The sequence below is a fragment of the Haemaphysalis longicornis genome, unplaced genomic scaffold (genome assembly GCF_048455015.1).
Source record: "Haemaphysalis longicornis isolate Haplotype H1 unplaced genomic scaffold, Haemaphysalis longicornis Haplotype H1 scaffold_13, whole genome shotgun sequence".
NCBI lineage: Eukaryota > Metazoa > Arthropoda > Arachnida > Ixodida > Ixodidae > Haemaphysalis > Haemaphysalis longicornis.
In genome coordinates, this window is record NW_027526233.1 from 59,900,298 (window position 1) to 60,044,476 (window position 144,179).

At 47.8% G+C, this 144,179-nt stretch overlaps 1 protein-coding gene across 1 annotated transcript; it reads right to left on the minus strand.

Moving 5' to 3' along the window:
- Positions 1-13,615: 13,615 nt before the first annotated feature.
- On the minus strand, positions 13,616-88,957 carry LOC144163855 (neprilysin-1-like). The gene is made up of 11 exons (XM_077694536.1): positions 88,807-88,957; positions 87,476-87,700; positions 80,498-80,663; positions 69,881-70,038; positions 67,608-67,885; positions 55,370-55,477; positions 47,873-48,063; positions 40,248-40,578; positions 37,316-37,500; positions 33,930-34,292; positions 13,616-13,847 (listed from the first exon to the last, which is right to left on the minus strand). Exons 1-11 carry the CDS (start codon positions 88,955-88,957, stop codon positions 13,616-13,618), a joined length of 2,388 nt encoding a protein of 795 aa, XP_077550662.1.
- Positions 88,958-144,179: the final 55,222 nt, after the last annotated feature.

Sequence of the window (144,179 nt, forward strand, 5' to 3'; positions counted from 1 at the left end):
GGGGTGGTACGCCGTCGTTCTTCGGTGATCCGTGTTGCTGTAGCGTAATATTCCTTGCATCAGCTCCGCAGTAAAGGCCGTTACGCGGTCCTTGATTAGGATTTACGGGGCTCCATGTCGCAGCACAACTTGGCTTATGAAGAACTTTGCGACTTCTTGTGCAGTCCCCCTCGGAAGTGCGGCGGTCTCTGCGTAGCGCGTCCTGTAGTCTGTCGCTGCAAGAATCCACTTGTTCTCAGATCGGGATGCAGGGAACGGGCCCAGAAGGCCCATTCCAATCTGTTGCAAGGGCCTAGATGGGATGCCGACAATAGTACTTCGCCTTGATTTTCCCAATTGTGCCAGTTGTGCCGAGATGTCCGGAGGACGTGTCGTCGTGGCACGCTTCCAAAATGTCGTCACGAAGATCTGCCGGGATCACAAGAAGATAATTTGCTCTCGTTCTGGGGCTGAAATTCTTCTTCACGAGGACTAAGGTTTTCAGGCTGAATGCAGGTAAGTTGCGTTTGAAGTCCCTGGGCACGGCGACGTTGCATCCTTGGAGGTAGTCGATTATGACGCGTAGATCGGGGTCGGCACGCTGCTGGGCGGCCAGGTCACTCTCAGTCACGACTCCGAAGAACGCGCTGTCTTCATCGGAGTCTTGTGGTGGTGGGCGACGAGGCACGGGACAGGGAGTCGGCGTCGGAGTATTTCCTCCAGGATTTATAGACTACTGTAACGTCGAATTCTTGCAGGTGCCAGCTACACCTACCAAGACGGCCAGAGGGGTCCTTCAAATTGGCGAGCTTACACAGCGCATGGTGGTGTGTCACAACCTTGAATGGTCTTCCATACACGTATGGGCGAAATTTTGAAATGGCCCATATAATCGCGAGGCACTCTTTCTCAGAGGCTGAGTAGTTCTTTTCTTCCTTGGACCGACCACGGCTGGCATAGGCGATTACTTTCTCGCACCCACTTTGCTTTTGTACGAGGACGGCACCAAAGCCTATATCACTGGCGTCGGTGTGCATTTCCGTTTCGGCATTTTCGTCGAAATGCGCGAGCACAGGCGGGCCTTGCAGGCATTGTTGCAGCTGGCAGAAGGCTGTTTCTTGGGCATTTTCCCAGCTGAAAGGGGTGCTATCTTTCGTCAAGTGGGTGAGTGGCTCTGCAATGCCGGCGAAGTTTTCGACGAAGCTCCTGTAGTATGCGCATAATCCGAGAAATCTCCGCACGCCCTTCTTATCTTTCGGTCTGGGTAAGTTCGCTATGGCGGAAGTTTTCGCCGGATCAGGCCGGACTCCCGCGGCGTCGTCGACATGGCCCAAAAACGTGAGTTCCTCGTACGCGAAGTGGCATTTTTCAGGCTTCAGCGTTAGCCCCGACGTACGAATGGCCTCGAGTACATAGTGCAACCTTGCAAGGTGTTCGTCGAACGTCCGGGAGAATACCACAACTTTGTCGAGTTATACGAGGCAGGTGTGCCACTTCAGGCCAGCTAGCACCGTGTCCATGACTCGTTGAAACATTGCTGGCGCCATGCACATACCGAACGGCATCACCTTGAACTCGTATAGGCCGTCCGGGGTTGTAATTGCAGTCTTCTCTCGGTCTCTATCATCCACTTCAATTTGCCAGTAGCTGGTCTTTAGATACACCGATGAGAAGTACTTCACGTGGCAGAGGTGGTCGAGGGCGTCGTCGATTCGGGGGAGGGGGTACACGTCCTTTTTGGTGATTTTGTTCAGTCGGTGGTAGTCAACGCAAAACCTTAATGTGCCGTCTTTTTTCTTCACGAGTACGACCGGGGCAGCCCAGGGGCTTTTCGACGGCTGTATAATGTCGTCGCTGAGCACGTTGTCGACTTGAGTCCGGATGGCTTTCCTCTCGTGTGAGGAGACGGGGTACGGTGACTGTCGGCTAGGTCGGGCTCCATCTTCGGTTATTATTCGTTGCTTCGCCAGAGGTGTCTGACGTAGTTTTGAGTTCGACGAAAAACACTCCCTGTAGCGATGCAGCAAATCCAATAATTTCTTTCGTTCTTCTTGCGCTAACGCCGGATTCACGTCGAAGGGATTGGGAAGCTTGAAGGTCTCTTCGGGTGCGCCTTCAAAGTCGCCAACCGCGATCACGTCACTTGCTTCTTGCGTTTCTTCGAGGTACACAATTGCAGCGCCCCTGTTTAAATGCTCGTATTCCTCGCTGAAATTAGTGACCAAAACTTGGGATTGGCGTTGCGTAAAGCACGCAATGCCTCTTGCAACGGAGACACCGCGGTCGAGGAGCAACCTTTGGTCACTCTCTACGATACAGTCGACGTCAGGAACAGCATTTTCACAGTAGATGGTGATCATCAAGCTTGCGCGGGGTGGCAGTGTGACATGATCATCGGTGATCCTTAAAGCAACACGGTGTTCGGGGTTCGGTTCTGGCGTCATGGAGTGATCGGAGGAAAAAGTTATGGACTTGGTCTGTAGATCAATTATTGCACCGTTGTCCGTCAAAAAGTCCATTCCAAGAATTACGTAGCGGGAGCAGTTAGGCAAAATGATGAACGTCGCAGGGCACGTTGTGCCGTTTATGGTGACGCGCGATGTGCCCGTTCCAGTTGGCTTCACAAGGTGGCCTCCTGCTGTGCGAATGTGCGGACCGTCCCATCTGGCCATAACTTTCTTCAACTTAGACGCAAAAGGTCGTTGTATTCTCATCGACAGGTTCGGTCATGTCGGGTACACGTCGCGCCGTTTTGCTGTCGTCGTGGTCGGGAGTCACGTCAGGGTTAGATTGGGTCGTCGTTATTGGGGCATGTCTTGAATCATGGTCTTCAGCGAGTCGCTCCGTCGTGGGAGGGTTTTCAATTTTCCGCTGTTGTGCAACTTTACCTCTCGAATTTGCCACTTTTAGTTTCCCCCGCGTGGGCTGGGGGACCTTCCACGTGAGAAGTCAGCAGTGCTGCGGCGGTAGGGTGACTGATACGGGTAGGGCGACGGTGAACGGTTGAAGCGGGCTGGTCGTCGGTTGGTGTTGGAGAGGTATTCTTCAATCTCAGCAGGGCGCTGGCCGTATCGGGTGCGTGGGGCGTCGACAGAGAACCCTCGCAATCCCAGCCTCTTGTAGGGACAGCGACGGTAGATGTGGTCGGCCTCTCCGCAGTGGTAGCATAGCGGGCGATTATCGGGCGTTCGCCACACGTCGGTCTTCCTTGGCGTCTGGTATTGGTCTACAGGGCGTCGGGCGGGCGGCATTGGACGGCGGTATGGCTGAGCCACTTGGCGACTAGTTGGAGCAGGGCGGGGTTGACGAACAGCCGAGGAGTAGGTCATGGCTTGTGGTTCGCGGGGTGCTTCCTACGGCGTAAACGTTCCCAGTGCGTTTTGGACTTCTTCTAGGATTATGTCGGTGAGGGAAGCCACTTGAGGTTGCGGCGTCGTTGGAAAAAGCTTCCGAAGTTCCTCCCTCACCACTGCTCGGATGGTCTCTCGCAATGTATCGGAGCTTCCATTTGTGGCAGCGATGGTCTCCGAGAACAGCGCGTTGACAGGGCGGTCGTACTGCCTCGTTCGAATTTCTAGCGTCTTCTCCATCGCCGCCGCCTCAGACGCGAATTCCGCCACTGTCTTCGGAGGGTTACGGACTAGACAAGCAAAAAGCTCTTGCTTCACTCCTCCCATTAAAAACCTGATCTTCTTTTCCTCGGTCATTTCATCGTCCGCACGGCGAAAAAGTCGCTTCATCTCCTCAACAAAAATCACGACTACTTCGTTGGGGTGCTGCGTTGGAGTTTCAAGCAAAAGTGCAGCTCGCTCTTTTCTCACCACGGTAGTGAAGGTGTTAAGGAACTCCCTTTTGAATGAGTCCATTCGGTCAAAGAGCTCTCATGGTTCTCGAACCAAGTTCGAGCAGCATCTTCTAAGTAAAAGAAGACATGTCAGAAAGTTCCTTCATAGTCCCACCTGTTGAAGGTGAGGACGCGCTCCAGCTTCTCCAACCATTCTTCGGGGTATTCAGCGGGGGCTCCCCGGAACAATGGTCGTTCTCGGGGCTGCTGCAGGATGATTGGCGACGTTGTTTCTTGCACCATGGTGTTGGTTGCAACGTTCCTTCTCTTGGGCCCTTCTGGCGGAAGACCGAACTCGGGTAGCAATCCTTGTAGTCGGCGGGTTTCTTTGGTTGGACTGCCTTGGCGGCTTCCAGATGTCGTAGAGAGCATAAAGGCTTAGTACCCCGCACGTCCACCAGATGTCACGAAGCCAAGGACGACGCAGTTATCTTGAAGGAGAAACAAGTTTATTGTACCGAACTTGTGCTCCCCTAACCACTCAAAAGAATACAGAGGCGGCGAACCACCGGTCAACAAAGTGACTAGCACAGGCGAGTGTCGTCCAATGAATGCCGCGGCGTCTGCTCGGCAGGCTTTTATCTTTCGGCGCAAGTGTTTCTGGAAACGTCGATTCGCATCCAGAACATTGTAGATCACAGAAGATTATTCTGGGCTAGTGACGTTAGGGTGAAACAGTCTGCTTATCTGAATGTGATAGCCCGTTGGGCATAAAAGTAAAGAATGTAAGATGCGCTTCGTTTGGAACGCAGATAATACAGCCGGGAGTTGCCCAGCCGTAAAAACAAACAATAAATAAACAAACCCATACATGGTTGGCGGCAATATATATATATATATAAATATATTTATATATAAAGAGAGAGAGAGAGAGAGAGAGAGAGAAATGAGGGTAGGCAGTCAACAGTCAAGAAAGCCAATGGGTTATCCGTTGGGTATATAGGTACAGAGCAGTAGTAATGTCAGTACTGGATGTGTTGGGTGACTACGTTTTTCAAGCATTTAGGATTTCACCCGCCGCGGTGGCTCAGTGGCTAAGGCGTTGCGCTGCTGAGCACAAAGTCGCGGGTTCGATTCCCGGCCGCGGCGCCCGCTTTTCTGATGGAGGCGAGAAGCAAAAACGCCCGTGTTTACGAGATATCGGCGCACGATAAAGATCCCCAGGTGGTCAAAATTAATCCGGAGCCCCCCACAACGGTGCGCCTCATCGCCTGCGTTGCGTCGGCGCGTTAAACCCCACAATCAATCAATCAATCAATCAATCAATCAATCAATCAATCAATCGAGCATTAAGAATTTCAAAAAAAGTTGAAATAAGTGTTGCAGAGTCCCTTAAAAATGTCAGTTGTCCACCTATTCAGTACACCTGTAAAATGTTCTGAGAACTGGAATACATTTGCTTGTTTTAGCTCTCCCAGCAGTTGTTCTTGCTTTAATTTGCTCCATTTTCACGCTACAGGCTGCGCAAGAACAGTTCCAAACCATCTCGTTGTTCGAACATTTCCGGAATTTGAGCCGCCGATTCCACCTGGGCAAGTGCCTGTGGTATTTAGGCTTTCGGTGCTTAGAGCGCCGAAGCTAACCTGAGCGCGGCGTAGTGGAGGGCTGCGGATTACTTTAGACCACCTCGGTGTCGTTAAATCTCGACCCACGGGCGTTTTCGCTTTTTCGCCTCTGCCAGAAAAGCAGCTACAGCGGCCGCGATCGAACACGCGTCATTGGACTTAGCAGCACAACGCCTTAGCCACTGCGGCCGCTTTTCTGATGGACGCGAAAAGCAAAAACATCCGTGTGTATGAGATTTCGGCGCACGTTAAAGTTCCCCGGGTGGTCAAAATTTCTCCGGAGCCCTCCACTACGGCGCGCCTCAACGCCTGCGTTGCGTCGGCGCGTTAAACCCTACAACCAATCAATCAAGCCTTAGCCACTGAGCCACCGCGGCGGGTACGTGGTCTTCAGGCTTCAACAAAAACATTAAACCTGACGCCTTCCTTTACCCATTTGCAAGCACACCACGACTATACTAGCAGGCGATGCCGCGGCAGGTTGTGCATTGATTGATTGATTGATTGATTGATTGATTGATTGATTGATTGATTGATTGATTGATTGATTGATTGATTGATTGATTGATTGATTGATTGATTGATTGATTGATTGATTGATTGATTGATTGATTGTCGGTGTCCGCAGTAGGGAACGCATACATACATCTGCCACCCTTGCGTCGGCATTGAAATTCGTAGGGTGACTTCAGGCAGCCTTGCTCATGCCGAAGCACATCTACAAAGCACGTTTGCGACAGACACCTTCTCCCGCTCTTGTTTTGACTCACCACCCGCACTTTTTTGCCCAGATATCCGGGTGTCGCCTCCACAACATGATACCGGTCCATGAGTCAGCCCTGTCTGTGTGTAAGCAGGCCCCGACTCCGCACTCAGCTCTTGGGCGCCCAAACCTACCACCGATATTCATTCTCCTATCACCGGAGCGTGGCAACAAAAGCCTTGTCTGTCATTCAGATTGTCCTGTGGCGCCTGTGCAGCGTAGGGATTAGAGTCTCTGACTGGCGTTACCTGCGGTGGGCCTTCTCACGACAGCGGGGCAGCCTATACGAGCAGCATTGAAATCACCAACGAAATGGGCGTGTTTTCCTGCATTGCAGTAATAAGGTTTAAATTAATTCAATGCGGGAAAACACCTTATAACATTAGTTTTCTGGGAGTACAAAAACGAGTATTATTTTGGGCTAATTGCGCTTAGGGGGCTACCGAGAGATGGAACCGGAAGGGGAGGAGACGAAGTCGATGGAGGGAATAAAGGGACCCTGCAACACTTTCGTTGAGTGCTTTCACTCTTTCCGTCACGTCTGGAATCACTGCGAAAGCTATAGTTATCACCAGCACAGAGCGGCCCTGCATGATTTACTGGTCGTACCAGATACGGCTTCCATGTCTGCTTTGCTTTTGTGGCTTTTTTTTAAGTTGCTGTCGAAAAGCGTTGATTGCTGCAACAAAAGAAAAACCGGCCCACAGCCGCGACATTGCCTTAGTGACGTAATTCGGGCCCTCGAAGAAACTCAAGACCGTGAAAGAGAGAAAAATCTTTTGAGCGACTTTGCAAGTTATCTCATTGGCATAGAGCAGTGATTTTTGGCTGAGGTACTTTTGCGACACCATAATCTAAGTACTGGGCGTGTTGGGTGACTACGTCCTCCAAGCATTTAGGATTTCAAAAAAGTTGAAGAAAGTGTTTCGGGATCCCTTTAAAGTCAGGAAACTCGGAGGCGAAAAATGGGCTAGGGCATGGCAAGACTGGAATAGCTGGAGGAGAGGTACTTGGGATAGGCCTTCGTTCTGAAGTGGACAAAAACAACATGATGATGATGGTGATGGTGATGGTCATGGTGGCGGTGGTGGTTATCATTAGAAAAATGATGGTGACGATAAGACGCGCTCCATTTGCGAAATTGCCCGAGTATTTCAGCTGCTGTCCGTGAAAGAAATATTTGAACTGCTTGGCGCTGGGCGGTTTGCTCCGTGTGGGCAGAGTGCTGTGACTAATACAGACGCAGTTTTTAATATTTTACTTGTTTACGTGCCGGCTCAGAAGAAGCCGACGTACAGTCGTGAACAGATGAAACGCGAACACAAAAAATATGAATCGGAACAATCAAATAGCGCCATTTCTTCTCATGTAACTGAAACTGTCGCGTGGCTTCATTACAATAACAAAGATTAAGAATGTTTCTTTCTAAAGATACCACTATTCAGGCATGATTTTGTCGGCCCCATCCATACTTTTAGATTTTGCATGTTCCGGTTCGTATTTTCGTGTTCTCATTTCATTTGTCCACGGCTACATAAAAAAAAGGGTCCGATCGTTGCCGTCAATTTCCCGATATAAAGCCGCGCTTCAAACTTCCGTTTTAAAATGCGCTCAACTGAACTTCTCAGGCATTCTCAGATAATGAATGGCAGCCTACCGTTGTCCCTGTAGAAGAAAGAGTATGACCGCTGCATCTTACCGGTACTCACCTACGGGGCAGAAACTTGGGACGCTCACTAAGAGGATTCAACTTAAATGGAGGACGACTTATCGAGCAATAGAACGGAAGAAAATAGGTGTATCATTAAGGGGCAAGAAGAGAGCGGAGGAAGTCAGGGAACAAACGCGTGTTAAGGACGTATTAGTAGAAATTAAGAAGAAGAAATGGGCGTGGGCAGGGTATGTAATGCGAAGGCAAGATAGACGTGGGTCATTAAGGGCAACAGAGTGGATCCCTAGTGAAGGCAAGCGTGGCAGGGGGCGGCAGAAAGTTAGATCGGCAGATGAGATCAAGAAGTTTGCGGCGATAAACTGGTCGCAGTTAGCGCAGGACCGGGGCAAGTGTAGAGAAATGGGGGAGGCCTTTGCCCTGCAGTGGGTGTACATAGGCTGGTGATGATGATGCTGAAACGTTTGTTCATTATCATCCCAATCATCATCATCTTTGATGGGTTGCTTTTTTGCAAGTCTTCTGCGTGCGGCAGCGCCGCCATCTTTCACCTCCCGTTCCGGTTTCGTTTCACGTTTTTTCTCTAAAAATCTAGCTTCGAGAAGTGCACATTGATTTCCTGGAAAAGTTTAAAAACAAAGGAGTGGATTAGGAGTGCATGACGGCTCCGGTGTGCCTTTAAAACCGAACGTCCTCAACTTGATTTAGCGCTGTTTTCATCGTATATGTGGAGGCCTGTCCAAAAATACGTAGGATATTCAACCCACTCGAGATTTGCAAGCGATATTATCTTGCTCAATGAATCAGAATAAAAGCTGAAAATGCCTAAAGGTACGTACGCAGAAATCTCTCTAATATGATTAAATATGGATATGAAGAAAGGGAAAGTAATGTTAAACGGACTTGCAGAGAGCCTCACTTTTAGAATACAGGTACCGCGAAACGGCTGGAGAGTGGAATTATTGTAATTATCTTGGGCAAGTTGCCAGGGCTGATTCAAAACCACAAGAAATAAATATTGTTTAAACAAAGTATGGGGTTGGCGGTATTCGGCAAGAGCGCTGAAATAATGAACAGACAAGCTACATGGGACGTTGGCGCGAGCGGTATAAACCACTCCACACTGCGGGATGTAAGTTACATGGGACAGCAACAACTGACGCTTTACTATACTGGGGTGCAAGTTAAACAGTTAAAAAAAACTATCTCATGTTGTGTATCACTCCGCCGAAGCGACAGGCCCAGATATCAATGCTCGCGAGTTTTGAAAGGAGATCGCGCTTTATTCGTGGCAACGTCCATCTTTCTCACGCAGTTTGTTTGACGTCGCTGCAGTAGCTGATATGTAGGTTAGGTCCGCGAAATCACAAAAACGACTCGTGTAACATTCAAAATACTCGCAGTAACGCACTCTGTCCGCTGCGCGGAGGAACAGCCGACTGCGGTGATGAGACGCTGGGGCAACGTCCGAGAACCACAGAGTAAAATTTGTTTTGAGACGAGTTTGAGAGCAATGAATCAACGAAGGTGGGCAGCTAAGGCTTTTAGGTAGCTATACTTGCAAAGCGTGGACACGCAGTGGTTAAGGCAGACTAAAAGGCTAATGATGAAATACGGAAGGAACAGTGGAGAATCCAAAACAGCAAGGTAACCAAAAGAAGGCAAAGGAGATTGAAACGGATAACTGGAAAAAAAATGGAAGCTAAAACGTCGTTAGACATGTACAGGGCTGAGAAATCGAACATCAGAGATGAAAATTTCTGCGATAATTCCCATGGCAGTGGTTTGATTTTTTAGGCAAGAACAGGTTGCTTGCGAACTAGGAGGTTTGTGGGGAAGTACTTACGAAATGACGGGGTATGCGTTGTCTGCGGAAAAGAAGCAGAAACTATGTGGCGCATAGTGTTAGAATGCGAGGGTATCCATACAAATCTACACGAGGGAAATATTCGTTTTCCAGAAGCCCTAGGATCTAAGGGTAGCACAGAGGAAGTAAACTTCAATGCTGTCGAGGTGATGAAACTAAGATTAGAATGCTGGTGGACGAAGAGCAGAGAGGGGAATATTGCCTAAGACAGCTACAACCTGTAATAAAAAAAAGTATTTTGTGCCTAATAAATTTTTTTGCCTGCCCTAAGCAGCCTCAGTATTAAAATAGGAGTATAAAACATAGGTTTATTAGTCCTTTTTGGTAAGATGACACGTCATCACCCCGCTACAAAGGGAAAACCGATAGCAATCATCATTATCATCATCATCATTATTATTGTATACCTGGGTCAATGAAGCCTTAAGTCAGCTCAACGAGTGAAAAGATGGGTGTCTGGAGTCACGCTTGCATGGGACCAGGAAACGAGCATCGTGAATCAGAAAACAAACTCGGCTGGCAGGCATCATAGCTAAAATAAAAGCAATAAGCAAAATCAAAAGCAACATCGTCTGACGTCACATGGACCTGTCGAAAAAGGGTCTGGTGTGCTACCGCTGCTTCGTCTGTTCTCCTATTACTTTTTTAGAGTTAGCGGTAAAATTAGAATCGTTGTTCTTGTTAAAAAAAATCGCGCCAATCCACACCGTAAATGTGGTTGGAAAGCAAAGCTGTTAACGGCACCCATAACGATTACTCATGCGACGTCACTTAAAATCACTCAAATCGCTCTACAAATAGTGAAACCAGAGAGAAGTGAAATGCACTTAACCCCACCATTTATTACTTCAAAGAGATATTCTTGGAAAGGTTAAATCAATGCATGATGCATGAACGGTGTTTGGTTGAGTTTTATTGGTGTAGCAAGAGTGTAAACTTTTTTTTATAAAATCAAAGTAAGCTCCTACCTGGTGTTAGACGATCTGACTTCTCCGTGTCTGCGCCGCGGACGGAGGCGACGAGACTTGCGGCTGAGAAGGAGGAGGAAGAAATACTTCTGTTCAGATTTCTGAACGGCCCAGAGTGCAGCCTTGGGGAGTGGTTCCTTCTTCTGTGGGGCCCATATGCAGTCCGCGCGGCCTGTGTTCTGTCCACCCGCTGAAGCTGGGTAGGTAGAGAGGGCCTGGACAGCAGCATCTCCCATTGCTCTTGTTGGGTAGTGGACGGAAAGAGAGGAGGGTGCTCAGGGCTAAAGTCGATCACCCCGTTTACGGGGCGGAGTATTCCTACTTCTGAGAAAAATTTACATTCAGCGTCGTAGCGATTAGGATGCATTACGTGAAGACGCGTAGGATGTGGGAAGGAGCCCGGATTGTATGAGCCGTAGGGTAGTTTGTTGTTCTCTGGAAAGGTCCGGGTAAGGCGAAGGTACGGTTTGTCACAGAAGGCGATAATGCTGGATTATCTCTCTGGACGTGACAAGCGGGTGACTGTCCTCGGGCAGCTCTATAGCGCGGGAGGTAAAAGCGCAGGCTTGTTGGGTGGGCGTATTGGTTGCCCTCCATTGAAGCGTGAGGCGGTGTCCAGATGAGCTGAATGGAACCGTTTGGGGAGTGTTTTTTCAGCACGCACAGTCCAGGTCAGGACACCCAACCCGACGGGTAATTCGAGTAGGCTTGCTGGGAATCGGTGACTACCCTCCGAACCCCTGGTTGAGTGAGAGGCAAGGTGATGGCTGCCTCTTCTGCTGCCGTCATTTGTTGGGTCCTAAGCGAAGTACACGCAAGGAGGTTGGTGCTGGAGGTAGCCACGATGATGGCGTGTTGCTGCCCTCGGTGTTAGGAGAAGTCTGTGTAGATAACTGCATGAGCCCCACCGAGGGTGGTGTTTAGCGCTTGAGCCCGTGCTTTTCCTTGACCCTCGTCATGTGAGGGGTTGATATTTCTAAGCAATTGGAGCATCTTTAGTTTAAGTCGCCAAGAGCCTGGGTGTACGTCAAGCAGAGTGACATTCTGGGCTGCCCAGCCAATCTGGTGAAGCATGCGGTTACCCACCGCAGTTCTGCCTCGGACCTTCTGGTTAGAAAGATGGCCTTCTATCAGCTCTTACACCGTGTTGTGGAGCCCGTGCTAAGCAGCCTCAGTGTGGACGCACTCATGAGAAGACCAATGGCCTGCTCAACCGCCTTTCTAATGATTATATAAAGCATCTCTATGTCTTCCTCCTCGAGAAGAAGATGGGGGTTTGTCGTAAGTAACTCTCGAGAGGACAAAAGCTTCAATTAATCGAAAGGTACCGGATTTTTTTTAGGCCTCGCTTCTTGGTGGCAACTCGCCTGATCATGTGAATGATAAGACTAATGCTGTTTTTGAGGCGCTGCAAGGAGACATCACTCTTGGTGTTGGCCTGGAAATGTAGGCCCAATATCTTGATGCTGGGGTTTGGAGGGATGGCCTGGTCATCAAGGAGTATTTTAATGTATTTTTTGATTTGGCGTGAGGGCGGACGACAAGGAGTTGTGATTTTTTGCGTGAACATTGGAGGCCACAGGCTTTAGCACATTGGCGTACTAAAAGTGAGACGCCATGGATTGGTGTGAGCTTCCTTTAATTTTTGTAACTCTTAGCACATGAGCAAGGTGCGCACAGGGCCGCTAGACGGGCGTGAGTGGTCGTGTGACGCTTTCACGTGGCATTCAGCGAGAAGGCAGGGGGTAAACCCATAGATGCGCTTGGTGAGTACACCACCTGTCTTCCCGTGGACGCGTGGGCTCGTAGCTGAATCGGTAAGACAACGGGCTCTCGCTTTGTTAGTCTGTTGGTTCCAGGTTCAATTCCCGGCGGTGCCAGTAAATTCTTTTATTTGTTCGCTGGAGTTTTCTGGTGACACCAACGGTCGCGAAAGAACCCTTGGGGGGTAGAGGTAGAAAGCTTTGCTTTAAAACGAAGATTTGTTCTGCGCACGGAGTGCGCTCCTTATGTTCAATGACGTCACGGACGGCGCGGCGTGGAGCGGATATCTGGTGTGATCAAAGCGAGTATTTTGAACGTGACACGAGTCGTTTCTGTGATTTCTCGGACCTAACCTGCTTATAAGCTACTACTGTGACGTCAAACAAACTGCGTGAGAAAGATGGACGTTGCCACGCGTTAGGCGCGATCTCCTTTCGATACTCGCGAGCATTGATATCTGGGCCTGTCGCTTCGGCGGAGTGATACACAACATGAGCTAGTTTCTTTAACTGTTTAACTTGCACCCCGGTTTAGTAAGGCGTCAGTTGTTTCTGTCCCATGTAACTTACCTCCATCAGTGTGGAGTGGTTTATACCGCTGGCACCAACTTGCCATGTAGCTTGTCTGTTCATTATTTCAGCGTCCTTGCCGAATACCGCCAACCCCATACTTTGTTTAAACAATATTTATTTCTTGCGGTTTTGAATCAGCCCTGGCAACTTGCCCAAGATAATTACGATAATTCCCCTCTCCAGGCGTTTCGCGTTTGCCCTAAGGCGTACAGCACGCTTTTGGCAGAAAAGAGGCTTCCGAAATTCTCGCAAACTGATGGGGTCGGGCCAGAGGAGCTGAAAAAGCGAAGACAAATAAAACAGCCAAACAAATCATTACAGCACTAAACATCGGACACCTTTCGTTTGCACGGGGATGGAGTGGCAGTTGGCAAAGCTAAAGAACCCTATTGCGACAGTAACTTACGCATGTATCGCTAGTCTTCGTCAACAATCGACATTGGATCAGGGCCACACGTCAAGGCTATCTGTTCTTGCATTGTTCGGGCAATAACGCAAATGTATATCCAACAAACATTGAGTAATTTAAGGAAAAAAAATGAAGTTGTCCGCAAGTGAACACATCTCGCGGTACACCCCGACCAACCCAGTTGAGAGCAGCTACGGCGCCTTGACCACACTACACTAGATGAAGGGACACTTGTCCATGTTCAGCTTGGTTGGCCCGCGGCATTGAAAGGCGGGTAAGAACTGGTGGATGTTTGCGACGGCCAGGTGGCAGCGCAGCCGAGGCAGCAGCTGCTTCGCTTCTTCGTGGGTGCTACACGTGAGCAGGCAGAACCGTATAAAGAAGGCCTGGTCATGCTGGCGTCTTTCTCGCGATCGCAGAGTTCGAGCGTGGTACTTCATCCGGTACCTGCGCAAGGGTGGAGTCAGAGGGAGCTGGTTACGCAGTTACTAGTTTGATGATCGTCTAGTTTGGCGGTGAACTAGCCTGATGATCGATGATGAGGTCAGTGCCCTCATGACTACGAGTTAAATGGGGCCTGAAAGCAGTTATGAGCACACTAAATAAACTAGCAGAAACGTTAGACCGGGTCGTCAACGTCATCTGTGCTAAGTATTCCTCTTTTGCGCGCAGCAGAAAGCTTGCACTTTTTGTTGCAAAGTTTGTAGCTCTTTTCTCACCCTTCCCCGCATGTTTTTGGACGCCGCCATCTTCACATGTCTACGTCACCGATTCCCAGATGTTCGTCATGAGGTAGACATCCTGCTATTGAGCGCCTTTTTCACGCACTTCCGAGAAAGAGATGTGTCGTTTGCTCAGCGTCGGCTCGCCGGCTGATCTGCCAGTGGAGTGCCGGAGTGCTTGGACATTTTACGACTATCCAAAAAAGTGTAAACAAACGCTTAACCGTTTGTATTGAATGAAACACAGCCATAACACGAAATGGATATTCTCTTCCCTAAATACGTTCCATAAAGAATGCGTTAAAACCCCGAGGCACTTCTTTCGTGCAATCGAAGAGAACGCCCTGAGCCGAATGCCCGGGTTTGACGCATACATTTTATTCAAATTCAACAAAACTATCCAGCGATGCGTTTTGAACGAACACAACATCACAACATGCGTTTCAAGTTTGAACCGCGATTGACAGATGATCGGTTGCCTTCTCCTGCCCGTCGTAAATTCGGCACTCAGCTCGCGCGCGGTTTGTGGGGACGAACAACAAGTCACCTAACTCTGGCGCGCAAGCCGAGAAGGCTTTTAACCACGCAAACTGCACATATACCACATGCGAGGTTGAGTCGTATGTCGCTCGAGAAGGATAATCCAAACCATGGGAAACACTATCCCCCCGCAGACGTCGCATTTCATCGCGAAACAAACGCGTCGACAACACACACACCATCGCCTCCTGTATTCTTACAATGCAAACGCATCGCGCACTTCCCAGTGGGAGTGAGTGGTGCGCCTGCTGTGCCCACATGTCGCGAGGTGGGGCCCCCAGCTGAACCGGGATCACGCAACCGTAAATGACCTTGAAGGCGGTTTGTGGCTTGTTGCCAAGGCAACTGAACCTCTATGTTTGAGATAGTCAAAGAGGCACTCGCGCCAGCGCTAGAAAGCTGAGCCCCGGCGAAGCATGTTTTGCCAGTGTTGCCGCTCTCCACCACGCGTCGCCCCAAGCTGAACTGGTCACATGATTTAGGCGCTGGGAAGGTGCATCAAATGGAACGAGCGCACGATCCTCCCCGTGGGGCTGCTGCGAGTTCGCCGACGATAAAAAGTCACGTGCCGCCGATGTCAACTGCAGCAACATACATGGCGAAAGGGTAAGGCCAGGCCGCACACATGCCGCCAGGTCTTTCGTTCACTTTTCCAGCCTTGAGCGGAGTGCGGGATGCACGGTGTCAACAAAGATCAAAAAGCCAAAAGAGGTTGCCCGTAGCAGACGGTAGTCTGAGGAAGCAATATCACCACTGAGGAGTGCAGCATCATGGGAGGGAAGGTTCGCGCGCCGTCAACTGTTGAAAGGAGGAGGAAATGCGGCGCTACGATAATGCGCGGTTTTTGATTTACGATTTCTCAGCTAATACTCATCGCTGTGACAAAATGCTTGCGGGAGGAGATTGCTACTACATTGCTTTATTTGGATACATTTATATCTATGCATAGGCGGAAGGTATTTCAGTACCCCTTTATCTATACAATGCGTGTGCAAGTACCCCTGAGTGCGCACCCGCAGAGTGCATTATGTATAGTATCGCGAGTGAGCACTCGGACCCACCGCGGTGGCTCAGTTGCTAAGGCGTTGCGCTGCTGAGCCCAAGGTCGCGGGTTCGATTCCCGGCCGCGGCGGCCGCTTTTCTCATGGAGGCGAAAAGCAAAAACGCCCGTGTGTACGAGATTTCGGCGCACGGTAAAGATCCCCATGTGGTCAAAATTAATCCGGAGCCTTCCACTACGGCGCGCCTCATCGCCTGCGTTGCGTCGGCGCGTTAAACCCCCAATCAATCAATCGAGTGAACACTCGTGAGTCTGTCGGAGTGCATCTCATTGTACTGTCGTGAATACTCGTGCAGAGCATCATACTAGTATCGTAACTACTTGTGAAGTGCGCCATACTGGTAGCGTGAGTACACACACCTGATTGCTCGTAGAGTTTTCATCGTATTAGTATCGCGAGTACGCACACGTGGGTACTTGCATCGTACTATAGTATCGCAATTGCGCACTTGTGACTACTCGTGGACATATTAGTATCGCAAGCACGCGCACTCGTGATTACTCGCAGAGTACATTGTACTAGTATCGTGATAATCGCCACTTGTGGGTATTCTTGGTGTACGTCCTTATACGCACTTTGACTATACGTGAACGTACTTGTAGGAACGTGAACACTCGAAGGTTACATCGTACTTGTTTCGGGAGCACGCACTCACGCTACCAGTATGATGCACTCCACGTGTCTAGAACTTTGTGGAACAGCGTTATTTCATGAATAGTTTCAGCTCAAAAGTTTCTGGATGTTTTTGCTCTGACAGTGAGACCTTGATTCGCGCCTGTGTGAAACCGTCACGTCTAAGTTAGGCGAATCACGCAAAACTGCATGCATGACTAACACTACGGGCAGCTTCGCGTTCTTGAGTGCTGTTAGAGGCGCGACAACGTATTGCTACGTGGACACTTTACAAGCGAACAACCTAGCGGGTGGTTCAACAGGGCGTCTCATTCATGTTTATTGTGCCTCGATACGCCGTGTGTAGTACCATGGCAGTGATTTAAGGGTAGACCTTCCTAACATAGAAGAAAGAAAGATTCGACCCGGTGCGTTGAAAGAGGGGTGGCCTTTCACGTTCTCATGTCAAGGCAGCGGCGGCGTAGCAAGGGCGATGAACGGCTGGCCCACTGAGGCCCAATGTCACGCGAGAATTCTGCTATAAAACAATGGCCGTGTATCTGCTCCGTTCGTTGCAAATGGCGACTACAGACGACAGTCAACTGGCGCCTCTGGCAAGTAAACCGCTTCCTTCTCTTTCTGCTCACCTCTGATGCTGTACTCCTCCCGTCTCGTTTTTCCCAAGGTAACACGCTAGAGGTTCGTTCAAGTCAATTTAAATTTACCGCGTTCCACTGCTCCTAGTCGGGTGCCTCGATGCCAGCGCTCCCGTACGGCGGAGACGTGCGTGAATCGAGGAACCCTACTACATTAAGAAGAAGAAGAAGAAGAAGAAGAAGAAGACTTTATTTTTCAGCAGACGTTGTTACAATCCCTGCTGAAGGGGCAGGAGCTAAAGGCATTGAGTGCCTGACGAGGGCTCCTGACCCTCTGGAGTCCACAACAGAAGAGTTCACAGTAGAGGACATGTTCAAATCAAATATGCGTGCTTAGCAATAAGATCCAGCAATACAGAGAAAAAAAATAAGTAAATCGTGAAAAATACAAAAAATCGTACATTTACTATAATGAGAATCACAAGTTCTACAATATACATTGAACTTTTTTCTTCAATACCTGTTGCCAGCAGATACAATACAACACGAAATGTTTCCTTACTGAGTGTTCCTCATGTCTATGAAAAAATCACGTCTTCACACAGTACAGTTTAAATTCTTTAGAGTGAGACACGCCTAGTGATTGTCATATCTCACTTTCTTCTCTATAAACATCACCTTGGTTTCAGTCTTAAATACGGTTGCACTGGTGCTAAAATTTAAATTATCCGCTAGGATGTTCAAGACATGTGGTACTTGATAAGTGGCCGATTGTTTGCCGTAATTAGTCCTAGTTTTAGGTGTACGTCCTATTGGACGCCGTACACAGTAATGACGGTTTTCTGCGTCACCATCTACATATAACTTGTTTTTGTGTACCATCTGCAGGAGTCTAAAGTAATACAGCTGGTCAGCTCTAAGTATTGAGTGTTTTGAAAACAAAGGTGAAGTTGGCAGGTCTTGGAGTTTCCCTTGAAAATTTTCGAAACACCGTAATATCTTTTTTTGCAGGACAACAAGCTTATTGTAATTATTTCGTGAGGTTGTTCCCCACACCAAGATTCCGTACGTTAGTTTTGAATAGAATAGAGAATAATACATGTTTCTTTTTAGCCATAGCGGTACTAAGTCTGATATTTTATAAAGGCATCCAACTGTTCGTGCCAGAGCAGCAACTAAATTATTTACGTGTACTGACCAGTTTAACTGTTCTTGGAACCAAACACCAAGGAACTTTTGCTCATGTACCCGTGCAATAAGATGACCTTCGTATTTGAGATTGATATCTTCGTTTAAGGGCTTATTGATTGGGCGGAAAATTATATAGGTTGTCTTTGTGGCATTTAATCGCAGCTTGTTTTGTTGTAACCAGTTTGAAAGATGCACCAGATATTCGTTTACAATAGATTCCAGGAATGTTAAACTGTTTGATGAGAAAAAAATATTCGTGTCATCTGCATACATAATAATATCAGAAGAACCTGGTATTTTAACAATATCATTTATGTACACAAGAAATAATAACGGGCCAAGTAAGGATCCTTGTGGGACACCTTGTTTCAATTTCATTTCGGCAGATAATATGTCATTGATGCCGACTATTTGATATCGATCATGCAAGTAGTTTTCCAGAATTTGTAATGCGATCCCACGAATTCCACAGCTAGATAATTTTTTTAACAGCAAATCAAAATGTATTGAATCAAATGCCTTTTGAATATCTAAGAAAAGACCGAGTGTGTATTTTCTGTTTTCCATATTTACGATTATCTTTTCCTTGATATAAGCCAGAGCTTGCTCAGTTGACCTATGCTTTTGGAAGCCGTATTGGTTGGTTGCTATTATTTGGTGCTTGTCAAAAAAAGAAGTGAGTCGCTCATGGATTACGCCTTCGAATATTTTAGATAGAGTTGGAAGCACCGATATAGGACGATAGTTCGACAGGTTGTTACGGTCACCACCTTTGAATATAGCAGTGACTTTGGCCAGTTTTAAATGTCTGGGAAAAATGCCTGTGGTCAAGGTGAGGTTAATAATGAAGGATAAAACTTCGCATATTAATGGTGATATCAGTTTTAACTCTGCGGGCCCTATTTCATCTATGCCAGATGCTACATTGGTTTTAAGCTTGCAGATTAAATTTGCAACCTCAACTGCGTCTGTTGGTCGCACAAAGATGGACTCAGGCACACGGGGGCCCTCTGTTAACGCGTTGTCTGCGCTAATGCTAGTTCTTTCGTACGTGCCCGCATTTATAAAGTGGGCGTTGAAAGCATAGGCTAATCTCTTTCCTGCAAGAGCTTCATCGTTTACTGTTAATTCTTGGATACATTCACTACTTGTACTTTTGCCAGTCAGAGCATTCACTACCTTCCAGATTTTGCGTTGGTTATCGTAGATCCTTTCAAATGTCTTTTGGTAATAATCTTTCTTGGCCTTTTTCAGGTCCGACGTGAGCGTATTTCTGTATTTTTTGTACTTCAGAAATGCTGCAGGTTCTCGTGAACGTACAAAGTCATGAAATAACTTGTTTTTAGATTTAATTCTCTCGTGAAGACTAGTGGTTATCCATGGCTTTCGGCAATCGTTTATAGAACCACGTTGTCCTACCTCACGAGCGTTCGAAGCGGAAAGTGGAGCCTATCTAGTGGAACCTTTCGTTGCTGTCGCCATTTGATTTCCTAAATGCTGACAGGAGCTATAGTAGCGGGGGCAACACCACGCGACAGATTTCTGCAGTTGATGTAGTATTCATTTCCTATCGCAGAAACCAAGCAGCTATGATTTTTTTTAAAAACGAACACTTCAAACATCACTCATGTATAGATTTTCTGCCTTCTATTTGCGTAATGTGTTGTTCTTGTTCAGCAATGTTGACAAATATGAACATAGATACCGGACTTAGACGTTTAGATTTGGATGCGGGTATATAAGACTATAGCGCTGCTTTTGCCTCACTTTGGCTGGGTGGCTGAATCGAGTCACAGACAGGCAGATAGACAGACATTCAGACAGACATCCCAAAATTTTTGCGTTTAGGTAGCCCAACAAAGACTATCATCTTTAAAACTGCCAGTCTGCCGATATTAAAAAAGTGCGTTGGTCTTTGGCATGGTCACTGGTCAGCTGCACCAAGGGTTTACGAAAAAGTGGCTTGGTCAAGGAAGGCCACACATTATCTTGGCATCCCGTTTGAGCATTACCGAGAAAACAGTAAGTATTGGAACGAGAGAGCACGCGATATGCGTACGCAAACGAAAATATGGGACGAGTGGAGCATGTCGACTTCTGCTCGAGCAATCATATGCAATGTGTTTGCTGCGCCGGTACTATTATGAGCAATATGAAAGGGAACACACGAACGCGTAGAAAATACCCTCAGACCCAGCTATGAGTGATACGCAGCGGACGCCGTCGGAAACAAAGTGGAAAAGGCAACGCTTCACTAACAACTGTTCCCATTCGACCATGCGTCTTATCGGCTGTCCGACAATGCCATATTATCGGCTAAATGACGTAGGCTGCTGCTTTGTAGAAATGCCAGTGCGGTGGGAGTGCCTACTGTTAGTGGAAGAGCGCCCTCCTTTCCCCCTATGCCTACTTAAACGTTCCGTATATACGGAATTATGGGAATACGGAGTTCATACGGATTATGCCGCCCCCAAGCACACCGAAAGCAGATGTTAGTATAAAAAACTGGGAATCACATTAGTGTGCGCAATAAAAAAGGTTTGGCACAGGTTTCTTGTTTTCATGTTCAATAATAAGCAAAATGACGCTCCGTATACTCCGTATATACCGAATTCATACGGACAGTGATTTGGCTGTTCTAGTAAACGTACAGATGTAAAATCGGTGTGAAATTTTTGGATAGGTGGGCACTATTGTGTTCACGCGTGTTTCTGAAAAATATTCCGTGCTTTGTTGTGGCTTTGTGCTATTCTGGGGAAGTTTTCCGTATTCCCATATTTCCGTATATACGGAAGTTTTCAGGATGTGTTTTTATTTTCAATAATAAGCAAAATGACACTCCGTATGTTTTCCGTATTTTCAACATATACGGAATTCATACGGTCAGTGATTTTGCTGTGCTAGTAAACGTAGACATAAAATCAGTGTCATCTTTTTGGTAAGTATGCCCTATTTTGTTCACGTGTGTTTCTCGAAAATATTCCGTGTTTTGATGCGGCTTTGTGTCATTCTGGGAAAGTTCACTCCGTATTCCCATATTTCCGTATATAAGGAACTTTTCAGGAGGGATATTTTTCGCAGGGGCATCCGCGTATCGCTCCGAGTCGGTTTCGAGTCTGTTTTCCACGTGTTCCTGTGTTCTTTTTTATATTGCTCATAATAGTATGTCATGCAAGCATTGCACTGTTTCAGCTTCAAGAAGGTGACATTTCATCAGATTTTTGCGGTGTTTCTGGAACATTTCCAATTCGGGAGGACTACTCTAAGCAATATTCTTAGGAAGCTCGAAGGGGGTGGTATAGCACTGGCCCATTTGTCCACTCTAGCGCTCGCACAGCGTTTGTTTTTCCTTTTAACAGACCAGCCTTAATTGGTTTACCTAATTCTCTTATTTTTACAGTTCACGGAACACACACGAATGCCACTTGCTTTCAGCGCGAAGTCGGTTTTGCATACCGGCCCCTGAGTGGTTGCTTTTCTCGTGATTTCCTGTTTTCAGTAACCCGCGAGACATTGTGTAAAGATTTAACTGAATATTTGTTTGCTGGGCAGCTGAATAGGACTCGTTTCCTTGCTGGCCAAGGTCAAGGTGTTTTAAAACGCACCGAGGAAATGCCAGTACCAGGAGGAGCAAGACTTCTCTTACAAGCTGCGCACAGAAGCGCTCCGTCAAAACGTGGGTGCAAAGCAAAGATGTTTTCCTGCAATGGGGTGATGATTGTTTCCTGTGCAGGAAACAAGAAAATGTCGAACACATTTTCCTACACTGTTTGGATGACGTCTTTCTTTTGGTTCGTCCTCCACCGCACTCTTAAAAAAAGACCTTCCTCTCAAATCCCACGGATCTCGGTAACTATCTGTCGCGCCCGAAACTGTACCGTACGATTTTTTACTGCGAAGCTGTATACCTCTGACCAGCCAAAAAAAAATTCGTGTCCGTGTCCGCAGAAAACTCCCAGGCTACCACTGGCTACACAAAGAAACATCCAAGGATACTACTGGCTACACAAAGAAACAGCAAGGGCTACTACTGGCTACACAGTATATACAATTCCAATCCAATCCAGTCCAATCCAATGCTCCTCGAGCATGCGCAACACTATGTACACGGACGCCACGCTCCGGACAAAGCGAGGTCCTAAGGCGCTTCGCCCCTAAAAAAGTGTCTGGGTGGTCCAATCGGATATACGTCGGCTTCATAACGCGAGTGACCGAGGTTGGATTCAGACGACCGGAAGCGCTCTTTCTTGAGGCGTTTGGTGTGCCTTTCCTTATCATCACCATCATTGTTTTTTAAAACCTGTTGTGTAAAGGGGACTTTTGTGCAGTGGGTTGTATGCGGACACACCACGCCACCAGTGAAGCAGAGAAAGTTTCGCATTCCTATGGGACTTACCAATTCCTTACCCGCGGACGGAAAACCATCGTGCGCTAAGGCAAGAAATTAAAGGGACCCAGAAAAGCTTCGTGAAGGTGGCAATCAAATGCATTCGGGTCGTAGAACACATAACGGGGTATTTTTGAGCCAAGTGTGAGCTACATAAGTTGTACGGATAATTTGTAAACAATTTTTGAAGATCGCCTTCCTCAACCGACGAGCGTGACGCCGCAGCGAGCCGACCGCGGCTGACGCAATGGCGAAGGCGCCCCCTGATTCGCCCAATTGCCGGCGGGGTCACCCGCCGGCAACGTCACTGCCATTGGCTTCAGGCTGCTCTTCCTCCTTCCTGCGCGATCCCGAGGCAAAGGCGGCAAAGGCGGGTACGCGGCGATTGACGCGTGCCTAGGCGGAGGAATGCAGCTAGCGCAGAACGCAAGTCGAGCGTCGCGATGTCACATGGATATTCCCAGTGTTTCCAGCTGCTTTGAAAGAAGCAGAGAGGGAGGAGGAGTCAATCGGTAAGTGGGGAGAGGTGCATTTAATTGTTTCTGGCGCAGCTAATACTGAATGTAGATGAATAATTCCAATGGCATTGCATCGCTATATTGGTGCTACGCGACAATACAGGCCTTTTGTAACTTTACCAGAAGGTTTTCTGGGTCCCTTCAAGCATAGAACATATTCTGTTTTATCTAATTTTCCCAAGACGGCCCTTGCTGTCTAGCAAGTTAGAGTTTTTTTCTTTATTAGGTACAGAAAAAACATGTCTAAAATAAGCAAACGAGTCCGTCAGGAATATTTCCATGTATTTGTAAAGCTTTTCACATTGGTGCACGATGCGTGTTTTAAGTCCGTGGGGCTGACGTAGGAAGAAGCGTAGGAATGTGAATATGTAAGTCTTCTTTGAAGGGACCCACATCCGATTTGTGCCCAGTATATTTTCTCAATTAAAGGGCATCACTTAAAACGCCATAACACCAACGGATTTCATTGGGAGTGCCCCGAACTTTTGAAATCGGAATTTTTAGGCCAACCAGCCATACGTGTCCTGCCAAAAGGAATACTTGCAACAAGGACAGTGAGCCGTGCTGCAACATACTTCTAACTGCACGTGAGGTTAAGAGAGGTGTTTAAAATCTTGTCCCCGGCTAAAAAAAACATAATTTACAACCTTTCCTATTGCTTCATGCGGGGTTTTGAATCATTCGTTGAATATAGACCCTTTTCAGAAAAGTTGGCAACATAGTACATACGCGAGCTTTCATGATGACAACACTGAGGTCATTCGCAAACCTCGGCCATGATAATGGAAACGCGGCTGCGCGGCGCTCTCTTAGAGCCACTCGTAGTCACCTCGGCGTTCAGACTGGTCGCATAGGTTTCTGAGCTTTTGCTTGCTGTTTTGATTTTGTCACCACATGCGGTTACGAGTTCTGCAGGAGTCATGCCGACTCGCTTTTGCGTCCCCCTTTGCAAACGGCACGGACGCGCTCGTCGCTCAAACTCGGGACACCAGAGAGGTTGGTGTCCCACCTGGTGATAGGAAAGACCAATCCCCGCGACGCAGACGCCATATCGTCCGGTACCCCAGTACTGCGAGTCCGTGGAGTCCGAGCTAAGGCAATGGGTGAGTGCGCTGAGCCGACCAGCCGGCACAATCGCTCTGTTCCCTTCCCTGCTCCCTCTGCTTCCAATGTTTCTCGACTGGCCTTACGCTTGTCCGCTATGCCTGATAGTATTTTGCAAAGGGTCTATTGTTCGGACACGTAAGGTAGTTGCTTGCTGCGGGGTTTTGAATCATTCGTTGAATTGCTCGGACACGCGTGGCCTCCGCGATCGGCTACCGGCGGCGCGCCGCCAACAGCCCATCGCGGAGGCCACGGGACACGTAAGGTTGTGTGACGTTTGGAGACTACATGTCGCCACCTTTCAGACTTCAGAAATTATTGCAAAATTAAAAATTACTTTGCCTGTTTGTTTAGAAGCCCCTCGCTATTACCGCGGTATATAAAACGCTGGATTTCATATGAGCTGCAGGACGTTGAGTCCACGAAAATCGGTTGTCGCTGGCTCTAAAATCTCGCTTCATACCAAGTGTTTCGCGGTCCCTGCACTGCAGAGCACAGAGAGCAAATCATGTCCGCTTTCAACGAAGTGTCGCCTATAACGAAACCACTTTTCCGTAAGGTGGTGTCTATTATCCCGGCAACCGTGAGAATTACCGTCAGAAATTTCTCACAGCTGCAGTCGCTTCTCATTGGCTAAGCATACTACCGGAGATTCTATGGGATAAATATTCCCTAAAAAGCCGTGTTTGTATTCCGGTGCTTCCACACCTTAACTCCAGCCCGAGCAAGCGGTACAATCATCTTAATTAGGAAAAACCCCTTCTTCAAAATTTCTTCAAAACGGGCGTTTTTGTATTGTGGACGTCCTCGTGGACAGAGCCGGTGCGTTTTGCGTGTATTATTTGAGCCCCCAATGATGCAGAAGCTCGCTCGGATCTTTTTACCGCTCTACGGAATTAACTTGTGTGTGTCTGGGGTAGTTTTCTTTGGGGGCGATTTCAACTGTGTGTAGGGGGGCCAATTGGCGATCCGGGAGTGGCTGTGATTCGACGCATCGTCCCGTGTATTGAGTGCAGTTTTACGGGACAGCGACCTGTCCGATGTGGCCTTGGGGTGCAGCTGGCCAACCAAACGCTACACGCGCTGGCAGGGCTCGTCCCATGCGCATCTGGATCGTATTTACGTCTCGCGAGACGGCTTCTGAATACACCGCCACTCCCATTTCATGTTAGGGGCGAAGCACCTTAGGACCTCGCTTTGTCCGGGGGTTGGCGTCGGTGTACACAGTGTTGCGCTTGCGCGAGGAGCAGTCGATTGGATTGGATTGGTTTGGATTGAAATTGATTGGATTGGATTATATGGGATTGGATTGGAATTGTATGTACTGTACACATGGGTTGTACTCATTTATATGCGCGAGTGGGCAATGCAACGTGTGATTTACGGTAAGAACGATCCCTAGTGCTTCGCCCACTCGTCGTGGTTCACTTCGTGGAGATGAGTGAATTTTTTTTGTTCTGACTACGGCCTTGTACCATGCACAGTGCCCGACGAGACATACAGTGCAGCATAGCAAACGATCGAGTAACGCGCAAAAAGTACACAAGGGACGGAAGAAGGACAACAGGGCCACGAGCTGTTGTCCTCCTTTCGTCCCTCGTGTATTTGCGTGTTACTCGTCAGCTATGGAATACCAACTTGCCCAGAAGTCCGCATTAATCAGGTACAGTGCAAAGCAGAACTCTGGTACGCAATGGCTAATGAATTCCACTGTGCTTAAAGATGGACATTCATCGAAAAGGTTCAAAGGGAAATCAAAGCACTGTGGTCGTGAACTATTGGTGTGGAAAAGTGGGACACTTTCAAAGCACTGATAAAAAGTTTCGCAATCACTACAGGGTGTGAGGAGGCTGCCCGCAAAAAAAAACAGCGCCGTCTTAACGACACCACCTGAGTGCTCACTGAGACACACGAAAAGATGCCAGGGGAGTTTAGAGACGACATCCGGTTAATTAAAGAAGAGTTCCGGGGAGAGCTGGAAAAATGTTTCTGGGGTGCTCTGGTATATACGGAGCAGGGAACAAAGGGTAGAGTTTCGAGCAAGGCCGTCGAAGCTTTCTGCAGCCTTCTAAATGGAGCACACGGCGCGCAAAACCATCACGGAGCTCAAGAATCTTGCGGGCATAGCAACAGGCAGAGAGGAAGTGGCTAAAGCCTTCGCGGACTATTACACCGACCTATTCTCCCTGAGAACGGTCCCAACACGATCCCAGCAGATATGCTAAATGAAATGCCAAAATACCCGAAGAAACTAAAGAGCGTACATAGAACTGACAAGAAACCCATTCCTAGCGCCGATTGCACCTCTGTTTTCAACAGGTTCTTCTCGTCTGTTTTCACACAGAAGGATTATTCCAATGCGCCTACTTTTCCAGAACTTGACGCCGCCTATATGGAACTCATTGCTATCACAGTTGGAGGCATTGAATCACTCATTAGTAAGCTAAAATTATTCACATCAGCCGGTATCGATAACAATTATTCCAAGATATTCAAGAACACCCTCCCCATATCAACCAAATATGATGCCAAATTTTTGAACAATCCCTAACATCTGGCATGCTACCTGATGACTGGTTAATAAAAAAGATAACACCAATTCACAAAACTGGAGATATTCACTCGCCTGACAACTAGCGACCCATATCTTTAACTTGCATATGCTGCAAAATGCTTGAGCACATAATCAGTTCACACGTGTACAATCACCTCGCGACGAATAATTTATTTTTTCCTAGTTAGCATGGTTTCAGAACGGAATTTTTGTGTGACACACAATTGTTTGAATTAACCACCGATTTACACTTTAACATGAACAGCAACCTTCAAACGGACTGTATCTTTCTTGATTTTTCTAAGGCCTTTGATCGCGTGCCCCACTGCTGACTAATCTCTAAGTTATCTGCTCTACGACTTGACTCTAACATTATCGTGGATTCGTAACTTCATTTCTTTCCAACAACAGTTCACTGTTGATAACAATTTTGCGTCTCCTCTTTCTTCCGTTAGTTCGGGCGTACCGCAAGGCAGCGTCTTTGGGCTCTTACTATTTTTCATCTATATTATTGACTTACCCTCCGAGATTACTTCTTGCATGTGTCTTTTCGCCGATGATTGTATAAAATAGCAATCTATAAACTCCAGAACTGACCACTTAACCATTCAAGCAGATCGTAAAGGTGTACTGACACCAAATTTTGACGCCTAAAAAATGATATGGCTTCAGTAGTTTGTATAGATGCCTCACAGACATTTGTGCAGCGATCTGAGGCCGGAATCACATCTAAAATCGATTTTGATTGCCCGGGCCGTGAGCTTTCACAAATCGGCAGCACTAGCGAAATCGCTTTCGGCATGACGAAACATCGGTCTGTGTGTCTGGCTGGTTCAGGGTGACGTCATATAGTCGTTTTCTGAACCGGAAACGATATCCTGCGCTGCTGTTGTCGGTAGTATTTGTTTGGGCAGGAGACGTGGGGGTAGCTGTGTGAGCAATGCTTGTAAACGTTGCGTGTTCGACGTCTTTGCTCTTCTGTTCGTGGCCGGCGTATGGTATTCCCTTGCACTGGTGCCGAAAACTGCGCGATGTCGACGGGCACGGCGGAGACGCGGCGGTGCGCGTCGCCCAGCTCGCCCTGGTTGTGGTATGGCAAGCTCGCGGTATGCGAAGTGCTGCTCGTGGAAGCCTATCCGAGCAAATGGACCACGACCCCAAGATGCATTACTTTCCACGCGACGACATGCAGCGCTAAACGTGGACTGAGTTCGTGCGCCGCGGCGGACGCTAGAACAGTCGCCCAAGCCAGCGGGCTCGGGGTTGCACGCGTCACCTCATTTGTTGGGAACTTTAGGCTTGGTATCGTTGGTATCGTGGCGACTATTTGATCGCTGGTATCTGTACAACTGCAAATGACAATCATTTACACAACTTTTCACCACACTATCATCCCCTTTTTCGCATATGGAGCTTTATTTTGCAATAATATCCGTTTCGGCGATCGGTGACCAAGACATCTGCCGCGGCCTGTTTTGATTCTAACGCGTAGGTGGCGCCATCTTTCGGCCGCTCGCCGCACCGCTGTGCCGGCAGTGCTGGGTCGGAGCGCCGAACCTCCGCAGCCGGTCAGCGTAGGCTTACCATCGGGGCAAATATCTGAACGCCACTTGTAAATTCAGCGCTGATAACAACCCCTAGCACAATTTTTCAACACACTAACATCTACTTTCTGGCATGTGGAACTTCTTTTTCGCGATCAGATTGATTTGAAGAGTGGCGACAAGCTGTTGCTATCACGGTCTGCGCCGGTTCGAGCCGCTGTGATATTAAAAAATGGACGACGGCGAAGACATCGCCAGCCTAATGGCCTGGCCAAATAAAGTTGTTCTGTCTGTCGGGTGGCAGCGACTCATTTGAGTCTGACGATTCAGACGACATGTCGACTGCGCGGGCGAGGGCGGACCATGTGCAATCGTAGCAGACGATGCGGCGAACGCATGGAGGAAAGAAAAACGTCCCTGACGTCACGGGTGAGACCGTGACGTAAGGCTGGCCCGTTTGGAGGCTGGCCTTCGAACGGCCATTTTTCCGTGTGGCGACCAAATTTGAAATTAGTTGCAATAAACGTGCTATAATTAATTCTGTGTTGGCGGCTGACGGCTTTCGGTTGGATTTTCGTAATTACTGTGCCAAAAGGTATTCTTTACAGCATAAATACTGAAAGCGAGAAATTTCGTGAAAGTACTCCTTTAACCATATTTCTAACTGGTGTACACAAATGGCTCATGAAATTGAACTTTGCAAAATGCGAGGTAATGTCCTTCAGCCGTAAACACGTAAACTCTGAATTTTCCTATTACTTGAACAACACGATGCTTTCCCACACTTCTTCCTACAAATACCTTGGTGTTCTTCTCACAGAAAATCTTTCATGGGCCTCACACATCGTGTATTCCTGTGCCAAAAATTCACGTTCACTGGGCTACCTTCGCCGCAACATGCGAAATTCCCCTACTAACATTCGAAAACTAGCCTTCCTCACCTTTATTCTGCCAATACTGGAATTAGCCTCAGCAATTTGGTCCCCCCATCAAAAATACTTAATCATAGTGCAGAAAAGATTCAAAATAGAGCTGCCCGCTTAATACCTCGTAACTACGACATCGGGTCAAGCATACCACAAATTAAATTAAACCTTGAACTGCCGCAAGTAGATAACCGCCGCAATATTGCTCTTCTCTGTCATTTCCAGAAATATATTACCTCTAATAAACGAACGCGGCTTCAGCTTCAAACACCTCACTCTTTTTCGCGCAGATTGCATAATCAGTTCAGCTTCATGCGCATATACGGTACAACTAATGCATTTAACTCATCACCACAGCCTCGAGCCGTTCGTCTTTGGAATACCCTACCTGATTGCATAGCCTCCATATCTAATCCCGATACATTTCGCCGTCAGCTACTCACTCTCTTCACCATGTGACCATGTTCCTGAATTCTGAGTGCATTGCCTATTACGGCGATTTATATTTCCCTTGTCCTTTATTTGTTGAAAATGTATCCCTCTTTCGCCATGTTCAAGTGAGCAAGTGGTGTATCTTCAAATTTACCTCACCCTGTACCGGGACATATGTGCTTTCATTTATATTTATTGTTGTTGCACTGACCCGGCCTGTAAACTGTACGTTATCTGTTCTGTACCTTCCCAATTTCCCCCTTACCCAATGCCCTGTCCTGGAGGTCTGTAAGGTTTTTTTTTAATAAAGAATAAAGGTGATCAACACCCCCATAACAAAAGCGAAAAACGAGCGCACCATCAAGAATCTCCCACGAAACAAATTTCCGGGGCCGGATGGCATCATTTCAGAGTTTTCTGTGGCCTTTAGGAAGAAACTGAGTCTCATCCTCGCCAAGGTTTTTGAATAGATAAGAAAACAAGAACGCCTACCGCTCTCCATGTGCACGAGCCACTTAGCCTTAATCCCCGCAAAAAGTATCCACCGATTCCGTACCCGATTTCGCTGATTACCGGCTGATAAGCCTCCTTACTACAGATTATACGATCCTCGCCCGAATTCTAGCCGGACGGCTGTAGAGCGCAGTGGCAGGACCACACTAGCTTATTTAGTGGTTATAGTCCGCACCAAACGTGCGGTTTCAAAGGGCGGTCCATCAACTCAAACCTACATCGCATGAGGGTAGCCTGTGAGGCGGCAGGATCAGGCTTTCTACCTCTGGCCATTGTTCAGCTTGACCTAAGGAATACGTTTGATTTTGGTGGACCACCGATTTTTACTTGATCTGATCCAACACTGGGACATTGGGGAAACAATAATTGAGTAGATCAAAATATGCTACGAGGATATTTCTACCATTAATAAATGGGGCGGTGAGCACGCCCATAGATATCCTTAGGTCTGTACGCCAAGGCTGCCCCATGTAAACCATCTTATTTACACTTTACCTTAAGCCACTTCGCCGTATGACCCTCGCATCTAAGGTCATAAATGGCCTCATGCTGGGAGGTGAGGAGCTCCGTGTTCTCGCCTACACCGACGATGTGGCCTTCGTTTACATACACAGATCACAAGTGGGCGAAGTAATCAGGCTAGCGAATCAGTTTTGACGCTTTTCAGGAGCAGAGCTAAGCCTACTTAAGTCGAGGGAAGCCTGCTTGGGTGAATGGGCCTCCATACCAAGTTGCCTATTTGGAGTGGCCTGGGAAGAGGAGAGGACCAGTTACTTGGGCGTCGACCTCAACCAAAGCGCCGCAGTCACAAAACGATTGAAACCCAAGCTATCAGCGGCGGAAAGAAAGGTCCAATCATAGAGAAACAGACACATCACTCAATTTACGAGGGCCCATGTATGCAACCCAATAGCATACCCCGCGGTGCTGTATATATGGAGCCTGCATAACAAACATTGACGCAGGCTCCCTGACCAAGAAACACCGGTCGTGGGCGGTGTTCCTCTGGTGTTCCACGTACGAACCCATGCGCCGCTAAAACCTCTTGTGGTGCCTGGAAAGGGGTGGGTTGGGTCTCATCAACGTGGAGCTCAAACTGACAGTCCAGTGACTGCTCTACTTTCTGGAGCGAAGGGACTGGTTCCCCGTGGGCGACGCGAACAGCCTGGGTGCCAGACGTTTGGCACTGTGGACCGCCATCACGTACCTCCCTGCTTTGGCACAAGCGCCACCGAATTCTATAAAGACGTTGCGCTAGCGCTGGCCCTGCTCGAGCAACATTTTTCTTGGGAGTACCTACTCAAAGCAAAGCCCAGGAAGCTATACTAGGGCCTCGCGGAGAAGGTCCTGCCGCCCCCTGTCTATCTACAACCCCCAGCTACTGACGACGTATTAAACGGGTAAGAAGACTCCCTGTGCCCACCGGTTCAAAGGACTTTTTCTTACGCCTCCACATGGGAGTGCTGCCGGTGAAGGCACGTTTGGAAGATAAAAGGTTTTTTTCCTCCATAGCGGCGCGGGCTGCTTTCTTTGCAGAAAACGGGAAACGCCGGAGCACGTCCTCATTGTTTACTACACCGCGGCCGGCTTCTGAAACGAGCTGCAGACTGCGTTCACTGAGCGATGGGACCTGTCGTGGTCAGACCTTCGGCGCCTGAGCGCACCAAAAAGGAACAGGGCGCTTCGAGACTTCTCGATTGTCATCGGGCTCCACTCTCTGCAGTGTGGATCAAAGGCCAGAGTAGATGCAATGGAGGGCGCTCGGAGCCCCAAGCCTGCCTGGTTGCACTTTACAGCACAGCCTGTATGGGCGGTGAGGCCGATGGGGGAACCAGATACCGACACAGACGTTTGCGACTCACTGCAAAAGGGATTCCAAGCTCTGGAGAAGTTCAAAGCGAAAGAAAGGCAACGCTGGCAACGGCTGTGACTCGCTCGTGGTCCTACCACTGCGGTCTCTCAACGCTGTGCTCCACTTATCAGGCGTTCTGCACATCAACCAAGAGTATACATCCGCCTGTGCACTCGCTTCTGTTCCAGCGTTCTCTGTTCAGTCCGTTTGATTTTAACGGTGTTCAGCAACGTCATCGCTTCGTGCTTGTAATTAATTTTGCAGTCGCAGTCATGTGTTTGGTATTTTGTGACTCAGCGAAGACTCACTTGAAGATGGCCGAAGGTTATGTCGCGACAGTATGTACAGTGCTCACGGATTGAAACGCATCACTGTTAGCGCGTGGCCGTCGGTACATGCAGCGCCGCCGGTGGACGCCCGTGGAAGCTGGGTGTTTCATTGTGGTACACCGCGAGGATGAGAGCGTGTTGACCGTCGACTTACTGCTTCCCGTTGCCAATGAGCGGGACTGCGGTTCCCCGCAGCGACAGCGGGGCGCTGCGAGCCTGGAGCGCTGGAGCGCGTTTGTGCGCCGGCGGTAGTCGCCCGGCTGTACGCGCATCCGATTTCGCGACATCGCGTGCGCGCGCTCTTGTTACGCGTGCCCTTCCAATGCGGCACAGTAATATCCATTTATTGCACAGTCACGCTCATCTGAATAAAACAAACTTCTGTATGAAGGAACAGCAATCTTTATTCCAGGATCAATCTAAAAAAAAGGAAAGATGCCTTTGCAGGCATGTTCGCGTGTGGTGTAGTGCATTAGTATGTCGTCGGCTCTCCTCTTTTTTAGTTTATATCATGAAATAAAGTTGGCTGTTCCTTTGTGCAGACGCTCGTTTTATTCAGATAAGCGTGACCGTGGCTTACATGCACATTTTCTGCGTCGCATCAGAAGGGCACGTGTAAGAGGAGCGCCCGAGCAGACTATGTCGCTAAATTGGCTGCGATAACTGCCGTGCGGCTACCAGCGGCGCACAAACGCGCTCCAGGCTCGCAGCGCACCACTTTCGCTGCGGGGAACCACAGCCCCGCTTGTTGGCAACCGGAAGCAGCAAGCCTACGGTTAAAACACAATCGCTCTCGTGGTATACCACAATGCAACACCTAGTTTCCACGGCCGTCCACGGGCGGCGCTGCATGTACCTCAGGCCACGCGCTCGCAGTTTCGCGTTTCAATCCGTGAGCAGTTACAGTCGGAATCAGTTTGAAGGTGATCGCTCGGGTGGCGAGTAAACAAGCAGCAGCGCCATGTTACGACCTGTATCAGGGTTGTATCATGCAAGAACCAATGAGGGGAAGAGGGCACTGCTACCATTATAGCCAAAGTCCTGAAAACAGCCACTGTGTAAGTTGAAAGACCCGCTAATCGATGCTGCCATGATCACCTTCAAATTGATCGCGACTACGCGCACACTTGTCATTGCCTTGTTCGTGTCTGTGTATCATGTATATATGTAAATTTGTGTAAATAAATGTTCTGTATTAAAAAAGCCCCTTTAGCGCGTTAGTACAGTACTTGGTTTTAAACGAGAAGTCTCAGGCTTGAGTCCCACATGGCTACTTTTTTTTAGCTTTCAGAATTTTTCGGTCATCGTGATTTTGTTAACATTTTTTTACTCTGGCATTTACTGTATCAAGAGATCCACGCACAGGAATATTGAATTACGTTTAATATATGTTGTGTTCTGCGTCGTTGGGCTGGGTTAGATCAAGTTTGTTGCAGTTGTACTGAATTTGGGTAGGTTATGACGCGTTAGGATAGGTTACGCTAGGATCGGTGAGGTTACGTTGGGGCGTACTATGATTCAGCAAATTTTAGGCCGGCCAGCTTTTATGGAAACTGCCGTGAGAATTTCTCGGAGGTGATTCTCACGGCTGCCGTGAGATTATACGCCGCCTTTGCGTCGGCACATCCCACGGCGAGAGTGCTCTTGCCTGTCGAAGGCGATGCGCACCGAGCGGATCCAGATGAAGGCGTCGTCGCGCAGTTCCTTGGCCATCGGCAGGGTGGTGTTCTCGAGATGGCTGTACTGCTCATCGAAGCAGCGCACCGACTCGGCGTACGCGGCCGCCGTCTGGTCGGTCCACCAGAGCGCCTCGATCTTGTCCGCCCTGCGAGCCGCGCCTGCGGGTCCGATGGCCTCGCTCAGCACTTTGGCCACCAGCGCGTCGAGGGTGCCGTAGTTGAAGGGCTCGCCCACGCCTTTCGGGTAGAAGACCGGCTCGTGCATCATGATCGCCGGCATGAACAGCTCGCCCCGCTCCTCCAGGTACATCACGTCGCCGGCCAGCTGCAGCCTGCACTCATTTCAACAGAGTGATGCTGCTACCAAACTCCATAGAGGTTCACACTAATACCGTATTTACTCGCGTAATGATCACACCATTTTTTCCAAAAATATGATGCAACTTTAGGGGTGGGATCATTACGCGAGGTAAAGTTTTCGCGAAAAGACGTTTGAGCGCAAAAAAACGCAAGTTGCAGGTCAGAATGTTTACGATAAGTCTCATGAACATAATAATAATAAACATAACAAATAGAAACATAATAAAAACTCCACCGACCTCCGAATGACCACCGAGTGGCGCAAAATGCCGTGTTTTCATTACGCAAAGTGCCGGAATTACTGAATTACGGAACGCCCCGGAACGAGTTTGGTGCGAGGTGAGAACGAGTCGACCAATATGTGGCTGCTGCTGTCACAGTGTGGGACATCAACACACGGCTACCGGAGCAGAGCCGAGCGCGTTTTTTATGTCTCGTGAGTACATAATGTGTATTTAGTGAGAGTTTTTTCCGCACCAATTATGAACTCATGCTTGCCGATATCTGCAATATCATCAAGTCCGTGGCAATAACGTAGCCATGTCTGCTTTGCTTGAGGAGGACACTAAGGTATGCACGACCATTGTCATCAAACGTGGCACACATACGACATACGGCTGCGGCAAGTTCAGGGTGCGATCATTGCGCGGCAAATAAAAAAAGTCGTATTTTGACAACGAACTTCAGGGGTGCGTTCATTACGCGAGTGCGATCATTAAGCGAGTAAATATGGTATATAATAAAAGGAAATCTGGCGCTGCAGTCGCGGGCTGTCGAGGGCGTCACCATTGCAGCTAGCGTCACTAAATAAGCCACTTAGTTCACCCGGAAGCGTCTGGGGGCCATTTTGTTTCTGGCTTGCAGTGTTGATATCTCTCCCAAAGAAACCGCCGCCGGTTGTGACGGGCTGAGTGTGACCGGTCGCTCTAGAGTCCACGCAGCAGAGAGAGAGACAGAGAGAGGAGATACACCCAGAAACAAACTGGCTGCACCCATATGTAAACAAATATCACCTGGTGCCGATCGACCAACGTCCCTCCCCTTCTTGGATTGGCTAGCCACATGGCTCCTTTTTTGTCTCGAAGCCAAACTCAACAAAAAAGGCTAACATCGGCTTCCTAATCATCTTGCGTGAAGCTTTTAAATAAGCCCTCACAAATAAATCTTTCTGGAGCTTCCATTTCCAGCGACGGCAATCCCTGGTTATGAAAACAGGCGCGACAAGACAGACAACCGATCTTTGCTGGGTACATTTTTTATGTCTGAAATGAAAGGGCGTCACTTCAAAGACCTTCAAGGCGCAATGCAGACACAATACAAGTTTGTTTTATTCGAAAGATTTTGTGTGTCATAGTGCCCCCCCCCCCCACCGCTTTTCCAGAAGCAAACGATGTTTTATTCACTGAGAAATTCATTAATTAATATTAAAATTCGGATTTTCCCGCTAAATCGTGTGTTTTCGTGCTCTGCAATGACTTCACAGGAACCAACCGCTCTGCAGCCGGTTACGAAGCCTGGTTTACCGTTAGTGAACCTAGATGCGGTCAACATACCGCGGCAAGCCCTTTACTGCGTTTGGTTTGTTTTTGACCGTATTTAAATCTGGCTTGTTTTTGTTCAGGGAGAAAATAATTATTTCGTTAAATATAGTGCTCGCTCGACAAATATGGTGACGTAAGACAGCGTTGCTTGCGTCAATCGGCCAGTGTCGTCTGAGACAACGCCAAAGCCCCGAAGTGCTGTGCAGCTAAACCAGGCATAAAGCGCCCAGGTACCAACAGCAGTACGCATCGGTACTTCTGTTTACCTGTGCTTTCGTAACTTCCACTGTTTGTCCCACCATTCTTACTGCTTTAAAAAGAGTGTGCCCTTAATTTAAGCGCAACTAGCTTGTTCGGCAAGCTTACAAGCTCTGCCTAATTTGCGTTTGTTTATGCCGGCCTCCACCAATCGTAAAGCTGGCTGGAATGACATCATAGTTTCTGTAGCGCGAAATGAGCTAGTGGGTCGCATGGCCATTTTTTTCCTAGTAATATAGCTTATTTGAGCGACGTTTACGTTAAAAGTGGTGTCAGTATGATTCTAACAAGGTAATCTTTTGAATGAACCAAACTAGTGTTTTGTTTGCATTGCCCCTTTAACCCGAAGCGGTTTTGCTGATAGCGCCCTATAACTTCTGAAATCGGAATTTTTAGATCTACCAGCCGTACATGGCCCGTCAAAAGGAATACTGGCAACCATGACAGTGATCCGTGCGGCAACATACTTTTAACTGCACGGGAGGTTAAAAGAGGTGCTTAAAAAAACCTGTTCCCGCCTAAAACAACAATAACGTGCATCGTTTCTTGTTCCTTTATTCGGTTGTTGAATCACGCATTGAAACCGACAGAGTTATTTGGACAGCTACGGTAGTGCCACGTTTAGACACTACGTGGCGCCACCTTTCCGAGTTCAGAAATTTTAGTGCAAAATTAAAATAATTTCCACCTGTGTATTTAGAAACTTCTTGTGGTTACCCAGTATATAGAACACTAGCTTTCATATGAGCTAGAGAGCGTGTACTCCACAAAAACTGGTTGTCGGCCCCTTTAAAGGCCCAAACCTATTGCTTGTATTCACTGGCGATGCGCGCATGGAGGCAACCGTGTAAGTGCGCCGTCACTCGTTACGTCGCGCTCCGCGGGATGGCGGTACTTGTCTGGGCTAAGCACATGACTGTGTTGCACGTTACAAACTGTACCTCACCAAACGCAAAGAATTGCCTCGAGTCCACTGTGAGTGCGATTAATAACATCTCTGTTTACACCACCGTTGAGAATGGGGTTGAAAATGAGAACCCGACGGACGCCGGTGGTTTTTTTTTCTTCGGCGTGCGGGCGCAGTGGCCCAAGCCGCGCCATGTCCGACTCCGTGGCGAATCGGCCATGTCTGTGGCCGTTTCCAGTGTTGCCAAGCGAAGAAACTCACTGCTAAACTTTTCAAGGGCCCCACTCACTTGCCGTATTCGCCCTGGCGGTCTTGACCGACCAAATCCCGGCGAAGCGTTGCGGCGACCTGGGCCGTCTCCATGTAGGTGGCCACGAAGTCGTGCTTAGCGTTCGCCACGTAAGTGTAGTTCACGATGCTTTTCAGGGTCGCCGGGAGGACCGTCTTGGGTTGCACGAGCTGGATGCGTCTTACCTGCGACCGCGTGACTCCTTGTGACACCACCCTGAACAGAAGGACACTCGTCGAAACGATCGCTTTTTCGCGCCTAATCATCAGAATGGTTATCAGGCGAGCATAGTGTACAACCTCCCAAATGTTTAGTAATATAGCGGCAGCGACGACCGATCGCACGTCAGCGCCTTATCACGGTGTTCAGCAGCGCAAAAGGCGAGAGTACGCGCACGCGCATAGTGCTATCTCGTGTATGAGTGTCGTCTGCTACACTGTTTCCTTCAGAGTGATACATCCGCTGCCACTGCATTTGAATGACTGTTTCCCATGCTGCTTAGCTACCTTTGGCGGTACCGAAACGGCCTTGCAAGTGTTGAAGATTATCATCAACGGATCTCCCGAACAAGGCACAACAGAAGGGAGGAAGAAGCCTTGCCTCGTGCAGCGTGCAAACATCATCATCTAGCCTTTCCTGCTGTTCCTTTATCATTAGACTTACGCTGTGGAAACGTCCTGCGGTCTCTCGTTACTAAATATCTTCGTAGCAACTCCTTGCCACTTTATCGCCGAAGACAGCAAGATAAGAAAAACAGGGGGTGTGTTGCCCGTAGAAGAAAAGCGGAGCTGACGACGCTCCCACAACAGATAGTTCTGTGCACGTGCGCGTACCCTCGCGTATTTTGCCCGTGAACACCGTGATAAGGCGCTGACATGCCCATCGGTCGCCGCTCCCGCTGTATTAATAAAAATTTGGGAGGCTGTACCTTTCGCGTTAATTTTTTTCACATAACGGGCACTAACCCCGTTGTAACGCAAGCTCCTTGTTCAAGGTGTTTCGTGGTCGTAAATGCAAAACGCAGAGAGCAAGTTATCCTCTGGTTTAACAAAGCATGGCTTATAACGAAGTCTGTCTTCGGTCTCTAATACTTCTTCGTAATAATAAATCGATCGATCAACCAATCAATCAATCAATCAATCAATCGATCGATCCGTCAATCGATTCATCAATCGATCGATCGATCAATCGATCGATCAATCACTCAATAAATCGTTCAGTAGCGTGTCCACGAACAGCATTTGTGCTGGTGCGCAAGAGAAAGAAAAACAAGCAAAAAGTACGATGTACACGACTCACAAGTAATATAATTAGGCGATAGCGCTCGTAAAGCAGATAAAATATTACACACCTTGTCGTACGCACTAATATACAAGCACTCCCTCCGCAGACACACGTACGCAAGTATAATGCCCAGCTGTGAAGCGTGTTACACCACACCTGGGACCGTCGTACACCGATACTCGTTACAAAAATATACGTAAATCGTAACAATGTAAAGTTGTGCGAAAACAGAATGACCTAAGGTGCCTCCATTCTTAGCAGCCAAGTTACTTCGTAGTCTGGGGGAGCTCATGTTCTAAAGGTTGAAGCCCAAAGGTGGTCCTGCAGGTTCGAACATTCCACCAATCCTCGTTTTCAGTTGTGTATATTAGAGCGAAAGGTCTACAATGCTACAGCCTTTAAGGTCATTCATCGCGTCGCAAGTGCCCTTCAGCGGGCGGCACGCAAAGCGCGCCATTCTGATCGCTTCGCAAGCTCGGAGCCTCGCTGCTGCTGTATCACGTGACTAGGCGAGGGTGAAACCGCTGCTTTGCTTGCGCTTGGTGTTTCCGTCTGGCTATCGATGGCGCCCCGCCTGGGTTGTCTGTGTGTGCCCTCGACACAAGTGAAAGGATGAATCCAACAATCCAGTACAGATAACCAGGCGGGAGGCTGCGAATCACCAAGAAAAGGCAAACTTTCACAAAACACTGTCCGTAGTCTTTGCTTTCGCTTTAGGGTGACGATGGTTTACAGTAACGCAGTGTCTAGAGTGCCGTCCGATGGCACTCCAGCTCATAGCCACAGGAACGGCTAAGTGCCGACGGACCCCAAAATTTTAAGACTGGGTTGATACAAGAACGTCTGCCGTTGTGGTGCAGAGGTTCCATCTCAGATTCGTGTTACTGAGGACGGTGGTTTGAGTCTGGCTCTTACCTCCTTTATACCTCCTTTATTTAGTTTTTTACATTTCTAGGTACAATCATAATTTTCATGGCTTGGGTTAGTTTTCGAAGTTTTAAAAGATTTGTTTTCTGTTCGTTAGGTTAGTTTGTGCTACGTTACGCTAATGAAGGGCGAAGTACTGCCAGACGCGGCATTTTCTCATCGAAACGCCGGTGGACGCCGTTTTAGTAGAGTGCTTATAGTTCCGTCGGACGGCACACTAGACCGGAGTTTCATACTAGCATATACAAGAGGGAAATCTGGCGTCAGTGTCTAGGGGAGCGGTGCTTCAGCGAGCGTTCCGTCATGTACCAGGCAGGCACGTTCCACTTGTCCTTGGCATGGCTCATGAGCAGGCTCAGAAGTTGGCTTTGGCTGAAAAAAAAACCAACAATACTACTGTGAAAAGCTCATCAAATAATTTTGGTAGTATAAAATTCAACCTCCAAAAAGATTAGTTTGTCAGTGATTATGTAGAAGCTTCATGCACAATGAACAAGAAAATGATATGTTCCTGTTTTCTTGATTTTGGCTTCGAAACAAAGAAGCCATATGGCGAGCTAATTGTACGCGAGGAACGCCGCTAGCGGCAATGGCGCCGCCCACGGCGACCCGCGACTGCAGCGACACATTTCCCTCTTGTGTATATTAGTGCGAAACTCTATGCTCCAGACACATCCCTGCAGTAACGGGAAGGCAGAGCGATGGTCAACGGTGCGAGCACCTTCCTGACGGCTTCCAGGCGCGAGGGAAGCTCCATCCACTCTGTTAGATTCATGTGCTCGGCGACGCCGTGGAGAATGTCGTTGTACAGTGTGTCGCTGTTCTCCAAGGCCGTCCAGTTCACGGTCAGGTTGGCCACCAGGTAGGCCCACGAGTAGTAGAGGAAGCGGCGCGTGGTGTTCAGGCACAGCGCCACCACGTCGCGGGTGTGCTGCTGCTCGTAGCGGCGGAAGTAGTCGTACCGGAGGAGGTCGATGGCCACGTGCACCGCCAGGTAGGTCGCCATGTGCATGGCGGTCTCGCTGTTCCTGGTCAGCAGGTCGATCACCTTCCTGCACGGCGCGCGGGAAACACGCGGGCAGCGCTCGAAGACTCACCCAGAAGCGCGTGGAGGCTAAGGGGCGGCCGTGAAGACAAAACACAAGTTTGGTTCATTAGAAATACCGCTGTGTCCCGACTGCAACGATATCAGTATTACAGCTAACTTCGAAGACGAAAAATTGGCGCAGCTTGCACTGGTGGTGCAAGCCTGGAGAAACAGCAGAGCTGGTGTCCCCTCTCCCTTCGTCGGAGACACGGCTGTTACAGCTCGCATGGATTGCCGAACTTGCCGCTGAAAGTTTTCCATCACTGGCAGCTGGCCCGGAACGTTTTGTCCGCAGGCTTTCACATCTCTCCCGAAGTGGACCGCGTTAGCACGCGCTAGAACCGCCTTCGTGAACTCGGCGTCTGTAGCTCGAGGTGAATTCTGTGTTCCCCACCTCAGGCGCAAGCGCACGTGAACTGGCGATGAGAAGAGCACGCCACGAACGCTGCAGGGGCAGAGTGTTCTCGAAGGCCGCGGACGCTCCTCGCGAGGTGCTCACTTACGTGCGCTGGGTAATTTTTGTGGGTATTTTTGTGAGCTCCTGAAGTGGCGCAAACCCACGCACAACCATGCACGACGCCGGGAGCTGCTCACGAGGCGCATGCTCACGTGCTCTCGGTCTTTTTTATTGGTACTTTTTTTTTTTCAGGTAACACGAACTGAAATCTTTAACAGCTCTGCCGTTAAAACGAGACATCGGAGAGGACATATGATGCAGTGGCGACTAACCAACCACTTTCCGACGATTTTTTTTTGTGATGTCACAGCACCTTCTTTGTGTGGTTAGCGACGGTCGACCAAAGCCACCGCCAAGCAACGATGGTAGTGCGATGGTAGTGCTTCCTTTAGTTTCGTGTAATCGTATCACATGAATGCTAGTGTGCGGGTAACAGACTGATGACTGTGTTTTAGTGTTTCAGTCTAATGCGTCCCTACCCACAACGTGAAGCGCTACATTTGAAAGTTTTTCAATTTCTTGCGTTGTTAAAGCGAAGCTTTCTATAGCTCTACCAATCAACGGTTCTTTAGTGGCGTGCAAGAGAACGAACTCTCAACGCTGCAGAGGAGGCGGCGGCGGGGGGAGGGTTTACCTCACGAAGAACACTGTAGATGGCGCGGCGTTCCCGGAGTATCCAGCGTTCCCCGCGCGCCGGAGCCTGCTCAGCCCGGAGGGCGCGACAGCGTAACGCATTCCGTCGGCTTTGTCGTCTGCTTCAGAGGCGGCAATTGTGGGCCTGTTTTGGAGCAGCTTCGCGTCCATTGCGCGCTTCCTTCGCACGGCTGGAATAACGTGTTCGACAGCATGTCTTGCCTAACGCGGACCCGACGGATTTGGGATGATCGTACGGCAAAGATCTGTTAAGGATTTGTTTTCAGGGCGGGAAAACAAAATGTAGGCACCATATACAGACCTTTCACCGCTAGAGAAAGGCTACCATTTGAGCACTGCTTGCCACGAATGGGACTACGTTTTCTAAATCGGTGAATACCGATTCGGTTGTGTTTTAAGATGTATTACAAAAGGCGAAATGAGAACCGGTTCTGCTAAATAGCGATTATTAAAAGTTCCCTCAGCTTTCTCGCGAATCTCAAACTTACTAATCTAACTAGTTTAAATCGGCATAAATGGGAATCACTAAGCTGACATACAGAATAGTTTCGTTGTCTGCGCTTGGGTCGCGCGGTGGTGTAGCCCCAAGCTAGCACGTCAGGGCGGCTAGGTTCCTCTGTCTCACCCTTCGAAAGACGCTCCTCTCCGTTTTCTTTCACTTCCAACTCACCGCGGGGCTACAGCGGCGGCGGCGTCCGCCGCTCTAGCCCGGTCAATGCCGACGCTGCTGCAGCGTTCGGGACGCCGCAGTAGCAGGTAACGGCTGCAGAATCTCTAATTTCGCTCTTTGCAGAGCCACATGTATGAATTCAAGTGAGGTCGCATGGGCAATTGTTGTGAGTGTCGTTTAAAGCTCTACTTTCCAACCACCTTCACAGCGTGGACTGCAGCCAACCTTTTTTTTTTTGGTTAAAAACCATCTTTTGTGGCCAGAATGAAGCTGAGTGAGTTGCCTTCAAATCAGGCAAAGTTGTGTTTTGCCTTCATTAGCCTTTTAAAAGAAACCTAAGAACTTCGTATTTGTGCTGAATGCAAAAACATGAATGTCTAATTGAACGCCCCACAGGAATGGCTTCGGTCTGTCTCCTACGCGTTGCACCGCTGCTCCTTCCTGCCGCAGTGTAGTGGAGAGCTTACGACGATGGTGAATTTATCTGCTTGTCTATTCGCTCGTTCGGCTGCGTTCTTCCCATCCTCCCATTACCGTTGCACTGACGTGGACGACCACATCACGCTACTGCCGAGTTCAAGCTCCCGGTGTCGAGCGCCTCACGCGAAGTGACACTTCTGAAGGACCCACCTGTCGCCACTGCCGAGTTTAAAGGAACCCTGCAATACTTCCGATAAGCCCTTTCACTCGTTCCTTCGCGTTTGAAAGCACTGGGAAAGCTATAGTTATCGCCAGCACGGAGCGGCACTAGGCGATCCGCGCTTTGCTGTAGATGCGCCTTGCGTTTCTGCACTGATTTTGTGACTTTCTTTTTAAACTGGCTATCGAACGCGTTCATTGCTGCAACTAAAAGGAGGCCAGCCAATAGCCGCTACACCACTCTAATGACGTAATTCCAGCGGTCAAAGAAAGCCAAGAACGAGCAAGAGAGAAAAATCTGTTGAGCAAGTTTCTAAGTTATCTGATAGGCATAGAGCACTAGTTTTTAGCTGAGGTAGTTTGCGGTTCTCTACTCTAAGTACTGAATGGGTTTATTGGTTACGGCTTGAAAGCACTTAATATTTGTAAAAAAAAATTTTTTAAAAATGTGGCAGGGTCCCTTTAAGCTCCCGCTACAAAACGGCTCGTGGTGTGGAGCGCCTCGTGAAATTGAGCGCTTCCGAATGCACGGTCTCTGTCGCGGACGTAAAATGGCTTAGCTATCCCCTCAACGGTGAAAAATGACAGTAGTCGTCGTCGGCCTTTCAACAAGAGCGGTACCAAAATGGTCTGAAAAACTGTGTTATTGCGGGCTTGTTCGTACATACTTAGTTTGATAACAGCGCTAGGACAGGACACAGAGAAGGCAACAAGGCAGCGCCCAGTCTCGTGTCGCCTTCTCTGTGTCCTGTCCTAGCGCTGTTATCAAACCAAATGGTCGCCGCTGTAAAAGAGAACAAAATTCACGCATATGATGAGTCGGCGAAGCATGATGAGTGGGCGAAGCACTGGGGATCATTCTTACCGTAAATCACCCGTGACATTGCCCACTAGCGCATGTAAATGAGTGACAACACGTGTGTACAGTATATACTATTCCAATCCAATCAAATCCGATACAATTCAATTTAATCTAATCCAATCTAATGCATAACAGAGTGGATCCCTAGAGAAGGCAAGCGTTGCAGGGGGCGGCAGAAAGTTATATGGGCAGATGAGATCAAGAAGTTTGCGGGGATAAATTGGTCACAGTTGGCACAGGACCGAGGTATTTGGAGAATAATGGGAGAGGCCTTTGCCCTGCAGTGGGCGTAGATAGGCTGGTGATGATGATGATGAATCTAATGCATTGCTCCTCACGCATGCGCAACACTCTATACGGACGCCAAGCACCGGACAAAGCGAGGACGTAAGGTGCTTCGCCCCTAATAAATGGGGTTCGTGTGGGATTTGAGCGCGAGTCGCCAGAGCAGCAGGCAGGTGCTTTAACCACAGCGTCAACCCGGCACCCTGGTAGAATGGAACAAGAATCAGCCTGATGCGTGCGCCATGACAGGTACACGTGGCTGCACATGCACGGCAGTTCGCGTCAAATTTTCGCAAAATATTTCGGGGGTAATTCGCGTCAAACTACGAAGAAACGAAAGCGACGAGAGGGACGCAAACGCGATGCCGCAGTGGAGAATCTCTGAGAGTCGCTAGCCTTCGAAAAAACGGGAGCAAGTGCTCGATGAATTCTCTAATTTCTTGTTTCCTATAACCCAATTTTCACATCTTCGAATACGGGTTCTCCTTTTCCAAAATTACTGTATCTCTTCTACTTTGGTTTCTCAGAGCAATTTTCCAAGGCGGCGAGCATCTCGTTCTAGCAGCTGAGCTCTTCTAAGTCGGGCCTTGTCGCCTGTCCGCTGCTTTAGCATCACGGCCTCCGTGATGGGCTGGCGGCAGCGCACTGCGCCGCCGGCAGCCGATCGGTGGGCGTCGTTTGAAGTTCGAGAAGCGCAGAGTAAAACATGCTTTTAGAGAAGGCTGAGAGCAATGGATAAACATAGGTGGACAGCTAAGGTTTTTAGGTACCTATACTTGAAAAGCGTGGACAGGCACTGGCTAAGGAAGACTAGAAGGCTAGTGATGAAATACAGAAAGAACACTGCAGAAGCCAAAACAGCCAAAGAAACCAAAAGAGAAGCAAGGTTGATAGAAAAGAATAAATGTAGAGAAAAAATGCAAGCTAAAACGCCGACAGAGATGTACAGTGCTGAGAAATTTCACATCAAAAAGGAAACTTTGTATGATAATTCACAGGCCAGTGCTTTGCTTTTTTTAGGCTAGAGCAGGTCGCTTGCGAACAGGGGGTATGCGTGGTCTGCGGAGAAGAAACAAACTATGCGGCACATAGTATTGGAATGCGGGGGTATCCATCCAAATCTACATTAGGTAAATATTCGGCTTTCAGATGCCCTGGGATTTAAGGGTAGTACGGAGGAACTTAAGTTCAAGGCTTTCGAGACGACGAAAATAAATTTCGAATGCTTGTGGACGAAAAGCAGGGAGGGGAATATTGCCTAAGACCGCTACCACCTGTAACAGAAAAAAGAGTATTTTGTGCCTAATAAGTCTTTTGTGCCTGCCCTATGCAGCGCCAGTATTATACAATAAGTATAAAACATAGGTTCAACTTAAGGTTCAACTTAAATTGAGAACTACGCAGTGGGCAATGGAGCGGAAAATGATAGGTGTAACATTAAGGGAAAAGAAGAGAGCGGAGTGGGTCAGAGAGCAAACTGGTGTTAAAGGTATATTAGTAGAAATTAAGAAGAAGAAATGGACGTGGGCAGGGCATGTAATGCGAAGGCAAGATAACCGCTGGTCATTAAGGGTAACGGAGTGGACCCCTAGAGAAGGCAAGCCTTGCAGGGGGCGGCAGAAAGTTAGATGGGCAGATGAGATCAAGAAGTTTGCGGGGATAAATTGGTCACAGTTGGCACAGGACAGAGGTAAATGGAGAATTATGGGAGAGGCCTTTGCCCTGCAGTGGGCGTAGATAGGCTGGTGGTGATGATGATGATGATCATGATGATGATAAAACATAGGTATATTAGTCCATTTAGATGCGAAGCATCTCATGCTCGGGGCTGTGTCCCTCCCTCCCTCGTCGTTGTCCGCCGTCCGAACCCCCACTGCGCGTGCCTGGCCAGGCACCGGTGATGATGATTGTGGCAGGATGCGCCTAGTTATTGGCCAACCAAATAATTCATCACGAGATAGCTTCGCGTTCAACCACCGTCGTCATCTTCCCATATGGGGACCCTGAGGAGTATGCGAGGCATTCCTCTTTTCCTCTCCGACGCTCTTCTTCTCACCGGCATTCATCCTCTCCTCACCGAACCTCCTCTCCTCTCCGGGATCGCGCAACGAATGGCAACACCTGCGGCTGTGTGTGCGATAATGCGAAGCAGCTTAGGGTTAGAGACGTGACGGTAGCTGCTGCATACTCCGCTGTGTGCGCCGCTGTAGCTCCGCGGTATAAATGACGCGCGCGCTCGCTCCACTACCCTCATTCTCCTCCCGCAACGCCACGATCGAACTGAAAACTAATAGGAACTTGAGTCGACCCCATGGCTGCTTCGCATACTAGTCAGGGCTCCCCTGCGGGAAGATGGTGAAATTTTTTATTAAGATGACACATCATCACCTCGCTACAAAGGGAAACTCAATAGCAATCGCCATCATCATCGATGGGAGTGGATAACCAGAAAAAGCTCTGAAGGAGGAGAGGGTAGATTGCCTGCGGGCGACCTTTCACCCAATGCCCTCCGAATGGCGCGAGCGGCAGCGGGAGCGCGCAACAGAACGGCAGAGCTGACGACGCAGAACACCCGAATTTCGAGAGCGGAAATCCGAAGCGAAGCGTCAAAATTGATACGCGTCAATAAAACTCAACCTCGCGGCAAAGCCAGCTTTCTGATAAACGTTTTGTACATCTCAATCTAATGTAGACATCTCGAAAACCACCCACTAGGACGACTCTATCATCACACCGAATTTCCTCTACGTGCTCGCTTCGTGCACTTCTTTGTATGCGCCGAGCTCCGCTGGTCATCTTTCTTCTAAGATTGCAAGGGACCTGAATTTTGTAGCGTAAGCTACACTGGCCGAGGTTGAGTAGTTTCGCGTGGACCTTGAAGGGCCGTGCTGGGCAAGCGCGAGGAGCATTGGATTGGGTTGGATTGGATTTGGATTGGATTAAAATGGATTGTATGTATTGGAAATCCAATCCAAGTGGAGTACGGGTGTGTGGAGAATGGGGTCTTCACATTCGCTGGTCTGCGCATTCCAGAGGAGTGACGTCATTGCCACGGCAGACGCACTGGCGCCGACGCGTGCCTAGCTGTGCGCCTCGGTTGCCCAGTAGACAAGTCTGACGCTGCGCGGGAGCCGCTTGATAGCCGTTTCTCGTGGCTCCTGGAGAGCCGCGCTGCGCATGTGCGAGGAGCAGTGACTGAACTGGACTGGATTGGACTGAACTGGACTGGACCGGATTAGATTGGATTGTAAATCGTTTTAGCAGCAATAAGCATGATAATCAGCTAATCCTAGACCACCAGGAAGCCTAAGAATGACCAGCTGAACCTTAGCTCACGCTAAGTATATCCTGGCATAGCCGAGCTAAGCCACTGCTAATTTTTTCTATCTGGTTTTGCCAGCCGCATTCGTAGTAAAAGAATGGAGAGTTTTTTTTTGCCTGCACAGATTGCAGACTCCCGTACTTATAATCTAATCTAATGTAGATATCATGAAAATTACCCGCTAGTACGACTCTAACATTACAGCGAATTTCCTCTACGTGCTGGCTTCGTGCACTTGTTTGTCTGCTGCGAGCTCTGCTGGTCATCGAGTGCAAGGGAACTGAATTTTTCCATTTGGTTTTTCCAGCCGCATTGGCAGTAATAGAATGGAGAGGGTTTTTTTGGCTGCATAGATTCCAGGCTCCCGTACTTGATCTCTGCGAGGCCGGTAACGAATATCTCCTTGTCGACCGTCTGCTTGTAGCTGTCGGAGACCAGGTTCTTGTTGATGGAGTCCATCCACACGTTCTCGGGGGTCGAGTCGTGCAGGCTACCCAGAATGTAGAACGGCCCCGTCTCCGTGCGGGATTGGCGAGAGAAGATGCCCTCGATCTCCTTGTCCTTTTTGAGTATGTAGTCAAGGGCGTCTTTTCCCGCGGACCGAGATCCAACTTTCAGGACATGCGTCGCAGGTTGCCAGAAAGCAGCCTTCGTGAGCACTTACAGGCAAAATACAGCTAGTGGGAATCGTGGAGAACCGCGGCGCGCGATCCCGAGCCGGCGCGCGGTTCGGAATAGACGCGTTGCGCTGAAACCGGTCCCGCGCTCCACTGGTTCGTCGCCTCCATCCCCCCCCCCCCCCCCGGGAGAGGTGGCACCACCGTTCCGTGCGGGCATAGAGTTAATACTACGTGCACGGCATAGGTATGGTGGCTATAAGGGTAGAAGGGGCGGTGTCAGCATCGGCGCGCCGGAGAGGCACCCACAATTCATCCCGATGCGGCGGCACTGCTGTCGGCTCCGAGATGCCCGCGCGAGCCCCCGCCCGTAGCAGACACCTTTCGCCGCAGCTGTTTCACGGTAATGCGGTTGTGTCGGGTCTTATAATAAAGGCTAGTTGGCATACTTTCCTGACTGCTTGCTGCAAAACGTGTATTGGCGCTGAAAACTAACGTCGTGAACTTCTTCCTTGTATGTTAGCTGCCTGCGACGCTCGCATCGCGAAGTGCTGGAGGATAGCGAATCAAGTTACTTGCCGTGAGCTTGTCACCAAAACAACATCCGTGCCGTTTTCGCTTTGGTGCCAAAGTGTTCAAGAAATGTCTTAGCTCAGAATAACACGCAGCACAAACCGTACAAAAACAAGTTTGTTTGAAGGAATTGTAGGTCAAAAAATTGCGATCACCTCCCCTCGCGGGAACGTGCGTTTCCGTTGGGTTGATCCTGCCATCGCGTGAAACGTGCCGTGAACGCGTATGATGCATTTCCGTCTACTGCGGGGTACCCGCGAGGGGAGGTTGGCGTAATTTGTTGTCGTTAGACTCCATTCAAAGCAGCGTTGATCTTCGGAGCACCGGCGCTGGAACGACGGAGCGGAGCGGCGCAGGTAGCGCGTTTTATACCGCCACATAACGGTGAGGGGAATGAGAGAGAGCAGCGCATGCGCATGCGTTAACCGAGCGCTAGCGTGCGCCGACGCACAGCTGGCATTGCGAGGAGCGAGCGCAAACCCGCCGCTGGCATTGCGAAGAGCGAGCGCTAACCCGCAGATGGCGCTGCGGTGAGAGCGGCGGAGAGCGCAGCTGGCGCGGCGAGGAGAATGGGGGAGGGCACGGACAACGACGCCGGATGGACGCATGCATGCATGGACAAGGCGGGTGAATGAGATGCGTCGCATCTAAAAAGGAAGTTCTCTTTCGTGCAAGCTTTTATGTATATTTGACACAGACTCCGAAGTCTGAATTGGCTAAAAACACCCTCAGGAGGAAAGGTAGGTAGAAAATGGGCATCAACATTGCAAACTAGGCTATAGCAAGTGAAGACACAGTCAGTATTTGATTAGCAAACACAGATAAAGTCATAACATTTAGTGTCTCGAAACTATACCAATTTCGAACATCACCAGATTGGGATATCAAATACGCGATTGAAACTGTTATAATATATTGTTAAGGAGGGATCAGGACATAAGCCACAGAGCAGGAAACGTGTAGTCGGTAAAACGTTTTGTCTAATTTGATATTTCAACTGAAACTAGGTACATCTAAGAACTTCCGAGATACTCTCTTAACAAACAGATTGAAGACAAGAGGGGTGGGCTTAGACGCGAGAGAACACCGCAGTAGTTCCCGCTCAAATCCCAGTAGTAGTTGAAATCCCGCTCGGGCGAGGCAGGATAAGGCTGAAAGTACGAAAGCAGTGTTATAGGCAAGCGCTTTACCGACTGTATAAGGACACAAGAAATTGCGAGTAAATATTTTCCTCCGTGAAGGTGGATGCGTGACTAGAAAGCTGTATGCAATGCACATCTCAAACATGGTTGGAAAATGTGTACATATCAACAGGGGCTCCGGGGGGGGGGGGGGGGGGGGGCGGGAGTGCCGCGGAGGCTCAAGCTCCCCGCACACGCTTTTTGAAATGGAGGGGCTTAGTTTCCCCCTCCTGATTCTCGCACGATTAGAAAAATGGTGAAAAACAAGACAAAACAAAAAACTGGCTGAAGTGGTACAATGTGCAAGGATCTGTTGAGTCCGGGTGCCATTCCAGTAATTTAGCCAGGATCCGACTCACCTGCAAGGCTAATCGTTACTTAATTCCCGATTCGCCTTATTTGAGTTCTTCTTGGAACTTGTTACTGACGCATTCCTATCAGAGTATTGTAGTTAGTTTAGTAACGAATAGAAAATTGTTTCCTTACAGTAATTTAATTAATATCCCCTATGTCAATGTCGACGGTATCACGCGTGATGGCATACAGTGCAGTTCATGTTACACGCAAAGGGTACGATTGACAGCTTCCCTAAGCAAACATATACATAATAAATTTACTTGTTGCAATAGGACGCTTGAAGTAGATGCTGCTACTTAAAATAATTTTCTTGAACTAACAAATTAAGTAAAGAAAATAGAACTCGCCGTATTGATATGGTCCTCTCAGCGGCTTATACATTTTTGCTAGATATTTTCACAAAGCACCGGTTACAGCCGCTTTCTGTACCGCTCGTACGTTTACAGCTTCGGCTAAGTATTCATCGCCAGTAACTGAAATTCGGCATACTGTAATAGTCATCATAGCAGCCAGTTGTTATATAACTTTTCATGCGACTTTCTATTCAACAAGTGTTGAGGCTGTTTTTATAACCATACAGCCTCTGTGGCCATGTATCGAAAGCAGACGGGAAATATTCTGTAACGTTTAGAACTTCACTGTGAACTAATTTGTCGCAACTAAAACTCGAAGTAATTATGAAGTTGTCCTTGCGTCCAATCGTCATAATATTGCTTTTGGTAAAGTTTCGTTAAACAAGAGCTACAGGCGCTCAAAAGTTGACAGTACGCGATAAAGTTGACTTCGCCGCAATGCATTTTTTGGCTCCGCGGTGCCCCAATACACGGAACCCAAGACCTAAACAGCTTTTTGAAATTTGCGGACCATATCCACAAACAGCTTCGATGTAAAAACATTACACCAGCACGCTGCAGACGTGAAAACACGAGCAATCTTTGCCGTCGCGGCAGGGGTGGCAACGGCGGTCTGCTGCTCGAGGCATCTCGGTAACGACGCGCGCGCCGTCGCGCGGCGGCCGAAATACCACCACGCCGCCGAACACGGCGCGGCCCAGCCGATGCTGACACCTATGTTGACCGATGCTGGCGCCGATGCAGCCGATGCTGACACCTATATTCGCTGGACAGTGCGAATGTCGCACTTTCTAGCGAATATAGGTGGCGCGACGGGGTATCCAAAATGGAGGATGGGACGATGATCGGGACGTCGCGAAGCACGCACGTCTGGGGGAAAAAGCCGATCCGGGCCCATTAGTGTCTCTTCAGGCCACGTTTTCCCTTTTTGATGAGACACGAAGGTGCTCTGTCGAAGGCGAAGCAGTTTAAAACGCCAGTCGCACAGTGTTTTGCGGCATGAGGGAGGCCACCTATGACAAGCTGGGCATCGACGGATTGTGCCTGCAAACGAATGGCGTCTCCAGCCAACCGCACAGCGTGAACGTTTGTTGGCGCAGGTTCTATAGAGGATGCTACACTTCCATCCATGCTCGTAAAATTGTTCAAGCATACTTTACGAATATTTATTAGGCACCAAGCAGAGCTCGGTAGATGCAACCGAGCACAGCGTTTTTTATCGCCACTTGGGCAATTTTGGCGGGTTAAGTGCGAATAATGCGAGTAAATTATAATTTTGTGAGCTGTTTTTACAAGCAAAGCTCAAACGGCGTTTATGCAGGTTACAAGTAATAATAAAAATAGCGAAACTAAATATCAAACGCTGATGCCTCTACGGCAGGGCCTGTTAAGTCAGCTGTGCTGTGCTTTCAGCGCGCTGTCGGAAACGACGATGCCCCAGTAACACGTTTATTTATTTATTACAAATACCTACATCGCCGATTCCTGTGGGGGGTTCGAGAAAGAAAAAAAAGAAGCAAGTTCAAAACAATAATCACACATAATGCTAAAAAGAGAACGAAGCACAAACAACCCAACAAAGCACAAAATGGAAAGCGGCAGCATATTTTAAACGGAACCAGCGCGTTAATGAAAGAACAATGACGTTCTCTTGTTGATTCTTGGCTTCACTTTCTTCTCGTGCGTGCGCATAGGAATGTTAAGTGGTGGCACGGCGCCTTTCTTCAACCGCGGTTTCAGTCGCTGCAGACCATCTATTAATAAACGACACACTCAACTTGCACGAAAAACACAGCATCAATAACGAGAGAGCGAACTAAACTTACGGATTTTGCTCCAGAAAAAGTCAGCTCTCGTGAAGTGACTACTGCAAACCCCATTGTGGTGCTGACACCTTTTCCAATGCGGAGCATAGTTATCCAAACCTTTCGGGCTTTTTTATCTCAAGAAAGGTATGAACGCTGTCTTTTTCCGGCACTGAGCGATAACTATACTGCGGTACACAGCACATTCGATTGCTTTTTGTTTATTTATTTATTTATTTATTTATTTATTTATTCAAAAATACCCCTAAAGGCCCTCACTAGGAGGGTATTACATAGGGGGCAGGATACACTGAGAACGAAAAAACAAGAATACTAGAAGCACGTTAATAGGCAAACAAATAAATACAAGTGGGTCTTAGGCAAAAAAAGAAAAAAAAGAAACCAAGAAAGAAGGAAAACAAACAAAAAATCTTGAAGGAGCTCTAGAACCTATAAAAGCACTTTTTAGTAAAGTTAACATGCGAAGTAAGTGTGTAAAAGTTCTTGGAATTTGGTCGGATCTGTAAAATTTACAATGTGAGATGGTAGGGCATTCCAATCCACAATTGTGCGAGGTATGAAGGATTGTGAATATTTGGAAGTGTGGCATTTCACACGCGTCACTTTTAAGGCATGGTCCCGTCGGGGAAAGATGGCCGGTGTCGATGAAAATAAATCAGGATGAAGAGAATAGTGATGGTACAGTTTATGAAACAATGATAAACGTGACAGTTTACGTCGATCTGATAGGATAGATAAAGATGCGCGATTTTTTAGAGCCGTGACGCTGGTATGACGTGAATAATCTGAAAAGATGAAACGAACGGCACGATTTTGAAGTGATTCAATTTTGTTAACTAAGTATGCTTTGTCAGGGTCCCAAATGGCAGATGCGTACTCAATTTTAGGTCTGATGAGAGTTGTGTATGCAAGTTTGCGGAGGTTAGATGGAGCATGTTTAGTCTGTGCTTTAAAAAACCCAATGAGCGGTTGGCGGATGCAAGAATGATGTCGATATGATGATTCCATGTCAGGTCACAGTGCAGGTTAAGTCCCAGGTACTTGTAGGTGTCTGCTAGCTCAACAGTTGTGTTATTTAAGGAATAGGAAGTTTGAATGCGCGATGCGTGGTTTGTAAATGACATAAGTTTAGTTTTAGAATTATTCAACGACGTTAACCAAGTGGAACACCAAGTAGATTTAGAGTCAAGGTCAGTTTGGAGGGCCAGTTGGTCAGTAGAGCAGGTTATTGTACGGTAAATAACACAGTCATCAGCAAACAGCCTGATCCTTGAAGAAACGCAATTAGGTAAGTCATTGATATAAATTAGAAAAAGCAAAGGGCCCAGGACACTGCCTTGAGGAACACCAGAGTGTACTTGACCGAAAGAAGAATTAACGTTATTAGCAGATGTGATTGAACCCTTGATGACAGAAAATCTTTAACCCATGCAATTACAAGAGGGTGGATATTAAGTTGTGTAAGTTTGATTAGCAATCTGTGGTGAGGTACCCGGTCGAAAGCTTTGGAAAAATCTAGAAATATTGAGTCGATTTGAAGCCCAGCGTCAACGGAAGAGGGAATATCGTTAATAAAACCAGCGAGCTGAGTGTCACACGAATGCCCTTTCCTAAACCCGTGTTGGTATTTAAAGATGATATTATGTTCTTCTAAGTAGCTAATCACCTGTGAGTGGATGATGTGTTCGAGAAGTTTACAAATAGTGCTTGTTATTGATATCGGTCGGTAGTTGAGTGCTCAATTCCCACGTTTTCAATGCGTGCTCAATTCCCACGTTTCCGAACGCTCCGTCTGCCTTCGCCCGGGAGGCCGATCATCTACAAACAGCTTCGGCAAAAAGGCGCGCGGCGGCGCCACCGTTGCTGGAAAATGCGAATTTGCGCGTGCGGAAGGGAGAGTCGGTCCGGAGGTCCGGACTGGTGAACATCGGCGGAACAGCGCGTTGGTGGCGGATACCATGCATCTCAGTTGGGAACTGTTTGTCGCGCGCCGCGAATGGCTGCTTCCTGTTCGCGATCACGACCCTTGTGCTCGCATGATTTGGAAGTTCCCAAATAAAGGGCTGTGCTTCGGCACTACTGTCTACTGTGTTCTCGTATCGGCGAACCGCGATGGGCTGGCGTAGGCTTGGGAGCCCGCGTGGTGGTCTACGCCGGAGTACTCACTAGGTCGCCCCGAGGAACCACACTATTCCACAAGGTTTGGTTGATTAAGAGGACTACTTTGTACCGATAACAATGTCCCCGATCTTATCGCACATTTACAACAAATTACCCACATATTGAAGAGAACAGATGAGACAATCGTGAGTCCGCAGCCACTCTCCCGCCACGTATAGAGGAAGCTTTTCTTTTCTCTTTGGGCCTCCTCAATTTGCCAGCCCTGGACGGTCCGCGGGCATGCAGTCCGAGGACTGCCATCGGACCAGAAGTCCCATAGAAATACATGGGAAATTCAAGCGCCGGATGTACCAAGCAGTCCGCGGGTAATCGAGGAGGCCCAATGTGGCGACATTTCCTTGAAGTCACATAATTTTGTGCGACCGGCAGGCTCCGACCTACGAGGCACCACCAAGAAACAAATGAGTGCAGATGTACATAATCTATGCGACACTCCGTACAGCCGCGGCGCCTTTGTAGATCCTTTTGATCGAGTAACTTGAATGCTAATTTGCAGTAATACGCTGTGCTTGTAGTACACTCGGCTCTACTGCGTCGCTGCTGGCGCTATTGTGTCACCGCTGACGTCGTGTAGCGCGAAATTTGAAAGTTTTTTTGATATTCTCGCGTTTTATTCGGTTTTAAGGAAACGTCTCTCGTAGCCGCAATAGAGGTGAGTGAGTTACCAAAGGCTAGTTGTTTCAAACTTAACGAGATTGTAGTATTTTGTCTTCATGACGCCTTTTTAGGTGAGCATTTCTGCGGAGGTTCTGCACCATAGGAGGCAAGGGCCTTCTCACCTGAATCACTTCTCCCAGGTAGTCGTCGTAGGTGCGGTGATTGGACACTGGACTTGCCTTGAACCTCAGCGATGTGCCTTTGAGGACGTGCAAGAATATGTCTTTGTCCTGTCAGAGAACCAGTAAGACTTGTAAGGCGTGTAGCTGGGGACTCAGACATTTTAGTGTACGAAGTGAACAGACTCATGCTTAATGAATGTCTCTTAAAGGAACACCAACGTGAAAAAGCCGGTTGCCCCTAATCAGTAGATTAGAGCAGTGTGGATACAAATAGAGCAAACATTCGTTACAACGAAATCACCTTATTCGAAATGTAGCTTTCTTCGAGGCGCGTCATAGTCCCCACTGCAGTGCAGGCAGATAAAATCAATTCCGCTTTTATCAAAATTTCCTTTATAACGAAGCGAGTTTCCTGACTCGAGGACTTCGTTATAGCGAGTCTTTACTGCATATACGACTCGAAGTAGCAGTAAAGTTGTTTATTACCGCAAAAAACGCCAGAGGCATGAGAACAGGTATCGCCACCTCATACACCTATATATTCAGCGAGAATGGTTTACTCACGATTAAAAACACAAACACTGCTTTGCTCATGTTTCGACAGGAAGATCAGTCCTCATCGGAGTAACCAACGGAGTTACTCCGATGAAGACACCTATATAGTCTATTGTGCGGGGAACAGAAATATATGGGACGAGGTATTCCGCAAGAACACACATCAAACATGCAGTCCTTATCCTTATTGCAGTGCGGTTCGACACCTTGAAGGTGCTTCATAGCACCGAATGAGGCAATTCTCATTTTTGTTCTCGACTTTGGTTTCCTTATTCCCGTATCTTACAAAAATGACATTCGCCGCTACAAAGCATCTTCAAGTAGCCAAACAGCACTGGCAATAAGGGCTGCATCTTGTATAAGAAGTTTCTAACTCCGAAACTGTTGGCAACCAAAAACGGGAAACGTGTCAGTGGACTTCTTTCACTATTTTTATACTGGCCCATCGAACCTCATGATCTCTCTCTCTCTTTATATATATATACATATATATATATATACTTTACAGAAAAGGTTCCTGGCTATAAGGTTAACTGTACGATAGAGAAGTCACATTGAACAACATAACAATAATTATTCTAACGTTTCGACCGGGGTCCAGACTTTTTCAAAGATACCTTTGAAAGGTATCTTTGAAAAAGACCGGACCCCGGTCGAAACGTTAGAATAAGTATTGTTATGTTATGTTTTTCAATGTGACTTCTCTATCGTATATACATATATATATATATATATATATATATATATATATATATATATATATATATATATAAGGGTCAGATACACTTCTAGTAAATATAAATAGCCTAGAAAGTGAAGGAGAACACAGTCGCCCAGATAGCCGAATTGGTAAGGCATTAGACATGTAATCGAAAGGCGTGGGTTCGGTCCCTACTCTGGGCGCATGTTTTTCTTTCTTTCTTTCTTCTGTATAATTAAAAAAAATGTTTACTTAATTAACCGTAGTGATAAGGAAAAGAGCCTAACCACACCCCTATGCCTCCTTTGGCATTGTAGACTGCTGACCTATCTTTCTGTATTTCCTCAACGAGCCCCTGATTTCCTTACTATATATATATATATATATATATATATATATATATATATATATATATATATATATATATATATATATATATATAGGAAATGAGGGGCTCGTATAAATACCACAGAAATAAGGGTTGGCAGTTAAGAAAAACTCGGAAAGCAAAGGGGCGGTTGTTGTAGGTCATTGAAACAGATAAAGAATTTGAAAAGAAAGAAAGAAAGCGGAGAAAAAATGCCCGCCAGGTGGGATCCGAACCCACGACCTCCAGAATACCGGTCTGGTGCGATAACAACTACGCTACCGGCGGGGCGATTTTCTCCCCCGCTTTCTGGGGTATTTATATCAATGTAATTTTTTCCTGTGCTTGGGGGTGGTAGCCAGCGCCACTCTGACTTCTCGGGTGAAGGGGACCTTCTTTTTAATCCCCGCGCCGTGACTCAAGTGTCTAAGACATGTCGAGAATGGTGAACCAGCGTTGAACCCTCTTAAGCTCCCTATGGCACCAAGATTGCCAGTACAGAGGCCCTCGCTATACATGTAGCGAATCAGAATAGGAAATGAGGGGCTCGTAGAAATAACACAGATATAAGGGTTGGCAGTCAAGAAAACCTTGGAAACCAAAGGGGAGGTTGTGGTAGGTAATTGAAACAGATAAAGAATTGGGAAAGAAAGAAAGAAGAAAGAAAGGTCGTGGGTTCGGATACCACCTGGCGGGCATTTTTTCTCCGCTTTCTTTCTTTTCAAATTCTTTATCTGTTGCAATGACCTACCACAACCTCCCCTTTGCTTTCCGAGGTTTTCGTGACTGCCAACCCTTATCTCTGTGTTATTTCTACGAGCCCCTCATTTCCTATTCTGATTCGCTACATGTATAGCGAGGGCCTCTGCACTGGCAGTCTTGGTGCCATGGGGGGCTTAAGAGGGTTCAACACTGGATCACCACTCTCGACATGTCGTAGACACTCGAGTCACGGCGCGGGGATTAAAAAGAAGGTCCCCTTCTCCCCGAGGAGTCAGAGTGGCGCTGGCTATCACCCCGAAGCACAGGAAAAAAATTACATTGATATAAATACCCCAGAAAGCGGGGGAGAAAATCGCCCCGCAGGTAGCGTAGTGGTTATCGCACCAGACCGGTATTCTGGAGGTGGTGGGTTCGGATCCCACCTGGCGGGCATTTTTTCTTCGCTTTCTTTCTTTCAGTCCAAATTCTTTATCTGTTTCAATGACCTACCACAACCTCCCCTTTGCTTTCCGATGTTTTCTTGACTGCCAACCCTTATTTCTGTGTTATATATCTATATATATATATATATATATATATAAAATCCGGGGAGTAGTAGAACTTTGAAGTTGGTAGAGTACACAAGAGATGAAAAACTTCGAACAAGGTAAAAGCACGATTGTGGTCTACATTTCAGCAAAGAGAACTTGCTTTCCTCAGGGCCCTGAGGAAAGCAAGTTCTCTTTGCTGAAACGTAGGCCACAATCGTGCTTGTACCTTGTTCGAAGTTTTTCTTCTCTGATATATATATATCTATCTATCTCTCCCTCTCTCTCTCTATATATATATATACATATATATATATATATATATATATATATATATATATATATATATATATATATATATATATATATATATATATATATATATATATATATATATATATATATATATATATATATATATATATATATATATAGCAGAACAGAAAGTTACAGGACGAGGAACTCAGAAAGGACACATATCAAGGTTGCAGTCGTCATTGCCAGTGCTATTCGGCTGTTTCCGAAATATTAATTAGTGCCGATTGATGTTTCTTTGATACAGTGATAAATAGGCGAAAATAAGAAAAAAAAATAATAAGAGAAAAGAAAATAAGAGAAAAAATCCGCCGTTGTTTCCGGGAGCGCGAGTCGCACCCACATCTCCGCATAACGCGTGCGGTTAATGCGCCGCACGCGTTATACGTGTGTGATGATATGATGCTGATACTGATGATGATGGTAATGTTTGCGGTGATCAGACAACAGTCAATCCCACGGGATGGAAATGTGCCAGGTGAAGACGCGGGACACGAGCTAGGTTAGAACAAGGCGGACAGTGCTGGACTAGGCCTGCGCAGCGGGACCTGCTTCGGAACGGGCCCTGGGGAACGGGACTTCCAATATAGGTGTGGTTTTCCGGGGTCTCGGTGTCTTTCTCCGGAGCCGCGGCAGGGTGCAGGGACCCCGGTCGGTACCATATGTTGAAGAAGGAGGCCATGATAATGATTATGAGTTGTTTAACCTTCGCTTACTAGTTACGCAATGTCTAGAGTTTCGTCCGGCGGCATTCCATCTGATCGTGCAGGCATGGCTAGAGTGCCGCCAGCCGACATTCGAATATTTAAGCCTAGGTTAGTGCCGGCAAATGCGTCTGTCGTTGTAGTGTAGATGATCAATCTTGCCTCCTTGATCCCAGAGACGGCTATTCGAGACCGGCTTTTGCCTCGTTATTTTTCCTCTTTAAATTGAATTAGGATTTTACTGCCCTACGTGAGCATTGGTGTTTTAAATGATTTCTTTGTGTGCGCTAGATCATGATAGGTTATGTTTAGCTTATAAGTTTGTAATGCCAGAGCGATGTAGTGGGAGACGCGGAAAATATCTCATAGAAAACGCCGGTGGACTTCGATATAGCGGAGTGCTTATAATACCGTCGAACGGTGCTCTCTCTATTCAAGGCCTATTAGTAAACGGAAGTTCGGAACTTTAGTTCATCTACAATGGCCGTTTAAAGAGATAGCCCCGAGATCACCCAGGGCCGCTTAGTGAACCACCGCACTGCTGAGACACTTGTTTGCAATTTGTTTTATTCACAGACTTCGAAATTTTGATTTTTCCCTATTTGATGGCACATATTTTGTCGCCATTTCCCCTACGCGCAGGTTGTGCGGGTTGGCATGCTTTGAAACCGCTGTTGAGCAGTCGTCTCAAAGCTGACGTCAGCGAACAGATAAGGTAAGGATTATCGTCACTAAATAAAGGCTTTTAGAGTATCGGCACTCTTCGCACATTGTTATATGCCACCAGAATTTTCATTGGTCGGTTTGCACCACGTGATATTTGTTTACATATGGGCGCTGCCATTTTGTATCTGGGCGCCTTTCCTGTCTCTCTCTGCTGCGCGGACACTAGAGCTGCCGGTCGCGCTCTTCCCGTCACAACCGGCGGCGGTTTCGTTGGGAGAGATGGCAACACTGCAGGCCAGGAACAAAAGGGCCCCCAAGCGCTTCCGGGTGCGCAAAGTGCCGGTACTCTTCAGCGTATCCTATTTAGATTGACTGACTGACTAAAAAACATTTATTTACGGAACTTTTTACAGGGAGGGTGGGGAGCGGTCCGAAAGGGGCCGCCTCGTACAAAGACTACGGGGCTCCCCCTTACGGGTGCCCAATGGCGTCGGCCGCGGCCCTGGCCCGCCAGACCAGGGCCCGTTGGGCCGTCAGGTCAGAGCAGCTGAGCAGGGCTGCATCCAAGTCCATATGGGACAGTTTGCGTAGAGGGGGTAGGTTTGGGGTTTTTTGGCACTCCAACACCATGTGGAAAATGTCAGAGGAATCTTCCTCACCCCGCGGGCACTTCCCCGTAAAGCGGGGTCGAAGTGTTTTAAGACTACCGGGAACAAGAAAGTTTTGGTATAAAGGCGAAGGAGGATGCGCTCCTCCGCCTTCGTGAGGCCCCTACAGAGCTTGGGATAGACGGAATGGCGGGATTGATAAAACTGTCTGACCTCCTCAAAGGTGTAAGCGGGATTGGGTTCTTGGTCCGGATCGGTAAGGGATGAGGATGATGCCCGGAGAAGGAGCGCGCGGGCAGCGGCGTCAGCGCCTCGTTACATTGAACGCCCGTGTGAGCTGGAGCACATATGATCGTTCGATTCGCGGGAACACCCAGTTAGTTACTGTTTTGCAGAATTTTGTAAGCAAAGTACGGAATGCACCCCTGCTCGATATTGCGGTAGGCACCCCTTGAATCGGTGATAATGACCCGCGAGTCCTTATCTGCAGCGGCTAGCGCGATGGCAATCTCCTACGCGTGTGCAATGTTGTGTGCACGGAAAGCGAGTCCGTTCACTGCGGTGTTTTGGTGGACGACCACGGTCGTGTACCAACCCCTGTGGTGCGGGCCGGAGGCGTCTACGTAAAAGACTCCGTTTTTACGACAATAGTGGCAAGCCAATGCTTCTACCCGCGCCACGCGTCGGCCACTGTGGTCATCTCGTGTCATGTTGGCCGGCAGGGGACACACATGCAGGGTGTATCTCTAGACTTCAGGAATCTGTGCGCGCCTTTTCGTATGTATTGAGTGATGGATGTGTAGTCGGGCAAGGAAGTGGCAACCCGACGGCGTGTTAGAGAGTCTAGTGTATTGATTCGTCAAGTGCGCCTCACGCAGCTCCTTGAACGTGTTCCCCATTCAAAGGCCTAGAAGGCGCTGGTTGGAGGTGTGTAGCGGAAGGTCGAGAGCACGCTTGTAGATTTTACAGAGAATGACCTCGAGTGGATTCTCGTCAAACTTGCGTAGGTGAAGGTATGGAGCCGAGTACGGTTCTCGGCTGGTTACGAATGCATGAGCCAGCCACAAGGCATCTTTGCATCGTAACCCCCGGTGCTTATTGAAACCCGGCGGATAATCCGGCCCACCTGGTCCCCACTTACGCAATTTGGCCAATGTTGTGTCTGCTCTTCGATGCTTGTGAATGAAGAGCCCCACCACTCTGGTCTCATCGCGTTCGGGTATGGGTCCGCTGTGAAGGGATTGGTTGATTTTGGTGGTGCACTTTGGTGAGGGGTGTATGTGCACGAATTCTGATTTGGACGGGGATCACTGAAGGCCACTGCGACGGGCGTAGTCGTCTACGATGTCCGCCGCTTGCTGCAGGTTGGCCTCCATGTCTCCTGCCGAGCCGTGTTACGCCCAGATGGTGATGTCGTCGGCATACAGCGCATGCCGGATGCCTTTGACTTTCGCCAACTGAGCAGGTAGCCTTATCATTGCCAGATTGAATAGGAGGGGTGAGAGGACCGCTCCCTGCGGGGTCCCTCGCGTGCCTAATTGGTAAGGGCAGTATTCCATGTCCTGAATCGGAATATATGATTTTCGGTCAGTGAGGATTTGCTTAATATAGTTGAAGGCATTTTGGCCACAGTCCACTTGTGAGAGATGTGTTGGGATAATTTCGTGAGTCGCGTTATCAAAGGCCCCCTTCAAATCCAAAGCGAGCACAACTTTGTCATTGAGAGGGTACTCGACGGGATCGAGGATCTCACGATCGAGCTGGAGCAAGATATCCTGCGCGGACCGGTGCGGGCGGAACCCGAACATTGTGTCTGAAAATACATTTTTGTTCTCTAAAAACTCGGACAGCCTGTGGCGCACCATCGTCTCCATTAATTTTCCCGAACAATAAGTAAGGGAAATGGGGCGGAGGTTGTCCCTGTCAATGGCTTTGCCCGCTTTGGGTATGAAGGTGACCAGGGCGGTCTTCCAATCAATCGGGAAGGGTGCTTCCCCTAGCCAAATGGAGTTGATGTAGAGCATGGCGTAGGCAGAGTCGGGAAGATTAGCAAGTAGTTTCACTATGGTGTGATCCCGTCCTGTTGCCGTTGCTCGCTTCACTTTTGCTAGGGCCGCCTTCAGGTCGTATAGCTGGAACGGTGGATCCAGCTCCGCGGTCTTGCTACCTGCATACGAGTACGCGGACACTCGGGGGTCCTGCTGTGTGCTTAGCTTTTGGTCTGGCAGTTTGCATGCCAATTTTGTCGTATCCCCATCGAAGCTGTGAATCGCCCGTTGGAGGTGCTTTTGTGTGTCTGTTCGAGTTTGGGTAGAATCGATCAAGGCGCGGAAGAGGCGCCAGGTATTCCTGCTGGACATTTGTCGCGTGTCCGTGTTGCATCGGTCCACCCAGTTAGAGTCGGCGAGCCTGGCCGCGTGCTCCGACGATCGCTGGGTGAGCTCGGCGATGAGAATTTTCAGTTTTCGATTGTGTTTTTTGCGGCGCCACCGGCGAACGAGGCTGTGCCGAGCAGCCCAGAGGTGAATGAGGTAGTTATCCACCTCCGAAGTAATCTCCGAGAGTTTAATGTTGGTTTCTGTGGAGCGAAGGGTCGAAACCAATTGCTGGGACCAAGAGTGGTACCCTTGCTACTTAATGGGGGTGCAGTTTCTGTATGTTTGTCGAAATGTATTACAATCGGGCAACTTTGCCTCTGCGTAAGATCTTGCCAAGGGACGCGGGTGCGATTAGTGGTGTTGAGTATGAAGTGGTCGCTGCCGAGGGTCTCCTCGGTGTTGACCCAATCTGCATATTGGATGTTTTTCGTGAGGCTTAGGTGCGGACATGTGTCCTGGGTCACGGAGTTACCCACGTGAGTTGGGTAGGCAGGGTCGGTGTGAAGAGTTAGGCCCAGCGTGGACACAAGTTCCGCCACTTACGTCCACGTCGCTCTTCACGCACTTATCCCTAAAGTGTGCTGGGGGCGCCAAAATTGCCCCCAATCACCAGGGTTCCTTGCCCGCAGCTTTTAAGCGCGGCTAAAAAGGCCTGCGAATGTAATGTTGGCAAGTCTGGTCGAGCAATAGATGTTCAGCACGTGTAGTGGCGGGTCCTGTTTGCGTAGCGGAAGGAGTGTTACCATCACGTACGAGAATTTGGGCTTAAGGTCAGGGTCAACTAGGTTGGCCGTGTAATTTTTATGCACGCAGATGCAGGATAGTGGTCTTGCTGAAACGTAGTATAGTTTGTGAGCGTGGCAGCGCTGCCTGGCTCTTGAAGGGTTACCACAGCAGGAAGGTTTTCAAACGTCGTGAGGAAAAGTCGGAGGTTGGCCCGCCTTGTGCGGGACTTAAGCCCGGACAGTGCCAGTGGGTGATTTGAATGGGGTTGGCAGAGTTGGATCGCGCGTATTTCCAAATTTTAGAGGTGCCCGCCATAGTCGTTCAGGTTAACAAGTGATTGTGATGGCGGCGCTCCCGAGCCAGTCCTGGGGGTTCTCCTCCAATCCCGCGAGGGAGCCGCTGTCATCATCATCAAGATCAATCTGTCGTCGATAAGTTTTGGGGTACAGGCATGTCCTTAATTAAGCCAGTTAGTTTGTTGGAACGCGCGACTTGTTGTATGAGTGTGGGGATGGCCTCTGTCATTTTCCCGATAGCGGCTTCTACGAGAGTCGAGAGTTGATTTTCGAGGGCAGTTATGTTTGTTTGCGTGGCGATGGTTAACCTTGATGTAACAAATTCGCTACGCTGATGAGCAATTGTTTTTTGCACTTTTTCTGAAAAAATCGGCTGGAGATATGCATTAATTTAGGAAACTCTGGCCGCACCGCGAACTACCGTGCGTTTCCAGTGTGAGTGGGGTGTCGGCTAGGCGTTCCTCTCGGTGTGTAGTTGCGCGTCTCCACTGTGTCGGTTCGTCGGTGATGAGTTCTGCTGCCACAGAACGAGGCGTTTTGTCTTTTCAAAACAAGCTCGCAATTTCAGGTGCCGTCTCCGCCTGCGAGAAAGATTAACGTTGTCGCAAGTATCCCAGCTCGCACCCTCGCAAACCGTTTAAGTGCGGCAAAGAGCATCACGTTAGGGCACCCTTTCACCATACGTTTGGTCCTTGATACTGGTTAAGGTACCTTATAGTGTCAAAACGCAAAATTGATACTAATGTTACGTTTGCAAAGACAGGGGTAAATTACCTTGATTCTTTGGAGTGCCGTGTACTACCTTCGTTGGAAGGCAGAAGGCACAAAGCACGCATTTTTTCACTGTCAAATACATTCTTAAAGGTTTATAGTTCATTATCTCTGATGTCTGGCATTTTAATTCACTTTTTGCTTCATTTACGGAAGCCTTACCTCGGAACCTGTAACAATGAGAATCTGCATGTAAAGACAAAATGCGAATTTTTATCAACCTTGTTACATCCCGGTTTAACTGTATTAGTAAATAATAAAACATTACGACTAATTCACTACCTATCTAATTCTTAATCGCTTGTGGCTGTAAACTTCCCCTATAGCTAACATGTGAAACATATGCCATTATAGCATTGACAGCGTTCTATTTAGGTCCCCTAACAAAGTTTCGCTGTTTTCTTCAAGTTATGCTCAGTCATTACAGCGGGGGACTCCTCGTCTTTCGTAGGGAGGATTATGACGCACGCATGCGCACAACCTTCAATATCCAGCAGTCGTCCGCCTCCTTCAACAAGCCAGCTCCGCAGTCTCCCACGTCCGAAGCATTTGCAACTGGCGAACGATTTTTTGTAACACTTATATATGAACGATAACTAGTTGGCATTTCTCCATCGGTTTGTCCTGAGCAATGATATGGCACAATGTCAGCAAATTTTTTACGGTACAACGGTGCCCAGTATGAAACGTACCTTTTTCTAGACCACTTATAATACACCGCTGTATACGTCGATAATAGTGTCTAAATCACAAAACCTTTCTTGCGAATTCGCGTTCATCCATCGCACAGCTATTCCTTCTACTGCCTAGAAGCACTGGGTTTTATTTTACAAAAATTTCTACTACAATATTTTATCCCAGTCTTGAACATATTACAATTTATCTCATTCGCTGCCGCATCTGTTCATTCCTTCCATTTGCAATTTTAAACTGTTGGTGAGGTCGGCTCAGAGACATAGAATGACTCTTCATAATCGAATTACCGTACGTCCTGCTGCTAAAACAAGACCTATAAGAAAGGTTCAATAATTCTATAAGGGTGGCCTATACGGAAACAAGGACTATGAAGATGGCGTTAGAATCACCTTCAGGAAGACTGGTATAGCAATGCCACCCCATCAAAGCCTCAGTAATGCGTATCACTCGTACAACCAACCATCGTTTATCCCCAACTAATCAGCTACAACAAGGTCTATAAGTAAGGCACTTAGTTCTTTAAGGATAATCTGTAAGGATCCAAGGCATATGAAGATGACCTGCAGGAAGAGCGTAGTAATGTCACCCAACTAAAAGCCACACTCACGCTTGTGACTCACACAGCCCTCGATCGTTTATTCCCAACTGCTCAGCTTAAACAAGGCTTATAAGTAATCTCTATTAGTTCTTTAGGGATAATCTATAAGGATGGTCTTTAAGGATCCAACGCCTATGTAGATGACCTGTAGGAAGAGAGGTGTGTAATACCACCCCATTGAAAGGTCACGCTTGTCATTCGCACAGCCTTCGATCGTTTATTCCCAATTCCTCTGCTAAAACCCGGCTTAAAAGTAAGGTCTATTAGATCTGTATGGATAATCTATAAGGATGGTCTTTAAGGATCCAATGCCTATGAAGATGACCTGCTGGAAGAGAGGTGTATAATGCCACCCAAATTGAAAGCCACAGTCACGCTTGTCACTCCCACAACTATCGGTCTTGCACTACCAACTGCTCAGCTAAAACAAGGCTTATAAGTAAGGTTTATTAGTTCTTTTGGGATAATCCATAAGGGTGGTCTTTAAGGATACAACGCCTATGAAGATGACCTGCCGGAAGAGACGTGTGTAATACTACCCCATTGAAAGGCACAGTCACGCTTGTCACTCGCACAGCCCTCGATCGTTTTTTCCCAACTGCTCAGCTAATACCAAGCTTATGAGTAAGGGCTATTAGTTGGGTAAAGATAACCTATAAGGATGGTCTTTAGGAATCCTAGCTCTGTGAAGATGGCCTGCAGGAAGAGCTGCATAGTAATATCACCCAACTAAAAGATACAGTCTTGCTTGTCACTCGCACAGCCCTCGATCGTTTATTCACAACTTCTCAGTTAAATCTGGCTTATATATAAGGACTATTAGTTCTTTAGGGATAATCTATAAGGGTGGTCTTTAATGATCCAACGCCTATGAAGGTGAACTGCACGAAGAGAGGTGTGGATTGAAAGCCACAGTCCCGCTTGTCACTCGCACAACCCTCGATCGTTTATCACCAACATCTCAGCTAAAGCAAAGCTTATAAATAAGGTCTTATAATTCTTTAGGGATAATCTATAAGTATGGTCTTTAAGAATCCTAGGTCTGTGAAGATGACCTGCAGGAAGAGAGGTGTGGTAATGCCAACCAATTGAAAGCCACAGTCTTGCTTTTCACTCTCACAACCCTCGACCATTTATTCCCAACTTCTCAGCTAAAGCAGGCTTATAAGTAAGGTCTGTTAATTCTTTAGGGATAATCTTTAAGGATGGTCTTGAAGGATCCAAGATCTGTGAAGATCACCTGCAGGAACAGCTGCACAATAATGTCACCCAATTGAAATCCACAGTCACGCAAGTCACTCGCACAACCATCGATCTCCACTACAAGTGCTCAGTTAAAACAAGGCTTATGAGTAAGGTCTATAATTTCTTTAGGGACAATCTATACGGATGGTCTTTAAGGATCCAATGCCTATGAAGATGACCTGCATGAAGAGCTGTTTAGTAATGTCACCCAACTATGCGCCACAGTCACGCTTGTAACTCGCACAAACATCGATCGTTTATTCCCAACTGCTCGGCAAAACTAAATTGCACCATTCGCTCGATGAACGCTACTGATTTCCCCCACTATGCTGCAGGTTGGCCGCCATTGGAGTACTCGCTCACCCGTCTGAACGCCAGCTCGAAGAGAGTGGTGACGCCCCTGACGAGGGACAGGTGAATCATCTGCACGAATAGGTCGCGAAAAGTGTTCCGTTGCATCAAGCGGCGAACTTCGGTGACCGCGATGACGTGTTCCACGGATTCGTGAACCGATTTGGTTGTCGTCATGAACGCGAAACACTTGGAGTAAAGGGGGAACATAAGATGGCGTCCGCCGGCGTCCACAGGCTGTGGATTGGTCACGCTGAGCAGGGTGCGGTTCAGATGGCTCCAGAAGGCATCTGCGCAAACAAGTCCCGGAATGCTGCAGGTTGTGTTCCAATTCGCGGTCAGCAAGGTAGACTGCTCATTAGACGTCTAAAGCAGCAAGAAACGGCACTGTGGCCATCGTCGTCATCACTATAAACTTTCCATGTCCCTGCGGCCTTTTATTTAGGTACCCCGGGGATACACAAGAGGATATAAACGACCTCACCTCCTTTACTGCCTTCTCCATCCCCGACATACCTTGAGTCACCCCTCCTAAATAATTATAATTATGATAAAGGGAAGAGGGATATAAGGGTGGAACTATTGGCACAGCCTTATGCCCATAACCCTGGTGGCAGTAGCTCCGGCCTTGGCTCTGTGGACCCGTTGTAACTGGTCTTGTAGAGCGTGACTTTGCAGGGCCGCCCCCAAAGTTTCAAGGGAGGAGTGCATGTCACTCTGTGTCTGCCTAAGGATGGGGCAGTTCCATGTAGCATGAAAAAGGTTGGCTTCGTCTTTGGATTTGGAGCATTGCATTTGCTAGGAAACATTGGTGCCAATCAGGGGCGGAATCTCCAGCTTCGCCCATTTTATGTTCGTTTTACGCTGTCCGTTTTGAGCGAGCCCAGCGAGCCGGGCTCAGGATATCAAATAAGTAGTGGGGTTATCTAGTTTATGCTAGGAAATGACTATTGCAGATTGATTGATTGTAGGGTGCAACGCGCCGACGCAACGGAGGCGATGTGGCGCGCCGTAGTGGAGGGCTCCGGATTAATTTTGACCACCTGGGGATCTTTAACGTGCGCCGAAATATCGTACACACGGGCGTTTTTGCTTTTCGCCTCCATCAGAAAAGCGGCCGCCGCGGCCGGGAAACGAACCCGCGACCTCGTGCTCAGCAGCACTATTGCAGATTAATTTCAGGTGGCGCTCCATGCGGATCATATCACAAGTACTTTATTAGCGTAAACTGCCGCAACCCAACGCGCCGAATATGCCGGGCGTGCTGCGCGTGATTGCGCCGGTTCCGCTAGAGGTGTATCGGACGCTCCACTATCGCTACTTTCACAACCCAAGCAGCTGGAAACTCGGGAGTAGGCAGAACTCGAGCCTTGTGGAATAGCGCCTGTCGGCCTTTATTGAGAACGATTGCGCAAAATATGGGCCTGGGAAAACGTGGGGGAGGTCGCGTTGCCGAGCACTCTTAATAAAAAAAACGTCGTAAAATGTTAGTTGCGGCCGTTTTTACTAACTCCTTAAGAACCGTATTATCCCGGGGTTTTGCACGTAGGCTCTACCGCTAACAACTGCATGGTTAGGAAATTAATGGAGTGTAGGGAGTAGTATGCACTAGATTAAGGTCGTGCTTGTGACTAGGTTATGCGCGGCCAGTTAGTAGACGCATGTAGCTCAGAAGAGTGTTATCACTAGGACATCCCTAGGAGAGGTACTGGTACTTAGTGCCTGCTTCAGTTGGTAACCCTAACTAGTACTAAATTTACTACTTCCAGTTACTAAGTACCTTGTCTATACTGGGACAAGTAACTTGTCATTGTTCCATTAGTGAATGCCCCAACCTTTTTTTAAGACTGTGAGAAAGAAAGAGTAATAAAGTTTATTGAAGGCGATATATAAGGTTTTGCCGCTGTCTTGGTGTGCTCCCTAGTCTTGGACTCATTCCCTAGCCCTCTCTTCAGCCAGTTTGATCAGGCGGAACTAGTAACCGGTCTGGGCTGCCTCCTGGCGCTCGCGTGAAGACAACGTTGTTTTGGCAAGTTGGCTCAACAGCAGCGTGGAGTATGGGCGAAGACAAGGAATACACACGGGAAAAACGCTATCCCGTGTTTTGCGCTGTAGAGGACGCGTCGTTTTGCACTGTCACACTGAAATAATGGATAAGCAACATGCCCAAGATGTTGCATTACCAACGTGCTACCCACGTTACATTCTGTTCCTGTTCACCTGTCAGTTACTCCAGAATGAGTCCGATATGGGAAAGACGACGCCAATATAATTTCCTTTCGTACCCTTTACGTCCTCGAGGAAAGAGAGCGTCGATGCACGTCGGTGAGCCCAAGTGTTGCAGACGTAGCCGTAGAAGTCTTGGCATGGGTCAATATCCTCTGTGATGTGTTCTTTGACGTAGTCTGCTGCCAGGCGACACTCCGGCGTGTAGCACTCGTACCTGAAAACCGCCGTCATCAGCACCATCATCAACAGCAGCAACCTGCGTATGTCAACTGCACGAAGGGCTCGCCCAGAGATTTCAAATCGCTTGCATGTTCCGTCACCCCGAGTTTACTCTTTGCCTCAAATTTTATTACCTCGATTATCCCTGCACAGATACTAGAGCAAACGCTGTTCCTCCAGGTACATAGAGAACGCCCCATTTCGTCAATTCCTCGTATCGTGCATATGACATTCAAGCTCAGCCAAAATCAAGCCAGAACCTCGTGCGGTTGCCCAGTGAATGCGTGTAATCGCTCCTTCGTTCGAGACCATAGAGTTTTATACAAATATACACTAGACGGAAATCTGGCGCCACAATCTAGGGGAGCCGCGCTTCAGCGAGCGTTCCGTCATGTACCGGGCAGGCACGTTCCACTTGTCCTTGGCATGGCTCATAAAAAGGCTGAAAAGTTGGCTCTGGCTGCAAAAAAGCAACAATATTACTGTAGAAGGTTCATGAAATTTGTTTTGTTATAAAATTGAGCCTCCAAAAAGAATAATTTGTCAGTAATTATTTAGAAGCATCATGTACGATGAAAGAGAAAAAAATATTACCCTCTTTTGTTGGTTTTAGCTTCGAGACAAAAATGAAGCCGTATGGCTAGTTAAGCCATAGAGTTTTATAGTAATATGCACTTGAGAAAAATCTGGCGCTGCAGTCGCGGGCCGCCATGGGCGGCGCCATTGCAGCCAGCCACGTTCCTCGCCTCCTTAGCTTGGTTAGCCATATGGCTTCTTTTTCGTCTTGAAGCCAAAGGGGTAACATTGTTTTTTGTTTATCTTCCATGAAGCTTTTAAATAATCCCTGTCAAATAAATATTTATGGAGCTTTAATTTTATAATAACAGAACAAATTCGATTAATCTTCTGCAGTAATATTGTTCCATTTTCGAGGCCAAAGCCAAATTTTCTGCCTGTTCGTTAGCCATGCCAAGACAAGTGGAACGTGCCCGCCCGATACATGACGGCACGCTCGCTGAAGCGCGGCTCCCCTAGACAGTGGCGCCAGATTTTCCTCTAGTATATATTAGTATGAAACTCTACGAGCTACGCGAAGTAGGCGAGGAACGTCGCCAGCGGCAATTGCGCGGCGCCGCCCACAGCGGCCCGCGGCAGCAGCGACAGACTTCCCTCTAGTATATATTAGTATGAAATACTATGTTTCATACGGAGGGGTGCGGAGAGGGGGATGGGGGAAAGAATTAGAGCTCGTGTCATCAGAAAATCCTACAAGATGGTGCTGGCTGTATCCAAGTTCAATGCGCGTTTGCCCTTACAACGCCACTGGAGCGAGCCGTGTCTTGCCATGCAATTTTTTTCACGTTCACTGCGTATCCCGACAAACTTCTCAAGCTTCACAGTGTTCAACTGCAGCAAAATTTATGAATATTGTTGCATGTAAGGTATCGTGCTCGAAGTGCTAAACTATTTCTTGGGAGCGACCACAGTTCACGCTCAGAAAAAAAAAAATTTACCCATACTTTTCGCCTGAATTGTGCGTCACGTCTACGTCGTGGGCAAAAAACTTCGCTGGCCATCCACCGAGTGGAATTTTAGCGGAACTGCATGGTAGTTCGAGAAAGCATTATTGCTGTAGCAACAAAGATAATAGCTACAGCAGAGATACGGTTGCTATAGCAACACGTGTGTTGCGCTGGTGACGGCCTATATAACAATGGGTAGGGTGCAAACTTGGGAAAATTCTTTAGAGAAGTCACACACAAAACAGAGATATCAATACCCCACCTGTGAAATACCTATACGGTAAGAGCGAAACAAATACATTAGGACAAAAATATAGAATAGCCTCGCCATGAATGCTATACAGAGGACTATTTCTGTCGAGAGTCAAGAAGTGTGGGAGAGGGTAGAACTCTTACTACATTCTTAACATCGTTCCTTGCCTGCAAATATCGCGCCGCGTTTTTTTTGTTCGCATAATGTTTCACTACGTATTCTGCAAAGCGTGCAGTTTTTGTCCTTTTTTTAGTGCGCGCGTATTTTTCATGAACAATGTAGATATTTTGTTCACGTCCTAACGACAAAGTCGGTGCTTGTGTTTAAACATTTTGCACGGGCATATTACTGCACCATTGCTGAGGGCCCAGATCACACAAATGTCTACTTGGTAACAATGGGGAAAAAAAATTGAGAAAATATAAATTGAAAATTTGGAGAGGAAATAACGCTTGCAGTAGCAGCTGGATTGCTGTAGTAGCTGACCGCATAGGCACCCTGAGCCGGACAGAGGCCACTGTGAATGCACAGCTTTTAGGTGCGAAGCACCTTAGGGCTCCGCTTTGTCCGTACCTTGACGTCCATCTACACAGTGCTGCGCATGTGCGAGGAGCATTGGATTGAATTGGATTGGATTGAAATGGATTGAATTGGATTTGGATTGTACTGGCATAAATTCAATTGTATCGGATTGGATTAGAATGGAATTGTACATACTGTACACACTCGTTGCCCCTCATTTACATGCGCGAGTGGGCAATGCCACGTGTGATTTACGGTAAGAACAATCCCCAGTGCTTTGCCCGCTCGTCATGATTAACTTCGTGGAGATGCGTGAATTTTTTTCTGAGAAAGAGCTCTGCCAGCAGTGGCGATTTCTCAGCCAGTTATCGCCCACTTGCTGCAGCCCGTCATGCGAACGGTCTACGGGGCTAACAGAGAGAAGGGGTAAATAAAGAACAGTGATGAATGCGTGACTTCCTCGTTGCCTGATTGGCCGGCTGCAATATCCGCGACTGACGTCTTTGTTATCTCTGCTACTTAAACTTTTCGGCCGTCTCCGTTGGTATCGTCATGATGTTAAGAGTGCCTTCTTTGCGTGGCCGCCCGTGGCCCGGCTCGTGATGTGGCTGTTGGCAACATTTTTAAGCGGTGGCTCTTGGTACCCAGGGTTGGTATCTCGCCGATACTTACGTAAATTAAGTGCTACAACAGAGGCGATGAGCATAGAAACTTTCTCACAATACATAGCTTCCACGCGACGTCACCGTACCATTTTTTGTGCACAGCTCGCAGCTTCCCTGCTGGTGCTCGAGATAAGAGCAACAGATAAGTGCACTGCCTTTCACCGTCCACGCGGTTCGTGAACATGGCGGCTATCGCGACGTCAGTGGAAGACATCTAAGAAATGACACCCCGAACCACCATGGTATATAACGAATAGCTCTACTGCTTGAACGGAAAACATCAGTGCTATATAGACCATTCCAACGAGGGCGCCGCCATCTTGCGTGCGCAGCGTCCTCTCGTAGCTGGCAGGTCTGCTGGCTTGGGCGTTTGCTCCGCGGCGCATGGGTGCCTACGCCGGATCGGTGAATTTTCCGTTGTAGCGCGTTGTACGTTCTTTTCCGTAATATACTTTAAAAGGGAAAGTTGTTGCATACAACCGGTCTAAGCGATCTGGCTTACATTGGCGGCTTTTAAGGCCACGGTGGAGCTGAAATTCGCTTCGAGGTATACAGCGTGGTCCACGATGGATAAACGATGCCATATTGAACACGTTTGCAGTACTTCATCACAATTTTTTTGTTTGCGTGTGTGTGCCCGGGATCACGTAAAGCGGGTATTTTGATCGTTTTACTGCAAAGACTAATGTTCATTAAAACGATCTAAACGTGATGCGCTCGGCGCCCATGGGCAACAAACAAAAGCGCGTGTCGAGGTCAGTGAAAGAGACTTCTGGTTTCACATCCTTTCAGGGTTTAATACAGGTAGTTTTGGGTGGACTTAGTAAATATTTGGCACACTACATAGTTTGTATTAAACATTATGGATATATCAACACTGCCGCCAACTATAAACAACACTTCCTCTTTTCAGAATTTCAAGCTGATCTGCAGCACAATTTAGCCGTGCAACTAATGTACAACATAAATAAAATGAACAGCACAGCTCCTGGAGAGCGTCCACCGTTATACAACTAATTATTAGGCGTCCGCCGTTGGGCAACCAGACAAGCGTTCGCTTTTGCGTTGCTTTTATCTAGGTTTGTTGGTGCCGACAACGAGGCATCACATTTGGGTAATACACTGAACTCTTTGCTGGAGTGAGTGAGTGAACAGTTTTATTTTGCCCGAGTCGGGGATGGGGGAAGAAGGGAGATGGAATCCTTTTCAGTGGTCTCGTCCCCCTTCCGGTCAGATTGGCTGTGGAAAGGTACAACCTATTGAGGAAGTAATCACTGTGAAAATCGCCAACTCCAGCCCACGTAATACTTGGAGCCGGGTATGCCGCAATGTGACCGGAGCAGCGGTGGATGGAACTAATACCATCTGCGGCACAGGCAAATTTCAGTGACCCATTTTAGTTTGGAAAGACGGTAGAAGAATTTTGTGCCACTACTTCAAGGTAGGACAGTAAGAGCTGAGAAGAACAAAATTGCCAAACCTTTTGTGTGCTTTAAAGTGTGCAACTAACAAGCTGCTAGTCTCGCTCATTTATTAGCAACATTTAATTAAATGAATGCGTAAATTAGTGGCAAACCCGCACGCGCGATGCCTACGAAGCGTAGTCAAGGTAAAGGAGCAGCCGCGCCGGGCCCGCCGTGGTCGCGCGCCCACTCCAGAGAGGAGGAAAGGCGGCCGCGCGCCGCGACCACTGAGTACGAGAGTACGTTTACCCCTCGCCCGATGGAACGGTTTATACAACGTTCCTATACAAACTGTGCAGTCTAATCATTCGGGCGTGGCACCGCGATATGGGCGCAGTACGTGCCGTCATGATGCTTTCTATGGTAACGGCATGCTAGAATTACTGTATATGCTATATACAGTCTACAACATGCCTCGCGGCAGCGCTTATGGCGACAAGACAGAGCGACACGCTAATGAAGAGATCACGAAGACAAAATAGAAGTTTGGTTCGCTAAAAAGACTGCTTTATCTCGGACGATGATACGTTTGTTATCGCAAACTTCCGACAAATAACGGAGATATTGATAAAAACCGATAAAGCAGCGGCGACTCCCCAATCACTTAGTTTTGCGCCTGGCGGCAGCAGACTAGCTAAGTTACTGCCAAGAAACACAACAAGGCGATTATAGCAGGGTACCTCTATAGTCAAGTTTGGTCGTATCAATGAATGCTAACTCTCGTTCTCGAAAAGCTGCCATAGAAACATCGCGGACTGTCTTGTGTATGCCGCAAGCACGCAAAATTTTCATCCAGTTGACAACATTGGAAATGTTTTATTCGCAGCTAGGCAGCGAGCCTTCGCGGCCGTTCCCTTGCTACTGTCACTAGATAAGGTTACAGAGTAGCGGCACTCTTTTCTACTATTGTTCCGTGCCGCCGCCGTGATCATTGGTCAGTTGGCACCACGTGACATTTGTTTACACTGCGACGGGTCGCGGGCACCGCCATTTTGTTGCTTATGCGTTTTCTGTCGGTCAACTGTGGTATTCTCAGCTTGTCCTGCCTGTTAGTCGTCAAGCGCACGCTTGGCGTCGTTCCGAACGCGAATCAAAGATTACGCGCTTCGCACCATTTCAGCTGCAGATGTGCGTCCGAAGATGCCGCGTTGCTGCGTCATCGGAAGTGTTGTTTACAAATGACCTCGTCAAATTTATCGGTGAGGCTGACAGAGGCAGCAATGTGGCAACACTGATAAAAACCAAAATGGCCGCCGTTGCTCACTTGAGTGCCTCAGTGACTGTACTCTGTGGCTTATCTAGTGACACTAAATGACAGTACTCTGTGGCTTATCTAGTGACGCTATACGTGCCCATACAAGCGCGGCTGCGGTTCCTCGTGACAGGCAGCGTAGTTTTCAAGTTCGGCCGTAAAGACCGCTCTTGTTTAAATGACGAGAGCTGGTGTGATTTTACTTTTTGCGCCACCTTGCGACACCGCCTTTGGCAAGGCGGTATGTGTAAACCACGGCCTCCGCGATCGGCTGCCGGCGGCACGCCGTTGCTCCGGTCGTCCCAATCGCCCGGAGAGAGTGTAATTCCGAAGAGGCCGTTTCGCCGTTTTGCGCCGCACCGCCGCGCGCGGAGCCCATGGTTGAAACGAAAGCGGGGTATGCTGCAACGCTTCTCGAAATGGCGTTTCGTCAACTATCGCGCTTCGTATCGCAATAAAAAAAAGCATAGCTGATGTTATGGATGCAAAGGGACTCATAGAACCTGATTATAATGAATTTAGTTTACCTACGATTGCAGCTATGCGACTTCTTTAACATGTGCCGCATGACGCCTTCGACACACGGGCAATATTCCCTACTACCAATGGAAAATGTCTGGTGCCTAAATAACGTTCGGTTCGCTAAAAGGTGATTATTTTTCAGGTATTTCTTATCCACGCTTACGTACTTTATATAATCTGCATGGTCAATGCAGTTCAGTAGAGCGCGGGGTGCGATCGCGTCATAGGCACGGCGGATGGCTGCGCTATTATCAGGCCTTCGAATTAATGCCTGTTGGGTGGAAGCACCCATCATATTTTTAGGATTAACACGTTTAAAGAGTATTACGTTGAGCGATAGCCTCAAAGATATGGCAATCTGTTCTACACATGTGCGTTAAGCGATTGGTTACAGTTTCAATTTCAGTCGCAAGAAATAATACAACTTGAAGTCAGATGCACCTCGATTTCATTGTATTCTTAAACGTATTTCGGTGACCACAGGCAAGCCCAATTTTCCCTATTTTGGACCCAAGACTAAAGACAATTAAATTTTCAATTACTGATATCGAAGCCCATCCATGTGTAAAGCAATTATGACAGGTTTCATGTTTGCTTTGGTCATGTACACAATGCAACTGTTTTCAGAGGCCCGTTCTTCCACACGAAAATATGCGAGACTTGTCCGTATGAAAAAAAAAGGTGGCGACAACAGTGTTTGCAAAATCATTTTAGTGTGACAGCGCACAACCTGCATAAAACTTCTCGTAAGATTTTCTGTGTTTTAGGCGGCAACCGAATGCTTGTAATGCTGCTTTCTTTAGATAGTGACGGTGTGTCTTTCGGTAGAGAAAACTGCATAAAGAAGGAATAATACCATCGTAAACGGCGGCTAATTGTTAGCTCAGTTGCACGCCGCAAAAAGCGAATATAAATTGAAATCTTGTAAATTAACAAAAGGCATGTGTGTAAGAATATAATCAATAGGCTGTATAACAGGTGTTCCTTGGACGAGGTATCAAGCAAAAATATACAAATGTTCAACTTCTAACAATAACTGGCAAAATCAAACACGGCGCCAATATAAAAATGCAACCACTGCGCTCGATTGTTGTCCATAACCCACCCTATGCGGAAATAAAAATATAACTGCTGTTCCAACAAGCAAGCACAAGATAATTCTGTAGCCGAGAAGTTTTCGCAACAAAATATCCGCGCACCTGAATGTCCGCACGGAAATGTCCTGCACCGATCAAGCGCAGCAATCACTGCGCGATTAACTTTTCAGTGCTGTTCCTCGAAGTTTCTGAGACAAGCTGACTTCATGACCCGGTAGTTCGGTTTGTCAGCTCAACAAAAATAAAGCTGCAACACAGTTACGCGAATTCCGGCCGTGAAAACACGCAGCAACTCAGGCCCCACAAAGCCGGCAAGGGGAGTCGGTGCAAGCTGCCGAACCATCGGCTAACACCGCCACCTCGCGGCGCGTTGCCGAGTTAGCCAAATTACATGTTTTTGCTGGGGGACGCGCCGAATGGGACGGCCGGAGCAACGGCGCGCCATTCGGCGCGCCGCCGGCAGCCGATCGCGGAGGCCGTGTGTAAACCATAGACTTTCATACTAATCTATACTATAGGGAAATCTGTCGCTGCAGTCGCGGGCCGCCGAGGGCGGAGCCATTGCCGCTAGCTACGTTTCTCGCCTACTTGGCTTGAAAGCCATATGGCTTCTTTTTTGTCTCGAAACCAAAATCAACCAAAAATGGTAACATTTTTTTTCTTGTTCATCGTGCATGAAGCTTCTACATAATCACTGACAAATTATTTATTCTGGAAGTTCAGATTTATATGATGAACCTTTTATAGTAATATTGTTTCTTTGTTTTCAGCCAGAGCCAACTTTTCAGGCTGTTCATGAACCGTTCCAAGGACAAGTGGAACGTGCCTGCCCGGTACATGACGGAATGGTCGCCGAAGCGCGGCTCCCCTAGACAGTGGCGCCAGATTTCCCTCTAGTGTATATTAGTATGAAACTCTATGGTGTAAACCAACGCCGTCTTTGTGAACAACTGGGACGGCATTTCCGACCCGAATAACACCTGCTCCTTGCATCCAGTGCTATTTTGACGGCGGACGCTACAAGCGCCACCTGCAGAAGGCGTACGATGATGATGATTATTGCTGATTGATATTGGTATCCCTTTGTAGTGGGATGATGACGTGTCGTCTTACCAAAAAAAACGAACATACCTATGTTTTACACTCTTTGTTTAAAACTAGCGCTGCTCTTAGGGCAGGCACAAAAAGAAAACTTATTACGCACAAAATACTTTTTCCTGGTACAGGTGGTAGCTGTCCTAGGCAATATTCCCCTCTCTGATTTTCGTCCACCAGCATTTTAAGCTTCTTTTCGTCGTCTCGACAGCCTTGAAGTTAACTCCCTCTGTGCTACCCTTAAATCCTAGGGCTTCTGGAAGCCGAATATTTCCCTTGGATGGATACTCTCGCATTCTAACACTATGCGCTATATAGTTTGTTTCTTTTGCGCAGACCACGCATACCCCATAAATTTGTGTATACCTCCCCACAAAGCTCTTATTACACAAGCAACCTGCTCTAGCCTGAAAAAGCAAAGCACTGACTTTGGACTTATGTTGGAATATTTCCTTTCTGATGTGTAATTTCTCAGCCCTCTACATCTCTAACGAAGTCATAGCTCCCATTTTTTTCTCACCATTTATTCGTTTCTATCTGCTTGCCTCTTTTTTGGTTAGCTTGGTTGTCTTGGATTCTTCACTGCTCTTTTCGTATTTCATCGCTAGCCTCCTAGTCTTCCTTAGTCACTGCGTATCCACGGTTTTAATGTATAGGTACCTAAAAACTTTAGCTGTCCCCCAACGTTGATCCATTGCTCTCAGCCTCCTCTCAAAACATATTTTACTCAGCGCTTCTCGAACTTGAAACGAAGCCCAGCCCGTATCTCCCTGCACTGCTTCGTTAGTCGTTTTTCCAAGCTATCCTAAGGCCAAAGGGCCTACCGTTCTCTGGTTCCCTTCAACACCTGCTAGAACGTCTCATTTTAAGAAGAGGACCGCATTCGCAAATGTGAGACCCATCACCATTACTCCTTTCCACATTCCTCTCTCTACTTCATATTTGTTGTACCCCCTCAGCAGAGCTTTATGCTTCATTATAGCTGCGTTTCGCTTTCACTTCCCTGAAGTTACTCCACGCGAGTTTTTAAGTAGTTATTCCCTTCGTTTATCCACACTCCCAAATATCTATATTCCTTTACTCTCGGTAATTCGCCATGTTGGGTTGACACTGCGTCAGTTCTAATGCCCTTGAAAAATATTAATCCCGATTTTTCTGCGCTACAATTTAACCCGAGGTCAGTGTCGTCCTGACCGCTAATATTTATGAGTCGTTGTATATCGGTCTGGTTATCAGCTAAAATAACGATGTCGTCTGCGTATAACATTCCCGGAATACGCTGTTGTACCACTTCGCCTTGCAGCATATGGGTTAGGCTGAACCCTAATTGACTTTCTTCCAGTTTCTTTTCTAACCCTGCCATGTAAAGCATCAACAGTATTGGGCTCAAAGGGCATCAGTGTTTCAGTCCCCGATGGGTGTTGACCAGCTCGGCGCATTTGTCCTTGCCATGTAAGGTTCACTCTATTGAATTGCTATAAGGAACTGTAATAACTCGTCATATAATCTCTGGAGTTTCAGATTATTTCACCCGAATCTTTGAACTCGTTTATAGTATCTCTTCTCAAACAGTTTACCATTTCCTCATTTCACTCCCTAGCACTACTTCCGGTCCAGAGATACGCCACTCCTGAGAATGTATTTTTCCGCTCTATGATGCCTCTAACCCATAGATGCTCTTTGCAGCTTTCACGCATTATCTGCCAGTCGGTCCCTTGTTTAATAAGCCCGCCAACGCATCCCCCTCTCTTCATTCCTGTGGTCACGTTGCATCCTTCCCAGACACAATTGTCTATGACAGGTGGGGCTCCTACTTCTCGGAGGTGAGTCTCGGCTAAAGCGTATACGTTTATATCTTCCTGTTCAAGATGGTTTTGAATTTCTACCCACTTATCAAGCTTCTCTGCCTCCCTGCATGTTTACGTAGCTGATTAAATATTTATTGCATTTGTTTTTCCATTTGGCTTTCCGTTTACGGGGTCTATTTTACACTCTCGCAGCCACCGCCATTTTGACGATGGACGATATACGGGGGCCCGCAGCACCTCCGCGGAGTTCTTACCATTCTCGGGAGGCTCTGGTACGGTAGATGCCGTACACGGAAAGGACGATGAAGGATAGGAAGAGGATGGCTGCTATGCCTGTGATGACGATCGCCTGCGTCGAGATGCCGCGGGATTTTCGTACCGCCCGCAGGTTTCCCACGTTGCCAAAGAGCTGGAGGATGTCTGCAGCGGCACACGACAGAGTTTTCCAGTTAAAGAACGGGAAAAAAAAGAGGGCGTGCTTTTTCACTGAGCGATTTTGAGGGAACTTGGGGATAGAGCGCGTATACGTGCGTAAGCAGCACAACTCACTGCGCAATCGGCAAAGACGAGAGAACAACACTGCCGTGCTGACTTTACCTGAAAGCTTGTTGCTCGTAACAGCAGCATACACGTACCACCATGACCAGGAAGATATGATGAACAACAAAAGGGGTCGGCCAAAGGTTCGATTGAGGGATGAGCTATGAAAATTTGAGGTTAAGGGTGGACTTAGCTAGCACTCGATAGACGTTGCTGGAGATCTTCGGGAGAGGCCTTCGTCTTTCCGTGGGCACAACCAGGATGATTATGACGATTACGATGACAAAAAACATCCGTACGCGGCCATTCCGTTCTCACCGCCATTTTTCACGTGCCTCCCTGCCATGCAAACGCCTCCCTTCCCTCCTTCCTCGAACCCCTTGCTCTCCTCTTCCTGTCTCGCTCCTACGCGATAGATACGGCGGAGGTTTGTTCAGTTTCGGCGCACATTAAAAATGGTCAGGTTATCAAAATTTATCCAGAGCCCTCCACTACGGCGCGCCTCATCGACTACGTTGCATCGGCGGGTTAAACCTTACAATCACTCACTCACTCACTCACTCACTCACTCACTCACTCACTCACTCACTCACTCACTCACTCACTCACTCACTCACTCACTCACTCACTCACTCACTCACTCACTCACTCACTCACTCACTCAATCAATCAATCAATCAATCAATCAATCAATAAATCAATCAATCAATCAAGTTTGCTCAAATCAATTCAATTTTTTCGAGATCCACTGCTCGCGCAGCGTCTACTGGAACCTTTCGTTACTGTTGGACTTGGAATGCCGCCACGAGATCTAGGCTTTTGCGCGAGCCCTGTCTGTATTTTTTGTGTTAAAACATTGCTCTCAGGGCGAATTCTTTATTTGCTATCACAGGAACCAAGCACGCATATTATTTCAATGAAAAGAACACTGCTAATAGCCGTAATGTATTGTTGTTCTGCCTCAAATATGGCTGCTCGCTTTTTCTCAACGGTGTTGACAAGTAGTAAATATTGTACCAGATGTAGCAGTTTAGAAAGGTTTTTCCTTTAAAACTTCTCGTTTAAGAATTCTTTTAACTTTAGTCCGGGCGGCGGTATCGACGGACGTGCAGGCAGGAAGGCAGACAGACAGACAGACAGACAGACAGACAGACAGACAGACAGACAGACCGACAGACAGACAGACAGACTCTTTGTGAGGGAAAGAAAAGGAAATAAGAATAAAGTGCGTACAGGCTAGTCCAAGAAAGACTATCGTCATTGAAATACAAACATTATGTGACCCCTTTGCGCATCAATAAAGGCAACCTGTTTCGCCAACAAAAGTATTAACGCTGCGCTAACACAGCAGGAATGTGTGATGAAGCGCCGCGATTACGTGTCCTTCAATAAACTCCCTCGTTAGTAGCTGTTCCTACCTGAAACGTTTAGGGCGACAGCTCTATTATTGCAGGTACAAACCCAGAAAACGCCCCGTAGTGTCCTTCTGATCTTCAAGCTCAGCCAAGGTCAAGCCAGCCCCGCGTGAGGTTGCGCAGTAAAAGTGTTTAATCGCTCGTTCGTTTCAAGAGAAAGGGTGCGAAGAGGGGCATAAGGGGAAAGACTAAGACCGCTGGGCATCAGAAAATGATACTATATAGGAGGTGCTGGTTGTATCCAAGTTCACTGCGCGTTCGTGTCTACACCGTTCATTGGGACGGCAAGCGCCTGTATTGCCTTTTGGAGCAATTGTGGGCGCAGTCACTGCGCGACCTCGGCGCGAAAACAACTCTCGCTCGACAAACTTGGCTTAACTGCTTTCAACAACAGCAAAAGTTTTTTTCATAATGTGTGTCCTGTCATCCTGTTCTCGACGTTATAGGTATGATGCATATATAGGAGGTGCTGGTTGTATCCAAGTTCACTGCGCGTTCGTGTCTACACCGTTCATTGGGACGGCAAGCGCCTGTATTGCCTTTTGGAGCAATTGTGGGCGCAGTCACTGCGCGACCTCGGCGCGAAAACAACTCTCGCTCGACAAACTTGGCTTAACTGCTTTCAACAACAGCAAAAGTTTTTTTCATAATGTGTGTCCTGTCATCCTGTTCTCGACGTTATAGGTATGATGCAGTTGCGTACAATAACCTTTCAGTTGGTGTCAGCGCTGCTGTCACGGTTGTTCCTAAGTCTCTCGTCCTTGTATTTTGCGCTTTTATTTTCCGTCACGCTCCAACTCACCCAAGCTTCCACGTTATGTTACACAGAGACAATACACTGCATTGTATACACGGTGTCACAGTTAACGGGTGCACGGATATTTAAAACGACCGAAAAAAGACAAAATTAAAAATACGTCAAAGGGACTTGACATTGTGAGTTCGTTTATGTTCTTCAGGCGCAACGGTTTGTTTCGCTTTTTTTTTCCTATTGTGCGTGTTGAAGTCAGCGAAACCGCCCTTTTGGGGTCTAATAACATATCAGAGGAGAAAGTTCTGAAATATTCGAGTGTCGTGGGAAACGGCTGCCTCTGCTAATGTTCATTTGCGTACGGTTAGAGCAGCCGTTTTTTTTTTTCATCAGTATAGTTAGAGAAAACTTGGTCGAATGCATATTACGCGAACATTAAGCGCCAAAAATTCCTCCGATGCGTCTGTGCCATCTCAGCGACAATCATGTGAACAGTCTCACCTAGACTCACTAAATAAAGGCTTTCCGAGTATCGGCCCTCTTTTCTCTCATTGTTATGCGCCGGCAGGATTTTCATTGGTCTGTCGGCACCACGTGATATTTGTTCACATATGGGCGCAGCCATTTTGTTTCTGGGCTTCTCTCTCTCTCTCTCTCTCTCTCTCTCTCTCTCTCTCTCTCTCTCTCTCTGCGCGCACGCTAGAGCGGCCGGTCGCGTTCTTCCCGTCACAACCGGTGGCAGGTTTCGTTGGGATAGATGGCAACACTGCTAGCCAGAAACAAAATGGCCCCCAGACGCTTCCGGGTGCACGAAGTGGCGGTACTCTTAAGCGTAACTTATTTAGTGACGCTAGCCTCATCGGAAGAAGAGAACGAGATTGAGCTCCGGCTTGGTACCATCATCCCCACACGGCTCTACCATCTGCGCGCCGTTCGTCATACACCTTGTAACCTCAATACATATAAATATAACTCGTAATACATATAATTTCGTGTCAGATGATGAATGTATACATACAGACGCGCACGCGCACTCACACACACGCACATCTGACTCTCCCTCCTGGGGAGAGGCATCACAAAATTTCACTCCTCGTACCATTATGCTGCTCCTAATTTCCCCTAACGAGAGGGAAATTACGCTCCGCAAGGTATGGATACGGTGTCTCTTGTTTCTCTTCCTAAGTTGCATATAGTAATTGTTCTATAAAGGGGCAATTTCTATAAAGGGGGCAATTTCACAATGGGTCCCTTTGTACTTACTGATTATTACATCTTAATAAGGGGGCTCTTCCGGTTCATCTAAAACTAGTTAGCGTCGGCGTGGGTCAATCCTCGGCCATCCATAACTTCCTTGGTGCCTGAGCCCCGAGCACAAAAGTGACCGCACGTGACAGCGCACCACTATTACAGGAGACGATGTTATACAGGCGTTGTCTATTCGGGCACCGCTCCATGGCATACAAATTTTTCCAGAATTCTACCGACAGTCACTGTTCATCAACGCCCATTGGCTGCCAGAAGTCACATGACACCTGCCGGTAAAATAACGGAATTGTTTTTCTACCGCAGCCGACAAAAAAACCTAACTTAATGAAACCTACTGAAAGCAACGACAAAAGAAAGGCACAGAGGACAAGGCAGCCAATGGGTGGCCACTACCGTTAAAAGTTTGGAAAAATTCTTCCGCCGGAGCCGGCAGAATAGACAATGACATGCTGTAAAGAACAGTGTTTCGACTTTTCAGTATTAGGCCCCCTGATACTCCGCTCCTTTGCTTCCATTCCCACCCCTAGTAACATTACTTCGCGTGTCGCTATTTCGCGAAGCCGGGCCATTTTTGAGGCCATGGACTTCGAAGCTTTACCCGGCGTGTTCGCCAGGCCAGGCCACCATACAGAGGAAAATCTGGCGCTGCTATCGCGGGGAGTCGTGTGCGCCGCCATTGCAGCTAGCGACTAGAGTGAACTTGAATAGGGGAGTGGCCCGAGTGGGCGGAGATGGCGTTGCTTTCGGCGTGCCGCGCGCCGTCGACCACCGCTAGGGTGGCTAGTGGCGCTGGTGCACGATCTCGCAGCCGGTCAGCCGCGCCGGGCGCCCGCGCTGTCGCCGCAGCCCTCGATCAGACCGGACGAAACGTAGAACTTGGAATGCGGTGGGTGCACGTGCGTTCGGTTGAATTGGTGCGGAGGTCCTGACGTGTTTTTCAAAACAGTGAGAGAGTGCATTTCGTCAAGGACCAGCATGTGAGGAAGACGGCGAAAAGAAGGACTGATGCGCACTGTTTTGCCCAGGCTGTCACGCCCGCTATCAGGGCGCTCCAAAGGCGTGTTTGATTGCCGCCCCAAGAGACGAAGAGGTTCGAAAGAAGTGGAAGCGCAATTTGCGCCGGCAGGAGAGAGAGAGACAAAACTTTTTTTATCAAGATTTTAGGTGGGGTGGTTCCTCATATCAGGTAACCATGTGCCGTCCCGGCTCGACTGGCCCTCTCGACCAGAAGAAGTTGATCTTGAGGGAGGAAGCTGGACAGCAGTATCTCCCACTGCTCAGGAGTAGGGGAAGGAAAAGGAGGTGGGATGTTTGGGTTCTCGGCGCACTCCCATATTATGTGCCATAGAGTGCCTGGTTGAGTACAGAATTTACATTGTCCCTTCGAATTGTGTGGGAAATAACAGATGCATCCTGAATGGATGGGGAAACGTATTTGTCACTATTAGGACAAGCCCCTCACAGAATCGTCGGCTGCAGTGTGCGAGCTCCACTTTGTGTACAGGCCGTTCTGCACAGGTTCGTGCTAAACATGGAGAACGCGTTCACTGAATGTTTCAGTCTTCTTGATGAGCTTCATTGGGATAGCATCCTTTACATTTTGAATGTGGTGAAGGCTAAGCAGCAGTGTGAACTTGGGTGCAGTGATCATTGTAAGGCTGTTGCGGCAGAGATGCGTTTTACCTCACGACCCGCATTCACTTCTACTTCAAAATCATCAGCAGAAGCAATGAAAAAAAACGGCAATCTGCAAAGTATGCTAAACTAGGTAAATGCCCGTAGTACTGGACCAAATTGCGAAAGAAACTGTGGCAGCACACTGAAACGTAATCTGTTCTATCTCGTTCACTGTATGTATATTATAAAAATCACAATCGGGTTTAAAAACGTGAAGCTGGGCCATTAGCTGTACACAACTTTGCTTAACATGTAGCATTGCATGTAAGTGTTAACATTAATTAGGTCATGTTCTTTTTTTTCTAGTAATTATAACAAGAAACAACTACACAATAATTTGCCTTTCGCCATGATAGCACCTCTGATCTCTGAAAAATCGTAAAGACTCCGTACAATGGCATATTGGCAAGCAAGCAGAAGTTAGTCTCGTTTTTGTGCTATGCGGCGCGTCTAAACTTCCTTTTAGAAGGTCGAGGGGGGAGTCAACGTGCTTCTTTGGGCACATGCGCCGAATAAATAAGACATCAGAGTTGACTGCAACACCTCGGCTAAAAAATTTGTCGCTCTTAAATGCTGCTATACGAGCAATGACGTGTTTTTAGAACCGCGATGCTCTGCCCTGTGCAGGGCCTAAGGGTCCATGCCGAACACCTGCCAGTTCGCGAAAAGTAAGTAATTATCGTTCGTCAGGCAGTATTCGGTGTGTTGCGGAGAACACAGGTGACAGTTCATTGACATTCAGAAGCGCCCGCGCCAGATATAAAGCTCGAGGTGAATCAAAAAACACCCGCATTTCCCCGAAGGGGAGCATGGGGAAGTGCGAATGCACGGCTGATGCTATGAGGGGGAGTTATGTTGAACTGTGTTGGCATTCGCCCGTTAGTTGCATTTAACACCCCCGCGTGATCAAGTGGGGATTCACACACCCCGTTAGTCGTTTTCTGGAAATCTTGGTGAATTAAAGTGTATGTTCGAGGAGATCACACACACACGCAAGTAAAGTGAAACGACAGTATTCTTTATTCAGCATTTGGTGGTGTTGTCGTTGTAGTTGACTGTCATTATGACCGCCTTGTGGTCACTGAAATGTACGGTCAAGAGTTGTTGCAAGACCGCGCGTATCAGACAGTTCCTCGCAAAGGCCAGGTCGATGTAGCTGCCGTTGATGGTGGGGGGAGCCTCTAGCGGTAGGCACGTCATGGAGTGGTTGGCGAGCATGTATTCCATCAACCACTCGCCGCCCTTTCGCACGTCCACGTTAAAGTCCCCAACAACCACGACCGGGTCCGAGGGCTTTACGCGCCTGGCCACACTCTCCATCGCCGCGTCCACGTATTCGACGACGGCGTCGCGCGAGATGTTTGGCGCGAGGTAGAGGGTGACGACCACGATTCCGTCGCCCGAGTACGCGTCGGTGTAGACAGCACTGTACGGCGACTCGTCCCTGACCGGTGAGGTGGACACGGCGTGCGACACGAGGTTCGCGTAGACGTGACCGACGAGGTAGACGCCGCAGTACTCGCCCCGACTTCCGCTCCTGGCGAAGCAGCAGTCGTCGATGGCGTCGGTGGCCTGGGGGCAGGCTCGGGGCGGGGCGGCGGGCGCGGGGGCGTGCTGGAAGACTAGGAACGGGGACCGGTCCTGTTGTCGCCTGAGCTCTTCGCTGAAGGGGAGGTAGCGCTTGAGGAAGACGTCCACTCCGCCGGCTCTCCTCTCGGCGAAGGCCCTGGCCGCGAAGTCGTACCCGCACAGGGTGACGTCCGAGCCGGAGTTGTTCCAAGTCTCGGTGAAGTAGAGGAGATCCACTCTGGCCAGCACGGGGTCCTTGGCGACGTCCAGGGCATGCGCCGAGAGAGAGCGGGGTACACACGCTCCCCTCCGCTCCGCGCTGTTGCTAGGGGCGACGAGGCGCGCGATAACACCTGTGCTGCGGACGGACGGACGGCGGTGGACGCGTAATTCAGGGTCGCTTAAGAAGTGCATTCGCACTTAAAATTCACCCGCATTTCCCCGAAGGGGAGCATGGGGAAGTGGCAATGCACGGGTGATGCGAAAGAATTCTTCTTGGCCAATCGCCCTAAGTGGGTATGTGGTGCGGACGGACGGACGGCAGTGGACGCGTGATTCAGGGTCGCTTAAGAAGTGCATTCGCACTTAAAATCGCGGATAGCGGAACTAAGGTGCCTGCAACCAGAACGGACCACCACATCGAGGCCGCAGTTCTTGTGCTCGACCTGGAGCAGGAGTAAGTAAAGCAAAAATCAGGTTTGGTCGTTTAGAATCTTTCTTAGCTTCTGAATGCCTTTGAAAACCGAAAGAGAACGCGAGAACATAACAGTGCAAGGCCAGGCGCGCAGTCTCACTGCGCCAGACCAGCTGCGAAAGGGCGCAGTCGCGCCACCTCGCGGTGTCGACGCCAACCGGAGTGGCTCGGCGCCGCCGCTCGGGACACTCTCTTATTCTAGTTCACTCTATGGCGACGTTCCTCGCCTAATTGGCTTGGCCAGCCACACGGCTTGTTTTGTCTCGAAGCCGAAATCAACAAAAAGGGGATAACATTTCTGTTGTTCATCTTGCATGAAGCTTCTGAATAATTACTGACGGAAAAATCTTTTGGGGCCTCAATTTCATAATAACAAAACAAATTTCATTAATCTTCCACAGTAGTACTGTTAAGGTGGCTAGCCACCTTAGTACTGTTGCTTTTCGGCAGCCAGAGGCAACTTTCTAGCCTCTTCATGAGCCATGCCAAGGACAAGTGGAACGTGCCTGCCCGGTGCATGACGGAACACTCGCTGAAGCGCGGCTCGCCTAGACAGTGCGCCAGATTTTCCTCAAGTATATATTAGTATGAAACTGTAGGCCGGCCACGACAGACAGGGCCCTTGGAGGTGAACAACAATGCACTTGCCTTCTTTGCCGAGGAACACCTGTCCCTCGATGATGTGAGGGGCGAGGCGGAACATCCTGTGGGTTGCCTTGGGCGCGGTGGCTCCGACGTTTTCGCCCGGGTGGAACATGGGCCGGCGACCCTTCTTGCTGCTCTTCTTGTCCTTGGCCATCGCTTCTCGCTCGCTGGAGGTGCAGAGCCGGGAGGACTGCGTGCGATGCTCAGCGCGTTCCTTCTTCTTCTCGCCCTAGCTGCACGTGACGGCAGAGTTGTTGTTGTTGTTGTTGTTCCTGGCGATGTGGCGCATACCCACGTGGGGAATTGGCCAGGAATCGGGCGTTAGAAGGGCTAATGCGCCCTCTTAAAACACCGGAAACTAATACACCTTTATATTTATACGCAGAGAGAGAAAAAAGGAATTGGTTGAAAGTTATAGGTGGATTTTTGATTAGAACAACTGAGCTTTTTGGAGCGGAAAAACTACATGCCAGAATCAACGATAACAGGGCAGGCGCCTGGACTAGGAAACGTATGCATGAATGGCTGCAGCCACCCCTCGGTGACAATATCCCAGTGATGTGGCCCCAAAAGATAGTAGAACGGGCATGAAAATAGGCCGGCCAATTCGTCGTAATGGCGTGGCAAGAGGACGTTGCCTCATCATATAAAACCGCGGCAATGCAATAGAAAGTGCTGTAAAGTCTCCTGATCACCGCAGACAGCACATCGGGAGGAGGAGGCTAGACCAGCCCGGTGCATATAAAAGTTGAGTTGGGGGACTCGGCATCTGAAGGTAGTCAATGTGACCTCGCATTGTCGAGATTCACAAAAACGGGTATTCCAATTATGTTTTAAATGGACATAATCTTCAAAATTAGTGATGATTCCTTCCTGCACTCCTGCTAGGCGTTGGTAGGTACGAAACCTTGCTCCTGCTACAATGAAGGGAATAGGGCATAGGTCAACTGGAGGGCCATCTAACGACGATCGCGCCAAGGAATCCGCCTGTTCGTTAAGCTGTAAGCCTTTGTGACCTGGAACCCAAATGAGGCAGATGTCCCAGGCACAAGGAAGTTGAAGGTAATAATAAGAGCGGAATTTGCGGATGAAGACAGAGCAGAACAAACCGATAAGGAGTCAGTAATTATTGCTACGGTAATCTGCTGCGGAGGTACGTCTTTTAAGGCCAGAACTATCGCAAGGAATTCGGCTTGAAATATTGGTGTGAAGTCAGGCAAACCCAGCGAAACTGACCAGTTAAGGTGTGCACTAAAAATTCCCACACCTGCTCGCTCCTCACGCTGGGATGCATCTGTTGTAACTATTGCATAAATCTTAAAGCTTGCCAAATGGTCGTGCAGTATTCCTGTTAAAAATCGCGAAGTAAGCATTTTAGCGTTGGTGGGGAAAATATTATGGAAAGTTAAAGGCGCAGGAGGAACGTCACAGGGCATTGTCAGTACTGTGGGAATATTGATACTCAATGGGGAGAGTAACGTCTGGGCATAAACACACTGTGGTCGAATGTACCGAGGCCAGCAAGAGCTGAAAAAGAGTGCTGGCTGAGCAACCATCAATGAAAAATATCTGCTCTGTGGAGATTAAAAAATCCTCATACCCGTCAGTGCTGTTAGTAGCCGAAACCGAGACTCCAGGCGCGGAATGCGGGCCTCCGAATACAAGATATTATTGGCCACGCACCTTGGGAGGCCGAGGCACAATCTCAGTGCACGATGCTCCAACATAGTAAGCTTTCTGAGTTTGTAATCTGGTGAACCGCAAAAGAGGGCGCAGCCAAACTCTAAAATGGGACGCATGTACCCCCTGTAAATAAAAATAAAGTGTCCCTTCTCATTCCAAAAGACCTATTACTGAGTCTCCTCAACAGTCCAAGTGCCCGCTCCCCTTTGGTCGCAATACGGTTTATATGAGGGCGCCAGTCCATTGTCTGATCCTATATTACACCCAAATACTTCAAAGACGCCACCTGAGGAATAGTCGCCTCCCGATACGTCAGGCAGAGGGTAACCGGAGCAGATACCGGAAAAACAATGACAGTGCACTTCTTGACGTTAAGTTTCAAATTTATGTATGTTAACCACCTTTCGATGGAAAACAAATATGCCTGTAGCATTTCATAAAGAACATGAATGTCCTGGGCAGCAGAGAAAAAGGCTATCTCGTCAGCGTAAACATAAGTACAGACTTCCTGATTTATTGGGATTGAGCTCATTAGTACAATAAATAGGATGGGGGAAAGCACCGAGCCTTGGGGGACGCCCCTTGTCTGATATAAAGTCGATGATTTAAAGCCATTTTTCGAACAAAAGAACTTGCGTCCAATTAAAAATTGTTGGATCCATGAAAGAATGTACTTGGGTACCCCACATTCTTTAAGATTGGCTAGCAGTACGCTATATTCCACGCTGTCATACGCTTTAGCAACATCCAGTGTGACGAGTGCGCATACCTGTTTGTTTCGGCGCGCAAACTGAATACGGCTCTCCAGGTCAACATGGGCGGATCAAATGGAGCATACCGGACGGAAGCCAATTTGATGCGGACTCAGAATATTTTTTATGGACAAAAACTGGGCTAATCGACCATACAAAATTCTCTCTATCAATTTGCCTAGGTTGCTAGTTAGTGCAATTGGTCGAATATTGTCCGGAATAACACCTAGGCTGGGGTTCTTTAGAAGGGGGACAATTTTTGCGATTTTCCAATCTGCAGGATTTCATGATTTTTCCAATGAAGTATTTATAATATTCAATAGATCGTCAGGAGATTTCTCAAACAAAAGTTTTATCGCGGGAGTAAAACCCCATCTGGCCCCGAGGAGGCTCCCGGCAGCCGCATAACAACATCCCCCATCTCTCCTATCGTGACAGGGGAGAAGTCTACAACTGGTATACATTCTACGACAATTGGTGACAGTGTAGATGATAACCTAAGTTGTAAGTCCTGGGCGACCTTTTCGATCGAATTCACGATTTCATCAGATGTTTCCACGACTGAAACATCGTTACTGCGATTGTGTACACTCTTGCGGTTACGCAAGAAAGCAAAGAGAGCACGTCTGTTTTTTGTATCTGAAAGCGCCGAGAAACAATGCGAATGATGCAGTTGCTTGGCCGTAGAGATTGTTCGGCGGAAAATAGCCGAATAATATTTAAAATTTGACCAGTTATCGGGACTCTGATTATGAATGAACTTCTTCCACGCTGCCTTCCGACGCCGATAATCTCTAGAACAGTCCTGATCCCACCAGGGGCTTATACCCTCTCTCTTTGCAGAAGCAACAATGAATTCAGACTTCTTTAGTGAGTTTTTCAATGCGGCTGTTACCTTCTTAGCCCTATTTTCCTCAGACTTATTCGGGAGCGATATGATTGCCGAATCAATTTCTTTTTCATAACTTCATAATTTACCAGCGTCCGCAATACCCGTACTGGTGTACTTGGAGAGACAGCTACATGAAAAACTACCGGTATGTGGTCGCTATTTGTTGGGCAATCGACAGTACTCCACGAAGAGACTGACACGCCCTTTGCAAATGTTAAATCCAAGACAGATCGCATTCGGCTCCGGAAAAATGTCGCACTACCCGTGTTATAACAAAGAAGATTGTTGGTGGACATCCAGTCTAATAATCGCCAGCCACAGGTATCTGTTTTAAAACCCCAACTGACGTTATGTGAGTTGAAGTCACCGGCGATCACAAGGTGTTGCTTACTCGACGAAAGAGCAAGATCTAGGGGACCTGTGGTAGTCACTCCGTTAGGGAAATATGCATTGACTAAAGAAAAAGAAACGCATCCAGGGAAGCACATATGAATCGCCAGCAGTTCGCAGTCTGGTGACAAGGACTGAAAATACAGTTTGGCTTTGTGGCAAAATTTGGAAGATAAAAGAATCAATAATCCACCTCCTGGGGTCTCCCTATCTAATCTAAACACACGAAAATCCGGAAGAGTGAATGGCTTACTCTTGGACAGCCAAGTTTCTTGAAGGAAAATAATATCAGGACATTGACTGTCAATGAGACATTTAAGATTAGTGAGAGCCGCAATTATCGAACGACAATTCCACTGAAGAACCCGGAGGGACATTAGGGGGAGTGAATAGCAGCCATGGCAGCCTCCAAGATTCTTTCTTTAAGCTTAATTTCTGTTTGGCCCTTTTTAGCTTTTTTGGATTTCGATTCTGTGGGGGAAGTAGGTTGTTGCGAAAGCAATGAAGTTGCCCGTTTCCTTGTCGAAGTAGCTGGAAGCTATAATTCCATTTCAAGTTCAAAATCTGACTCCAGAACTGGGGAGGAAACCTGACCCTGTGAAACCACAGGAGACGAAGGAGCCAGAACCTGGTTTCTTGAGGCGGTCATCAGAGCCGGGCTAATAGCCTCGTTGGAAGTAACCGTCTGGTGGGGGATTATCGGGGAAGGGTTCCTCGCGAGGTTCTCCCCTCGCACCGCTGAAGCCTGGGATGTTTTACCCCTGTTAGTCGTGGACAAAGGCTGCGAGCAGACCTGCTCCTGGGAAACCGGCGCAGGCAAAGACAGGACTTGCACAATTTGTTGTGTCTGAGCAGACAAAAGGTTCGAAACCTGTTCCGTCACCGACAAGACCATTCGTCCCGAAACCTCATGCAACACCTCTTTTAGTGCCATCGCTATTGCCTTGGCAAGAGAAGCCTCATTGGTTGGGGTGTGGTGGGCGGCAGCACCTGAATACCCATCAACTCTCTCTTTGACTATATTTACCGCTTCTGAGCGGGAACAACGGCGCTTTTCCAGGACCTCCAAGACCCTGACTTCCGTTTCGCGGGCTGGGCAGTTCGAGTAGTTCGCTGGATGAGCAGCTCGACAGAGGCAACATGTAACTTCATCCGCAGTACACTGGCTAGCGGAATGATCGGCTCCGCAGTTGCAGCAGCGAGTGGATGATTTACAAGATCCTGCAGTGTGACCATAGCGCCAGCAGTTCTGACATTGGCGAGTACGGGGGGACAAAGGCTTAACTCTGTAGATCAGGGGCCAGACTTTGATTTCTGAAGGGCATGAGGAGTCCGCAAATGTGGCGATAACTGATTCTGTAGGGGTGCGGACATTATCCACCACACGAGAGCAGCTGTACACCGCGATCACACCTGCATCCAGAAACTGCTCGAGGAGCTCACTTGGGGAAATGTCCACGTCAACTCCGCGGACAATCCCTTTAGTACACGCAAGATGAGAGGGGACAAAAGGCCTTACCGGGAAAGAAGCAAACGACGAGACCTTCAGCAGATCAACCAAGCAGGCCTTATCTGATGACTTGCAGATAATTCCGCCCTTCCCGTACGGTCGCACCTCCTTAAAGCTCCTGAAGTGCTCACTTGCGGCTTGCAGGTCTTTTTGGATGGTCTTGAAATTTTTTAACCTGATTGCCCCACCATTGGTCGGGACCATCGCCACCAGGACAGCCGTCACGCCATTCTGCAGGAAGGAATCCAGAGGCAGGTCCTGCGCCAAGAGACTAGCCGACCAGGGAAAGGACCCCTGGCCGGGAGAAGAGGTAGACATGGGAATTGCCTATCAGCTAACTGAGATAATAAACAAAACAGATAACACTACAGCAAAGCACCGATGCCTGGCCAAACCCAACGCAGAACGCAACGTCGTAGCCGCAGAGGAACTTCAACAAGCTCGCGGGCACGTTCCAAGAACTGCCTCAGCCGCGCCTCGTGGTTCGCGAGGATGCCGCTGACGACGATAATAGCATCAATGAGAGATGAGGCTACAAACAGAGGAAGACCATCAACTGGGTGGAGGGGTGAAATCAGAAATACGGAGGCGAAAACTGCACCAGGGCATTGCAGGACAGGACCGGCTGGAGGAAGGCCTTCGTGCTGCAGTTGAGGAAGATGGGAGGTTTCATACTGCATTGGATGCAACCAAGAAGAAGAAGAAGAAGGAGAAGCGCTCCGCTGGGAAATCGTAATGTGTGCTGAGCACTGCCCGTCCTGCAAGGCCCCCGAAACTATAGAACACTTTCTTTAATATTGCCGCAGCTTTTCCTCGATGCGACGCACGCATCTTGAATACACGTTTAATCGGCTTAATCTCCCTTTATCTTTAACCGTTATTCTTTCCCTGGGTGCTTGCATCCCAGGATATTCCCACAGAGATGTTGTGGTTGCCTTTCGCTCCTTTGTTGCGGCGACAGGCCGAATGCTCTGCTAGACCAACGCCGCCTGTATTAACATTGCCTGACGCGTCGTGCACTTTTCAATGGGAAGGGTAGGTACGCTTAGTTCAGGCACTGATCCGCTATGTGGCGCGTGCCGGCGGACATCTCGCCTTACGTCACTGCTCGTGAGTCGCGAACGCTGCACCCACTTCTACGACGTGTGTCTGTCAGCTTGCTTGTTGGGCTTCAAGGGCCGTTTCGCTTACATCTTAGCCGTGACGGGGCGCTAGTTCTGTGGCGCACTGGGGATCTCGTTCAACGTGTCGCTCGCTTCATACTTGCTGCATTTTTCCAAAGATAAAGACGGAGGCGGACTGAAATAGTCTAAGAACATACTGATTGTCGGGTAGACATATAGCTAACAGAAAACGATATTTTCGGATGGGGCAGCCATTATTTTAGTGATATTTTTCTTTCTGGAGTATTTAGAGAAGAAAAAATTGCGTGCACGTTTTATGTTCAGGCGCTCACTTCTACGATTACTTTCCAATAATATCACGTGCTTTTAAACTTCAGAAAAGTATAGGAAACAAAAATAGGATAAGCATCTGCGATCCTGCCACGCTGTCCGGGCGCTTCTACAGTACTGTCCTCAATTTTAGAAGTGCGTACCGATGCGGAGTGCGAACAGGGGGGTCAAAACAATACCTCAATGCGGAGGGAATAGAGGGGGGATGCCCCACTCAGAAAATTTCAGGGCCTGTGATCCGAGTAGATAAGCGCGCAAAGCCGGCATCAGCCTGCGGCAGCGCAAGGGATTTTGCTTCGCGACAAAGGAAGTTTTATCAGTGACAGACCAAGACAGACAGGCATGGTGAAAAACAAGAAGGCGTAGGAGCGCCGCCTCGGGAACGCTAAAGAAACTTTCCACTATTTTGCATAGTTTCCGAGAAGCGGCGCTAGCTGGCGGACACGAAAGCACGCTGGAAAGCTACGGAGCGGGGAAGGGTAGGAGAGAGCAACAGGAGTGTGGCTGTTTGGCCATTTTTCGCTCACGCGTTAGGCACTGTTTATACAGGCGGCGTTGGCTAGACAGCTATGTCTTCATTCGCAATTTTTTTCCTGACTATCCTGTTCTATCTAACGATTTCTTTTTCTTCTCTCAATATTTTTTCTCGCACTTCACTTTTTTTTTCTCTCGCTCTAAAATAAACCGGGTCACAGCCTAATCATTACAGGCAGCTTCTTGGCCTATCCTCGGCGTGGGTACGCGCCATGCCTGAAGGTTCCAACCAACCAACCAACCAACCAATGGGGATGCACGTTCAAGTCCCGGCCGCGGTGGCCGCTTTTCTGACGGAGGCGAAAAGCAAAAACGCCCGTGTGTACGAGATTTCGGGGCACGTTAATGGTCATGAGGTCGTCAAAATTCATCCGGAGCCCTCCACTATGGCGCCCATATTCGCCTGCATAGCGTCGGCGCTCTAAACCCTACAACCAATCAAATCGTAATGCGGTTTGTTGGCTGCGGTCCCCATGTTAGTAATGAGCCCTGAAATTTTTTTAAGAAGGCAAACAAACCAGCGCAACTTTCAGATTATACGGACACGAATGCTATCACCAAACTATTCATCTATAAGTGCCACAAAAAGCCCAGACGTCATTCCCATGAAATTAACACATCCCCTGCCGCTTTGTTGCACGTCCTCAACTTCGTTTGAAATTGTCCTGCTGGCGTCACGGTGACCTAAGCTGCCTTACCGGTTGTAGCCGGCCGCCGTAGCCTTTAATTAAAAGTCTTTACTGTCTCAACCTCAATTTTATGTTGACTTTTCAGTTGAGCGGTAGTCATTAAACAGGCCACGAAGACAAAATCAAAGTTTGGTTCAGTAAAAAGGGTTCTTCGTCTGGATTAGCCAACAAAAGAATCCATCACTAGAAAGCTTTGCGTTCAACCATGATAGTCGTTAGGCGGAGAGGTGCATTCACTAAACGAGTCCTACTGCGGGAAATTTCGTCGTGGCCTACACAGTATTTCCGCTTCAAGACGACCTCCATAAGGACTGAACCCCCCTTCCCTTCTTCCCCGCTCTTTCAACGAAGGCCACAGGCCTTCCGCGTCATTAAAGGTGGAAAAAACGGCAGCAGCAACAACAAAAACAACCAAAATAACGCACCCCTGTGTTTAACGACGACGATGGGTGAACGGGAAGCTTTCTCGTGATGGATTCTTTGGTCGGCTAATTCCACGCTGCGCGTATGTCCTGCGCTGCAGCTACGCACCACTTCAGCTTATTTCACCCAGTCATTGACCCTCAGTGTATGTGGGTGCCGCCAAATGCCAAACGTCTTTCTCTCACACAAACGATTCCATTTAAAACATGGCTGCACGAAAAAGGGATGTCGATACCTTGGATCAGGGGCGTAGTCAGGGGGGGGGCACACGGGACCCGTGCCACCCCCTCCACCTGAAATGTTTCGTGCCAGGCTGGGGTGCGGTTTCGGTAGCCTGAAGAACCGCCTGAAGTCGCCTGCAGGCGCGGAACCAGCAATTTTAAGGACATTATTGCTCATATACAGCTGAAAACAAGGGCTACGTACACGTCTGATCCCAGTGCCGGCTCCAGAAGCTGTACATGTTAACATGTAAAGCCCGGCTGCATTTCGCGCCGGAACACCGAGCAGCGCCGTGAACCTGCCACGAGGCGATGGAGGCAGTCCCGCTGTTTCGCTGGCGGAACAACACGGCCGGGAAATGGCGGAACAGCAGGGAATGCCTCACATACGCAAACATGTGGTGTGGACTTTAGCGTGCCATTCCTTGTCTTTACACTGGTACAAAGAATAATCACACGACAGAGCATGTCACTGTATTTTGTTCAGTCAACTAAAAATTCTTGATATGTTTATGTTTTTTACCGACATCGCATTTCATTCACAACTGCAGTTCCATAATTTCTGCTGTATGAAAAGCATTGCTCTGCCCATCTTGTATTTCCTCCACATCAACAAAACTGCACAATTCTCTTTATTGCAGAGCTTTGACTTTCTGGCACTATTTCATTGTTTCCTTTACGTCCCTCTTGGTTGGAATCAGCATTCTGTATTTGCTTAACCGCAATTTTACTGAAGCCATTTGTGTTCGATTTAATGGATACAAATAGGATGATATTTAAGAAACGTTCAACAAGCTCAACATTTAACAGCAGTGCAATAAGCAAGGTGTACCGCTAAGCGTAACTTTACTATTCGCGTTACTGGCACAAAAAATAACAAAAAGGAGATTACTTAAGGATGAAGACACACGTTTGCTAGCTTCACCCCCATAATGTACGAATGTGCCGCACGTACAATCCACTGCGATTCGAAGGTTATCGCGGGAAAGCTACCCTTTTAAATGAAGCAGACAGAACATCATCTTTAGCAAATCTTTCATGTCAGTTTCGTTATCGTCGGCGTAGATAACAGGCAACCAAGTATGTGCTTGATAACAACGAATGTAAAGCTTGAAACACAAAGGATGACAAGTCAGTCGTTCGAGCCATTCTTGTACCATGGAACAGCCAACAAAGAGAGAAAAGTGAGAAATCTTGATTTTCATGGTTCCGAAACGAAACCGTAGAACGGTGACACGTGTGGCCGCTCAATGCTGGCGCGATAACCTTCAAATAGTGCTGGGCCGTACTTCCTAGCTGATAAGAAAGCTTATTAGTCCCTTTTTTAAAAGAAAATCTGGAACACGCGAAGATTGATAGTAAACACGCAGTGTTGGCCTCCACTTCTGCCTGACGAACTTCCGGGACAGGGCGCGCCACTCACGAGCACACTCATGATCACGCTCACGAGCGGGTGCCCGCATAACCGCCTGCTCTACGGACGAACAAATCCCCCATGGCCTACCCATAGACCGGCGAACGGGAATTCAGGCCATTGTCATCATCATCATCTAAGCTCCTTAAAGGCCAACTGCACTCAAATTTTTGTTTGTCCGAATTTGATCCAAATAAGTAGTCTATGCTCTTAAAATCACCATGGCGAAATCCTTAGCTTCGGTATAACAGAGCACGCCAGGTTCCTTTGTTCAAAGCACCCCCGAGCAGACGACGTTTTCACCTGGCGGAGAGTTGCCGAAACAAGTTCCGAGCGGCCTGTGACGGAGGTTGGGGAACCTGTCCCGTGAAGCTCGCGCTTCTCCGGCGACTTGCATGGCGCTGCGCCGGCTGCCGGGATGCGTTCGGCCGGGATTTTTCTGCTACACCAGCGCGCTGTACCGCCGTCATCACCACATGTTTAAAACTAACCGCATGGGTAGCAGTATCCGCGATTGTTTTCAATGCAATAAAAGAGGTCAGAAGCCTACAAACTACTTACGCGCTTGCGAACGTTTCGGAGTTAGCAAAATTTTTTTACTTGAAAATATTTTTACTCAAGAAAAAAAAAATAGCGCGAAACGAGCACCTAATTACCCTACATTTGTCACTTCTATTGCACCTACTACAGAAAGATATTTGATAAATTCTTGATCATTTGCACTTCCGCGTCCAATATTGGCCATATTTCGCCTGGCCCAATGCCACCTCAATCTTTTAGACCTTTCCAAAAGTTTCCCGACCTAACTGGAGTTGCTGTACAGGCAGGTATAAATATTGGTGCGTCTTTTGCCTCACTCGCTAAGTGAACCAAAATCAGCCTTTCTCGTAGTAACAAATACATCCGCACAAATATCGGCTGTCGTGTTCGCGAAGTGCGAAAGCTAACGAAACTGCTCCTCTCCTAAACACATAACTAGATTTTTTGTTCCATTCTCAAGGGAAGTATTTACTAATGGTAGAGCGCTATATTTAGTTCACTTGAAAGTAAAGTGGTTTCAATAGCACATGCCTCTGTTGAAAATAGAAAACAGCGTTACATTTAGGAAACTTTTTCGTGTGTTAGTGCATCATTAAGCTGTGGAAGCTGGCTTAGAGTTTCAGACAACTTTTTTCATTCGATTCTCGATGTGCAGCAAGGTGAAAAATACTGGGCCGATATTCACGAAGCTGTTTGTACCTAGCCTAGCACAAATTCCTATAGAAATTTCTATTGGTCCAATAGAAATAATGTATTGGCCCTAAGGGTCATGCTATTGGTTCTATTTGAGTATTTATTGGACCAATACAAAATCTATTGGTCCGATAGAGTGACATGTATTGGTCCAATAGACCAATTCGTATTGGTTGTATGGGTCCCAATGCGACCAATAGCTATTGGGATCAAAAGCTATTGGGATAGTGGTACAAATAGGTATTGCTTCTATCAGCCTAATAGACCAATAGGGGATATCTATTGGTCAAATACATTGTCCGGTGCTATTGATTTACAGGCACTAATAAAAAGTAGAGCTCTTAGCCTTTTTAGGCGGTGTGCTACTAAGCCCGTGAAAAGACAGTGGTGAAATCCCGGCCGCAGCGGTGGTTTTCCAGATCGAGGTGAAAGGTAAAACAGCTCGTATGTCGATCTCGCGCTGCGGCGTTCGAGGTACACACCACCGGTGGTCAAAATTAATCTGCAGCCCTGCAAGCAATGTTTCCGACCGAAGACATTCGATTCACGTTAACTGCAAGCATTTTGCATTTAGCACATCTCAAAAATAATGTCCCTGTAGCGCGTAAAAATTTCCTGGTAGCAACGAGTTGCAGCCGCTGGCGCTTGGTTGCTGCCCGCCATGCTTGCGACAAACAAAAAACACCGCGCGTATGATTCTGTGCCTACCGTAGTTATAGATTTTTTCGCGAGCGTCAGCGCTCGCCTTCCTAACCACACAGAACAGGGAGGATTTCTAACCATCGCCTCTAATTTTTCTAATCTCGCTGTGCCGCGGGGCGGCCATATTTGTTTTGGGTGCCGATTCAACGCCGATTCTTAAGATAGGTGTCGTACTTCATACATGTTTGCAGAAAGTAAAGCCTACAAAATCAAAATTAACACGAAAATAATTAACCCCGCATTATAAAATTGCATCATAATATTAAGGTGATATACAATAATTAAAACTGCTCAATAATGCTTCTCTGACAATATGAACCTGGCGGAGGTTTCGTATGCAAGACACAGCAAAATGGCTTCTTCCAAGTCGGGCGCTTCGGCACGATCTCTGGTGCGGGCGTTCATCTCAGCGGTCAGCCACCGTGTTTGTAAATTTTAGTGCCACACATTGTATTTGTTAGTTTTAAAGTTATGAGGCCATCATCTGTGGAGCACTAGAACGTAAAGACACCTTCGACGTCACTCGGATTCAATGATTATTGTCTTCACTCACGGCGAGGTGACGAACATGCACGCATTAAGCAGCTCGGATTTTTGCATTTGAAGGTATGTATACATTTCTTTTCACCGTGAAGCTGTAGAAGGTTTTTATGTCCTGATAAATTTTTTATTAAAAATAGCAGAGCAGGTCTACAAGCGGCGCTTTCATTTTTGGAAAAGCCACTACCGAAGCCACCACGTGTGAACTGAGTACAAATGCATGTAAGACTTTGTATTCCGAATACCGACTGTGCATATAGCGTTTTGTACAGATGAAATGAAGTGCCGCGGGTAAAATTCATCCAGATGGAATCGAAACGGAATATCTGGCTTTAGAAGCGTTCCCACCACATCGGCGTACTTACGCACCGTAGTTCGTTGGGGTCGAGCGGCGTGCTGCCGTAGAGTGGTATTTTTCGCGTGGACGAAATGCTAGACACACTTATAAAAATGTGCAGTTATTTCGGAAGTTCCTAATTGTTGCCATACAGTTTTTGCAGGTCTTGCAGCTCTGACTCGAGGAATATATGCCCTGGAAATTCAACAGCCTGTTGGGCAATAAAGCTGCAGTCAACCAGCACTTACAGCTTTGTCGTATTTGAAGGGTAGTGGGACCACGTTGTATTTAGCAACTTTCTGAAGCAAGTGTAGCATGGCCAAATAAAAGCAGTGAACTAAAGGCCTTGGCATGCATTTGGCCATATTCCAATTGGTGCTCCAGTGGGCACATGATACCAATACACCTATAGGTACCAATACACCAATATGTACCAATACACCTATAGGACTAGACCAATACACCAATAGGTACCAATACACCTATAGGACTAGACCAATACAGCAATACACCTATAGAGTGATAAACCAATAGCTATTGGTGTCAATAACCCAATAGGCTATTGGTTTTGTCTATTGGTAATTTTTGCTAGCGTTGTGTATTGTAGCAATAGTGATTGAACTCCTGCATGCAGTTTGTTCCCTTCAAACTGAGCGATGTGATTTTCGAGGCTGCGGCTAATGAAAGCTACTTTTCGATATCGTAGGAGCAAGTAGCTTTCTAAATCAGGGTCCGCTGTTTTACTCGCAATGTCAAGAATCGCTACTCCGGCAGTTATTCTGATGAAAAAAAATTCCTGTCGGACGGTCTACTTCAACTCGATTGATAGCAACGCGATGCCGGAATTAGGCTTAACTCCATTATCATGGGCAAACGTTGGTGGACGTTTTGTGGAAATAACAGTGCCAAACGTGACGCTACCACGCGCATTTGAAGGGGGCTCTAAACGGCCGCCTGTGCTAGCGCGGAAGCTTCCGTTCCCTCACGTACGTCACGTCCGGCCGCCGGTAATGGCCGCCTTTTCTATTCAGTTTCGGTTCCGAAAACGCCAATTTCGCGAGCCGTTTGCGTCGCGCGCGTTGATGTTTGAACGCAGAGTTTTGCATTTCGCACGCTTTTTTTGTGTACTATCAGGTTAAATTATTTTACGTTGTCGAATGTTTGAGTTCCGTTGGCCTTTAAGGTGGGCTTTACTGTTAGCGTTCAGCATATACAAATCACATGTTGAATTCACTTATTGCAGGCTTTGTTTGAAAAACAACGCGCAAGACGCAATTGCCTACATATTTTCCAGTCCCATATTTTGGTCCAACGCCCCCCGAAACAAATTCCCGGCTACGCGCCTGCCTTGGACAGTCAACTGCCGCTTGTGCAATCAACCAGAGACTATATTGACCATTGGGCCTCTTTGCAACGGACACTAAAAAAGCACCTTGACATCACCCCGTACACCATTGATTGATTATAGGATTTAACCCGCCGACGCATTTCGATGAGGCGCGCCATAGTGGAGGGCTCGGGATTAATTTTGACCACCTGGGGATGTTAAATGTGCGCCGAAATCTCGCACAAACGGGCGTTCCTGCTATTAGCCTCCATCAGAAAAGCGGCCGCCGTGGTCGGGAAGCGAACCCACGACCTGCTGCGCGTACCCGCAGCAGCGCAACGCCTTAGCCATTGAGCCACCGCGGCTAGTAGCCCGTACACCATTCGCTTCTTGAAATTTCAAGATGTTAATCGGGTGCCATATGACGTTTTTGTTCAGTTAGGATTGTTTGGCTTGTGCAAGTTCCGCATGATTGATCGGCATGCGGAACCCCCTATGCCCACAAAGTGGGCAATGTGGGCATGGCGGCAGCAGCAACAAGGTGGTCATTTCGGCAGCAGCAAAAAGGTGGGCATTGCGGCAGCAGCAACAGCAGCATGCTCAGATTTTTCTTATCCTTCACGCAGCTGCTTAGCTGCCTGGCCGGACCGACCATCAATGACGCCACCATGCCCGTTACTACAGCATCTTGGACAACAGCCGCTCTCGACCTTCTCGGGGAACGTGAACATCTTATCTGGAGCATGCGCGACTGCTGTCCAGTCGCCCTCGTGGACGATGGTGCTGCTGCGTACGTCAGCGTGTGCACTGGTGGCCTGCAAGTTCCCCGTCTGCCTGACATCATCTTGGATTGTCCAATCGTCCCTCGCGGGCACGTGACTTCAACAAGCGACAGTATAAAGGTCCCGACCACGGCGCTCTCCTCCAGTGGGCATTGCGGCAGCAGCAACAGCAGCATGCTCAGATTCTTCTTATCTTTCACGCAGGTATGTTATTTGAAGAATGCGTACTGCGTCAGGTCTGACGATCTTTTTTTTCTGCTGTTCCTTTGCCCACCAAATCTTGCGGTATCGTTCTCTAATGCACTGTGTCATTTTACTGGTCTAATATTGTGAGGCGAAATCGAACAAAACCCAGGTGTTCTGAAGGAAGTCCCTCTTACCCGGTCAAAAACAGGCGCTACTCCAACTTTGCAGACCTTTCCGTCAGAACCGAATGCGGAAGATAGCTCTGATAGCCCCTCCGTGACCTCAATGTTTCGGCAACTGCTTGATAGTCAAAAAGAAATCCCTCGTGACATAGCCGACATCAAGATGCAGTTCAATGCTCGTTTTGAGACGCTTGAGGCACGTGTAGTGGCACTAGAATCTACGTCATCGGGAGAGTCGTCAGCCATTCATGAACTACAGGATGATGTACATTCTAACCAGGAAAGCATCAACGAGCTCCGTAAAGAATGCCACCATCTGCAAGCCTGTCTTAATGACAACGAGGATAGGCTACGTCGCGACAATTTATTATTCTACTGAATCCAACAATCTTGGCCAGAATCTTACGCAGGCGCAGAGCAGAAAGTTACCTCGCTGCTCTCTGATTTACCGAATTGTACAATCAATTCAGACGCTATTGTTCCCGCGCACCGCCTTGGGCATGCCACTGGAAACCGCTGTACACCCCTAAACGTTAAATTTGCGTCTTTCAAGGTTAAAAGCGCAGTGCTGTCAAATCGCGCCCGCCTTGAGGAAAAGAATATAACGATAAGCGAAGATCATTGTCCAGCGACTAGGCTTGCTCACAAACAGCTCATTGAATTCGCGAAAACCCAAGGAGGCCAATATCAAATCAAATACAAAAAATTGCTTTTGGGTGGTAAGACTTACACGTACAATCCAGTTACCGGCTGCGTTGTCAACAGCACACCCAGTAAACACACCGTGAACCCTAAGTCGCCCAGAATTTCTCCCAATAATTCCATGAGCACGGACGTTCACTCCAGCTAGAGGTCACCGGGGGAAGTGGATCTAATAGGAAGCTTTCGGTTGTTTACACAAACATCCGCAGCGTTCTCAAAAAACGTCAGCAACTAAGTGCATTTATCGACTCGGTATCCCCTGATATAATTGTGCTCACGGAAACTTGGCTTTCTAGCAAAATCAGTGACTCGGAAATACTAGAATGCAAAAACAAATACACATTCTATCGAAACGATAGAAATAGTAGGTCAGGTGGTGGTGTAATAAATGAAAGAAACTCTACCATTACGTCTGCTCACGTCAATGTTTCCAGCAACCTAAAATTTCATGGGCTTCCTTAACACTTGAAGATAAGAAGGATATAACAGGAGCATGCTACCGGTCCCCGTAAGACGACAAATCTTTCATTGATAATCTTCATGACGTAGTTAACTTAAGTTTTGTTCCATACCCCCATACGCCGGTTATTCTTTTTGGCGACTTTAATTATCCCAGCATAAAGTGGACCAAGGATGGTCCTGGCATAGTACCTCTAAATTCCGAAGCAAACTCGTTTCTTGACCTTTGTTCAACCTTCCACTTCACCCAGATGGTAACACAACCACCTCGATGCTCTGGAAATTCGGCCAACATACTTGACCTTGTATTAACAACGTTTCCAGACGCAATAATATCATTGTCAGTCCTACCCAGACTTAGCGATCATGCCCTTCTTCAATTTGACCTAAATTTTGCTACTACCCGTAACCCCAAAAAAGTAAAACAGATACGTGATTATTCCCGAGCGGACTACGAGAGCATAAATACCGAATTATCCTAATTCGAAGAAGACTTCTTAGAAACTTTTTCTTCATGGTCATTAGAGAAAAACTGGTGTCTTTTCAGGGACGAAGTAGCCTATTTATCTAGCAAGTATATCCCGCTTCGTTGCATAAAAACTAACAGGTCCCCGTGGTTCAATAAACAACTTCAGCGACTATCTAACAAAAAAAGCGTGTATTCCGTCAAGCCAAGCGCTCTAATCTTCCAGAAAAAATGGCAAGATTATCATCTTGCCAATCGCAACTATCTCCGTGCTTTGCATGAAGCGAAACATATTTATAACACACAAACACGTCCCGAAATGCTTAAAAAACCAGCCACGTCAATTCTGGAAACTTGTAAATGCTCATCACGATGATGTTATTACCATTACATCAAACGATGGTGTCAAGCTTTCCAACGAACAGTGTGTTTCCGCGTTCAATGACTTCTTGGTAAATCATTTTCCATCACCCTGCACCTACCGAACCCTTCAGTTCATAGTCATAAATTTTCGTACATGCTTCCGGTTTTTATAGATCCATGCGGCGTTGCTAAAATAATTGAAAATCTCAAACTTTCCTCAGCCGCTGGCATCGATAATATAAATTCTAAGTTTCTAAAAAATACCAAAGAGTACTCCTCAATTATTTTGTCAAGAATTTTTGAACAATCTTTACTAACAAGCACCCTGCCGTCTGACTGGAAAGTGGCGAAGGTGGTTCCCCTCCACAAAAGTTCAGATAAGCATATTGTCAATAATTACCGCCCCATTTCACTTACAAGCATTCCGTGTAAAATTTTAGAACACATTTTGTCATCCGAAATCGATCGTCACTTGGATTTCAAGAAGTTCTTTCACAATTCTCAACATGGGTTTTGTAAACATTTTTCATGTGAAACTCAGCTAGCCTGCTTAACACACTCACTTCATGGTATAATTGACCAGGGTTCTAAAATAGACTGTGTATTCCTTGGTTTTTCCAAAGCTTTTGAAAAAGGTATCACACGAACTACAAATTTTAAAACTACGCAAACTCAACCTCGATCCTAACACCTTTGCCTGGTTACGTAACTTTATCACAAACCGCTCTCAGTTCGTGTCTGTTAACCAAGTTACGTCTTCTTTTTCTCAAGTCCATTCAGGTGTTCCTCAAGGCTCTGTTCTTGGACCACTGCTCTTTTTAATCTACAATAATGATCTTCCTACCACAGTACAGTCTTCAATTACCCTGTTTGCTGATGATTGTGTTCTTTACCGCGAAGTTACAACTGATAATGACTCTGCTATACCCCAGTCCGATATTAACGCAATCGCTGCGTGGTGCAATGACTGGCTTATGTCTCTTAACATAAATAAATGTAAAGTAATGCATGTATCCCATAAAACAACTGGTAGTTTTAATTATACCCTTCAAGGTAATCTTCTGGAGACTGTAATATCGTATAAATACTTAGGCGTCTATATATCATCCAATCTCTCCTGGGAACCGCATATTAACTACATAACAAATAACGCTAACCGCACGCTCGGCTATTTAAAACGAAACTTTTCTAATCTTATGTCCTCGCTGAAACTACAATTGTAAAAAACTCTAATTCGACCAAAACGTGAGTATGCCGCTTCTATTTGGGAGCCTGGCCTGGCATCTTTAACTTAAATTGTTGAATCCGTTCAAAACCGTCCTGCGCGTTTCATCCTTTCTAATTATCACCGCACAGCTAGTGTATCAACCATGAAATCAAGTTCGCTCCTACCCAATCTGTCATTACGCCGTCAGCTTCAGCGTTTGTATGTATTTCATAAAATCTTTCATCACGACACACTTCACGATTTGCTCCTTTCAAGCCCCTCGTTCATATCGCGTCACTTAGATCACCGCCACAAGGTTGAACCCATCCATTGTAACGCTAATGCGTTCTATCACTCGTTTCTACCCCAAGCAATAAACCACTGGAACCACCTTCCCGAGCCGATAGTTCTAATTCGTGGCAATCATTTATTCAGATCTGCTGTGTCAACTTACATTTGCAGCCAGTCATGAATGTGCCATTTTTTTTTCGAACCTTTGTGCCTATTGTTATCATTTTGATGTATTATTACTTACTATCATTTTCACTTGTGCTACCTACGTTACCGCTTGCTGATTAGAAGTAAAAATTTCCGGATTATGTACCGTTTTTTTTCATCTGTTAGTCATTTTATTTACGTTAGTTTTGCATCGTTTGCCTGCTGTTATGTCACACAAGAATGGAACTTTACCGCTGTATTTTGTTGCGAACTTGGCCTGATCTTATTTTTCTCATTTTTCTGTTCTCATTTTTTTTCTTCCTTGCTGTTACGTCTCCTTATTGCACTGTTTTGTTCCCACTCCTCTCTGTAACGCCCTACCCGGGCCCTGAGGGTAATGTAAATAAATAAATAAATAAATAAAAAGTGCATTTTTCGGGAACAGGCAGCCTTAGTGCGGAGATTTTATGCAGCGCAGTGTGATCCACCGGAGTGGCTGCATCTTTTAGATGCGTGCGTCCGCTTGCCTTAGTTTTGAAATGGTGCCGATCTTTGTTAGTCCGACCTACTTACACCTTGCTGTTGGTTGTTTTTTATATTGAGTGTTCGTTATAGTCTGTGAATTTGTCCCAATTTCCCATGCTTCAAGGGAAAAAAGATGTCGAAATGGAGCAATAGGACAGACGCAGGCATCATAACGCGAGGGACCCAGGTTCGATTCCGCCCACGGGAAGCGTTTCTTTTTTCCTTCCCACGTGCACCCACGATCATTCATCATCACTGTCAGAGAAAGTTGGCTTTCCTGCAGGGCGTATTGGCGCACAACAGCATCACTGAGGACACGAAAGCTTCGCTTTAACAACAATTTTATTGTCACGAGAAGGCGATGAAGAGGGCAGTGGGTGTAGCTGTGCGATCACAGCCTCCGACGACGAAGCCTCTCTGCAGCATACGCGGGCTTTGTCATAGCCGTCACGTACACACTGGAAATACATCGATCGCTTAATAAAAAATTGCCCGCCTATCTGCTCCTTTCGTTGCAAATGTCGCCAAAAGACGATAGTGTTTGTAGACATTTGCCAAGGAAATGCCCCCCTTTGCTTTCCCGCTCACCTCTCATTCCGTTCCTGTACAGTCACGCTCATCCCAACGTAAACACACTAAAGGTTTGCTCAAGGCGATTTGAATTTACCGCGTTCCACTCATACAGGCTGGGTTCCTAGATGCCAGCGCTGCAGTACGGCAGAGAGTCGAGACGCGCGTGAACGGAGCCGGCCGACTACAAGGTTTATAGAACCGCATCGCAGTGCTCCACGTGAGTTCCAAGCAGAACGTAGAACCTAGCTACTCGAACCTTTCGTTGCTCTTGCCGCGTGATTTTTCATATGCCGCAAGAGGCGGCGGTTTTCTGCAGCAGATGTAGAATATCATTTTCTATCGAAAAAGAAATCATCCATGAATTTTGTTAAAAAGGAACACTGTAAATGTCCGTTGTGTAATAATTTCCTGTATTATATTTGCGTAATGTCTTGCACTTGTTCAACAAAGTTGAGAAGTATGAACACATTAACCGGGCTTAGGCATTTACGTTTGGTTGGGAGTATATAGGAGTATTGCGCAATAACAACTTTACTTTGGCCGGCTGGCTGAATCGAGTCACGGACAGACAGATAGGCAGACATAGAGACAGACCAAAATTTCTGGTTTTAAGTAGCCCAAGAAAGATTATCGTCTTTGAAAAACTTGTAGTTGATTTCTCTGTAATATTAATCGATAATGTGCAGCGAAATCTGCAACTGAGCATGTTTTGCGGGTCGGCGGCTGCTTTGGTGGGCTTGGCAAGCGACTTGCTGCTGGCGGGTCGCTTCTGTAGAGGTGTACTGGCGTCATTTCCGGGACGGATATGAGTTCGGTGAAATCTTGGTGTACACCCGGATGCGAGAGAGAGAGAGAGAGAGAGAGAATAAACGTTTATTTAAATCAACAGGGGGGATTGTACTGAAGCTTGAAGGAGGCGTCCTCAGTCCAGGATGCCTTGAGCGCGGGCAGCATCGACAGCCCTTTGAGCCAGCCGAAGCTGGTCGTCCAGGCCTGTGCTCGCTAAGGCGCTCTCCCAAAGCTCGGCAGTAGAAAGTTGCATGTTGAGGGAAATCAGTGGGGATTGGCCACACCCTCCGACCGTATGGCGTAGCGTTCTGGGTTCTCCGCAAAATCGGCAAAGCCGGGAGTTCTGGCGGTTAAAAAGGTGAAGCCGGATAGGTTGAGGGAAGGTATTCGTCTGGAAAGCACGTAAATGACGTTCGTGCTCTCGGGGTAGAAATTTGTGGGGGGAGCAAGTGTCTGACGCGACAGCCTGTAGTGCTACGTGATCTCTGCGTAAGAGGCCAAGGGCTGCATGCGCTCGGGTTCGGCACCGCTGCTCTCTGCGCTCGCTCGGTGTGTCAATTCTCGAGCGATGACGTCCTCCGCCTCGTTTCCACAAATACCGTGATGTGCCGGAGCCAGGGGTGGATCGAGATGACCACTTTGGGGGGGGGGGGTGCGGTTTCATGTTGCTGATGGGACGGGGGGCGCAACCGACCAAAATTTCAATTGTCCTCAGTTGCACACCTAGTGATTTGATTGCTAGTTGCTGGCTTTGGTGGGGGGGGGGCGAAGCCCAACCGCCCCCCCCCTTGGATCCGCCATTCGCCGGAGCCCATACAATCCTGATTAGCCTCTTCGGGGGCTGCTGCTGGATGATGCGTAGCGTTGTTGTGTGGAGGTGTTCCCTAGAGAAATTTTGACAAGCCAGTGAGTCAGTGACAATGACCACTGGATTAGTTTGTACGACGGCGAGGGCTATGGCCACTTGATACGGCCGGGATGAAACGTTTACGCGTTGAAATATAAAACCCGAAAACGAGCAACCCTAAGTATAACGTACTCTATAGTACTAAATGTTGCGTCACCGCAAGAAGACCATGTGTGCAGGGGTGTATCCTTTACAGGTCGCTTGCTCCGTTGTACTGGCGTCATTTCCGTGACGGATATGACGTCAGTGACATCTTCGTGTACCAGGGAATAAAACACTTTCGTGTTAAGAAAAGCATCTCTTTGCAAATAGATCACTTCACCATCAACCACGGACCGCCTAATTTTTTCGTCCGCCGCGTCACAATATTAAGAAAAACAGCGGAAGCAGCGGCGGCTCCGCAGCCTCTTTTATGCGATCTCTTATGACGTCACAGAATTTTGTTTGTGCGATTGGCGGCCGCTGACCTAAGTAACCGCTAAGACACATGACTGGACTAACTAAATTCTAGCTATAACGAACAAATCTTCGCTTCCTGTTACCATTTGTATACATAGATTTTATGTCGAGATATACAGTATAGCCGACTTACAGCGACCCTGGTTTCAACGAAACACCGTCTATAACGGACAAACATTCGTTTCCGGTTTCCATTTGTATACATGGATCTTATGTCCAGATGTACAGTATAGCCGACTTATAGCGGCCCCGGTTTCAACGAAACCCCGGCTATAACGAACAAACGTTCGTTTTTCGTCACCATTTGTATACATAGATTTTGTGTACAGATATACAGTATAGCCCACTTATAGCGAACCCGGTTTTAACGAAACCCCGGCTATAACGAACAAATCTTCGTCTTTATTTACCATTTTTATACATATATTTTGTGTCCAGATACACAGTACAGCCCACTTATAGTGAACCCTGTTTTAACGCAATCCCGGCAGCATCGCACAACCTTTCGCTTTCCGTTACCATTTGTATACATCGATTTTGTGTACAGATATAGTAGTACCACTCGAGTGCTAACGCGCAGTTAACGCACCGATTAATATGCTTTCAGTGCTCGCGTCTATTGCGTCCCTCCTGCCTTAACACGGCAGTGTAGCGCGAAATTCGACATTTTTTCAATGGATCTTGCATTTTTTCGGTTTAAAAGAACGTCTTTCGTGATTGTAATGGTACTCAGTGGGTTATTTCTGACTGAAAAAAAATAATATTTTGTCTTTCGGGCCCCTTTAATGTTGGCGATATTTAACAAAATGCGCGATAAAAAATGGCATAGCCTTTTCTGCTCTTCTGTTATGGCTTATCGCTTTTGAATTTCGGTGGTTCATTCACGTTTCCCCAGGGAGCCTTTCCGGCATGGCGTGCCTGTGTACGGGTGGAAACCATTCGTGACCCCTTTCCAGCCCGCTAGAGGGCATCTGTCAAAATGAAATGAGTTTTTTTTTCCTTCAGTGCTTTAGGATCTCATATGTGTAATTAAAAATATGAAAAAAAACATGCATGCTCATGCGGGACCTTAATCTGGGTTTCTATAACAAAATCCGGGTGAGGTGCCACGGCACCACTCGGCACCCTGCCAGAGCTTGACTGGTGTGTGCACCACGTGACAGGAGAACTTGACGGGCCGTGAGTAGGAGAGGTGCGCTCGGGGAGGAGAGCTCTGGCTGCGGGGAAGCCCAAACGAGAGCGAAAAGAGGAAGACGATGATTCACTAATTTAGAAACGTCATCATCATCTGATATACTGTAACCACTACAGTTCTCGCTTTAGAAGTACGCGAGCAATCTTAAGTGTGCGAAAACATTTTCTTCGCGTGCTTATCTTGGCAGGTTCTGAAAACGTCCTGAGGCGAAGCAGTAGAATCACTCAACTACGTTAGGGGATGCAGATTATTGGTTTGTCCTAGGCGGGTAATATAGTGTTCTCAAGCCATCCTTGTTGTTGTATGATGTAGAATGCTAGAATGCAGGTTGTGGTGTAATCAAGGTAAATGATGCACAATAAACCAGAACAGAGTGCAATGCCGTTTAGGTTACTGAAAAGTCGCTTTTTTGTAGGAGGGATAAGATTACAGTAACATACAAAATTGGCCAGAGGCAGAAAATTTGAACACATGAATGACGTACGGGCGCTTAGGTATACGTGGGCACCCTAGACGGATTGAAGCAGGAACATAAAACACTTTGGTGTTTTTATTGTTGTCGTCCAATAGCTGAAATTCTTGTCTTGCTCAAATTTTTGGGCTTCTGCGGCAGCCCACAAGTCTGGAAATCGAGATAACATCTTCGCGGCACACCCAATTTCCTGTTTGTTTGCTAAAGGTTGTACTCGGGACAGAGACAAAATACTACAAGCTCCGTCCCCCCCTCCTTCCTTGAATTTATGAGTCGCCATACAAAATGCGGAGTTGATGTTGCCCGACTTCGTGCCAAAATTATCAAAGGTGGAGATAATTCGGCATTACTGTTTCACGTAGGCGCGTTCTCATAGATCACCGTGCGTCGCAACTGGAATCACGTTGTCAAGCCAGCTCATTATTGTAGCGCGTCGTACTTGAGCGCTTCTGACGCGCACGCCCGATTCGAAAATAAAGGCGCGTGACTGGGATGCGAGGAGGTCGCAACTACCTCTTTCAGAGTCTAACAAGCGTGACGTCAAGATAAAAATATTTTCATACGACATAGATGGAGGTGTGTGGCTTCGCTGGCCGTAGCTTTCTTCACTGCGCAACGAACGCGAGCAGCCTCACCTGACATATGCAATAATCGTATAAACCGGGCGCGGTGGGCGCGTCGAGTTTCATTTGCATGCGCCTTTGGTCTTTTCACGCCAGTGCTTTTCTTACCAGTTTGAGCTCAAAATTGAACACCCGCCCGCACAACTAAACAAAATGGTGGAGGAACATAATTCAAATGATCATTTGCTTAGTTTTCAACAAAAGTTAATCAATTATTAAGTTGGATACGCACAAATTTCCCGACAGAGAAATGAATGTATCCGCACAAACAGATGCGGCTTCACAGGAACAGCGAACCCGCCGAATGCGTTCGTTTACTCGTAGCACCGCCAGTTTATTCTTCGGTCTGCCATTGTTTATTTTGTACGTTTTTATTACTGTAAATTTGCTGCATTACTGCTCAAGTAAGTGCTTTACGTTTATAATGTGCTTAACTTTCAAGTCTTTAACAGGTTTACGGGAATAAAATCACCAAAACAAAGAAAAAGGAAAGCGACACTCGAGAAGGCGCTTTGATCACACCGGATATCCGCCCCACGCGGCGCCGTCCGTGACGTCATAGAACATTAGGAGCGCACTCCGTGCGCAGAGCGCTTGGTTAGGCCTTGAAAAAAAGGCTGTTGAACGGTAGAACGCCGATGACGCTCTTGTGTTGTTAGTCGCGGACTGCGATCGTGGCGACTGAAAGTGCCCCAACAGCGTTTCTGTCTACCAGCAACGACGCAGTCTCCCCCAGAGATAAGCCAGCCGGGCCTTGTTCGTATGCGCCGACGTGACCGTCTGCGTCGGAGCTGAGGCGTTTTCTGTGCCTTCCGTCGGCCATTGTGAGGGATCGGGGGGTACTTTGGCGGTATGGCCAAGAAAACGTACGACCTGCTATTCAAACTTCTCCTCATCGGCGACTCGAGCATCGAAAAGACGTGAATTCTCTTTAGGTTTTCGGATGATGCCTTTCACACCACATTTATTTCCACCATAGGTGAGTCTTCCCCCGTTTTTTGTGTGGGCCTCACGCGTCCTGCGCTCTCGCCCCTCGCGTCGCCGATGTCTTCGGGATCGTTCTAGGGGGTACCCCACAGTTTTGTACACGTTCCTCTAAAATAGGAACGAAAGCTCGTTCCTTCGCAATTTTGAAACCAGTTCCCGTTACAAGTTCCTTTATTGCCAAAGGAAGGCGTTCCAGCTCCACTTCGAACATTAGAACGCGTCGTTACATTAACGTTACAATTAGGTTTTTAAATTAAAATATAGTTTCGGATAATCCTGGGGTGAAATTAAGTGAGAAATGTAAAACTCTCTTCGAACTACGTATATTATACGAATATTAACACCGCCGGTAGCAAATTAGATCTGGAGATAAAAATAATCAAGAGAAACGCTCCTAGGCGAATTTTTTTCAGTGATCACCGAGCAAACTACCGATGGGTATAGGACATTTCGGTGCAGGATGTTCCCGTGTGGAAATTTCGGTGTACGGACATATTGGTGTATGGGCGTTTCAGTGCACGGACATTTCGGTGCACGGACATTTCAGTGTATGGACATTTCAGCGCGCAAACGTTTCGGTGACCACATTATCCTGTGCTAGCCTGTTTGCGAAAGCCGTTATATTTCGGTTTCTGCTTAGCGTGAGGTATGGACAAAAATCTTGAGCAGTGAATTTATTTTTTGATTGATGCCATATTTGATCTTGGCCAGGTATTTTTAAAAATTTTACATTTATATATTTTTGTTTATTACCTCGTCCTGGGGACACTTGTTATGCAGCCCATTGAATTCTTTAGCACGCGTTTTTTTTTTCATTTATGACGGGTTGTTAATTTATATTCGCTCTTTTTTTGCGGAGTTCTGGTATTTATGATGGTCTAACGCCCTTTTTTTATTTTTTGAAATTACACACCCTCAAATTACATAAATTACATGCACGCTCTGAATATCCAAAATATAACAAACATTGGCTAGCCCCCCAGATTGCAGAAAGCCTTATGAAGAGTAGGCTGGGCTGCCTTGCTAAAATGAATTTGCGAACATTGGTCTAGTATATTGTCGTGGAGGAAGAACGGGCCTTTTTGAAAACAGCCCCAGCTTCTATATCTCCTAAGTGCTGATTAAGCGCGTACCTGTTATGCATACAAATTCCACCCATCCTGTTCGGGAAAACCAACCTTCGCTTTATGTTGACATGCCTAGATTCACAACATTTTAATTCTTTGTCCTTGCGGCTTCGCCCCGCCACCTTCCGCATCTACGGTTGAATCTCGACCAGATTTTTTTTTTTGTCAAATTATTTTCGGTTTCCCCTGAAAATCTTACTGGCGTGGCGGAGTTCACGGTTTCCGAAGCGTCACCGCAGTGTACAGGAAAAAGCTTTACATTCACCATGAGCTCACGAAACCTACATAATGTGCAATAAAAAGTCACCCAAAAAGCCGCTGAGAACACAATGGCCACTATCATTTACTGACTACGCCCTTCTGCGCGTCGCGGTCATAGCGACGGCGCCCCCACTCCAGGAATCGCTCTTTCTTTGCCTTCATTCTCCCCATTGGGAATTAACACCTCAAGTTACGCATATCACGGACACCCCAGCCATACATCGCTTTCTCCCATAATAAGGAGCAAAATATTGTACAGGCTACTGTGACGAGAGCGGCAACAGTCGTATTCAAGTTTTCTAAATCCAGTTGACGAAATGGCGAAACACAAGTGACACCCCTCTCTCTCTACCAAGGGGGTTGGTAGCCGGCGGGGCTCAGCCTTCCCCTCCCCAAAGTAACGCCAGCGTAGGTGCGGTCGTTGGTCTGTTAGTTTTAAGAAGCGACAGCGAATGCAACGAAGACGAGAGTGATTGAGAAAATAATTAAAACTAAGTTCACACGCGATTAATCGATCTCGTTTTCCTGTTTTTTTTTTTCGCGGAATTTTTGCTGTGGGGGGGGGCGGCCGAGAGGCATGCACTGAAAGCATCACCGTCTTGCACCGTTGGGTGAATTGAAAGCAAAGCGCTTTGGTAACACTTAAAGTATTAGGGTTGTTCACATGAATGTTAAAATAAAAAAAAAAAGGTTGAACGGATGCAAATTAACAACGTTAATTTTTACCATATACTACACAAATTTGGTTTTACGTGGTAATGTTCCGCCAGGGTTTAGCGTTCGTTTCAAGCACGGCGGCACAAGCATGAGTCTCGAACGTAAAATCATATCAAGCCACGAAATTACAATATTAAAGCAAAAATGTTCACACCATGCCTGGGACATCCCGGGACACAAAATGTCTGGGCCAAGACGTCGTGCACTAAAATGGCCGGGCACAGAAATGTCCACACCGAAACGTACTGCATCGAAATGTCCGACATCGAAATGTCCGGATCCCGTCTTAGACAATCTTTCCCCGTCAGGAAACAATTCTATCTGCCAGACGCGCATCCTGGCCTCCACAGACAAACGATGAAAGGTGAAAAGCATTCTCGCGGCTACACTATTTACCCGTCAAACGCCGCGTACGTTGAACCAGCATGAAAGCAAGGACAAGCTGCGGCCTTTTGCGTGGTTCTGCCTTTGATCTTCGAGGAAGCACGTACGGCTGAAGGGCGGGCAAATTGGCCAGCTTATACGAAGAGAAACGCAGTAGCGACTTGTGGGTTTTTGAACTCGAACCTTGGCATCAAAAACAGCCAAATCCTACACTCTAAGAAAAAAGGTAGTCAGTACTGACTCATTTTACAGAGTCTTTGGCTTGCTACAGAATTGACTACCTTTGGACACTTATGGGAAGGGTCACCAGACTGTCTTTCAAACAGAGTCCTGGGACTCTTAGGGAGGGATTCGTGACAAAGAGTCAAGAGTGAGCCTGCAGGACTCCTGAAATTTAGTCACGGTGACTCCGAAATAGTAAACAAAAAGAGTCTGCTTGACAACGTTACGGCCCAGCAATGAGAGTCGTCCTGACTCTGTTTGGAAAAGAGTTTTGTGACTCTGTTAGACCAACTCAAAAAAGGCTATGCAGGACTCTGTAAGGGAAGTCACCTCGACTCCTAATTTTCAAATGAAGAGACTCTTCATAACTACTTTGCGACTAGTAAAAGTAGTCACACCGACTCTCCGTTTGGCTAGAGAGAGCCCGCTTGGCTACTTTGTCTACTACATGACCCCAGCCAAGTCGCCCTGACCTGCTGAAAGGGAATCCCCTGACCCCTGAGATAGAGCATGCAGGACTCTGCAGCATCGTCACCGACACTGAAAATCTGCAAAGAAAAAGTCCAGTCGACTATTTTCCGACTCGAGCAAACAGAATCTCCTCAGAGTCGATAGGGTAAAAAAATACCATACAGATACTATTATGACCCTATAAGGACAGCCATGCATACATGCAAGAAACATAAATGCAAAGTACCAAAACAACTATTTTATTGAAATAAAGCCTACAACCGTTGTCAATTATGCATTGGCTCAATGACTAGAAAAAATCGATACAAAATAAAAATCAGGAGTTTTTGTTTACACAATATATATTCGACAATAAGAAACGTGAGAAATACAAGGTTCAAAATTATCACCTTAGACAACATTTGTGTGTCACATAACAAAAACTTGTTACATTCAACGGGACGAGCAACGGGACGAGTTCACATATACAAAACACAACCCTACAACAGTGATCAGCCATCAGCTGCGGGCTCAATAACTTAACAAAATAATAAGTGAATATGAAAACCCAAATTTTCTTAAAGGCACATTTAGAGAAAAAGTGTTACAAGAAATAAAAATCACGAGTTTGTCTTAGACAACATATACATGACTAGAAGAAACGTGAAATATACAAGATTCAAAATTATCACCTTAGACAACATTCGTGTCTCAAATAACAAATTGTAACATTGAACGCGGCAAGCAACACTTGAGCTCACATATACAAAACACAACGCTACAACAGTGATCAGCCATCAGCTGCTGGCTCAACAACTTATCAAAATGTGAAATGAATATGAAAACACATTTTCTTAAAACCACATTAAACAAATATTTGAAAATGTCCCTTTAGACAACTGAAGTGAAAAAATTCTAGAACAATACAACTCGCAAATTGAAAACAGGAGAATAAAATACACAAAACAGAGTTCGGCAGTGTTATTGCCTAAAAAAATTGTAATTTTGAACACATTCATATTTAATGCATACAGCTAGGTTCGGCTTTATGATAAGGCACTTTGACCACTCATACGCAATGCAAATGAACATTCAAAAAAGGGTGTTAAAGAATTATTAATTGATGATTGTTATAATTTTCCTGGGAATATTTTGTACATTTTAGAACACAGACATTTACTCGGAGGCTATATGTTGCAACACCCACCACTTGATCTGCTTGCACTGGACAATGTATTTATTCCCTGGCTGCCCCTGCACGAGCTCTCAAGGTAGTGACTACTTTTGTCGCTGGCATTAAGGTGCTCAATCATGCGCCCTTTCGCACCACCATCAGTTCCTCCAAAACTGTGAAGGTCTGCTTTGCAGACTTCACGTACTGCAGGTTGTATGCCCAGTACATGGCACATACAGTACATGGCGCAGACTTGCAACTAAAGTTTATTCCACGCTGAAACACACATAAATACACATACGGGTCTATCATTGCGCACTCGCGGAAACCAAAAGATTCGCGAGGCTTACCATATCAAAAAAAAGGGAAATGACTATGTCAGTGATACGTCGATTGTGCTGTACAACAGTGAGATGTTGTTTATGGACGAGAGTGTATGAAAATGCTCACCACATGCTGTTGATATGTTCTGTTTTGCGTTTGTTTTTGGTTTTCGCGCATGCGCAATGATAGACCCGTATGTGTATTTATGTGTGTTTCAGCGTGGAATAAACTTTAGTTGCAAGTCTGCGCCTGTATTTGTGTACCTCTCTCTGTGTAGCGTCTTCCTATTCGGAGTTTACCCCTGCTGAGACCTTAATGGAACGGTGGCGTCCCTCCGTTCCTCTCAAAAAGGAACTAGTTCTAGGAACGCTGTTCCTTGTAACGCCGTTCCTTGTAACGCCATTCTGTACAACACTGGTACCACCCAAGACCGTCTTTCGTGTTTGTTTATTCGTTCCCCGTTTCCTGCGTGCGCGCGCGTGATAAAAATATCCCCCCTGCCACGAAAAGGCTGTAGCTCCCGATGTTGCCCGGCGAGCGACAGACAGCCGCTACTGGGAGGAACTGAGATTTCAGGTCGACCTTCCTTCCGCCAAAGGCCTCTCTCACGTAATAAAGCGATCGCACCTTTAGAATTCATCACCGCTCGCGTCCTCCGCGTAATCTTTGGAAACAGCAGGCATAAATAACGCCCGAGTGCAGTTTGACGCGCGCTTTCCAATGTATAAAGACGAATCATCTGCCTGAAGGCGAGTGTGAGGAGAGCGTCAACGTTTGTCAAAAGGCGCCGTTTTTCTTTCGTTTTTTTTTGTTACCCACATCGTCGGGAAGAACGCTTGTTGGGTTCGCTGACGAGGCGACCTCGAGCTTTGAAGCGTGCGCGATGTTTGAGTGTCTGTGGCGAGCCGAGTCGGATGATTGGAGAGTGTTCGACTGGACGCCGCTGTACACTAGACGAAAACAAACAAAAAGGCGGGGGGGGGAGGTAGCTTGCTAATCTCTTGCACACCGACGACCCCCCTCACCCTTACTGTTTTTTTGCCGGTGGCGCGGGGAATGAACTATGGGGGGGGGGAAGCTTACCTGCCCATTTCGACGGCACTGACGTGTCGGACGCGCTTGCAGGCGTCCAACACGTCCAGCACGCAACCCTCCTCGGCTCTGCGTCTGCTTTTCATTTACACGCGCCGTTTAATTTCGTACAAAATCAGTTCTTCGTCACTAACTTTCTTGTTCGCCATGTAATTTGTAAACGGTGAACCGGGTAATAAGAGTTTTTGCCCGGCTACACAAAGATTTTGGTGACGTGATATTTCGTACGGAAGTGAAGTATCCAGAAAAAGTGCCATTGACGTGGCGGCGTCCGGTTTCGATCCCAGGACTCTCTGGCCGCAAAGCGAGGTGCGCGGCGCTCTTCCCACTGCGCTACGGATCGATGCGCGAATGAGACGACAAACGCGCCTTATAGCCTTCCTTTCAGATGGTGCTGCGTGGCCTCTGCGATCTGCTGCCGGCGGCGTGCCGCTCAGCTGCTCCTTTGCTCCTTTCGCTGCAGCGTACCGTGTGCTAACCAAACGATTCGCTGACAACCCATTTCTTTTCGTTCGCAAGGACGGTTTGCGAGCGCCTGTGGTTTCAGTCGGATTTACGCATTGCTCCGGGGCGTGCAATCCAGTGTCTAACGTTGATGCGTCTAACGGTGTCATACCGACGAAATACAAATAGCGACTTGCAAGTTCATATCAATGCACAGTAAACATTCAACCGGTCCTGTGAATGCACATTTCACTTTCGTGCTTTACCGGTTCCTATGGAAGAGGAAACAAGCACATTTTTTGTCAAAAAATATAATCTGTGCAGCCATAGGCCTGTTTTGATCCTGCGGAATCAGGTTCCAGAACTACCCATCATTCCCATCGAAGCGTAAGCTCCGCCTTGGTCTTGGCGTTGACACTAGCGCCAGTTTCCCCCCTAGTTCTTATTGTATGAAACTCTATGGGTAGCCGTGACGTTCACTCCAAATGTCCGAAGATGCCGCCACGACGCAAGGGCTCCTGACCGCCGTTCAAGAAGGAAGGACGCGTAAAGCCTCCCACCCATTTCCTTCTTTGCGTCATTTTGGGCACAAAGTCTCTCTCTCTATCTCTCTTCCTCTCTCTCCCTCTCCGGAGTTACGATGTGCCGAACAACGTCAGGGTGAAGGTACCACTTTAGAGCTCAAATTAAACGTAGTACAAAGCCTGACATCAGTCCGGAACAGAACACACCCACGTTCGCATTGCCATTCGCAGCAAGCATAATATTCCGCTAATCCTAGACAACAAGGAAACCTAAGAATAACCAGCTGAACCTTAGCTGACGCTACGTATATGCTGGCATAACCGAGCTAAGCCACTGCTAATTTTTTTAAAGGCACGCTTGATTCCTTTACCAACATCTTTCACATGCTATCTGGTAACGCCGGCGGATGTGCAGTCCTGCCCATTCCTCGGTTGCATAATGTGCAGTGCGTTGGATTACTACGACGCAGCGTCCTTCTACGTGCCCTCTCTCAAAAGGAAATGCGAGCGTTCTGCAAAGTATGCAAGCACATGTCCTGAGGGTGCGCATTGGAGTCTCGAAGACGCACCACATCCACAGTGGGAACGCTAGCGGAGTGTCGACTACTGGCACCGCCTGCCCTTTGCGCGCAGGAGCTCCTTCACGCACGACTGCGCTTTGTACCACGGAAGCAAAGTTGTACCTTAGCGCTCAGCTAATTCACTGAAGTGCGAGACCTCCTACCCTTGTACTACCAGCACCCTGCTACGTCCCTGAAACCGCCTTGGACGTTCCCTTCCATGCAAATTACAACTGGACTGCCCGGCATTACCGGCAAACATGATATCCTCACCACTGTCTTAAAGTTCTTCGCCTTGGAACTGATCTCTCAAAAAAATTCACAGCATATCCACGGGGTGAATGATGATGAGTGGGCGAAGCTCCTGAGGGGAAATTATCGGTAAAACCGTGACTCTTCAGTGAAAGTTCGCCCACTACATCTGTGTCCGAACGTAACGTCTAGAAAGTCTCGCTTAAACCGCGCGTCGACACCTTGGGGCTGAGCTCGCCTGATGCGTTTTGCAGACGCCTCCCGAGCTCTCACTGCATCGGGGTCTGCCTGCCGATACGCGTGCTTTTTCGCCGCTTCCCGTTCTCTGAAGTTTTGGAGATCCTCTTCGCGCCGCAGCCGTGCCGCTTCGCGTACGGCAGGGTCCTCACGCCGTTGCCGTGACGCTTGGGCCTCTCGTTCTCGAACGCTGGGATCTTGGCGGCGGCGTCCCGCAGCAAGACGACACGCTTCGGCCTCCCGCTCTCGTACGGCAGGATCTTGGCGGCGGCGTCGCGCAGCTTCACGGAGCGCTTCTGCCTCGCGGGCTCGCACATCTGCAGCCTTATCCATCGGGCGACTCCAAGCGTGCGCCAACAGCGAACGGATTTTATTACAACGCTCCCCGCCATCTAGTAAACAATCCAAGAAATAAACTAGAGGTAGCCACGCCATCTAGTAAACAATCCAAGCGCATCTTTTCATCATATACAAGTACCGCCATCTAGTGAACAATCCAAGAACTAAACTAGAGGAAGCCACGCCATCTAGTAAACAATCTAAGAACTAAACTAGAGGTGGCTACATACATACGTCGAGGATGGACAGACCCACGCCCTAAGAAGCTTCGCCCCTAAAATGCAGGGCAGACACCCATCTATACATGGATAGATATGTAACAGTCACCTCAGCTGCTTTAGGAATCCGGTTTCCGTCCTCCCGTACCGCTCTCAGCGCAACGCTAAGCCACGTGACAACATCCACGGTTACCGAACTTGCCGCTCTGCGCGCGCCTTTCACCTACATCACCGAGCAACCAGCATGTGAGTTGGCAGCTTATTCACGGATTCTTGGGCGGCGCTTCAGTGCTTAACATGGTACCCGAACGATGAGCTTGTTTTCGACATTGTCTTGCACTTGCAAGCTCTTAAAGCACACCATCATGTACAGCTTCAGTCGATTTCAGCAGACTGCGGTATAACGCGAACGTCCAGGCGGACACTGCTGCATCAGTCGCGCAGGATCCACACGGGTCAGTGTTACCTACATGATTCACCAGGCAAGGTGCTTCTGCTGTTGCGCCAAAGGTTGCCTGCAATTTTGAGCTATCTACGTGAGATGCAGCGCCGCAAAATTCAGCGCGGAAATAGGAGGCCTCACGGACTGCCCAAGCATGACCAAGCGGTTCTTCAAAGTGTACGGCTGAGGGTCCCTTACACAAGTGGTTTTTACTTCAAGCTGCAAGAGGCCACTTCCTCCCTCTGTAATCTTGGTGACGTGCGCGAGGAATTGAATCACGTTATATGTGAATGTGCGCGGTCCGCAGTACATAGGACGTCCCTCATAGTGCCCCTGGGCCAGCCACTTTCTAGAGGGCTAACGCGAAGTGGCGTGTTAAGCCCCTGGTCTAACACTAAAAGAGCTTCCCGAGAGATAAAGCTATGTTGACTTCTCTGCGAAGTACAGGACTTGATCAGACTCTTTAAACAAGGCTTCATTAGTGAGCGCATCATCGTCCTCACAGTGAAAATCATCACTTTATCAATTTCATGTTGCTGCAGCACGCTAGGTGCCTTTGCCAGGCTAACCTCACCAGTACCATTAAAGAGCTCCCTCTCTATCCCTCCCTCCATCTCTCTCCCTATCCCTCCCACCTCTATATCCACCTCAAAAGGTTGCCGACCCTGAACTACATGGAAGTCTAGTCCAAAAAACTTTAAAATAACACCCTAACTACAATGGCGGTATGCTCACTGACACATTTAAAAGTCAGACAGGCACACGCACGCCTCAAGAAGGTGCAACCTGTCTGGAGGCTTCGTTTGTGCCGCATAGACACCATACACGAGGGCACATCGTTCACAAAAAATTGACTTAGTTCCCGAGGTTCCTCCGCATTTCGGTCAATCGTGCGACACTTCCGCAGGCTAAACCATCCAATTAGCAAAAAAATAGATTGTAGGACACGAAACAGTTCTTAATCACTTGCAAGAATCGTATACTGTGGGGGTGATGTCTATGTCCTCTTTACGAGTCCGCTGCAGGAGTCCCTCCTAACCACAGCATCCCGACACAAATCACAGCAGTGATCAATTGTCTCGGGCTGGTTACCCAAGTGACAGTTTACAGACAAAGGCACATATGCATATTTACTATTGAGCCATGCTTTAACAGGCAACGTGGATGTGTGCAACTTTAGTTGGACTTAGCTGATCATGTTCCTATGGGACCTACCACTTCACGACCCACGGGCTTAAAAAACATCGTGTGCCAATACGAAAAGGCTTACAAATATATAGAAAAGTTCCTAATGCTCTAGCTTTGTTCTTTCAGAAATATGTCACTACGCCGTGCTTGTAGTATATTGGGCTCTACTGCGTCACCGCTGGTGCTATTGCCTCACCGCTGACGTGCTGCAGCGCGAAGTTTGAAAGTTTTTCGACTTTCGGCTGTTTCCGAAATATTTAATAGTGCCGAATTTTTTCCTTTGATACAGTGATAAATAGGCGAAAATATCAGTCGAGAAAAAATCCGCCGTTGTTTCTGGGAGCGGGAGTGGAACCCACATCTCCGCATAACGCGTGCGGTTAATGCACCGCACGCGTTATACGTGTGTGATGATATGATGCTGATACTGATGATGATGGTAATGTTTGTGGTTATCACACAACTGTCACTCCCACGGGATGGATATGTGCCGCGTGAAGACGCGGGACACGAGCTAGGTTAGAACATGGCGGACAGTGCTGGACTAGGCCTGCGCAGTGGGACCTGCTTCGGAACGGGCCCTGGGGAACGGGACTTCCGATATAGATGTGGTTTTCCGGGGTCTCCGTGTCTTTCTCGGGAACCGCGGCAGGGTGCAGGGACCCCGGTACCACATGTTGAAGAAGAAGACCATGATAATGAATATGAGTTGTTTATCCTTCGCTTATTAGTTACGCAATGTCTAGAGTTCCGAACGGCGGCATTCTAGCTGATCATGCAGACATGGCTAGAGTGCCGTCAGACGACATTCGAATATTTAGGGCTAGGTTAGTGCCGGCAAATGCGTCTGTCGCTGTAGTGTAGATGATCAATCTTGCATCCTTGATCCCAGAGACGGTGGTTCGAGACCGGCCTTTGCCTCGTTATTTTTCATCTTTATAATGAATTAGGATTTTAATGGCCTAGGTTAGTATTGGTGTTTTAAATGATTTCTTTGTGTGCGCTAGATCATGATAGGTTATGTTTAGCTTATAAGGTTGAAGCGCCAGAGCGATGTAGCGGCAGACGCGGCAAATATCTCATAGAAAACGCCGGTGGACTTCGATATAGGGGAGTGCTTATAATACCGACGGACGGTGCTCTCTCTATTCAGGGCTTATTAGTAAACGGAAGTTCGGAACATTAGTTCATCTACAACGGCCGTGGGAAGAGATAGCCCCGAGAGCAACCAGGGCCGCTTTGTGAACCACCGCAGTGATGAGACACTTGTTTGCAATTAATTTTATTCACAGACTTCGAAATTTTGATTTTTCCCTATTTGATGGCACCTATCTTGGCGCCATTTCCCCTACGCGCAGGTTGTGCGGGTTGGCATGCTTTGAAACCGCTGTTGACGAGTCTGTCTTAAAGCTGACGTCAGCGAACGCATAAGGTGAGAATTATGGTCAAGAAATAAATGCTTTTAGAGTATCGGCACTCTTTTCGCTGATTGTAAATGCTGCCAGGATTTTCATTGGTCGGTCGGCACCACGTGATATTTGTTTACATATGGGCGCAGCCATTTAGTTTCTGGGCGCCTCTCCTGTCTCTCTCTGCTGCGCGGACGCTAGAGCGGCCGGTGGCGCTCTTCCTTTCACAACCGGCGGCGGTGTCGTTGAGAGAGATGGCAACACTGCAGGCCAGAAACAAAATGGCCCCTACATGCTTCCGGGTGCACAAAGTGGCAGTACTCTTAAGTGTAGCTTATTTAGACTGGTTGACTGAATAAAAAACATTCATTTACAGAACTTTTTACCGGGAGGGTGCGGAGCGGTCCGAAAGGGGCCGCCCCGTACAAAGTCTACGGGGCACCCCTTACGGGTGCCCAATGGCGTCGGCCGCGGCCCTGGCCCGCCAGACCAGGGCCCGTTGGGCCGTCAGGTCAGAGCAGCTGAGCAGGGCTGCCTCCTAGTCCGGATGGGACATTTTGGGTAGAGGGGGTAGGCATGGGGTTTTTTGGCACTCCCACACCATATGGAAAATGTCAGAGGAATCTTCCTCACAGTGCGGGCACTTCCCCGTGCAAGCGGAGTCGAAGTGTTTTAAGACTGCCGTGAACAAGAGAGTTTTGGTATAAAGGCGAAGGAGGATACGCTCCTCCGCCTTCGTGAAGCCCCTACAGGGCTTGGGATAAACGGAATGGCCGGATTGATAAAACTGTGGGACCTCTTCAAAGGTGTAAGCGGGATTGGGCACTTGGTCCAGATCGGTAAGGGACGAGGATGATGACCGGAGAAGGAGCGCGCGGGCAGCGGCGTCAGTCGTCTCGTTACCCTGAAGGCCCGTGTGAGCTGGAGCACATATGATCGCTCGATTCGCGGGAACACCCAGGTAGTTACTGTTTTGCAGAATTTTTTTAGAAAAGTACGGAATGCACCCTGGTTCGATATTACTGCAGGCACCCCTTGAGTCGGTGATAATGAACTGCGAGTCCTGATCTGCAGCGGCTAGCGCGATGGCAATCTCCTCCGCGTGTGTAATGTTGTGTGCACAGAAAGCGAGTCCGTTCACTGCGGTGTTTTGGTGGACGACCACGGCCGTGTACCAACCCCCGTGGTGCGGGCCGGAGGCGTCTACGTAAAAGCTCCGTTTTTACGACCATAGTGGCAAGACAATACTGCCCGCGCCGCGCGTCGGCCACTGTGGTCATCTCGTGTCATGTTGGCCGGCAGAGGACACACATGCAGGGTGTATCTCCAGACTTCAGAAATCTGTACGCGCCTTTCCGTATGTATTGAGTGATGGATGTGTAGTCGGGCAAGGAGACAGCAACCCGACGGCGTGTTAGAGTCTAGTGTATTGATTCGTCAAGTGCGCCTCACGCAGCTCCTTGAATGTGTTCCCCATTCCCAGGCCTAGAAGGCGCTGGTTGGAGGTGTGTAGCGGAAGGTCGAGAGCGCGGTTGTAGATTTTGCGGAGAATGACCTCGAGTAGATTCTCGTCAAACTTGCGTAGGTGAAGGTATGGAGCCGAGTACAGTTCTCTGCTGGTTACGAGTGCATGCGCGAGCCGCAAGGCATCTTTGCATCGTAACCCCCCGTGTTTATTGGAAACCCGGCGGATCATCCGGCCCACCTGGTCCCCACTTACGCAATTTGGCAAATGTTGTGTCTGCTCTTCGATGCTTGTGAATGAAGAGCCCCACCACTCTGGTCTCATCGCGTTCGGGTATGGGTCCGCTGTGAAGGGATAGGTTTATTTGTAGTGCACTTCGGTGAGGGGCGTATGTGCACGAATTCCGATTTGGACGGGGAGCCTTGATGGCCACAGAGACGGGCGTAGTCGTCTACGATGTCCGCCGCTTGCTGCAGGTTGGCCTCCATATCTCCCGCTGAGCCGTGTGACGCCCAGATGGTGATGTCGTCGGCATACGGCGCATGCCGGATGCCTTTTACTTTCGCCAGCTGAGCAGGGAGCCATATCGTTGCCAGACTGAATAGGAGGGGCGAGAGGACCGCTCCCTGCGGGGTCCCTCGAGTGCCGAATTGGTAAGGGCCGTGTTCCATGTCCTGAATTCGAATATATGATTTTCGGTCAGTAACGACTTGCGTTATATAGTTGAACGCATTTTGGCCACAGTCCACTTGTGAGAGATGTGTTAGAATAATTTCGTGAGTCACGTTATCAAAGGCCCCCTTCAAATCCAAAGCGAGCACAACTTTGTCATTGAGAGGGTACTCGACGGGATCGAGGATCTCACGATCGAGCTGGAGCAAGACATCCTGCGCGGACCGGTGTGGGCGGAACCCGAACATGGTGTCTGCAAATACCTTTTTGTTCTCCAAAAGTTCGGACAGCCTGTCTCGCACCATCGTCTCCATTAATTTTCACAAACAAGAAGTAAGGGGTATGGAGCGGAGGTTGTCCCTGTCAATGGCTTTGCCCGCTTTGGGTATGAGGGTGACCAGGGCGGTATTCCAATCAATCGGGAGGGGTGTTTCCCCTAGTCAAATGGAGTTGAAGTAAGCCAGGAGAATGGCATAGGGAGAGTCGAAAAGATTTGTAAGTAGTTTCAATGTGATGTGGTCCCGTCCTGGTGCCGTTCCTCGGATCATTTTTGCTAGGGCCGCCTTCATGTCGTATAGTTGGAACGGTTGATCAAGCTCGGCGTTCTCGCTACCGGCATACGGGTACGCGGACCCTCCGGGGTCCTGCTGTGTGCTTAGGTATTAGTCTCGCAGTTTGCATGCCAATTTCATCGTGTCCCCATCTGAGCTGTGAATCGCCCATTGGAGGTGATTTTGTGTGTCTGTTCGAGTTTGGGTAGGAGCGATCAAGGCGCGGAAGAGGAGCCAGGTATTCCTGCTGGACATTTGTCGCGCGGCCGTGTTGCATCGGTCCAACCAGTTAGAGTCGGCGAGCTGGGCCGCGTGCTCCGCCGCTCGCTGGGTGAGCTCGGCGATGAGAATTTTCAATTTTCGATTGTGTTTTTGCCGGCGCCACCGGTGGACGAGGCTGTGCCGAGCAGCCCAGAAATGGAGGTAGTCATCAACCTCCGGATTAATCTCCGAAAGTTTAATGTTGGTTTCTGTGGAGCGAAGGGTTGAAACCAATTGCTGGGACCAAGCGTGGTACCCTTGCTACTTAATGGGGGTGGAGTTTGTGTATGTTTGTCGAAATATATTACAAATGGGCAATTTTGCCTCTGGGTAAGATCTTGCCAAGGGACGCGGGTGCGAATAGTGGTGTTGAGTGTGCAGTGGTCGCTGCCGAGGGTCTCCTCCTTGTTGACCCAATCTGCATATTGGATGTTTTTCGTGAGCCTAAGGTCCGGACATGTGTCCTGGTCACGGAGTTACCCACGCAGGTTGGGTAGGCAGGGTCGGTGTGAAGAGTTAGGCCCTGCGTGGACAGATGTTCCGCCGACGTACGTCCACGCCGCTCTTCACGCACATATCCTTAAAGTGTGCTGGGTGCGCCAAAATCGCCCACGATCACCAGGGTTCCTTGCCATCAGCCTATAAGACGCGGCTATAAAGGTCTGCGAATGTAATGTTGGCTAGTCTTGGGGAACAATAGATGTTTAGCACGTGTAGTGGTGGGTCCTGTTTGCGTAGCGGAAGGAGTGTTACCATCACGTACGAGAATTTTGGCTTAAGGTCAGGGTCAGCTAGGTGGGCCGTGTAATTTTTATGCACGCAGATGCAGGATAGGGGTCTTGCGGAAACGTAGTATAGTTTGTGAGCGTGGCACCGCTGCCTGGCTCTTGAAGGGCTACCACAGCAGGAAGGTTTTCAAACGTCGTGAGGAAAAGTCGGAAGTTCGCCCTCTTTGTGCTGGATTTAAGCCCCGACAGTGCCACTGGGTGATTTGAATGGGGGTGGCCGAGTCGGATCACGCGTATTTCCAAATTATAGAGATGCCCGCCATGGTCGGTGAGGTTAACGAGTGATTGTGATGGCGGCGCTCCCGAGCCAGTCCGGGGGGTTGTCCTCCACTCCCGCGAGGGAGCCCCTGTCATCATCATCAAGATCAATCTGTTGTCGATAAATTTTGGGGTACAAGCATGTCCTTAATTAGGCCGGTTCGTTTTTTGGAACGCGCGACTTGTTGTTCTATGAGGGTGGGGATGGCCTCTGTCATTTTTCCCGATCGCGGCTTCTACGAGAGTCGAGATTTGATTTTCGAGGGCATTTATGTTTGTTTGCGTGGCGATGGTTAACCTTGATGTCACGAATTCGCTATGCTGTTGAGCCATTTTTTTGCACTTTTTCTTAAAGAATCGGCTGGAGATATGCACTAATTTAGCAAACTCTGCCCGCACCGCGAACTTCCGTGCGTTTCCAGTGTGAGTGTGGTGTCGGCTAGGCGTGCCTGTCGGTGTGTAGTTGCGCGTCTCCAGTGTGTCGGTTCGTCGGTGACGAGTTCTGCTGCCACAGAACGAGGCGTTTTGTCTTTTCAAAACAAGCTCACAATTTCTGGTGCCGTCCCCGCCAGCGAGAAAGATGAACGTTGTCGCAAGTATCCCAGATCGCACCTTCGCAAACCGTTTGGGTGAGGCAAAGAGCATCAAGTTAGGGCACCCTTTCAGCACACGTTTGGTCCTTGATACTGGTTAAGGCACCTTAGAGTGACAAAACGCAAAACTGATACTTATGTTACGTTTGCAAAGACAGGGGTAAATAACCTTGATTCTTTGGAGTGCCGTCTACTACCTTCGTGTGAAGGCAGAAGGCACAAAGCACGCATTTTTTCACTGTCAAATACATTCCTAATGGTTCATAGTTCATTATCTCTGATGTCTGGCATTTTCATTCAGTTTTTGCATCATTTACTGGAGCCTTAACTCGAAACCTGTATTAATGAAAACCTGCATGTAAAGACAAAATGCGAATTTTTATCAACCTCGTTACATCCCGGTTTAACTGTATTAGTAAATAATAAAACATTACGACTAATTCACTAGCTATCTACTTCTTAATCGCTTGTGGCTGTAAACTTCCTCTATAGCTAGCATGTAAAACATATCCCATAATAGCATTGACAGCGTTTCATTTAGGTCTCCTAACAAAGTTTCGCTGTTTTCTCCAAGTTATGCTGCGTCACTACAGCGGGGGACTTCTCGTCTTTCGTAGGGAGGATTACGACACGCATGCGCACAACCTTCAATTTCCAGCAGTCATCCGCTTCCTTCAACAACCAGGCTCCGCAGTCTCCCACGGCCGAAGCATTTGCAACTGGCGAACGCTTTTTCGTAACACTTATATATGAAGGATAACTAGTTGGCATTTCTCCGTCGGTTTTTGTCGACTGCAATAATATGGCGCAATGTCAGCAATTTTTTACGATACAATGGTGCCCAGTATGAAACGTATCTTTTTCTAGACCACTTATAATACACCGCTATATACGTCGATAGTAGTGTCTAAATCACAAAATCTTTCTTGCGAATTCTCGTTCATCCATAGCACAGCTATTGCTTCTACTGCCTAGAAGCACTGGGTTTTTATTTACAAAAATTTCTACTACAATATTTTATCCCAGTCTTGAACAAATTACAATTTCTCTCATTCGCTGCCGCATCTGTTCACTTCTTCCATTTGCAATTTCGAACTGTTGGTGAGGTAGGCCAACGACGCCTGTATTAACATTGCCTCACGCGTCGCGCACTTTTCAATGGTTACGGTAGGGACGCTTAGTTCAGGCACTGATCCGCTATGTGGCGCGTGCGGCGGACATCTAGCCTTACATCACTGCTGGCGAGTCGCAAACGCTGCACCCACTTCTACGGCGTGTGTCTGTCAGCTTGCCTGTTGGGCTTCAAGGGCCGTTTCGCTTACATCTTAGCCGCGACGGGGCGCTAGTTTTGTGGCGCACTGGGGGATCTCGTTCAACGTGTCGCTCGCTTTACACTTGCTGCATTTTTCCAAAGATAAAGACGGAGGCGGGCTGAAATAGTGTAAGAACATACTGATTGTCGGGTAGACATATAGCTAACAGAAAAACGGTATTTTCTGCTGGGGCAGCCATTATTTTACAGATATTTTATATTTTTCTTTCTAGAGTTTTTTGAGAAAAAAAATTGCGTGCACGTTTTTCGTTCAGGCGCTCACTTCTACGATTACTTTCCAATAATATCACGTGCTTGTAAACTTGAGAAAATTATAGGAAATAAAAGGATAAGCAGCTGGGATCCCGCCACGCTGTCCGGGCGCTTCTACAGTACAGTCCTCAATTTTGGAAGTGCGTACCGATGGGGAGTGCGAACAGCGAGGTCAAAACAATACCTAAATGCGGAGGCGATAGAGGTGGGAGGCCCCACTCAGAAAATTTCAGGGCCTGTGATCCGAGCAGATAACCGCGTAAAGCCGGCATCCGCCTGCGGCAGCGCAAAGGATTTTGCTTCGTGACAAAGGAAGTTTTATCAGTTACAGACCAAGACAGACAGGCACGGTGAAAAACAAGAAGGCGTAGGAGCGCCGCCTCGGGAACGCTAAACAAATATTTCCACTATTTTGCATAGTTTCCGAGAAGCGGCGCTGGCTGGCGGACACGAAAGCACGCTGGAAGGCTTCGGAGCGGGGAAGGGTAGGAGAGAGCAACAGAAGAGTGGCTGTTTGGCCATTTTTCGCTCACGCGTTAGGCAATGTTTATACAGGCGGCGTTGTGTAGGCTCAGGGACATAGAAGGACTCTTCAGAATCGAATTACCGTACGTCCTGCTCCTAAAACAAGACCTTTAAGAAAGGTTCATTAGTTCTACAAAGGTGGTCTATATGGAAACAAGGACTATGAGGATGGCGTTAGAATCACCTGCAGGAAGGCAGGTGTAGTAATGCCACCCCATCAAAGCCACCGTAATGCGTATCACTCCCACAACCATCGATCGTTTATCCCCAACTAATCAGCTACAACAAGGTCTATAAGTAAGGCCATTAGTTCTTTAAGGATAATCTGGAAGGATCCAAGGCATATGAAGATGACCTGCAGGAAGAGCGTAGTAATGTCACCCAACTAAAAGCCACATTCACGCTTGTGACTCGCACAGCCCTCGATCGTTTTAAGTGCAATGCACTTCTTAAGCGACCCTGAACCTGCGTCCACCGGCGATGTCCGCGCACGTGGAGATGGGCGCGCGCAGCCTGGCTGCTGACATAGCACATACCCACGTGGGGGATTGGCCAGGAATCTTCTCGTCTTCCTTGGAAACGGGTGGAGATGAGCACGCGCTGCCTGGCCGCTGACATGGCACATACCCACGTGGGGGATTGGTCGAGAATCGGGCGTGAGAAGGGCTAATGCACCTGTTTAAAGGAGTACTGACACGAAATTTCAAAGCTGAGATCCGCTCTAGCAATCAAGTACAACGACAACACAAATAGCTAAGTGTCTGTGAATAAATGCATCTTTCTTTCTTTGTAGTTGTGTGTGTGAGTGTGATCTCTCTTTCGCGAACATTACCGAACCGCGCAAATTCAACTCGTGCATTTGCACTTTCACATTCTTCCCCTCGGGGAAATGCGGGGAATTTTTATTCCAAACTGCTCAGCTTAAACAAGGCTTATAAGTAATCTCTATTAGTTCTTTAGGGGTAATCTATAAGGATGGTCTTTAAGGATTCTGACGCCTATGAAGATGACCTGCAGGAAGAGAAGTGTGTAGTACCACCCCATTGAAAGGTCACGCTTGTCACTCGCACAGCCTTCGATCGTTTATTCCCAATTTCTCAGCTAAAACCAGGCTTAAAAGTAAGGTCTATTGGTTCTGTATGGATAATCTATAAGGATGGTCTTTAAGGATCCAATGCCTATGAAGATGACCTGCAGGAAGATGTGTGTAACGCCACCCAAATGAAAGCCACAGTCACGCTTGTCACTCCCACAACCATCGGTCTTGCACTTCCAACTGCTCAGCTAAAACAAGGCTTATAAGGAAGGTTTATTAGTTCTTTAGGGATAATCCATAAGGGTGGTCTTTAAGGATACAACGCCTATGAAGATGACCTGCCGGAAGAGAGGTTTGTAATACCGCCCCATTGAAAGGCACAGTAATGCTTGTCACTCGCACAGCCCTCGATCGTTTTTCCCAACTGCTCAATTAATACCACGCTTATGAGTAAGGGCTATTAGTTGGGTAGGGATAATCTATAAGGATGGTCTTTAAGAATCCTAGGTCTGTGAAGATCGCCTGCAGAAAGAGCTGCATAATAATGTCACCCAACTAAAAGCAACAGTCATGCTTGTCACTCGCACAGCTCTCGATCGTTTATTCCCAACTTCTCAACTAAAACCTGGCTTATATATAAGGACTATTAGTTCTTTAGAGATAATCTATAAGGGCGCTCTTTAAGGATCCAACGCCTATGAAGATGAACTGCAGGAAGAGAGGTGTGGATTGAAAGCCACAGTCCCGCTTGTCACTCGCACAACCCTCGATCGTTTATTTCCAACTTCTCAGCTAAAGCAAGGCTTTTAAGTAAGGTCTATTAATTCTTGAGGGATAATCTATAAGTATGGTCTTTAAGAATCCTACGTCTGTGAAGATTACCTGTAGGAAGAGAGGTGTCCTTATTCTACCCAATTGAAAGCCACAGTCTGGCTTCTCGCTCGCACAACCCTCGATCGTTTATTCCCAACTTTTCAGGTAAAGCAGGTTTATAAGTAAGGTCTCTTATTCTTTAGGGATAATCTTTAAGGATGGTCTTGAACGATCTAAGATCTGTGAAGATGACCTGCAGGAAGAGCTGCACAATAATGTCACCCATTTGAAAGCCACAGTCACGCTTATCACTCGCACAACCATCGATCTTTCACTACCAACTGCTCAGTTAAAACAAGGCTGATTAGTAAGGTCTATTAGTTCTTTAGGGACAATATATAAGGATGGTCTTTACGGATCCAATGCCTATGAAGATGACCTGCATGAAGAGCTGTTTAGTAATGTCACCCAACTAAGCGCAACAGTCACGCTTGTAACTCGAAAACCATCGATCGTTTATTCCCAACCGCTCGACAAAACTAAATCGCACCATTCGCTCGATGAACGCCACTCATTCCTCCCACTATGCTGCAGGTTGGCCGCCATTCGAGTACTCGCTCACCCGTCTGAACACCAGCTCGAAGAGAGTGGTGACGCCCCTGACGAAGGGCAAGTGAATCATCTGCATGAATAGGTCGCGAAAAGTGTTCCGTTGCACCAAGCGGCGAACTTCGGTGACCGCGATGACGTGTTCCACGGAATCGTGAAACGATTTGGTTGTCGTCATGAATGCGAAACACTTGGAATAAAGGGGGAACATAAGATGGCGTCCGCCGGCGTCCACAGGCTGTGGATTGGTCCAGGGCTGGAATAAGGCGGGGGCTACGGGGGCTGCAGCCCCGGGCCCCCAGCTGTCAGGGGCCCCTCTAGATCATATGAAAAAAAATATTTTGAGTGTGCTCGCTGCCCGCATTGAAAGTTGAAGGCAGGAGCTTCAACCTCACCTTTACACCAAAGCTGACTCGTGACAGGTGGGGAGGAGTAAGGGGCTCACGTTATGGTTCACAGCTCCATTTCACTTTAATTTAGTTATTCCTACTCCTCTTCCTGTTTTCCCGAGGTTTATGAAAAGACCTCTCCCACCAGGGGCTTATACCCTCTCTCTTTGCAGAAGCAACAATGAATTCAGACTTCTTTAGTGAGTTTTTCAATGAGGCTGTTACCTTCTTAGCCCTATTTTCCTCAGACTCATTCGGGAGCGATATGATATCAGATTGCGATTTCTTTTTCATAACTTCATAATTTACCAGCGTCCGCAATACCCGTACCGGTGTACTTGGAGAGACAGCTACATGAAAAACTACCGGTATGTGGTCGCTATTTGTTGGGCAATCGACAGTACTCCACGAAGAGACTGACACGCCCTTTGCAAATGTTAAATCCAAGACAGATCGCATTCGGCTCCGGAAAAATGTCGCACTACCCGTGTTATAACAAAGAAGATTGTTGGTGGACATCCAGTCTAATAATCGCCAGCCACAGGTATCTGTTTTAAAACCCCAACTGACGTTATGTGAGTTGAAGTCACCGGCGATCACAAGGTGTTGCTTACTCGACGAAAGAGCAAGATCTAGGGGACCTGTGGTAGTCACTCCGTTAGGGAAATATGCATTGACTAAAGAAAAAGAAACGCATCCAGGGAAGCACATATGAATCGCCAGCAGTTCGCAGTCCGGTGACAAGGACTGAAAATACAGTTTGCCTTTGTGGCAAAATTTGTAAGATAAAAGAATCAATAATCCACCTCCTGGGGTCTCCCTATCTAATCTAAACACACGAAAATCCGGAAGAGTGAATGGCTTATCCTTGGACAGCCAAGTTTCTTGAAGGAGAATAATATCAGGACATTGACTGTTAATGAGACATTTAAGAATAGTGAGAGCCGCAATTATCGAACGACAATTCCACTGAAGAACCCGGAGGGACATTAGGGGGAGTGAATAGCAGCCATGGCAGCCTCCAAGATTCTTTCTTTAAGCTTAATTTCTGTTTGGCCCTTTTTAGCTTTTTTGGATTTCGATTCTGTGGGGGAAGTAGGTTGTTGCGAAAGCGATGAAGTTGCCCGTTTCCTTGTCGAAGTAGCTGGAAGCTCCAATTCCATTTCAAGTTCAAAATCTGACTCCAGAACCGGGGAGGAAACCTGACCCTGTGAAACCACAGGAGACGAAGGAGCCAGAACCTGCTTTGTTGAGGCGGTCATCAGAGCCGGGCTAATAGCCTCGTTGGAAGTAACCGTCTGGTGGGAGATTATCGGTGAAGGGTTCCTCGCGAGGTTCTCCCCTCGCACCGCTGAAGCCTGGGATGTTTTACCCCTGTTAGTCGTGGACAAAGGCTGCGAGCAGACCTGCTCCTGGGAAACCGGCGCAGGCAAAGACAGGACTTGCACAATTTGTTGTGTCTGAGCAGACAAAAGGTTCGAAACCTGTTTCGTCACCGACAAGACCATTCGTCCCGAAACATCAGGCAACACCTCTTTTAGTGCCATCGCTATTGCCTTGGCAAGAGAAGCCTCATTGGTTGGGGTGTGGCGGGCGGCAGCACCTGAATACCCATCAACTCTCTCTTTGACTATATTTACCGCTTCTGAGCGGGAACAACGGCGCTTTTCCAGGACCTCCAAGACCCTGACTTCCGTTTCGCGGGCTGGGCAGTTCGAGTAGTTCGCTGGATGAGCAGCTCGACAGAGGCAACATGTAACTTCATCCGCAGTACACTGGCTAGCGGAATGATCGGCTCCGCAGTTGCAGCAGCGAGTGGATGATTTACAAGATCCTGCAGTGTGACCATAGCGCCAGCAGTTCTGACATTGGCGAGTACGGGGGGACAAAGGCTTAACTCTGTAGATCAGGGGCCAGACTTTGATTTCTGAAGGGCATGAGGAGCCCGCAAATGTGGCGATAACTGATTCTGTAGGGGTGCGGACATTATCCACCACACGAGAGCAGCGGTACACCGCGATCACACCTGCATCCAGAAACTGCTCGAGGAGCTCACTTGGGGAAATGTCCACGTCAACTCCGCGGACAATCCCTTTAGTACACGCAAGATGAGAGGGGACAAAAGGCCTTACTGGGAAAGAAGCAAACGACGAGACCTTCATCAGATCAACCAAGCAGGCCTTATCTGATGACTTGCAGATAATTCCGCCCTTCCCGTACGGTCGCACCTCCTTAAAACTTCTGAAGTGCTCACTTGCGGCTTGCAGGTCTTTTTGGATGGTCTTGAAATTTTTTAACCTGATTGGCCCACCATTGGTCGGGACCATCGCCACCGGGACAGCCGTCACGCCATTCTGCAGGAAGGAATCCAGAGGCAGGTCCTGCGCCAAGAGACTTGCCGACCAGGGAAAGAACCCCTGGCCGGGAGAAGAGGTAGACATGGGAATTGCCTATCAGCTAACTGAGATAATAATCAAAACAGATAACACTACAGCAAAGCACTGATGCCTGGCCAAACCCAACGCAGAACGCAACGTCGTAGCCGCAGAGGAACTTCAACAAGCTCGCGGGCACGTTCCAAGAACTGCCTCAGCCGCGCCTCGTGGTTCGCGAGGATGCCGCTGACGACGATAATGGCATCAATGAGAGATGAGGCTACAAACAGAGGAAGACCATCAACTGGGTGGAGGGGTGAAATCAGAAATACGGAGGCGAAAACTGCACCAGGGCATTGCAGGACAGGACAGGCTGGAGGAAGGCCTTCGTGCTGCAGTTGAAGAAGATGGGAGGTTTCATACTGCATTGGATGCAACCAAGAAGAAGAAGAAGAAGGAGAAGCGCTCCGCTGGGAAATCGTAATGTGTGCTGAGCATTGCCCGTCCTGCAAGGCCCCCGAAACTATAGAACACTTTCTTTAATATTGCCGCAGCTTTTCCTCGATGCGACGCACGCATCTTGAATACACGTTTAATCGGCTTAATCTCCCTTTATCTTTAACCGTTATTCTTTCCCTGGGTGCTTGCATCCCAGGATATTCCCACAGAGATGTTGTGGTTGCCTTTCGCTCCTTTGTTGCGGCGACAGGCCGAATGCTCTGCTAGACAGCTATGTCTTCATTCGCAATTTTTTCCTGACTATTCTGTTCTATCTAACGATTTCTTTTCTTCTCTCAATATTTTTTCTCGCACTTCACTTTTTTTTTCTCTCGCTCTAAAACAAACCGGGTCACAGCCTAATCATTACAGGCAGCTTCTTGGCCTATACTCGGCGTGGGTACGCGCCATGCCTGAAGGTTCCAACCAACCAACCAACCAACCAACCAAAGGGGATGCACGTTCATTTCCCGGCCGCGGTGGCCGCTTTTCTGACGGAGGCGAAAAGCAAAAACGCCCGTGTGTACGAGATTTCGGGGCACGTTAATGGTCATGAGGTCGCCAAAATTCATCCGGAGCCCTCCACTATGGCGCCAATATTCGCCTGCATAGCGTCGGCGCTCTAAACCCTACAACCAATCAAATCGTAATGCGGTTTGTTGGCTGCGGTCCCCATGCTAGTAATGAGCCCTGAAATTTTTTTAAGAAGGCAAACAAACCCGCGCAACTTTCAGATTATACGGACACGAATGCTATCACCAAACTATTCATCTATAAGTGCCACAAAAAGCCCAGACGTCATTCCCATGAAATTAACACGTCCCCTGCCGCTTTGTTGCATGTCCTCAACTTCGTTTAAAATTGTCCTGCTGGCGTCACGGTGACCTAAGCTGCCTTACCGGTTGTAGCCGGCCGCCGTAGCCTTTAATTAAAAGTCTTTACTGTCTCAACCTCAATTTTATGTTGACTTTTCAGTTGAGCGGTAGTCATTAAACAGGCCACGAAGACAAAATCAAAGTTTGGTTCAGTAAAAAGGGTTCTTCGTCTGGATTAGCCAACAAAAGAATCCATCACTAGAAAGCTTTGCGTTCAACCATGATAGTCGTTAGGCGGAGAGGTGCATTCACTAAACGAGTCCTACTGCGGGAAATTTCGTCGTGGCCTACACAGTAATTCCGCTTCAAGACGACCTCCATAAGGACTGAACCCCCCTTCCCTTCTTCCCCGCTCTTTCAACGAAGGCCACAGGCCTTCCGCGTCATTAAAGGTGGAAAAAACGACAGCAGCAACAACAAAAACAACCAAAATAACGCACCCCTGTGTTTAACGACGACGATGGGTGAACGGGAAGCTTTCTTGTGATGGATTCTTTGGTCGGCTAATTCCACGCTGCGCGTATGTCCTGCGCTGCAGCTAAGCACCACTTCAGCTTATTTCACCCAGTCATTGACCCTCAGTGTATGTGGGTGCCGCCAAATGCCAAACGTCTTTCTCTCACACAAACGATTCCAGTTAAAACATGGCTGCACGAAAAAGGGATGTCGATACCTTGGATCAGGGGCGTAGTCAGGGGGGGGGGGGCACACAGGACCCGTGCCACCCCCTCCACCTGAAATGTTTCGTGCCAGGCTGGGGTGCGGTTTCGGTAGCCTGAAGAACCGCCTGAAGTCGCCTGCAGGCGCGGAACCAGCAATTTTAAGGACGTTATTGCTCATATAAAGCTGAAAACAAGGGCTACGTACACGTCTGATCCCAGTGCCGGCTCCAGAAGCTGTACATGTTAACATGTAAAGCCCGGCTGCATTTCGCGCCGGAACACCGAGCAGCGCCGTGAACCTGCCGCGAGGCGATGGAGGCAGTCCCGCTGTTTCGCTGGCGGAACAACACGGCCGGGAAATGGCGGAACAGCAGGGAATGCCTCACATACGCACACATGTGGTGTGGACTTTAGCGTGCCATTCCTTGTCTTTACACTGGTACAAAGAATAATCACACGACAGAGCATGTCACTGTATTTTGTTCAGTCAACTAAAAATTCTTGATATGTTTATGTTTTTTACCGACATCGCATTTCATTCACAAGTGCAGTTCCATAATTTCTGCTGTATGAAAAGCATTGCTCTGCCCATCTTGTATTTCCTCCACATCAACAAAACTGCACAATTCTCTTTATTGCAGAGCTTTGACTTTGTGGCACTATTTCATTGTTTCCTTTACGTCCCTCTTGGTTGGAATCAGCATTCTGTATTTGCTTAACCGCAATTTTACTGAAGCCATTTGTGTTCGATTTAATGGATACAAATAGGATGAAATTTAAGAAACGTTCAACAAGCTCAACATTCAACAGCAGTGCAATAAGCAAGGTGTACCGCTAAGCGTAACTTTACTATTCGCGTTACTGGCACAAAAAATAACAAAAAGGAGATTACTTAAGGACGAAGACGCACGTTTGCTAGCTTCACCCCCATAATGTACGAATGTGCCGCACGTACAATCCACTGCGATTCGAAGGTTATCGCGGGAAAGCTACCCTTTTAAATGAAAGAGACAGAACATCATCTTTAGCAAATCTTTCATGTCAGTTTCCTTATCGTCGGCGTAGATAACAGGCAACCAAGTATGTGCTTGATAACAACGAATGTAAAGCTTGAAACACAAAGGATGACAAGTAAGTGGTTCGAGCCATTCTTGTACCATGGAACAGCCAACAAAGAGAGAAGAGTGAGAAATCTTGATTTTCATGGTTCCGAAACGAAACCGTAGAACGGTGACACGTGTGGCCGCTCAATGCTGGCGCGATAACCTTCAAATAGTGCTCGGCCGTACTTCGTAGCTGATAAGAAAGCTCATTAGTCCCTTTTTTAAAAGAAAATCTGGAACACGCGAAGATTGATAGTAAACACGCAGTGTTGGCCTCCAATTCTGCCTGACGAACTTCCGGGACAGCGCGCGCCACTCACGAGCACGCTCATGATCACGCTCACGAGCGGGTGCCCGCATAACCGCCTGCTCTACGGACGAACAAATCCCCCATGGCCTACCCATAGACCGGCGAACGGGAATTCAGGCCATTGTCATCATCATCATCTAAGCTCCTTAAAGGCCAACTGCACTCAAATTTTTGTTTGTCCGAATTTGATCCAAATAAGTAGTCTATGCTCTTAAAATCACCATGGTGAAATCCTTAGCTTCGGTATAACAGAGCACGCCAGGTTCCTTTGTTCAAAGCACCCCCGAGCAGACGACGTTTGCACCTGGCGGAGAGTTGCCGAAACAAGTTCCGAGCGGCCTGTGACGGAGGTTGGGGAACCTGTCCCGTGAAGCTCGCGCTTCTCCGGCGACTTGCATGGCGCTGCGTCGGCTGCAGGGATGCGTTCGGCCGGGATTTCTCTGCTACACCAGCGCGCTGTACCGCCGTCGTCACCACATGTTTAAAACTAACCGCATGGGTAGCAGTATCCGCGATTGTTTTCAATGCAATAAAAGAGATCAGAAGCCTACAAACTACTTACGCGCTTGCGAACGTTTCGGAGTTAGCAAAATTTTTTTACTTGAAAATATTTTTACTCAAGAAAAAAAAATAGCGCGAAACGAGTACTTAATTACCCTACATTTGTCACTTCTATTGCACCTACCACAGAAAGATATTTGATAAATTCTTGATCATTTGCACTTCGGCGTCCAATATTGGCCATATTTCACCTGGCCCAACGCCACCTCAATCTATTATACCTTTCCAAAAGTTTCCCGACCTAACTGGAGTGTCTGTACACGCAGGTATAAATATTGGTGCGTCTTTTGCCTCACTCGCTAAGTGAACCAAAATCAGCCTTTATCGTAGTAACAAATACATCCGCACAAATATCGGCTGTCGTCTTCGCGAAGTGCGAAAGCTAACGAAACTGCTCCTCTCCTAAACACATAACTAGATTTTTTGTTCCATTCTCAAGGGAAGTATTTACTAGTGGTAGAGCGCTATATTTAGTTCACTTGAAAATAAAGTGGTTTCAATAGCACATGCCTCTGTTGAAAGTAGAAAACAGCGTTACATTTAGGAAACTTTTTCGTGTGTTAGTGCACCATTAAGCTGTGGAAGCTGGCTTAGAGTTTCAGAAAACTTTTTTCATTCGATTCTCGATGTGCAGCAAGGTGAAAAATACTGGGCCGATATTCACGAAGCTGTTTCTACCTACCCTAGCACAAATTCCTATAGAAATTTCTATTGGTCCAATAGAAATAATGAAATGGCCCTAAGGGTCATGCTATTGGTTCTATTTGAGTATTTATTGGACCAATACAAAATCTATTTGTCCGATAGAGTGACATGTATTGGTCCAATAGACCAATTCGTATTGGTTGTATGGGTCCCAATGGGACCAATAGCTATTGGGATCAAACGCTATTGGGATAGTGGTACAAATAGGTATTGGATCTATCAGCCTAATAGACCAATAGGGGATATCTATTGGTCAAATACATTGTCCGGTGCTATTGATTTACAGGCACTAATAAAAAGTAGAGCTGTTAGCTTTTTTAGGCGGTGTGCTGCTAAGCCCGTGAAAAGACGGTGGTGCAATCCCGGCCGCAGCGGTTGTTTGCCAGATCGAGGTGAAAGGTAAAACAGCTCGTATGTCGATCTCGCGCTGCGGCGTTCGAGGTACACACCACCGGTGGTCAAAATTATTCTGCAGCCCTGCCAGCAATGTTTCCGACCGAAGACATTCGATTCACGTTAACTGCAAGCATTTTGCATTTAGCACATCTCAAAAATAATGTCCCTGTAGCGCGTAAAAATTTCCTGGTAGCAACGAGTTGCAGCCGCTGGCGCTTGGTTGCTGCCCGCAATGCTTGCGACAAACAAAAAACACCGCGCGTATGATTCTGGGCCTACAGTAGTTATAGATTTTTTTCGCGAGCGTCAGCGCTCGCCTTCCCTAACCACACAGAACAGGGAGGATTTCTAACCATCGCCTCTAATTTTTCTAACCTCGCTGTGCCGCGGGGCGGCCATATTTGTTTTGGGTGCCGATTCAACGCCGATTCTTAGGATAGGTGTCGTACTTTATACATGTTTGCAGAAAGTAAAGCCTACAAAATCAAAATTAACACGAAAATAATTAACCCCGCATTATAAAATTGCATCATAATATTAAGGTGATATACAATAAATAAAACTGCTCAATAATGCTTCTCTGACAATATGAACCTGGCGGAGGTTTCGTATGCAAGACAAAGCATAATGGCTTCTTCCAAGTCGGGCGCTTCGGCACGATCTCCGGTGCGGGCGTTCATCTCAGCGGTCAGCAACCGTGTTTGTAAATTTTAGTGCCACACATTGTATTTGTTAGTTTTAAAGTTACGAGGCCATCATCTGTGGAGCACTAGAACGTAAAGACACCTTCGCCGTCGCTCGGATTCAATGATTATTGTCTTCACGCACGGCGAGGTGACGAACGTGCACGCATTAGGCAGCTCGCATTTTTGCATTTGAAGGTATGTATACATTTCTTTTCACCGTGAAGCTGTAGAAGGTTTTTATTTCCTGATAAAATTTTTATTAAAAATAGCAGAGCAGGTCTACAAGCGGCGCTTTCATTTTTGGAAAAGCCACTACCGAAGCCACCACGTGTGAACTGAGTACAAATGCATGTAAGACTTTGTGTTCCGAATAACGACTGTGCATATAGCGTTTTGTACAGATGAAATGAAGTGCCGCGGGTAAAATTCATCCAGATGGAATCGAAACGGAATATCTGGCTTTAGAAGCGTTCCCACCACATCGGCGTACTTACGCACCGTAGTTCGTTGGGGTCCAGCGGCGTGCTGCCGTAGAGTGGTATTTTTCGCATGGACAAAATGCTAGACACACTTATAAAAATGTGCAGTTATTGCGGAAGTTCCTAATTGTTGCCATACAGTTTTTGCAGGTCTTGCAGCTCTGACTCGAGGAATATATGCCATGGAAATTCGACAGCCTGTTGGGCAATAAAGCTGCAGTCAACCAGCACTTACAGCTTTGTCGTATTTGAAGGGTAGTGGGACCACGTTGTATTTAGCAACTTTCTGAAGCAAGTGTAGCATGGCCAAAAAAAAAGCAGTGAACTAAAGGCCTTGGCATGCATTTTGCCATATTCCAATTGGTGCTCCAGTGGGCACATGATACCAATACACCTATAGG

Bases quoted from the DNA above. Each gene is read 5' to 3' on its own strand.
- LOC144163855 (XM_077694536.1), bottom strand. From the start codon at position 88,957: ATGGCCAAGGACAAGAAGAGCAGCAAGAAGGGTCGCCGGCCCATGTTC. The intron at 80,664-87,475 runs GCCCCCAGGCCA...GTGCCGCTGCAG, and splicing joins CGCCGCCCCGCCCCGAGCCT to ACATCCTCCAGCTCTTTGGC. The intron at 55,478-67,607 runs GTGAGCGAGTAC...GTTCTCTGACAG, and splicing joins TCGAGCTGGCGTTCAGACGG to GACAAAGACATATTCTTGCA.